Below are 144179 nucleotides of genomic sequence, written 5' to 3' on the forward strand. Positions count from 1 at the left end.
TTGGTTGAATATCTGGGTTTAACTCATCAGAGATTCACTTGCAGTTGCATCCTTAAATCATCAGGGCTGGTCTGTGCTCCTTACCCTGGGATGCCCCACTTCCATTGACACTGCACTGCCAGGGAGCATAGGGACTTGGAAGGGGAAGGCATTAAGTTTTGAACCACAGCATCTCTACATGGGCAGGGCTAGAATCCTACTCATCCCTAGGAGAGACAGAGGGTTCCAAAGGTGCATTGGGAATTAGAGGTGGGACCTGTAAGTGTCTGATAAAACAAGTGGATAGGGCATGGTTAGGAGACATTAACTGCAATATGTTCATGTATATCTAGGCTGTTTCCATGTGTTTGTGGAATTTTCAGTGAAACCGAAAACTAAAAAATACCTTTGGAATAAAAAGGATGTTGTGAGAACCACAATAATTTCCATCAGTTTTTATCTAATACTGGGTGTTCAGAACTGGCATGTTGTCTCTCATCTTAGGCAAGCTCCTTTCCCCCGAAAGGGAATCTAATGGATAAACCCAGGGTTAATTTATAAAAGCAGAGTGTATTCTCTGACCATGAAACCAATAGGAAAGTGTGCAGAGGTGATATTATTCCATAGTTTACAGTGGAGATATGTTGTGTGGAGAGCTGGAAACATTACATGGCAGCTGCTCACTCCAGAGTGCTGGACCCAGCCTTATTTGTGGTGAGTTTCCAGCTGAAACTGGTCAACCAAATCTCTTCTCAGTTGTTAAAGTCTCTGTTGTTTTTTGCCAGGTGCTGGAGAAATATTTTACTTGGGTAAAGAGCATAAATAATAGGACCCAAAAACGTTTCCAAGAAATCATCCTCCAGTCTGGAAGAAAAGTTTTATGTGTGTGTCTGTATATGTTAGGTGACTGAAATACAAAAACCAGAAAGTTGAAAATCCTAAGACAATTACCTGAACCAGGTAGTTTTTCTCACTCCTTACTGAAAGGACAAGTCAGTATAGCTTGATGGGTTCTTGATTGTGGAGTTCCAAAAGGCAGCCTACAGATCTAAGCTATATTCTAGATCAATTCCTAATTCAGCCTTCAGAACTTGGGAGGCACTATGCTCATTCATTGCTTGTTCCAGATATTTTAGTATATAAAGTTCTCCTACTTCACTCTTGCTAGAAAGGTTAATAAATTATGTTTGCCTAACCATGAATTCCTAATGCATTCATCTTGCTTCCAGTGGACATATTTTATATTTTACAGATTTCGGAAACCAACCACATTTTAAGATGTCCATTTCTCAAAAAGACACAGAACAGTAAAGGCTGTATATTCTTGGGACACATCCTCCCAGTGACTGCTTTGTGTTGTAATAGAGTCTGTCCAGAAAGCTGCCAGATCTATGTCTTGGATGACTAGTGTCAAAAGCATTTTTTAATGACACAGATGGAGCACTGAGTCTCCTCCCCACTTCCTTCACTGTTGCCACATAAAGGTTAAACTGGGCTGGCACACTGCAAAGCCCCATGGTTTTTAGTCTATAAAAAAAACTTTGGAAAGAGACTGTTCAGTGTCACATGGCTGTTTTAAGAAGAGGAAATGCACATGCTGATGTTTAGCGGTAATATGGGAAGATTTGCATCTGTTGCATTTGCAAGGCCAAGTGACTTCCACTAGATAACATCTGTTGCATTTGCAAGGCCAAGTGACTACTAGAAAATCTAGAAATACAAGAAAGAGACAAACCAGGGACAAAAGGAGGAAATTAGAGCCAGCAAGTAAATTCTAAGTGCAAGGAACTTCTAGTTATGAGATCTCCATTGAGAAGTTCTTCAGTGCAGCTGGCAGCCATTTCTTTTTGCAGCTGAAGTTTCTGAATGATAACTTTTTGTGGAGTATATCACAGGAATGTGGATTGCAAAGGGCAAAAATCTAGACTGCAGCCACAAAGTGTATATCTGAACAGAAGGCAAAATGCTTCTGGAATTTGGAAAGGGAAGAGAGAAGCAGCCTCAGCTTCTGGATGTTTCCTAGCTAGTCATCTTGATTTCCAGCCATCAGCTTGTCACCATTGTCATTCTTTCTTCATTGGTTTGACTCATTCCAGTGAAACACTGGAGAACCCAACAAGTCGTCTTCTATCAGAAACTGGACAAAACCATCAGCTGTTTTCAGACAAAAGTGAGTACAGCACATATTGCCCTGGTGTGGGTTTGTCTACATGACCTTTTCCAAAAGCCCCAAGCCACCTCTGCCAGTGTTCCCTGAGGGCCAGGTGTGGTGTAGCTGTGGCCAAAAGCTGTGCACCCAGGTCAGTGTAACGGGATGCCACTTCTTTCACTGATTGTTGTCACACTTTGCCTGAACAATGTGGTTATTTAAAAAGCTTTAAACAACCACAAAGGCTTTTTTCCTTGCTCCCTTGTCCACATGTACTGAATGGTTCCTTATCTCAGGGTGGTTTTTTCTGTTCCTCCATGCCCTTTTTGTTTCTGTCCCAAGTACTCCTAATACGATGCCATAGCTAACAGGAAGGCTCTACATTCAAATTCAAATTATGCAAGTTCAAACTTTCATTTTAAATCAGATGCTGTTCAGATGCCGTGCAACTACAGATTTTACAGCACAGTTTGAGCGAGCTTTGCAAACATCCCAAGCAAACAAACTTTGCAGGAAACATAATCCTATTATTTTACTAATCTTTGGGACACTGCCTCACAGGGATCATCATTTGCAACAAAGCATCTACTCAGTTCATTCACAGGGGGATCTTTGTACCATTACACAGTATTGCTATTTTCCTATGCTGACATCTGTTAGAGTAATAGTTCATACTAGTTACAAGAACTACCTAGTTTGATGATCTTATGACTTGCTATTACTCCCCACAAATGTATTTTTTACTGAGTTTCTGATCATGTTTGCTCTCAATAATAATCAATTATTCTTCAGTAATTGCCTGTTCCTCAACAGACTCTTTCTAATGTCGTTTTTGCTAATTTTCACCTTGCAGAACCTGTACCATCCTCCTTAACTTTAATTCCAGAACCCATTTCATCATTCACGGCATGCTCTCAGCCTGCAAGCTCCTGTCACAATGGATTGTTAGCACATCATTATCGGGTGTTGGATAACCAAACCCATGGGGGGGAGGAAAAAGGACTACAGGACTCTCCTACCACTTGGTGACTCCTAGTAAAGGGACAGAGGCAGTGGACTGGGAGGCAGGAGGTGTACTTCAGGAGAGTGCTTCTGGAGGCATTTTTCCCTTATGTGTTGGCAGGTCAGGAGTTGAGAATGTATGGCTTGTCCCTTCCATTGATATTCTTAGTCAGAGAATGGCATTTACCTCTTAACAATTCCTCATTGTAAAGCCAAATCCGTTCCTCCTCCCCAAAACAACCTGTGGTATTGTTCTCCTGTTACCATGATAAATTATGCATGTTAGACACGCTGAATCATGACAATGCTCCTGTGCACAGTCGTTCCTTGTGCTGAGAAATTAGTATTTTGCCATGTACGGCTTTATTATGGTCCTCTTTATTATGGGACTGATGGTAGGGTCTTGGAGAAATTGCTAGGAAGTGGGGAGTATACGAGCTGCTCTGGGAATTTAGGCACAGACATCCGGTTGGATCTGGTTTATGGTAGATCTATCAACGAACATGCTAGATCTAACTTTGTGTCTTCATACATACATCATAGAAGCTCACAGAATCACAGAAGAACAGTTTGGGTTGGAAAAGACTTTAACTGTTATCTGCTTCCACCCCACCCTACCATGGGCCTACACCAGGTTGCTCAACATCCTGTCCTCATAGATAACACAGAGAAGAGAAATTTTCAGTTCTCCTGAAGTCGCTGGATAGAGCTTAAAGACCAACTAACAAAAATGATAAAAGAATGTAAAAGTGTGCACACAGGATGATAAATGTAGCTGGAACCAGTAGATAAACAGATAATGAGGACTATAGTGGCTTTTTGGGCCAAGTTATGTAAAAAGAAGCAACAGCGCATGCCCTAAGAGAAGTTCAAGGAAATGTCATCTGTAATATGGGGGGCACTTGGTGAGTACAACCACCAAAGACCCCTTCAGACAACCCTCTAGGGACATTAAAAGACTTCCTGTAGGAGGCAGCTGCATGCAAATTAGTTCTACGAAAAGTGATGTTTATGTATCAGCCAGAAGTACGCTGTAATCAATATGTATGATTATGATGGAATAAATACCTTGTTCTACCTTCTGGACACGCATCAGATAAACAGAGGTATCCTTCTGATGTGTCCAGCACTGTAATAAAGAATGCCTGCTGTCTGATACTCAAAATTGTGTTAGAAAGTTTTGTTGTCTGATTTCAGTATTGGTCCAACATTGCCTTGAACACTTCCAGGGTTGAGGCATCCACAATTCTCTGGGTCGCCTGCTCCAATGTCTCACCAGCTCAATTCTTAAGGCCTTTGAATCAATAAAATGTTGTGTCTAAACAAGAATCGTACTTTTCCATTGTATCTTTTTAATCGTACCAATCACCAATTAGCTTCAGTCAGGTAACGTGGCTGCATGTGGTGGTATTGCTGTGATTCACCAAGCCAACAGAACTCACAAACTCTCACTGCACACAGGGCAGGGAGAAGGGTGACCTCTTTTAACACCCTGTCCAAGGGACAAAGACCTCTCACAGAATCACAGATCGGGTCAGGTTGGAAGGGACCACAGTGTGCCACCTTGCCCAAGCTCCCTTCTCCAGCATGGTCATTCCAGAGCGCATGGCACAGGACTGTGTCCAGACGGTTCTTGAGCATCTCCAGTGAGGGAGATTCCACACCCTCTCTGGGCAACCTGTGTCAGAGCATGGCCACCCACACAGTAAAGTTTTTCCTCATATTCAAGAGAAACTTCCCGTCCTTCCTCTCGCCCGGACCGAGCCGGGCACGCACCCAGCTGAGCGGGAGCGGTCACTGGTGCCGGGGACGGGGCGGGGCTCCCGGGACAGGGCGGGGCTCCCGGGACAGGGCGGGGCTCCCGGGACGGGGCGGGGTTCCCGGGGCGGGGCTCCCGGGACGGGGCGGGGCTCCGCGGCGGCCGGGCCGGTTCCCGCGGGGCGGGCGGGGCAGCGCTCCCCTCACGTCGCGGGGGCGGGGGCGCGGTCCCGGCGGGGCGGGGCGCTGGGCGGGGCGGGCTGCGGGCGGCCGTTGGCGGCGCGGCGCGGCGGGGCAGCCGCTGTCGGGGCGGGCGCACGAACACCCGCGGGGCGGGGGCCGGTAGGCGGCGGCGGCGCGGGCGGGAAGCGGCGGGGCTGCCCCGCCTCCCTTCGGCTCTCCGGCGGCGGCCGGCGTAGGACAATGGAAGAGGCGGCAGCGGCGTTAGCAGCTGCAGCAGCGGCGGCGGCGGCGGGGGGGCCGTGCCCGGCGGACCGACCGGGGGCAGCGGCGGCGGCGCTGAGCGGGGAGAACGAGGCCGAGAGCCGGCAGGGCCCGGCGGAGCGCGACGGGGACGCGGCGCCGCTCAACCTGTTGGACACTTGCGGCGTGTGCGGGCAGCCTATCCAGAGCCGGCGGCCCAAGCTGCTGCCCTGCCTGCACTCGGTGTGCCAGCGCTGCCTGCCGCCGCCGGACCGGTACCTCATGCTGCCCCCCGTCCTGACCTCCGCGGCCGCCGCCGCCCTCAAGGAGCCGCCGCCGGCTGCGCCTCCCTCCTCGCCCGTCTCTTCGCAAGCCTCACCGCTGCACTGCACGCCCAGTAAGTGCCCCTTCTTTCCCGTACTCCCTTTGCCCCTGCCTGGGGGTGCTGCCCCCTCCAGCCCGGAGGCCCGTGGGCCGCGTTGGGGGCACGGGGAGCTGTCGGGACCGGGTGCCGTGGGCGGGTGCGGGTGCCCGGCCGCGGAGCTGCCGGGGCACGGAGCTGTCGGGACGGGAGCTGCTCGCCAGCGCCAAGGCTGGCGGCGGGGTTGTGCTTCGGCTCGGTTTGTTTTAATGGTTATTTTTTAAATTTCCCACCTCGGAGGGAAGGCAGAACTAGCGTGCTTTGCCAGGACCTCTCTCTGTGTGCGGGTGGAGAGGGGCGGTGAGAGCCGGCCTCCCGCTCCGGGCCGCGGGAGCGGGGCCGGGCAGCCGTTATCGGGGAGCCGGGAGGCTTTGGCCCCTGACCGGCGGAAAACCTGAACGGGCTGATAGCAGGGCACAGAGACGTAGCGAGAGCACGGACTGTGTATCAGCAGTGCTTGCAGCGCGGCCGGAGGGGAGTCCTGCAGGTGTCATCCGCCGCGCCTGGGCGGGGACCGGGGCGGCCCAGCAATAATCGCACTCGTCCGGGCCATGGGCAGCCTGCGTGGCTCTGCTGAGGCATTCATGCACCACTTACTCGCTAATTACCGCGCCGGAGGAAGAATGCCGCGAGGAAGTTTTGTTCAGCTCATGCACTGACACAGTAGCCGCTGTCAGTGTGTTTGAAAAGTACATGTCGCTGTAGAAGGTGTGGAATAAACGCCTTCCGTTTGAAACTGCTTTCCTAATGTTTTTGGGTTTTTTTTTCCCCTAGCCCCCTTACGCTAGGTCTAATGGATCACTTGATTTTGTTAAAGGCAAAATAGATCACTTGGTTTTGTTTTCGTCTGAGGAAAAAGTGCAAACAAACATCCTGTAGTGGAAGCTGATTGAGGTCTTGGTAAAACTTGTATAGGAAAAAGGAAGTGTGATGGAAGTTGAGCTAATCCATAGGTATTAGTGGAGGTTGTACTTGCTGGAATGTGTAGCAAGGGCTCAAGTGATAAATAAGTAGCTCCAGGTTGACATTCTTAAGTCCTTTAAGTGGACTTAGGAAAACTTGACCATCCTGCCAGAGTTCTGATCAAAGATTACCACTTTATATAATAAAGTGTTTGCAGCAATTCGTAAAGGAGACACCCCTCTTCAGAGAGGGAAATATTTGGAACAGCTAGAGATTTGCCTCAGAATATCTGAGAAACTCGCAAGTATGGTAACAGGATATGCTGAACTCTTCATCTATGTGAATGCCTGTGTTAGTATATTCATTCAGTCATAATTTTTGCATGTAAAGTCTGTCGTAGTCAGACTGCCTAATCAAAGGTTACAGAGTGGGAAAATCTGTAGGACCCGAAGCTTATATACTTAAGCTTGATTGATTCAGGACGTGTTATTGCTCATACATCTATGAGTAGAAATGGGAAATTACGCATGGGAGGAACAGAAAACATGGACTCTGGAGGAGTATGATGAGATATTTCAAGATGAGATACTTGGAAATAGGAAAGAGGGCATAGATACAAGCTCAGGAGTTTGCAAGGTAGTGTAAGAGGCAATACCATCATTGTCTTCTGAGATTGGAAGTCATGAACTTCCAATTCATTCCCAGATGTTGTATATAAATATAGTAGAAACAGGGATCTGTAGCTGAATGAGAAATGAGGTGCATCATAAGAATGAAAAGATTAGTGCTGTTCAGACATCTGCTTGATAATGAATCACAGCAACAGTGAGCTTGTGGCTCTGTCCCTCGTTTTGATTGTGAGTTGGTTCTGTATGAATGATTTCACAGTACATACTCCTCCTCATTCTACAGATTTGCAGACATACTGTATTTTTGGTGACAATTATTTTTATCCTGTTGACTTTTCTCCCAAGCTACTTTTATGCTTCCATACTAGAGTTCATTGTCCAGTTGGAAGAAGAAACTCAAACTCACCTTGAGGCATTTTCTATACCTTTACTTGTCCTGTGCTTGTCCTTGTTAAAATGACAGGGACTGTATATTAGCTATCTATGGCCAAACTTGGTGAAGTGCATTGTCTACTTTGTTTTCCAACTGGTACAAAAAAACCTGTGAATTTGAAGTTAGGATTAGGAAAATATCCACCTGTTATCACCCAAAACTGATTATATAGAGGAAATTTGTTACAAGTAGAGGAGTTCTTAAATTCTCACAAGAAGGACCAAAGTGGTGCAAAACTGTCTCTTCTGGTAATATGTTGTACAAAATGCTTAGGAGGAATGACATAAAGAAATGAATGGAAGAGTATAATCTTAGAAAGCTGGATAACAAATGACTCTTCTAATGTAAATTATGAAATTACTGTGACTAAACTGAAGAAAGGAAGCTGTTTGTGCTGGAAGGAATGTCCTGAGTAAGGAACAAAATAGAATTGCAAATTTTGAAGATGTCCTGAGAGATAAGCAGACAGGCTGCTTATGCACCTATGCTGAGCACTTGAGTTGCACAAAAAGGAGCCTGAAGAAAGATTGGTACAATGGAGTCTGTCTTGAGCAAAAGACAGGATGTGATTTGAAAAGTGCTTCACCAAACCAGCCTTGTGTGTTGTATGGACACTGAAATTAGCTGAGATAGACGCAGCTGAAGAGGTTGAGCTTCAAGTATAATCTGGAGAGACTTTTTGTCTCCATCAAACTGTTTCCAAGAAGAAACATTTGTTCACTTTAGTGGAATAAAGTGTGCCTTCAACTTCCAGCATACAGACGAGTTTATTTGTTGGCTCTCGTTCGTGAAGATTCTAACAACTAATTAAGGAGCTGTGAAAGAAAGACTTCAAGCTTAAAGTGAATTAAGAGTTTAGGAGCTGCTCACTTGAATCCAAGATTCAGTATGGATGACAGCAGACAAGTGGCAAGACATACAGAGGAGTTTCATGTGATAAATGTTAACTATTATTCCTCTTGCAAAGGCAAACTGGTGGAGAGGCCAGTTGGTATGGATGAATTCTATACTGCCACAAGCACTCAGTTTTAAAGTAGAATAACTTCTATAGAAAAGAAAACCTGGAGTTTCTGATTTCTCTACCGTTCCTGAAGTTGGAGGTGTTAAAGAATCATCAGTGTGTCAGACACCAGTGCTTTTAGCACTGGAGAGTTCACTGCTTTCTGAATGTTCAGCAGTAGTTTATTTGCTGTAGGTGATAATTTTGGTGTTGCACTGCCAAAAAATGGTTTGTCAGACAGAACATTATGGACAGCAGGGAGTGCTGCAAGAGCAGTTCTGTAAATGTGACACTGGCTTGCAAGCAAGTGTCTACAGCCGCCTCTACTAACTATTTGGCTAAGTTCATATGGGTTTTCTTTTAGTTTCTCAAATGACCATTCTTTACTGTCTAGTTGTGGGTTACAACTGGAGCATACACAAAAATGCTGCTATTAGAAGTCTGCAATTTGCCCAGATTTTGTCTGGGCTGCACTTCAGTGAGTAACCTGTAAGAGTGGTGTTTGTAACATGCAGAGCCTCATAGAACTCTTCTGGAATTTTCAAATGTGATATAGGTACGTGAAAGCTGCAAAGTTAGAGATTGAAATTCAGTCCCTTCTCAAAACTTTTAAAGTTGCAAGTAGCCTTGTTTGTTCCTTGTCATAAATCTGTACATGAAATGGACTTGGAACTGGTGTGGGGGAAATACTTGTGAATGGAGTGTCATAGCAAAGTTTTATGCAGCTATCATAATGAAATCTTACTAGTGCCCATGCCAAAATAGTAAAGGGAAGTATTTTTTTTCTGTAACTCGTCTATAGCAAACCTGCTAGCAAACAAATTTAAATGAAGCTGTTAGAAGCATTTAATATTTGGACAATCCCACTATCTAAATTCTTGGGGAGTGTCTGCACTAACATTTTAAATATATTCAATACATGCTGTTAAATAAGGCAAAAATGCTTCAGAGTTACTAAACAAGGATTCAGAGGTGTTCCTGTTTCAGGTTATTATTTTCCAGAGATATTTACTTGGCAATACAGTTTGAAGTTCTCTAATGATGCAGTGAAGACCTTACCCTTGACATCCCCTCAGATATGTATGTGGCATCTGCTTTTCTATGATGTCCCACAGGCAGTCCTTTTACAGATAGGCTCAAATGCTTTCAGCTTCTCATCTGATCTTTACATCTGGACTTTATGGTGTCATTGCTTCATTTGACCTTGAAAATACAGCTTTTGACATCAACTTAAATTTTTTACTTGTTTCTTACCTCCTTACTTGTTACCTCCTTTAGTTGGATAATTATTGGGATCCTTATTAGTTAGTTTCAAGGATATAATAGCTTCATTTGAGGTTTCTTGTGGTGAAGTTCAATTTTTCTTCCATGTCTTGGTAGTGTAAGAAGACTTTAAATTCTTTTTCTAAATCTGCTGCTACAAATTATCATTTCCATTTAGTCCTTGATATTGCCACTTGCTCCAAGTGGCTTTTCTCCGTCTTTGCCATTACAAAGAGCCCATATTTTGTTTGTGTGGCTATACACTCACACTTTCACAGGCATGGTTGCATCATCTTGTTTCTGTTTTGGTGCATCAAGAAGTAAATTTTTTAATCTCCAACATAAGGAGATTTTGGAGTGCTAATATTTTGAAGTGTTATATTTTATATATATGTTGGTATTTTGTATGTTATAGGAATACATATAGGAAAGACATGTCTAGTGTTCATTCTGTTTTGGATTTGTGCTTATTTTGATTTGAAAATTCCCAGAGCCCCAGATATTGCATATGTGAAATGAATTTAGCACTGTTACAGGTGAAATACAATGTTATTGTTTTGGTAGCCCGTAACGTTTTTAACCTCTTGGTTAAAAAAACAACTAGTAGAAGCTTAAAATATTAATATAAATATTAATGGAGAAAGTTCTTATTTTTCTAGTTGTAGTACCCTTCTTTTGGAGACAAGTATGCTCTCGAGATATATATCATGGGATATGATGCTTACTGAACAAGTGTAATTTGAAGTAGGGATATATTTGCCAAAAGTTACTGCTTTCTCTTCTACCAGGAATTCCATAAAAATCTGGAAGCATGCCTGTACAGCCTTTATTAAGGCAGGCAACTGCATGTTGTGGAAATTAGCTTGAATCATGCTTGCCCTGATATATGATTAATGTAAGTATGTAATAGATGTTCATTGTTTTATGTATGCAGAGTAGTATTTCTAGGCTAGTTTGGGTGCATTTGTGTTCTTGCTTCTTTCACCCATAGAAAGTGGGAGATTGAAAAACTGAAGCCATCAGGAACATCAGATGAGTGGTAAAACAGCTGCAGTTGCCAAGCTCGTTCCAGTTGGAAGCCTGAGAGAAATTAGGCTGTACAAGTTATCAAAATAGGTGTATCATTGTGTGAAACTTCTTTTCAGACAAAGATTTCTATCCTCAGAGGCCAACCTAGCTCTGTTTCAATACAAAATCAGCTAATTATGTCTCTGGTAAGCAACTAGTTTTAGCACTGGAAAGGAATTGTAAATCATAAGGTGAAAGGATCATAAGGAAAGCAAATATACTAATGTATTAAAAATTCTCAGGTGTGTCTAACTGAAAATGAATTGGGTTGTTTTAATGCTTATAGTAGGGATATCTCTTAAGAAAATATCTTGTCTGAAGAGCAAGGGAAAATAATGGTGCATATGTTCATGAAGAGGCAAGTGGAAGAATGTTTTTGTGGGCTGGTTTATTCCTAGGAAAAATGTTCTGAAGAACTACTCAGTTATGCAGCAGATCTGCTGAATTCCATGAGTGCTACGAAGTGACCACATTCTCTCAACTTCACCCAGTTTGGTAAATCTGAGAAAGAAATTTTGTTGCAACTCTTGATTCTGAATGTAGTATTGTTAAAGAAACTTGTCTTTTGTACAGGTAAATCTTTATGCCAGTATTGCGTGTGTTTGCTGAGGTGCTGTAGGAGGAATTTCCATATTATTTAGTGGAATTTCCCAGTAACAGTGAACTTGCAAAGCTGGTATTTTGCCTGTTGCACCTGATCTAAAAACAAGCCAGGGGAATACCAAAAGGAACTTTAGGTGAATTCTAAATAGGACTGTATTTCAGGATGAGTAAGAGACTAGATTAAAAAATCCATTATTTCTGAAATTGGAAATTCAGGCTTTTAAAAGGTTTTTGCAGCAAAATTATATACTTTAATACAGTAGTACAGTGGTTTGACCTTGGATGGATGCCAGATGCCCACCAATTGGCAAATTTAAAAGGACACAGAAAAAATTGTTTCATAAAAAATTGATGCTTTTAAATTGATGCAATGGTGATGCTTTTAAAATTTACCTCAGCAATTAGGTAGCCATGGAGTTGTGTATGTTTAAAGTAGGTGCTTGCAGTTCAAATGTGCTTTGAAGGCATCAGTGCCATAGTTGAACTGACCAAATCTATTTTTTCACCTGCTGGCCAGAGGGTATGTGTAAAACTCTTTCTTTGCCTTCAAAGAAAGGATGAAACAGTTGCGTAAAGTAAGTAAGAAAATGACACATTTTTTACCAGGAAACAGTCTTGTAAAATCAGCTATGAAACTGAAGGTTGAACCCAGGAATGTCCCTAATTAGTTGATACTGTGTCTCCAGTGATTCAAGGAAATGCTTATCTGAAGCTTTTATGTGGGACAAAATTGCACATTACCTTACATACATTACTAACGTGATAGAGGACTGATGTGAAACAAGGTTTCTAGTTATTTTTGAAGTTTATCAGTGGGCTATGGGAAAAAGATGACAGTAAGCAAGGCTCAGCTCTTTGAACTGCACTCATGGGTTTTGAGGGCCCTTGTTTGTAACGTGGATTTGGGTCATGGAGACATCCTCATTTCAAAAAAGAAATCTGGTGCTAAATCCTGTGTAAATGGGAGTACATGGACAGGGGAGCTGAGCCATTTGCCTTCTGAATGCAGAAAGATTTCTGCTTCTGATTAATAACTAAGTTGCCACAGGCAACTTTCTATTAAAATGGAGAGTTTCCCTTTCAACTGTAGTCCCTCAAGTGAATATAGTTCGAATTTGAATAAAATAAGACTGTAGTGCAAATACCCTTTGAACTAAAATGATTGCCTAATTTGAAAAGTGACTGCATAATTTTCCCAGTGAGCTAACACATCTGTCTGGACTGTAGCTCATAAAAAAGAAACAGGGCTATTTTAACATAGATGCTGACTTGGAAACCCCCCCTGTATTTTCTAGGATGCCTACATGAGGTTAGAAAGCATTTAATAAAACTTACTTGATTGGCTTCATTTGTTTGAGTGTGGTCAGGGATGTGTGGAGCTGAAGTTTGCTGAACTAATGCTCTGATCCAGCCCTCACACAAGTTCATGTTGTGAACCTGCAGTGCCAGGGTGCTTGTAACACTGATGCTCTTAGGGAGGGAATGCTGGGAGCTGCACAGCGAATGAGTAGGTGGAAAGGAAGAGGGAGAGAGCTGCAGCACTGCTGGGACTGGAGAATGAGACATTTTAAAGTGGGAGCAAGGTTCTAATTTTAAATGCAAGGTGCAGTGCCTTGACAAAACAGCCCAGCACCAACAAGTCTGTTACTAGAAATAAGCAGTATGCAAAATTGTCCTGAACAGCAGAAGTGTGAATTGAAACACATTTTTTTTTCAATCATGGACTTTGCTTTAAAATGAGTAAAGTAGTTGCTGAAATAATGTAGGAGTGTCAATTACATGCCCTTGTCACCAGTTGGTTTAGGAAGGGGTAGCAGCTTTGAATCTTCTTTGCCTTTGGAAAAACTTTGGTGATTTGTAACTATTGTTTTCAACAGTTTTCAAGTAAAAGTTGGAATTCATAGCATTGCCCAGCTGACAGTAGAACAGAAAACCATTTTAGTCTGATGGTAGTGGAACAGAACAGCACAGCCTTGCAGGAATAGGTAAAGGATGTAACTTAGGCAAACAGAAGTCATACAAAAGGCAAGTGGGATGCCAGCTCAGCTCTGCAAGGCTGACAAAGCAGAAGTTACAGAAAACAATGATATTGTGCTTACTCAAAAGTGGAGGTCTGTGGCTGCATTTCTCTTCACAGAGAAAAGCAAGGCACAACTTCCCAAGGATATTTCTGGGATCCACCGTGCTCAGCCTTGGCTTTGGCTGCAAACTCCGCCGAGTCGCAGGGTCTTGGTTCTTCAGCCCAGGCTACAGCCAATGTTGGATTCACCACTTACAGTGAAAACAGGGCAGCCCTGATGAAGGGGAGAGAATGATGAGGAGGACTCCATGGCTATCAGAAGGCTAATTAATTACTTTATTGTACTATATTATCCTGTACTATGTTACACTACATCTAAACTGAAGCTGCAGAAGCACTCAACTCAACTGCATGGAATCTCATGAGTGTCAGCCAACAGTCCTGACACATACACATGTATTCAGTTGGTCAATGAATCAAAACACTCACAACAGAATCCCATCAAGCAAATTCCTTCAGGTAAATAGTCTTCCTCCATGCATTCCACTTGTTCCAAAGCACAGGGGCACAGTTAATGAGATAAGAATTGTTTTTCCTTTCTCTGAGGTTCAGAGAATGGGAATCCCAGAAATATCCTTGGGAAGTTGTGCCTTGCTTTTCTCTGTGAAGAGAAATGTGGCCACAGGGGTCGAGGAACAGCCACCTCAAAAGGACACTGAACATTGAGGGCCACTGAAAAAGAGCCCCAAAGAACCCTGTAAGGACTCCCAATAAGGGGTGTGACTGTGTCAAATAAAGTAATACATAAACATCAAGTAAGGGGGGATAGCTAATGAATATGCCACCAGTGTGTATGATGAGAACCTGTTGGCTCAGGGAACTTGCTTGGAGGAAGGATCCTCCAAGGGACCAGTGCACTGCAGTAAAGAGTGCCTGCTTTGTAATACTTAAAACTTGTTGAATAGTTTCTATCTGGCTGGTTTCAGTATCACAGCCCCAAAGCGATAAATTACGGTAGCAGGCAACTCATCAGTTGGACACAGACAAAGACAATCTGTTTAGCAGACAAGCTTTGTTGAATGAATGTAGAGCTGTAAAATGATGGGTAGTGTCCCATAGCAGGACCTCAGAAATGGCTGGGAACTTTGAAACTCTGAGGGTATTGTATGTCTGGATTATATTTATCTCTTCTGTGTGTTTACAGATTCCTACCTTTTCTTGCTTAAGCAGTTGGTTTTCAGCACTCAATAGTTCTGTTCCTTATTTGCTTTTGTCTTGTTTAGGGGCCTTTCACACATTAGCAGCTATTGTTCTCACTTGTTTTAGCTTATGGGCTGGTTGTTGAGCTTACTAACTACAGACTGCTTGACCTTCAATTGTTCAGTTTTATCTTCCCTTTGGGAGTAGGGACCGTGAGGGTATAACCCACTGGTTAGCATATATTGGAAATCACTAAACTTAGAGTACTTAGATTGTTTAGTTTAATCAACTGTTAAAGGAACTTCATCTCCTTTAGAAGTTCTAAAGTTTTCTTCAGTCCCTTCTCTGTGCAAGAAATTCAAAGAGCTCATGTGTTAAATGTTGTCTGAGTAAGTATTACCTCAAAACAGATACATAGAATTCTTTCCTTGGGTAAGCATAGCTGGTGTTCAGATAGAGCTGCTAGCATCTCTGGACTCCCATACAGATAAACTTTCTTCAAATATTGCACTCCAAGTTGTTAAATAGAATGTTTATTTTCTGCTTCATAGCAAAGGCAGAGTCCAGTCTTGTGAAAGAGTGTTCAGAAGTTTCTGGAATGGAACATGCGGGAAGACCTGTGGTCTTCCTTCATCTAACAGTGAATTTTAAACAAAAAACCAAAAGAAAATACTCTTATGTTTGTCGTAACTCCTATCTGTACCAAAACAATGACTTGCAAGTATTGCTTCTATCACTCAGTAAACAAGTATTTGATATATAGACTGTTGGCACAGGCACCTTCAATAAAATTGTATGCATCTTGATGGATTGTGCAGGGAGACAGCACTCTTGCCTTTTGCTTTTCAGAAATGGCCTTATAGCTGGACTAGATACAAGTTAGAAGCAAAGCCATGATTTGTGGTGGCTCATGTGTCTTCTAGATTATTATCACAGCCATTGACACTCAACAGGGCCAAGGAGCTCTCCTCAAAAGAATGATTTTAGAAGCTGTTTTGGCAAAATGAAGATGACTTTGTTTATGGGTATCCCAAATGGATATCCATAAACCAGCTCTTCCACCCTTTGTGCAAGAGCTGAATGTAGTCTGGATTCTTTAAGAAGCTAAATGCTAATCTTACATCTTTTAAAAGTCCATTTGGCAACAGCATTATTGTATTGTTTTCCAATCTGATTGTATTGTGTGGGCTTTTTTCCTTTTCCCTGCTCCCAGTTCCATTGAGATGAGGTCAGATTTAAAATGGTTTCTTTGGCTGCCTTTTTTAACTGATCTAAATTTTTGAGAATATAGTGTAGGTGTTGTAAGCTGCAGGATGTCTGGCTTCAAACTTTTGCCAGAATCACTGTTGTTCTGGCTTAAAGTTGTGGCTGCTTGGTTTTGCTTTTCATTTGTCATTATGCCGGACAAGTAGATAAGGAACCACAATGCCATGGTGGAACCCTTGTGATTATTCCTTAAAAATAAAGAAGGAATAGAAGTACAGCCCTAGTTCATTCCCAAGCTGCTGTTGGATGCCAAGTGTAGTATTTCCACAACTTCATTATCAATCCTTTGAGGCAGTGTGGTGCAAGAAGGTGGAAAGAGATTGAGTGAGTGAAGAACAGAAGATCTATAAATGGCACTTATGAGGACCAGTTTTGGTAGAAGATGAATTTTCTTGGGCTTTGTTCTTTGTGCCAAGAGTGTCATGCTGGGAGAGCTCCTTTGAATGAGTTCTTTAGTTCTGAGAAAGTGGAGGAAACCATAGGAATGCTAGTTTGCTTCAGTGGATGTGGATGTTCATTCACATCAGCCAACAGGCTCTGGCTCATGGCTCAGTTACCTACTGCAGGTTACAACAACAGAAGGAGATACACCATGGGAGCATAAGCACTATCACTGCTGGCTCTGTAACCTGCTGTTTTCTGGAAGCTGTAGGGCAGCTGATAGAAATCCCTGTTGTTCTTATTTGATCCTTTAGTTCATCTCTTCAACCCAGAAGGAATATGTTTTTTTAGTTACATTCAGTAATTTTCATATTAATACAGTGTCAGAGGAGATGATAACGCTGCTTCTTAATTAATGCTGGTTCTTGCCTGCTTCCATGTGTGAATCTCACAATGCATATATTGCTCCAGCTTGGTACTCTTAAAGCTGTGTGGGAGCTGGGAAAAGCTGGGCACCTTGCTTTTTGAACCCTTACAGTGGTGCTGTGGCATATTGGACACATGTAAGAGAAGAATATAAAGTGAGCTGGCTTTTTATTCCTGACCATCCACATCCAAAAGTGCAATCCCTGTAAGCTACAGTATACTTGGAGGATGTTCTTCTCTTTTAATGACTAGTTTTAGAATATCAGAGGAATTTTTGCAATTGAAGTGGATGCCCAGTAGTGGATAAGAGTACTATATAATTACTGGAAAGAAGTGGATGTTTTTAAGGTGTAGTTCATCTGACCAAGTGTAAACATCAGCTTTAACAAGGAGACCACTCATGACCTGTTACCTATATCTGCATTGAAGGGAACTTCATGTAATGTTTAGATGAATCCTGTTAAAGGTACTAAAACTTGGCCACACTGCAAAGAAACTTTATCAAATTTTCAGGTGTAAAATTCTATTCTGTGGAATCAGCATAATAAATCAGTATTAGTTTTGTGCTGCCATTAAGAGTTGCTTTTTCATAGATGCAAAAATACTGCCTGTAGACAAACTTTATTGTTGAACAGCTTTTAAATATAATGTAGTCAGAATAGGCTGGATCTGGGAGTCTTGGGTTTTATTACTTAAATGCATTAAATGACTTGGAGCTTTACTTTTTTATTCCATTAATAATGTCTTGCACAGCACTCAGACTTATCTGATATAAACTGCACGAAATAGGTATCTTTATTTTCTTCTCTTACTAGAGTGGGAATTTTCATCAAATATTTTTGGTACTTTTCATAGCCTCTGTCCCTGTCCAACAGCAAGCTTTAAAAAATAAAACTAGAAAATTTTAAAATACTGCCAGGTCAAAATATTTGTTATAGAACAGATTTAATTGCCACACTGATTCAAAATGTACCTTTAAAAATACTCTGAATTTATTGATAAATACATAAATTCCTCTTTTTTTGCTGTTGGGTATGTAAGTGTTGGCCAGTGTACTTGGATGGTAAATGTGCTATTACTGTAGTGTTGTTGAAGAATATATTGAAGAGACATTAATTAATAAAAAATCTCTTCTTAGTAACAATCAGCCCTTTTTTTCTCTCTACCCTCTCACCAAACAAAATAACCCAAATAAAGGCAGAGCCTATTATTTTAGACCAACGTATTATTTCTATGTTGTTTTAAACATCCATTCCCTGCACAAATACTTTACGGATAAAGTTGATGGAACGTTCCAATACATTTTGCATCACTGTAATCTGTATTTTGAGATAGTTTGAAGGAAGCATAACAAGAGGTCTTGATGACTTCTGAACTCTGTCCTTGAGGAGAACCTCAAAATAAATATCCATGTAGCAGAAAATGGGCAGATGCCATGAACACTGCAGTTAACAGGTTGATGGCTCTGAATATGGACACTTCAGCATTTTAAACCAAGTTTTCCTTTGGACCTACAGACTCCAGTTTGTTAGAGTGCAAAGATCTGTGTGCCTCAGTTGTGTTCTCCAGCAGGAATTTAAGATCACAGTATCAAAAATACATGGCATAGAATAGGCAGGTAAGTTGAAATTCATCTGTCTGGACTAAAATATCTTCTGCCATTGCTGAATTTTTGGGATGCCTGTAATATTTTAAAAGGGCAGGTAAATGTACTGCACAATCCACAGCAGCCTATTTCCTTCTGGAATATAGCTGGAAGCCAGGCAGGATATTACCTTCAAATTAGGTATGTCTGTTTAGGCACCTGAATTGCTCCCCTGAGGCTGGTGGCTGGGAAACTGAGGGCCAAGAGGGTAGTTTGCCAAGTCTCTTGGGTAGTTTCCAGTTTCTGAGTGGTGAACATATTGAGAATGGAAGCAGGCTGGTGAGGAACAGGTTGCAAGGGTGCATCTGAGCAGTTGAAAAAGAGAGGGAGTAGCATGAGCTAGTCAAAGGCCTTGAGTTGGATTATCACTCCTGTTTGGATGACATTTATAGTGAAATACTCTGAGTAAAGCCTGTTACCCACTGTTGTTCCCACTACTGCTTCTAATTCGGTTCCCTTAATATGATCCCGATTCTTAGAAGTTATTTTTTGAGGCTTTTTTAACCTTCACATCTGCTCAGTGTTGATGGGAATATTAAGGTGTAGCTGGGGCTAAACAGAAGAAGTGGGCAAAACACTCAAGAGTGTCCCATGTTGGAGTATAGTTTCCATCCTTTCAACAAAGAATTAAAAAGAACTAACTCTTCCAGTGCCTGAGAAGGGCTTGGTTCTTTGGGTTGGGACTGGCTCTTGCTGTCCAAATTACATTCTGCTAACCTGCTATTTTTATAGCTAGGATTTCTGGGAATAAATGCACTGTACTGCCCCTGCTGAACTAACAGCTGGTGGTAGATGAGAACTCAAAAAGATGAAGACCAGAGTATGAAATGTAGTGCTCCAAAGAAATTATTAGTAGTATTGTGCTGTAAGGCAGGGTCCATCTTCATACCTGAGGTTCTGACAGCAAATTTTTTTTTATCCCAGTCATCTTTTTTTTTTTTTTTTTTTTTTTAATTAATTATAACATGTTAACATGCTGCTATTTATGGAGAAAGGTACTAATTTCCTTGTTCCAGAAACACATGGATACAATGGACTTGAGCACTGTTGGCAAGATCCAAGATTATCTGCAAAATGATATTTCAGTAGAATGTATAAATCTAAACAGCATTAAGCCCACTTTTAAAATGAAATACTTGGCTAATCAGAGAAAATAATGCAAGAGTATGACAGAATCTTAAACATCCTTGCATATTATATGTCTGAATTCATTACATATCATTTGGAAATACTTGACAATTTCAGGACTGGAAAGAATGTATTTTAATTTTGATGAAAGAAATGCTCATCACAGTCAGCAGTGACAATTGGCTTGTTGGCAGATTCTGCATCATCGTTTAAGCACGTTCATTGCAAGACAGTGAGACTTTTTGTTCATCATCTTGTACTTAAATATTGTCCATCCCACAATAACAATGTTTCCTTTTGTTAGCACTGTGACACTCCTTATAATTGTGTTGTTAAAGAAAATTCATTGGACAGCTTTGGATGTGAATGTAAACTCTGCCACCAGAATTTCTTAAGGTATTCAGAAGTGGCTGGAGAGTCAATCCTTGCAAAATTTACAAATTTTGAAGTCTAATACACGCTATCTAAAATGTTTGAAGATTGGGCATGTATAGCAAAAACAATGAACCATTTCACGGAGCAGCTGAAATATTTTAATTCAGCTCTGCAGTGCTTTCCAAGAAAGTCAATGTACTGCAGCATAAAAACTGGCCTGTAACACTCTTCCAGAGGGGGGATTACAGCTAATAGTCTTTGTCTGGTTTTCATTTATTTGCATTTTAAAGGATTTAAATTAATTTAAATTAACAATTAATTAATTTTAATTTTAATAAACTTTTTGCTAGATTGGTGGTGGGTTGGAATGTTTATGTCTTGGCAGTAGGTGCCAATTTTCCCTTGAGATGTGCCTGCTTATTGGTTTAACCTATCTCCCCTCTACTAGCAGCAGCAGGCTGTCACAACTAGATGGAAGCAGCTTTTTCTGGAACAAACTGGTTTGAAGAAGTTGCCAATTTTGCAGCGCCAGTAGTGGCTTAATGAGAAGCAAGAGGAAAGCAGTAATTATTTATAAATTGATTCAGACATTATTTCACAAGATACTGCCTCTCAAATGAAGTTTTCTAAGTGTTTGTTCTTAACTGGGAAACATGACCTGTGTAAATATAACCTGCTTATCCTCAAACCCATGCATTTTAATGAAAAGGCTTGCAAGTATTAATGGTATCTATAGAAAGAGCAAGAGGAGAAAAGAATCTGTAGCTCACAGTAAAAACACTCTAATTTTCTGTGTAGTTATGTTAAAAATCTTATAGCTGGTGCTGCCTTCAATCTCTGACATACCTTTTATTAGTTTTAATTAGCATGTCCATGTTTGAAACATTTTAACTGGATGTGTAACTTGCTGTTAATATTTTTTTGTTCTGAAATCTGTATGGTTAGAATTTCAACCAAAACATCTGTAAAACTGGGAAAGATTGCTGTACAAAACCCTAATTATTTATTCTGTAATGACTGTGTCGTTGCAGGTAAAATTGCCAGTTGCTTCTGGGCACTCTATTTAATAAAGAGAGCTCCCTTTCAGAAAACTAGTGGGTTTTTTGACTGATTTAATCTGAAGAAAGGGAACTATTAAATCCTCCTTTTTTTAGTAAAGCACTTTGCATCTACTAACAAAAATACCCTCTTGGATCTACAAATGATCATCCAGTGACTTTATTAAATTGGCTCTGAAACGTGTTTGCAACAGTGAAGACGCAAATGAGTCAAAATTGGGGCAAAGCAGAGCAGTCTCCTCCTGTTGTCTCAGGATGCTTCAGTGGTCTTGAATGCACTCCCAGGAAATTGAGTTTGGAGTTGGAAATAATACTGTATAACCTATAAATCCATTCTACTGGATGGCATGAGATGCCCTTGTGGATGCAGCATGTAACTTGTGAAGAAGACTAAGAATGGGCCATGATTTTTCATACCTAAAATGCAGTTTGGCATTCCTTGAAAGAGGTGCATGTGTTATGAGCATGTAGAGAGTGGGGGAAAACACTCTCCTCTCCTGGCACAGCCCCATTGAATCAATATTGCAGTCCCTAATCCAGCTCAGTGCATGGCAGCACAAATCTTTGTTCTCACAGGATAGAAATGAGCGAGCAAGTGAGCCAGCATTGCTACTTTAGTTAGCATTGTGGTGTCCTGGCCTGGTTCAAGCAAAATCTCAATGTGACATTCCACAACTGCTTGGTTTTTGTAAGAATGCTGCTCACAAGGGTGGAGGTCTTCTCTTTTACTCCTACTTAAGAGCCACAAGGGCTTGATCCAGCTCCTTTTACAGCTGAAAAACAATGCTAAGATCCAGCTATTGAGGTGTGCCTCTGCCCAAATTAGGGGTCAAACAAGATCATACAATGAAGTCTATAATACAGATTTTATTGAACATGGAATGTCAGGGAGAAAGGTAGAAAGAAATGGAAAAGAGAGCAGAAAGAGAGATCAGATAATCACCACCTATAGATCCAGTGGTGTCTTTTTGATCCTTCTTCACCCTGGGCTTCTCTTGCTAGTGGTATTCTCCAGGTCTTCTCACTATTCATACATATTAGCAAAGAAACAAATTACTGCTCATTGGCTACACAGTGCTACTATTCTATTGGTTAATTCCCTTGTTTCTAATGCTAATTAGTCCTTGTACTCCTCCTCTTTGTTTGAGTTGGTGGTCGATCTCCCCCCCGCCCCCCGCTGGAATTACATTTTACCAAGCCCAAGCTGATTTCAGTACAGTTGCTGAGCTGGCTTTCCTTGTGGCCCATAAATTCTGCAGCTGTGTGACAAATTCTTCTCCCCCAGCTTTGTTAACCTCCCCCTAGATCTCAGATAACACTCAGACAACAGCACCCCTTTATCTTATCTCAGGTTCCTGCTGTGGTGGCTTATCTTACAGTCCAAGTTTCAGGCACTTTCAGGTGGCCTCAGTGGTTGGTAGTGGTCACAGATTTCAGCTTTTCCAGAGCTTTGGGTGATCTTTCTTTGGCCAGTGATCTGCATACCAGCAGTTGCTTCTTTACACATATTTCCCCAGTGGGAATTTTTGTTGGGATGCATTACCCAGAATGAGCTAACCATGTTTCACCTCTGCCAGGCCTGGAGATAGCACTGTCCTGTCACTCCATTCTGTGCTTATCTCATGCAAAGTCAACCTGGGGCTGTGACAATGTTTGAGACAGGAAACTGTGTTAACTCCTTACACCTGGAACAAAGGAGCAGCTAAAAATGTGGAATCTGCTCACTCACCATCCTCAAAATTATAGTGATGATGGTTATGAAACTCCTCCCAACTTAAGTCATATGTTTTCACCTTCTTGTGTTTGCTCCATTACAGAGAAATAAGAATCTTATAGAATTACTTTGACTAATAGAAACCCTGATACTTGAGGTTTTTTGGTTAAATTCACTGAAGCCCCAAAACAGATAGCCCTCAAGAAATAATGAGTTAAAACATAGAATGTGAGGCATTTGAAAAAGGCATAGTATTAGGAAAAACATAGAGCAATTAATCAGCTAAAACATAGAACACAATGACAGGAAAGAGATAGGGATAGGAGAAGTGATGGGCTAAGCATGATCAGAGCCAACAATGTCAAACTGACCCTAAGAACTTTGCCAAGCCATAGAGACCAAGCCAAGTACACCGGGAATTGACCAAATTAGGAAAGAAGTTCAAAAGTTTAAAGAGGAAGACTCATCAGGAGACCCCAGCCCATGATGAAGGCAACCGGAACGACCACCAAGAAGATCCTCAAAAGAAGTGTCCCCGCCCACACTCCGCCTATGCCACGCCCCATATGAATATTCATGCAAAGATATGATTATGTATATGATCTGATGCAATCTTATATCCAAAACTGTATAAAAGCTTGCTTTTGTTACGGGAAACTCGGAAATCCATTTTGTGATTTCCCCGACGCGTCGCAATAAAATATCTCTTGCTTATTGGACTTAAGCTGAGTCTCTTAGGCAGTTATTCTCGCCTTTTGGGGCAAAATTCGGCATCATCACCATCCTGACATTGACTAAATCTGGGTTAAAACTGATTTGTGTAGCAGTCATCAATTCAGGATTATACCAAAAGCAAGTTTACCCTCACACAGTGGCAGAAGAAACCCCTGACATAAGGCTAGGCAGCATAACAAATTCTAGAAAAGAAAATTCATGAAGATTTTGAGAGTTTTAGGCATTTTTTCCTTTTTTCCCCCTTCTCCCATGTCACACTAGAAATTCTAAATGATTTCTTGAATAGGTAGTAGGCAATATTCTGTTGGTGAAAAGGCATGTGAAATATTTGGTTTGTCTTGATATGCTTCCTAATTTCTTGCCTCCCCTTCCTTGTCTTCCATACTTTAAACTCAAGCTGACTTACAAACCCTGGTTAATGCTGCTGATCTTGTTCAGTGGCTCCAGGTTTAATCTTCAGTGGTGGTGTTGTCCTCTTCCCATCCTTGTGCTGCTTCTCATGTTGCTTCACTGCAGTCAGTAGTGCATTTGGGCAGTGAAGCAGTAAAAGTAAAGCTTGGGAGAGCAGGAAAAATACATCCATGCCTGAATTGGTTTGCCAGTCTCATTCTGTGTCTATACTCATCTCCCAAACACATGCAAAGACCAACTCAAGACACCTGTGTTGACCTTGATAAAAGGAGCAGAACATCATGATGCCTGACTTGTCCAAGTAAGGGAACAATGTGTTTTAAAGAAGTAGATTAAGTAATGAATAAGTAGGCACACAGGATGCTCCATGTGGCTGGAACCAATGGATAAACAGATAATAAGGAATACAGTGGGTTTTGTGGTAGCTACATAACAAGAGGCAACAGTGAATTGTTGAATTGTTAAATTGAATTCTTAAGAGAAATTCAAGGAAAGGTCACCTGTAACTCTGGGGGAATACAATCACCAGAGACCCCTTCACAGGTGTTTTGTAGGAACACAAAAAGACTACTCTTACTAAGATGTAGATACATGCAAATTAGTTCTAGAAAAAGTGATGTATTAGCCAGGAAGTACACAGTAATCAATATTTATGATCATAATGGAATAAATACATTTTTTGTAAAGTTTTGTGACACATCAGAGTAGATGAAATAACCTCTGTGCATCCAGTGTGCTGCACTAAAGAATGCCTGCTTTTTTTAGTACTTCAAATTGTGTTAGAAAGTTTCCTCCCTAGCTTATTTTGGTATCAACCCAGAGCACTCTGCTTTGTCAGGATCAAGAATGAACAGGGAGAGGGTGGTTTGTAATTGGTGCTGTTGAAAAATGTAAAAAATAGTCTTTTTTGGAAAATGTGTAGCTTGAGTATTAGGAGATGTGTTCACTCTTGACTGTAAATTGATTTGCTTAATTACAGGAGAAATTCAGTACTTGCAGTTCTGCTAGCTACTTGACTTACCAGAACTGAATTTCTCAATTATCCTTGCAGATGATGATATAAAAAATGTTACAAAAGTTGTAGCCAAAAAATGGAATTTGTATATCAAAGGAAACTGCACAGAAAATGGAAATGCAGACTGGTAAAATGGCACTTGGAGTAAAATCAGGCTTAACATCATAGCTGTTCAGATGAAAGTGAAATGCCTTCAGAAATCAAGTGAAAAACTGCTTGCTGATTTTCCAGAATAAGAATTGCTTTAGTAAAATGGGTGGACTTTTATTACAGCACTGCTTTATACTGAGTTGCCACTTAAATCTTGAGCATCTGTTGGAAGAATCTTATGAAAAAGTTACCTAAATCTTGTATGAAGCAATTAGAGTAAGGAATTAAGTTCTTCTGCAGAAAGTGAAATATTTTATAGTTTCTGTACTTTTACATTTTATTGTAAAAATTAAACAGAAACTGCTTTAAGCCCACACTGGTTTAGTTAAATATGCAAGTGGTGAGTTATATACTGATATTGAATTCACTGAGTTAAACAGGTTAAACAGATCTTTTTTAAGGCCCTAAATTTATGTTTCCTCACAAATGGGAGCTGAAGGTCTAGAATCTGTGTCAGTGTAGACTTGCATGACTGTTCTACTGTAGGCTTTTTGCATGTGACTTCCATGTCCTAAGTGATTATTTCAGCCTAACTTAGTTTCAATTGCTTCCTTTTTTGGTTGTAATGACTACGGTAATTTTCTTCAAGCAAGATATCAGTGCCTAGCATTTAGAGATTTTTCTTGGATGTTAAAAACAAGCCTCAGTTCTAATAGGACATTTTTATTTTCTGCAGCTAGAAAAGTTTCTGCTTAAAAATCTTTTCCATTTCTACCTAATCTACTCACAGCTCAACCCCAAGTTTTGAACTTTACTTTGTCCTTTCCATTTTGTTGAAAAGACTTAATTGTTTAACCCTTTGTGTTACTGGTTCTCAGCTTTCTTCAACCCGGAGCCTAACTATGTTTCTGTCTTAGAATTGTACCCCATTGTGTCTTGCAGAGGAGAGGAGGGAGAGAGCCCTGCTTATTTATTCCTAAGTTTTTATTACTTTCCCTTTCTTTATGTGAATGTAGTCATGATATTAATACAGGTCAATTCTTCCTCTCTATGAGTGACCTCATTAAATTTGAATGTACTGCATTTGTGTTCTCATGTGACATGGATCAAGGTCAGTCACGTCTCACTGCTGGCATGTTTGTGTGTGTGTGTGTGTAATACCACTCAGTGTCCCTTATTAATATTCCACACTAATAAGTGTTTACTTTAATCCATTCTACAGCAACAAATTGTCAACGGGAATATGTTCCCTTTATAGTAAAATAATTATTTCTTTATAAGATTAAGGCACATTCCTTATGGCATTGAAACAAGAAAGTGTTTGACCTTGGGTGATAGAATATGTCAACAAGTAAATGTTATTTAAGTGATAAATGAGAATTTTCCTTTTCTTGCTCACACCTTATTGACAGGAAAGTAGTATAACATCCTTTCAAAATTATTTATCCTTGCAAGTTGTCTTTAAAATTATTTAATATATCTTAGTTTGTGCAAGCATAATCAGATTTTCTTTTTTCCCCCCAGTCGGTGTTATCCGCTGTCCAATTTGTGGTCAGGAATGTGCAGAGAGACACATCATAGATAACTTTTTTGTGAAGGATACCACAGAGGTTCCCAGTAGCACAGTAGAGAAATCAAATCAGGTAAGTGCATTACCATGTAATCAAGTTAACACCTTTTGGACATGTGTGCATATCCTTGGCTTCTTGCTGTGTGGCCTTTTTGCTCTTCATATGCAGACAGAACTTCAACTACTTAGACATCACATGTGGTAGCTACTCTAGAAAATCAGTTAAAATGTACGAAAATGCATGTGAATAAGGTGGTTATGTTACCCTATACTATTTTTAATTGTTGATGTTAATTTGCATCTTAATAGATGCAAAAAAGATTGCATCTATTGCATCTATTAAAAGTAAGCAATAGGCATTAGAATGGGAATTTCTGTACTTTGGACAGGGTACTTGAAGCACTCTGAAGCAAAGATTTGAATAACCCTACACCAGGAGATCTAAATGGACTTTATCACATTACTGACAAAACATGGTGTTAAATAGCTGGAGTCCTATTGCCAAGGAAGAGGCTCAAAATGCTAATTGGGGAGAATGGTATATTGTAAGGGTTTCTTTTTTGTTTTCCTTATATAGGCTGCCTCTTCTTCCTTGTACAGTCAAGTAATAGCCATCTCATAAAAGTTGCTTATCTGAAAAAACAGTAATATTGGGGGTGTTTCAGGAGGCAAGCACTAGCTAGGGTGGAAGCAATACCAAACAAATAGATCTGTGTAGGATCACAGTTGAACAATCTCTGTTAGCAAAACAGAGATTGCTGCATGTCTTCATTTTTAGCTAGTAAGGGAGTATCTCATGCATCTCTTTACTCAAGGACATTTTATTAAACTCCAGGAAGTTACTGTAAATAATCCAGCCTCTTTGTAGGCTGCTGCATTCTTCATAAGAATAATACAGTAAGGTTGCTGTATCAGTGTAGCTTGCATTCCAGCTCATGCCCTAATATTTGGATGGTGGTCTCCTTTTATTTTCAAAATGCCTCTTTTTCACTTTCCCATTTTAGGGGGGACTGTATCATTGGCTCTTGAGCTGTTTGTTTCAGGGGCAGTGTCTTAGAGGTCCTTTGTTGTGCCTTCTGCTCCTTTCAAGGCTTAGCTGGAATTTGTGCTTGTGTGGGAACAGCCACATCTCTTGGGAGCAGATGGCAGGAGCCAGTCAGGTTTGTGGTTCCCACTCACTGGCTATTGAAGGAATAAGTGGTGTCATCATCTCTGAGGAACATAACTTGAGTCTTGCAGGCCATTAAACTCTTCACATTTTAAGGAATTTTGAAACTGGATTTCTGAGAAATATTAGACCTTACCAGAAACTGAGCTGTGAGTTGCTGGAAGTACAAGCTGTGTTCTTGCAATGTAGGACTGTTTGAACTTGGCTTTTTTTTGGATTTGGCAAGGGGAAATGTTTGGTTTTTGTTTGTCCCCTGGGAATTGCAGGATAATATCTGAGTTTTGCAGATGGGTGTGAGATTTACATAGTCTCTCAATACTGTACCAGTAAGATTGATAAAATGAGTAGTCCCTGTTGAAAATTTGACCATAACTTTTATAGTGACTTTGAAATTAGGAAAAGAAGCAAGATAGCAAATAATGTTACGCAGAAGCAGTCCTGAATGTTTGGGGGTTTTTTTGAGAGGGTGGGAGTGTCCCATAGCCTCTGCTTAGTTATATAACAAGTCTTTAAAGATACTGCTTTGGGGAGTGGTGATAGAAATGGATTTTTTTTTCCCTTGGGAGTAGTAACCAATTTTTTGAAGTCTCTGACGACCCCCTCTTTCCCCTCACAATATTTTTTTTGCTTCCTGTGAAAGTTAAGTGGAGAATTCCATTCACTGAGTGGTGTGAGCATTTGTCAGGGAGGTTCTTGAAAGCATTTGTGTTTCCTTCAGATCCTTTCTAGACTTTGCTCTTACTCTTCCATTCCATATTTATTTCTCCCTCTCCCTGAGGAAGAGAGGGGAGGAAACCCCTGCTCTCACAAAGCAGCAGGTTTGCACTTTGAAAGCAAGTCTGTTCTGCAGCTAAGGTCCTTGGCTGAACTCAGCACACTTTCTTTAGCAGTTGAAGGCAGACCAGCAGACTCTGCTGAACCAGCAGAATAGGACATTCATGTGCTTTTTTGCTGACTTTTTTCTAAAAAAATGGAGCTAGATGTTTTGTTAGATGCCTGCTAACTGAGTGTGGAACTTACCTCTTGGAAATGAATGATGTGCAGCTTTCCTCATTTGAATAGATTTATTTTGGTATGATAATGAAAGTTTTTTTACATTCATTTGTACCTTGACATAAGAAAAAACCTACACTGTTCTGTAAATGTCTCTGTTGTGGAACAGCAAAGTTAAATCAATAATAGTTAAACTGATTAGTGTACTGTCCAGGGGGGAATATTATGAGGTTTAAGGATGATACAGCCTTCTCATCAGCCTGTCTTGTTTTGTCTTTGAAGGAGCAAAGAGAAATGCAAGAAAATTTGCCATTAGCATAGGCAACAGATCAGAGAAATTAAAGTAGAAAAGATACACTTGCAGGAAATACTGCATCAGAGGTGATCCAAATTCTATCCAAAACTGTGGCTATTTTGTAGGATTTTTTCCACTGAGATAGTTGTTTTGTCTTAAGTAGTTTTAGAGCTTTATTTGAATGATTAAGAAATTAGAATGGGAAGCAAGGCAAGGGTTTTGTGCAAATATTGTTTTGGCTTAGAGCCACTGGTCTGTATCTATGATTACCCTTTTATGTGTGTTGGCAGGAAGGACTGTTTTATTTCAATCCAGAAGAGACTGCAAAAGACCTTTTGCAAATGAAATGTTTGATTGTTTCAGATTCAAAATAGTACTAATGCTACAGCAGTTTTTAGCATGCTGAATTAAAACTGCAGGAGTGAATGGCATATCATGGAGCCTGGCATTGTGGGAAGAGAGAAATAAGTGGAACCCATGAAAGTTCTGTCCATCAATCTATAATCATATTTATCTTACCTGAGCCTGATTTGGGCAGTTCAGCACAGAGCTGGCATAGCTGTGCTTTCTAGCAGTTTCTGCTGAAAACTTCAGGAGCACAAGAAGTGAGCATGAAGAAAGAATAGAACTTGAATTCCCTAGTACACGTTCCACAAGAGCTTTCCTGGGTAGCATTAAAGGTTTTGTGCTGGCTATTAGCATAGGAAACTTTGAAAAGTAAAAGAAACTCACAGGAAATGCAGTAATTGTGTACGTTGTGGGCAGCTAGTAAATACTTTGAAAGAGCAGATGCTTTATAATTTTTTTTCACATTGTGATTTATGGATAGACTTGGCAAAATTATCAGCTTCTGAAGAGAAGTTTGAAAAAAAAAATTATACTTCATTCATAAGAGTGAGCAGAAAGGGGCTTCAGACCTAAGAGATGTTGCTGAAGCAAGTGCTAGATTTGAATCAGACTAAAGGGTGGACAAGTGAGGGAGATTTAGGGACTTCAGCAGAGGAACATGGTGTATGCAAAGCCATGAAAATAAAAATGAGAAATGTGAGATTGATGCAAGAGAGAGGACCTTAGTGATAATATGGGAGTTGGTGCAGCATATTGAGCCTCTAGAGCATTTTAGTCTAGGTTCTAATTCTCATAGCTCCTGTGTCCAAAACATAATGTGTGTAAAAATATTTTTGATGGTAATAACATTTTGTATCTTTACCAGTTACTGACCTGACAGTTTAAAATATTGTACTAGGAAAGAACAGCTGGGTTTTATGTGAGATGTGTGAATTGTGATAAATGGATATGATTTGTGCTAACTAAATTGTAACAATATCAATATTTTAGAAAATAATTGTTATAAAATAATAAAGGAAAAGTACATGTGATTAATGTAACAAAGCAGATGGGCCCCTTTGGCTGATGTGAAAAACAGGATACAGGATGTAGTATTGAGATAAGCAAGATCCCAAAACAGAAACGGCCTTGGGATGAGCAAAGCTGGGACAATTCCAGGTATGGAATCTTAAATTGTGGTTTTATCTGTCAAATAATAAGGCTTATTTGGAATATAATGCTTACTTATATAACACAGAGCTTAGTGTGCATGTGCAACCTGCCAGGTTATTCAGAGGGCAGCGAGGAAGATGATGAGCCTTCCTCTGGAAAGACCACCAAAAAGCCAGGAGACCCCCTAGCAACAATGGAGCATGTGCTCTGCAGTGCAGTGATGCAGAGTTCAAGAATTGAAAATAGGAGGAGATTTATGGAAAATTATTGATGGATATGTATTAGCATACAGTATAGAAGTGTAGTTTGGATTCCTTTGTTTCCTACATGAGGCAGAGTGAGAAGCCCTCCCCATACCCCAATGGGTGTTTCTTATGCTTTATATGAACCTTAATCATACCACATTTTTGTATATGCTTGATTATATTTTATATACTTGATTGTATTCATTTATATAAAATTGCTGTTCAATTAAAACTGTTGCTGATTCAATTTTGTTGTTTATTTATTAGACATATAGAGCTTCATTCATAACAGGAATATAGTAACAAGGTATCAGCTTAGATCTGATACTAGATCAAGTTATTAGGAAAGCAAGTCTGACTGCCAGAGGTGATTAATAGGGAGAATTTAGAACAATAAGTTTCTTTAAGTTTGTATGATGCCAGAGGAACCACTGTGTGTGTTTATTATGGTTAAACAGTTAATAAAAGCTGGACCTGTGACCAAAACATCTCTGAAAGCCAGTGGTTTATGGAGGTGGGTGATAGGCTCAGGAAGAGTCACAATATGCTCATGTATGCTTTGAAGTGATGTGGATATTGATGGGATGGTGGGGTAAGAAGGGTTTCATGCATTTTGAGCTGTCAGTACATGGATCATATTGGGAATTACTTATAGTCTCTTTAGTCTCTTCAGTGATTTTTTTTATGCCAGGAGATAGTTGTGTCACTATTGGCATCAGTGAGTTTTGGATCCAGGGGAAAGCATTGCATCTTATTTACATTGGTGAAGTTTGGAGTTCACTGAATATTCATCTGGACTACTTTGCTCTCTTCCTTTGAAACCTTTGCTTGATTATTTAATCTCTTTAATACTCAGAGTGTGTTTAATTGGAAGAGTGGTTACTTATTACAGGAGCTGAGAAAACAGGTCTATTACCACAGCTCTTGCAAGTAAATGTGTTTTTTCTGCCATAAAAGCTTGTGTATTTTCTTAAAATAGTACTTACCTGCAACATGCTGAGTAATTTCTGCTTTCATTAAATTTGACTGAAGGCTGAATGAACACTTCCTGGGGTTATAAATACTAGAACTTGTAACTGAATTAAATGTAATTACAAGGAAAACTCAATTAAAAATAAATGTCTGTCCAACTAGAATAAAGGCTTCTAGGTTAACTAGGGAGAGTTTTCTTTGAAATCACTGAAACACTGCTTGTGTGAGTCACAAAAATAAGAATGAGTTTTAGGTTTTGTAAGTGCATAACAAATATTTGCAGTAATGATACTTCCATGTGTTTTAGCTGTATGGCTTAATGTAATAACTAGGAATTGTAGCACAATCCAACCTATATCTGAAAATGCATATTTCAAATCAGGAGTGGATAGGAGCAAATCTGATGTTATCCAGAAGGCATTGCTGTTTTGACAGCCTGAGTTATGATGTCTATGGAAAGCTTTAAAAATCTGTCTCCTGTCCACGTGGTGAATTTGAAGTGTATAAAGGTGGGATATATATTTTTGATACTACAAAGGAGGAGTTTGGATTTTTTTGGCAGCATCTGATGATTGGTTGTTGAATCACAATTTTCATCTCATTCCACATACAGCAGGTCAAAGGAGTTAAAAAAACTCAACTAAAAAAGAAAATAAATGAAGCTCTTGGAATCTAGGGAGAATTAATAACTTCAAAGATTCTTTGAACTTACCTAAATGTCCTGGCATGTTCATCTGCCTGATTTTGCTAAAGGTGATGTGGAAAAGGTGTTGCAGGGAGTTTGGTTGGTTGGTTTTGCTTTTAATTTGGTTCCTGCCTCTTTCTCTCTTTCTCTCTTTCTTAGAGAATGCCTGAAAGACCTTTTTGTTTTTTTCTTCTCTGCTTATTTTGTTTTTAGGGCTGTCTTTTTTTTTTTTTTTACACTAGAAAACCAAATATCCAGTATGTAACTCTTCAATCTGATTTTCAAAAACATGTCTGGGTATCTGTGGGCACAGCACAATCTCACCGCTCTGGCCACAAGACTGATGTGAAAACTTTCCTGTGCTGCCTGTTCAGTTCACTCTGCAGTCAGCAATGCTGATGTAACTGAGCCTTGGGCTACAGTGGTGTAATCAGTCCTGGTTTGCATCACAGTCTTGCAGAGAGTTGCACTGGCACAAAAAGGAGGAGACAAATGACTGAAAAAAAGGAGGGAGAAGATTTTCCCCCCAAGAATTAAGAACAATTTTAATTTTTTTTGTTTTGTTTTTCAGAATGTCATTGAATTTAAGGGTTAATAACAAGTGTTATGCATTAACCCCAGCTGGTAACCAGGCACCATGCAGCCTTTCTTACTTCTCCCTTTCAGTTTATCTCCTTCCTCCCTCCCCACCTCCAGTGGGATGGGGATGAGAATTGGGAAAAAAAGGTAAAACTGTAGGTTGAGCTAAGAACAGCTTAATAAATGAAACAAAGTAATATTAAATAATTATAATAATAGGAGTAATGAGAGAGAGAGAGGGAGGGAGGAGTAAAGCCCAAGACAAATGATGCCAAATGAATTTGCTCACCACCCACTGACGGGTGCCCAGCCTTTCCCTGGACAGGGATTGGTGCCTCCCACCCAACTCCCCATGGTTCATGTGCTGAGCATGATATTCTGTGCTATGGAATATGGTATGGAATATCCTGTGGGAAGCTCAGGCCACCTGTGCTGGCCTCGCTCCCTCCTTGTGCTTGTGCTGACTGGCAGAGAGCTTGGGAAGCTGAAAACTCCTTGAGTTTGTGTAAGCCCTGCCTAACAAACTGATGTGCTGGTTGTTGCTATCAATGTTATTTTTGCACTAAATCTGAAACCACAGCAATGTGCCAGCTACTGAGGAAAACCCCCACTCTGTCCCCACTGAAATTTAGACAGAAAGTAGAAATTTTCAATTTCCTGATTACAGTTCACTTCCTCTAATTGCTTTATTTCAATTTTCTAGACTTTTTAAACGATGTCCTGACTTTGGTATTTTTCCTTGATCTACTGGTATGGATAGGAATAAGAATATTTTTAAGAATATTTTGTTAAGAGAAGAAGGGGAAGAAAAATTAAAACCAAGGAGAAGTTAAATTTTTGAGATTATTTTGAAAAAGGAAACTTTTCAGGCCTCATTTTTGTAAAGAAACAGAAAAAGGGGCTCAAGCCCAATTCCTTCTCCTTTCCAGGTCACTTTTAATGAAAAGAAACTGCTTCAAACTCCAAGTGACAACAAGAGGGGTCAACAGCCTTTTTGTTGTAACTTCATTTCTCAGAAGCTACTTGTTTTGAGAGGTAACATGATCCAGAAACATAAGCACAGCATTGAGAATCTGGATTTCATGTTCAAATTCCAGTTCTGTCAGTAACTTGCCATGTGGCCTAAGGCAAATTTTGTGCTAATTTTTCTCTTTCCTGAAGGGGAAACTGGAACACAGTTCTATGTATATATTTTTTATCTGCATGAGTTATAAATACTTCCTTCCTCTTTAACTTAGTCTATATTTACTTTGTGTGGGTACAGAAGTCGTTTGGTTGAGTTTTTTTAATCAAACTGAAAGCAAAACTAAAACCTGAAATGTTCTCCTTGTTGCTCCTGCAAGCAGAAATGTGTCGCTGTGATCTGTAGGATGTAGCAATCTTCAGACCCCTGAGACTTTGGTTTGCAGCAGTGCTAAACTGTGCCAGAAATGGGGGTAGTTACCTAAACCAGCACCACATAAGCATGTTCACTGATTTTAATACCAAAACCCCATTGGAGGTAGGACTACAGAGGCATTGGAAAGGAGGGGTAAAAATGAAATGATATTATGAGTGTGTGAAATGGTGTTGTCCATCAAAGTTTTCAAGTGGTTGATCAGATTCTGGAACTGTAGCAATTTTTTCTTGGGTATGTGTTTACTCTGTGTGGAGACGTTTTGGTCTGCTGACATGTTTGTTTTCCTTACTTATTTCTTTTTCCTGTTGGGTGTAGTCCAAAGAGCCCAGGAGTTAACAGGCCACAGTTTGGGATTTCTTGTGCATTGGTTGCAAATCTGTTCTGGGGTGCTTTTTGGACAAACTTAACTGGAATGCTGTCTTTAAGATGTGATGTTAAGAATCTTGGGAGGAACCTTGCTGTTCAGTAGGGTGTGTTCTTCCTGAAACCAAGCAGGTGACTGGAAGCTAAAATTCAAGCTGGTGGGTGAACTGAGGGAGGCTTCTAAAATCAGAGTAGTGCTGCTTGTGTTCTGTCACCAGCAAATGTTTCACAACAGCTTCTTGTATACAATAAACGTTGTTTGGCTTTTAAGTGTGCAGGGAATGGCAGAAAGTAGTGGTCTGACTTTTTTCATGTCAGGCAAAGATTTTAGGGTAACACTGACAAAATGACCTGTTTCTTTGAAAAGTCACATTCAATTACTTCTGTGCTGTTTATTTATAATGTTCCTGTACCTCAGGCAGTTTCATGTTCTCATTTCACTGCTTTCAGAAGATTATTAAACTGCACTGATGATGTATGAAAAATAACCTGTGTGTATATTCCAAACTTATTTTAACAGCCACCTTTCTTCCTCTTGTCAGGTCTGCACAAGCTGTGAAGACAATGCAGAAGCTCATGGGTTTTGTGTGGAATGTGTGGAGTGGTTGTGCAAGACCTGCATCAGAGCTCACCAGAGGGTTAAATTCACAAAGGATCATACTGTGAGGCAGAAAGAGGAAGTATCTCCAGGTAGCATATTTATAATTTCACAAAGAATTTGTGTCTGCAATGGAAAGTTATGTTGGACCAACACACTTTTTTAAAAAAAGTGGTAACTTGAAAGCTGGTGTTCTGCCAGTTTTTTGTCTCAGATTAGTTGAATAATGGTGCAGGTTGTTTTTCCTTTTTTAATTTTTTTTAATTTTTATTTAACATGTTTTAAACCAATAAATACACATAGATTTTATTTTCCACATGGATTGATTGCAAATTATTATCTAGACTTCAGAGATAAGCTGCAGAAAATACGTCTTTCGGCATCTGGCTTCTCTAGTTTTACTAGAGGTCTAATAAATGGTTAATATGAGCTTTATTGTTGTATCCAGCAGGAAAATGAGCATTAATAGATTATACATTTTCAGCATTTGGATAAAAAGCCAGCCAAATTTCATGCTTTAGCTAAGTATCTTTTGAGCTTGAAATGTTTTGCCTTAAAAATGTAAGGGAAGTATATTATGAATTGGGGCATTTTTCCTCAGTTAGATCTACAATAATTTGGGCTAGAAGGGACCTCAGGAGATCATCTAGTCCAACCTCCTGCTTCAGGCTTTCAGTTCTGAGTTCAGTGCTCAGGGCTTTATCCATTTGGGCCCTGGGAACCAACAATGCTGAATGTGGTGTACAGTACAGCCTCTCTGAGAAATCCTGACTACTCTGTGGTAGAAGAGGTTGTATTTTTCTGTTCTTTGGGAACCTCTTTTGTTTCAGTTTTTTCTCCACTGTGTCTTGTCCCATAGTGTCATTGAAGGAGGATAATAAATGTTACAGGATGCTTACAAACATTCTACTGGTTCTAATATATCCATTGGACTTGCATGATTTTTCTTGTAAATACATAATTTTTAGAAATTGCTATATATTATTTTAAAGATATGTATTAGAATAGATACTTATTTTTGTTCCACCCTATGTAGTACTATGAGGTAATCTATTGCTCAAAGGGTCTCCTCCACCATGGTATTTTGGAGATATTCACTGTATTGTGTATCCCACTTTCACCCGTGGTTAATCAAAAGTGAGTACTGAGTGTACTTTCAAGAGAGGACAAAAGTGGGTAGAAGTGGCTGATGGACTGTTAGGCAGAACAGGACTTGGTGGTAGGAATGATGTCAGTGCACTCAGGTCTCTTTGGGAGGCAGTTTGTTGGTGAGTTGGAAAGAATTTTGGCTGAAGGATATAGATCTGAAAGTAACTTCTTCCATATTTTTGGAGAATAAGTAAATGAATGGGTGTTGATCTGCAGTGAGGGATGGGTAGCAGTGTGAAGCCAGTTTTCATTACAGGCTGTATAATCCTTATGAGCTCAGTGTCCAACCTAACTCCTAGGAAATCAGGCTTTGTCAGTTAAATTGTTTAAAGAAACAGATTCCATTTCTGTGATCTGGTGGTGTTTCCTGCTCCCTTTGATACTTGCTCACTAGAAACTGAATGAGACCTCTCACCCATTTAGAATAGGATCCTGAAGGGAAGTTGATATCTCCTGGTTATTACATTCTGTATGGTCTACACTTTGAATGTCCATGGCTTGATCCTCAAAACCCTTTCCACCAAGTGAGCTGAGAAAGAAGACAGAGTACAAATTAAGTCAACCATCTCCATTTAAGAAAGGAACTTACTGATTGTGCAATGTCTTTTGCAGCTGCAGCAGTACTGGCTGCTCCTTTTGTAAATAGTTTTGTGAGGCCAGAAGAGATTATGTTAAAATAGGTTTAGACATTTTCCATTAGGAAGGGGTGCTAGCTCCATGCTTGAGCAAGAAGAGTGAGACATTGCAGTTTGAACTTATGGCTGTTACAGTCTCAGTGAGGGACCTGGCACACACTGGTACATCTAAGGAAAAACAGGAGAGTGCAAATCTTGAACCAGTTAGTAGACTGACTGTACCAACATCTTCCTTTATTCAACAGAGGCAGTTGGAGTGACCAGTCAGCGACCAGTGTTCTGCCCTTACCACAAAAAGGAGCAGCTGAAGTTGTATTGTGAAACCTGTGACAAGCTGACCTGCAGAGACTGCCAGTTACTAGAGCACAAAGAGCACAGGTATCAAAGCAAAGTGTGCATTTTATCCATCTCACTTGCTGGAGGGTAGCCTGAAGTAGATTGTAGTTCTAGCTGTATGGAGCACAGTCAGGTGGAAAAAGTGAAAACTAAAATTTTCTGCTCAGAAATGAAACTCACAAAAAACCAGAGATTGTATCCCAAAGAATGTGACCCAGTTGTTAATCTGGTGACTTGAGCACAAGACCTTTTTTACAGTGAAGTTGTTTGGTCAGAATTTGTTGCAATGCAGCTCTTTAGAGAGTCCTTAGAAAACACAGGGGCTGTGTTATGCAACTGTACACTTACGTGTAATTTCTCCATTTGTCCTTCACCAAGATTATATAACAACATTACCAAACCATTTCAAATGGAGAAAATGGGAATTCATTTTTCTATGAAGAGCCCTTTCAGAGGAAGAGTTAACCTGCAGTTTGGCTAATACTGTACTTTGACAACACTATAACAGTCAAATCTTTGTGTTGCCGTTCTTTTGGTCATCTCTTACTGGTGACTGGAGCTGAAAAGCAGAATTATATACAACTTCTGGGTATAAGGCAAAAATCTTGCTGGTTAACACATACTGTTGTATTTTGGGGCAGATGCACCCTGGTTAAATATTAATATTCTTGTTATACCTGTTGCAACCACCCAAAGAGCTTGCTTGCCTGACCAGGTGAATGTCAGTAGGTGGAGAAGTGTTGGCCATTGTTGCTTCTTAGAACAGGCTAAATATTGCTCTTGCAGGGTTGCAGTCTTCCTCTTTTATTCTCCTTTCCTTAGGATTTATATCTCTTTTATAATGTGCCACCTCTTTTTTTCCTCAGATTGCTAAACTCAGATTTCAGTTCCTTGATTTAAAATGTTGCCAATTTTTACCAACTCAGCAATCTCTTCTGCTTCTGCATCCTTGTCTTGCATGAAGTAATAGCTTACCTGCATTTTCACATTCAAAGTGATGACTACCACAAAACATTTTTTTTGCTAAAATTAGGCTATGGTCACACAAAATCCTTTTGTATTTATGAAAATCATAAATTCTTACTCCAGTATGACAGAAAATAGACTGTAAATTAAATGTACTATAAATGAAATATATAAGCATTTGCTGACAAATGCTTAAGTTAAGTTTTGGATTTGAGTAGCCCCTTTCTTCAATTAAAGAAGTATTATTTTGTAAGTCACTCTGCTCTTTAGCAAGTCTATAACACCTTTTATATGTGTAAATCCTCACTGCTTTTTATTACAGGTACCAGTTTATAGAAGAAGCTTTTCAGAACCAGAAAGTTATCATTGAGACACTAATCACCAAATTGATGGAGAAGACAAAGTACATAAAATATACAGGGAAACAGATCCATAACAGGTTTGTATTAGATTATGAGGTTAAAACTGTGTGAAGGCAACTTTACATGTACTGTAGTTTTTTGAAATGTTTAAGTTAGTGTATTTTGTACCTCCCTCCTTTTATTCTTCCAGAAAGAGGGATTCTAAAGTTCACTCTAGTGGCTGTTGCCTGTTCAGCATGCTTGGCTGTGTTGGGTAATTCTTCTGCTCAGCCTGTGGACTTAATGGGCAGCAGCTCTTGGGTGCAACAAAACAACTTATGCAATAAGGACTGTAGAAGACAGTCTTAAATGCTTCCCCACCATCAGCAGATTAATTTTCTTAGTGTAGATCCCTCGTAGAAAGTGAAAGGTTATGACTCATGTTTTCATAATGTTTGTGACATGTATTTGAAGATTTATGTAGTACTTTTGTGCTTGGGGCTCTATTCACTGGGTACTACAAACCCAGGAGAAACATAAACCTGTAAGATGCAATCTGCAGCGAGCCTTTGTGGCTGCTCCTTCAGCAGAGTTCAGTGCTGCAGTACCCAGGGAGGGTCAGCACAGCTGGGGACGCCAAGTGTGGCTTGAACTCTTCCTTTCATCTTTGCAGTAGAGGTTTCCCCAGGATAACATTAAGCTTTGCTGTTTGAGCACTGTTGCTGAAACAGCTAAATTAGTGCCATTCTGCCTTAGATGGAAATTAGATTTAAGCAGTTTTGATTGGCATGGACCAGTCCAGAAAAGTGCCAGAACTCAGAAAATCAACAACTTCAATTACAATGAGCATTTAATAGTGACAGATCTCAGATTTATGGCATTAGAGTTTGCAACCAGTTAATGAATTTTGTCATAGGTCACTGTTACTTGCTCTGTTTCTCCCAGTAATTTTCCTGGCTCTAAGTATCTGATGATACATGTATTAATTGCTGCATTTGACAAGAAGTATTGTAGTCTAAGCCATAGATTTTTTTAAATACTTTTTAGATGGGTTTATGAGCTAAATAACATTATTTTCTATATTGTCTACTTGCAGAATTCTTGAAGTGAATCAGAATCAAAAGCAGGTGGAACAGGATATTAAAGTTGCCATATTTACACTGATGGTAGAAATAAATAAAAAAGGAAAAGCTCTGCTGCATCAGTTGGAGGTAATTTCATTTCTATCCTAAGAAAGAAAAACTTTAAATCTTAATATTTTTTTCTATGTATTCACATTACAGTAAATTTCTAGCCTTAGTCCTCTGTGCATGATTCCAAAGTGGAGAGATGTCCTATACAACTGCTTGAGCAAGTGGGGTTTTTGGTGGAGGAAAATTTGGTTTTTGAGGGGCGGCCAGTTTCTTTCTCCATGCTTTTGCAATTCATAATTCCACACATCATGCATGAAAAGTGTTCTGTCAGATCTTTTCATAAATTCAGTAATCCAGTAGTAAATCACAGGAGAGAATTATCTAGAACAGATACCTGGAAAAATAATATCTCCAATTTTGTTTTAAAAAGAGAGTGTGTGTGTGTGTGTGTAGAGAGGCACACACATACATATATATAAATATATGTTAAAATGTGTCATTAGACAGAAAGTTCTGATATCTTGAGTAAATGTGTACTGACTTTTCTGTTTGATAGCTGCTGCATCAGGGGGCAGGAGTCCTTTTTAGAGGAGCTAAGTGAAACCATTGATCATTGTGAATTACCAGTATGAAAGTTAATGCCTTTTAACTGTAAATTCAACCTTTTGACTGGAACTGCTTTTCTACTTGCAGACTCTGGCAAAAGAGCACAGGATGAAACTTCTGCAGCAACAACAGGAAGTGGCAGGTCTCTCTAAACAGCTGGAACATGTCATGAATTTTTCCAAATGGGCAGTTTCCAGTGGGAGCAGCACAGCTCTGTTGTACAGTAAACGTTTGGTAAGGTTAGGAAGACAGCTCTCTCCATTCACCCAGAGATAGGGTAAACTCAGATATGCATGCACATGCTTGTCTGGAGTACTGGGGTATTAGAATTTTTAATGATTTTTTACTAATTGGAATATTTATATATGGTTGTTATGGTTTTTTCTTAAACAGAAATACAGAATATTTCTGTTAATTTAGCTCTCTGGTCATCATTCACTCCTGTTACAATACCATAGAACTGTTGTAGATCTGCAGAAGCAGGAACAACTCCTTTTCTGTGGGTTGAAAACCATGAAGACATGAAACACAGACAAAAATATGTTGCGTGTCCTACATCATGATTGTGCTTCTTTACAGTACCTATACAGTACAGATGCCACAGCATCTGAGTTCATGAAAAACAGTATTTGTATATCATAGTGTCTGGTATCTAGCATTTAATGTAAATATTATTGTATGTCTTGGTTCTGTCAGGTTCATCTCCCACTGAAAGACTTTCAGAATGGATAAAAATTAAACTAAAGTTTTTGTTTGTCCATACAAACAATTACAAAGCTAAATATTTCATTGCTATAATGACCCTTAAGATCTGAGTGTATGTTGTCTCACTAAGCTGAATGTTCATGATGGACAGAAATCCTAAAAAATTTGGGAAAAGAAAAAAAAAAAAAAAAAAACCAACCCAAAAGCTTACCTTGATTTTTCCAAAGGTTACTAGGCTGTACTTGCCTGACAGCAGAAATCTGGGGCAATGCTGAAGAAAGATGCTAGATGCCTTTTTTCCCCAATTCCTATAAACTGGTTCCTGAAGTTTTTTTCTATATTTTCTCATTGGTTAGTTGAGTACCTACCAGGGTATTTGGTGGGGTTTGTTTCTTTGAATTTAAATTTGCTGTTGGTCTTTGGTGGTGTTCCTTCCTTCCTTTTTTTTTTTTTTTTTTTAATACCCATTATTGATACTGCAGGCTATAGTAGAATTATACTTGTTTTTATCAACTTTAAGTAGTTAAATTAATTTGATCTGCCTTACACTGCCTCAGCCAGTAATTTTTAAAAATTGAATAGAGAAAAAGGACATCAAACTGAGTCATATTGTTTATAATTGCTTAGTGTTGCCATCAAGACTCTGCTACATGAGTAAGAAAACAAGTTGTGTTTCACACATCTTAATCATATAAACATTAGGCAGCTGAAAGAAAGGATCATCTAGCCCAGAAAGCTTCAGCAAATGAAAAGTATTTTTCAAAAAAACAGATTGAGCTTTAGAAAGCTGGTGCTGCTTGGGAGTTGAGTAGATAACCCATCTGTGGGCATTTGGAAAAATCTATTTCCAAGGAGCTTTGCATGTCAGACTTGTGCTCCAGCATATCCAGGAGAGAGGAGGGAATGCCCATCAGACTTAAAGGCAGCATTAGAGCTTGGGGGCTGTACTCTCAGGCTGTACTGTTCACTACTACTAACACAAGGTAACCAGGAGGAGTTTATTTACAACACAAGTGTGTGCACAATAGTAGGAAAATAGTGGAGCAAACTGTGGCAGGAATTGTGCGTGATCAGTACTGGTAACAGAGCAAAAGCCTGGAATTTCTGTAGTGTCATCTACTTCATTCTGGTAGTGTACACAAAAATCCTAAGGAAATCTCTAACCAAAATAATAATAATGCACTTAAAGTTTTTTCATGGTCATTTAAAAATCTGGAGTCAACTTAAATGGTTTTTGAGTATGGTCTTAAACTGACCTGCCTAAAATGAAAAGAAAAAAATCTTGTGTCATTTAAACAGTTAAGATGATTTTGCCAAGTATCTCTCTTTTCCAGGAAATAGTCTATCACTCAAGAAAGACAAGAGTTGAACTCCTCAAGTTTTTTTTTTTCCAGGATCTGCTATGTGTGATTCTAAAATTAGTGCCTGTTAGATTTTGGCATATCAGTTCCTGACATTTCTAGTGAAACAACTGCAAGACAACATTTTCTTTCTAGGCACTAGATAAATTGTGAGCATTTGGTAGAATATTCTTTTGTGTAATCACAGTCCAGTTCTTTGGAACCAAGGCATTGGAAAAATCTGAAAATATCTGTGAATCTGAGTTTTCAAAGACAGTTTATAAAAATCTGTTGTTTGGCTGTCTGAAGAAAACTTAAATTTAGGACAAAAGAAAATTCCCTGTGATCATACTTGTTGCCAAATGAACAGCATACTTTGAAAGAGAAATGAATGGGCTAAAATAGATTCATGGGGGAAAAGCATCAATGGTTATGTAAATCTGAGTAGTTAAATTCATTGAATATAATGGCCAAGTTTTTAGAAGGATATGTATTCTACAGGGAAGAATTGTTATTTTTGTTTCGGCTGTAGTTAATTCTTTTTAAAACTACTTTAGGAATAAGGGAAAGATGTTAAAAATACCTCTTTATTTCTAGCTTGGACAAGTTTCTCTGTCTTTAACCTCAGTTCTCTAGGGGCTTGTTCAGGGGGTTTTTGATAGTGGGTTTTTTTGATTGGTTGCTTTGTTTGGTGTGTGTGGGGGTGTGAGGGGGTGTATTTTTAGGTTTCTTGTGCTGTTCAGATACATGGCTCTGGCCCCAGAGGGAAAAAAACCAAACCCTTGTTTTTGTTCTTGTTCTAGATTACGTATCGACTGCGGTATCTCCTCCGAGCAAGGTGTGATCCTTCCCCAGTGACTAACAATACCATCCAGTTCCACTGTGATCCCAGTTTCTGGGCTCAGAATATTTTCAATCTAGGTATGATACATTTTTATTAGCCTTTCAGTGTCTTGATCCTATTTTGAAAGCAGCTTTCTTTTTGTGACGACAGCCTCTGCGCTATTCATTTCTTCATTTACTCTCCTAAATATATTTCCTTAACTGTGAGAAACATTTACAGAGCATTGCATGGGGAAAAGTAATATTTATGAATACTATGAAAAAGTATTATTACCTTGTTTGGTATTATTACCTTGTTTGATTGGCATATGTGATGGTGAAAATAGCAGCTTTCAGTTTTCTGGTCAATACTTCTAACTTCTGGGTTCTAACACAAGGAACACAGTTGTTAACCTTATTTCACATCCAAAGAAAGGGTTCCTCTGTCAACCAGCACTCCCAGGTCCTTTCCCATGGGACAGCTTTCAGCCACAATGATAAGCACTCTAAGAACTCAACAGCTTAGCAAGGGACTTAAAGGTTTTAGAGGCCTTTCAGGATTTTTACTGTTGTTGTGCTTCCTTTCTCTCTCCACTGTTATCTTGGTGGGCATTTTTGTTTTTCTGTCATGTGCAGAAGTGAGATGTCTGTGGGACATTTTCTGCCTTTCATCAGAAAGTGCTCTCAGTGTACCGGGGTGCAAATGTGTGATTCTCTGTCAGAGGCAGAAAGTGTTATGGCAGTTCTTCAAGGCAAACAAGCTCCTCTTCCCAGACATGAGGACACTGGATGGTAGCAAGGAAGTTCTCCAAGTTCCTTCTTTATAAATAATTTTCTTAGAGACAGGAATTGAAAGTGAAACATGTTTTCAGAAACCAGCTGTCAGGTTGTGTGGTGATAACTCTGAACTGCTGCTCAGCTGAGACGTTTGTCATGAGCTGACTTTTTCCTGTGTTTGGTTGACTTTTTCTTGTGTATATTTATTTCATGAACCTCTGAAATATGGTCCCTTATTTTCTGAAAAGTGCTACAATAGAAATGGCACCTGTATAGACCAGCACTGGGGTTCTTGTAGGACTTCAGGTGACAGATAAAACCAAATCATGTTTATCTATCTAGTTTCAGAAATCACAGCCTTCAGGCCATTTTGTTTATGATCAGACATGTTCAATTTTGAAGATAAGCTAGATATAAGAACCAGTGAAGAAAAATAAAATAAAGTCTGAGTAAAGAAACAAATTACTTCAGAAATGGCTTTGAGTTCTAGTCAGGCTGCATGTCGCTGCCAGTGTGCTGCCATTTCTGCTGACTGCCATATCTCAGTATTGATTTTATTTCTTTTGGCTAAAATAGGTTCTTTAGTAATTGAAGATAAGGAAACTCCACCACATATGCCCAAGAGCCCTGTGATGGAAGCAAACTTGCAGGCACCAGGCAGCTTACCTCCCAACCAGCTCTCCAAGTTCCCGACGCAGATCAGCTTGGCGCAGCTGCGCCTGCAGCACATGCAGCAGCAGGTCATGGCTCAGAGGCAGCAAGCGCAGCGCAGAGCAGGACCTGCAGCTCTGCCCAACCCCAGAGTGCCAGGAGCCATGCAGCAGCCTCCTGCTTCTCATCAGGTAAGCCAGGACTCTGTTCAGATCTCTTTTTTTCCATGGCACTGAAGGAGAAAATAAAGATAACAAAAAAGGAAGCACTTAGACAGACATACATAAGTTCAGCTGTCTCCAGCATGTAGCTGTGTAGATGGTTTAGAGGACATTTTCTTTACCGAGAAATGAAGTGGACATTTTAAACTTGCCTTGCAAAATGCGTGGTAGCACCCAGCCTGTATTTATTATTTAAAAAAAATAAAATCTTGTTGTATCCAGCCATATACAGTGCTTAGCAACATTTTTCTGGTTTTGTCAAATGATCAAAAAGTTAATGACATTAATTTTTTTTGTTACATCTATTTTGCATAACACCCAATGATGTTCTCATGTATCTTTCGAAGTTGGAAACTCTCTCCTTGGCTCTTTTTATGTCTCTTCATATAATAAAATAATTCAAAACTGTCTACTAGGTTTTAACATTGAAATTCAATGCTTTTGGTAATTTAGATAAATGGTGCAGTACTATTTATTTGCATATAATTTATGAGGAGTTTCAGAAGTTTAAAAGGACTCTTTAGTAAAAAATGTGTGAAAATATAGAACAGATCTCAGCTAACTTGCAGAACTGTTTTTATTGTTTTTATGCAGGCACCTCCACGCTTGATTCATTTCCAGAATCATAGTCCCAAGCCCAATGGTTCAGCTCTTCCTGCACAACAGATGAGATTTCCCCCAAATCAGAACCTACCCAGGCCAGCAGTGAAGCCCAACCCATTGCAAATGGCATTCTTGGCACAGCAAGCTATAAAGCAGGTAGAGTGTCTTTCCCTTTTCACTCTCCATTTAGAAATTGAACATCAAATGTCCTTATATCATCTTTTATACTATACTTCTAGAGTGCTTTTCAATTAAAACAGAGATTGCATTATTTTTCTATGACAACATACCCATAGTTTTCTTCATGATGTAACTGTCAAGTTGTTTTCATTTTGACAGTTCTAAGCAGCTGAAGCATTAGGGAGGTGAGCCACTGTGTCTGCTGGGCAGGTGTTTCTTTCTCTTACTTGATATTGCTGTGGTTTCTGACCATTTATGCAAAACTTAGCTTGGCCATTGTCTGCACACTGCAGTCAGTGAGTAGACAAATCAGAAAATCCCAGTTTATCTTGGTAATAGTGGCTTCACCAGGAGCTTGTGAGCCAGTAAAACCTTGACTGAAAAGCTAGAGCTGCCATGGTTCCCCAGGGAATGGGAAATGTGAACCCTTACAGGTGAGGGAAGAAAAGAGAATCCACAATTGTGGGACCCCTGCTGAGTGAGACTGATCAATGCCCAGCTGATCAGCAGCTGAACTGGGGCAGAAGCAAACACATTGGTGTTTAGGAAGCCTCATCTTCATTAAAAAACATATTATTACTGGGTATAGGTAAGCAGGAAAGAATCAAACAAATCTGTCACCTGAAAAGGGGGGTAATACCAGTTATGTTTGCAGTGTTTATGATTATGAGAACTAATTCAACTAAATGGAAGAAAGCTGAACAATATCTAAGAGAACTTGTGAGAATAAAAAGTAAGTCACTTCTATTCTGTGCCTCTGAAAAGAAGGCTGGCCTGTCTACAAGCCTTTCTTTCAAGATACCTCATAATTCAGTAATGTCTTTCTGAAACTAGAGGCCAGTAGATAAAATGACTGACTAAAAGGAAATTGAGCAGAGTCAGATTTTGCCTGCAGTTGCCAGGAAATTCCATTAAAGTCATTGAAAACTGCATTCATCTAGATGAGAAAGAAATTTGGTCTGACTTGACTGTGCACTTCATATAATGGTGTCAAATATATATATGGATGGAGATCCAGTCAGCATTTCAAATTCTTAATGACTTTATGTTGTTAAGGGAACATCAAAGACTTCAAGGCATGCAGGTTTATTTGGTAAAGCACTGGAGCAGTTGTGCCTTCAGCCTATTACCTGTAATATTTTTATTTAACAAAAACTTACTTTTCTTCCTCAACACTGTCAATGCAGCATGAAATATTAATAGATACTTAGCACTGAGGCATAGCTTTGAATTTAAGAATTTGCATTCATTTCTTCTATTCATAGTTTTCAACTACTTGTCATCATCTTGTGAGATTGGTTTATGAAATGAGATAACTTCAGAGTAAATCAGGATTTTATGTTTGAAGTCAGCTTCCTGAGCTAAGCTGCTAGTTTTGTCAGTATATTCAGTTAGATGTGACCTGTTGCAAAGAAAAAAAAAGCTGAATTGTGGATTTTTGTCTCTTCTCTTTAGTGGCAGATCAGTAGTGGACAAGCTCCATCCACCCCTTCTACTGCAAGCAGCTCCACATCGACTCCATCCAGCCCCACAGTGACCAGTGCTGCTGGATGTGAGGGGAAGAATTATGGCCCCCCTGTGATAGATTTGAGTTCCCCAGTGGGCAGCTCCTATAATCTGCCATCGCTCCCTGATGTGAGTGTGACACAGAGGCAGTGTTTTACAGATTCTATTTTGAAGTCTTAACGTTTGTGAGAAATAGAAACCTTTAAGACTGAAATTCTGTTTGTCAAAATGAAACAGTTCTGGGAAATAAACATTGCAGAGTTGCCTGCACGTTGCTGGAAATACTCAGAACCATTCTGGGAGACATCTGTTAGGACAACTAAGAAAGAAAAGTAGGATTACAAGTTGTAATTGTAATTGGACATGTTTATTTATATGCTGCATATTTTTCTGCAGCCCTCATAATGATCCTTACAAAATTCTTACAAATATGTGTTAGCTTAGCTTTCATTTACCAGTGTCTATAGGTAGCAGTGGTTTGCTGATGGCATTTCTGGTATATTTTTAACATTTTAAAAATCTCTTTTTAACTTATTAAAGGAGCTATCTTAAGTAGGTATTATTGGTTAGTATACTGGATATATTCCTTATGTCTTTTCCTTTTGGCACTTCTTTTCTTCATATATTCTCTAATGTGCCTCTGAGCTGGTGACAGAAAGAGCATAGTAAGGTCATAATTTCTTAACCTTCTAAGCTTCTCTTTTATAGTATGTATAAAAGAGAAGCTTAGAATCATTTGTTTTCTGAATGGTACATGTTTTCCAGAGGTCCATGTTGGAGTTATTGAGTCTTAGGTGATTTTAATTTTCCACATAACTGCCTAACCTGTTTTTTGTGGTCTAAGGTTTGTAGATATCTGAAGTGTCATGGTTTTCTAGTCACAGCTTGCTGTTACTTCCTTTATCTCCTATCCATGCTTTGTTTTTACCTACATACTGTGTGTTCTCTTTATTAAAATGGAGCACATAGGCTACAGAGTCACAGTATTTGTCAGATTTCAAGGGGGAGCTACACAACATGGTCATTAAACTGCTGAGTCTGTGAGACATTTTAGCATATTTGTTTCTGTGACAGTATTATGAACTCTTCTGCTTGTATGTGAGAGTTCATGCTTTTAAGATACATGGCCCCAATCACTGTAAATGTGCTGAGCTTGCCAAGGCTGCTGCATCCACTTTGGATACGTCTTATCAAATGTTATCTTACCTATTGGGAGAAACCAAACATTTCAAAAAATCATTCCTCCTCATCAAACCAGAACATGTAGTTTTTATGGAAAGTTAGAATGCTGCATTGGGAGCCCCAACTGAATAAAATTCAGTTGTCTGGCCTGAGCCATGGTGGAAAGAGCAAGTGTTGGCTTGCTGTTTCCATTTTGAGTCAATGTGCATGGCTCCTTTCCAGAGGGTATGTGGGACAGATGGGATTGAGTGTCCTTTGAGTTTCTTCCAGTCCTGTTCAACACCCATGGATTAAGGAGTAGTTTGTGTATAGCATATTATCTTTTTAAGAGTATTAATGTGAGCAAGTCCAAGGAAGGTGTGGGGATAAACTTACTTCAGTGTGTGAAAGCTCCATATTTGCTTTAAGCCTTCTCTATAGCCTGTGGAGAAAAATCGACACATACAGAATTATCTGCTCTTAAAGCGAAGCACTGTCTGGATTTGGCTGTTTAATTTTCTTTTTAGGGAAAGCAAGATTAATGTTTTAAAGTAACCATCTCACTTTTGGATGGGTAAACTTTGGTGAAATGCACTTTGGTCTTTGCTTTCAAAATAGCAGCATGGCAGAGGCTTTTTGGTTTTGTTTTGTATTTGTTGTTTTGGAGGCGTTTTTTCCCCTTCCCAACACTAACTGCTTCCCTTTGCTTCCCCACCTTTTAGATTGATTGTTCAGGAAACATCACACTGGATAATGCTGTAAGGAAGGATGGCACTGTAGAGCAGAATCAGCCAAAACCCCCTTCAAACAGGACTGTGCAGTCACCAAATTCCTCAGTACCATCACCAGGCCTCTCAGGTAATTGAATGTGGTGCAGTTTTCTATTTAAGTGGTGCAATTGAAAAATCAAATGTGGCAATGTTAACACTGACATCAGAATTAATTCTGTTTTATATTAAACATGAGAAATAAGAAAATGAACACGAAGTTGTAGAAACCCTGATAGGAGGTAGAGTTGAGATAATATTTTAGCAGCACTAACAGCCCACTCAGCCTGCTCAGGGCTGCTGCTCAGCACTCTGCCTCACAAGGCTGTTGGCTCTGTGGGCCCCAGACCTTTGGTCTCTCTCATATCTGTCCCCCAGACTTCTTCCTGCTCGCAGCTTCGAGTTTCCTGGCAGTTCTCCTGAGAGATCTGCTTGGATTTAGTAAGACAAAAGAGCCTGCAGTGATCAGGTGGAGAGGTCAGCCAGGCAAGGTACTCACCCATCAGCCTGCTTGCATGTATGAGCCCTTTCTTAGTCCTCTTTCCCTCTGTGAGCTCATGCCTCTCATCCTTTGATGAAAATGTTTAAAATGAGATATTTCTCACTGCAGGAGAAATTTTCCCCAAAATGTGTGTACTTCTCTGAGTCACATCTCAGGCCTGTGTTCTGTTCTAATCTGATCCTTCTGTCCTAGGAGGAATCAGTGTGACAAACGTACACCCTCCAATTCGTTCACCCAGTGCCTCCAGTGTTGGGAGCAGAGAGAGGTAAGGAAAGTGTGAGAGAAGGAAATGCAACTTCCACCTCCACAGAGCACGCCTGAGTCTCTTCTCTCTTTAATGCATAAAGATGTGGATTTGTCTCACCTTCTCTCTTAACAGGTCAGGCCTGATGGTTGTTACAGCACTCTTTGCATTCTAAAAGCAGTAATTTCATTTGTAATGCATTAATAGAACATCTAAAGATGTATTGACTGTAAATGAGGGTTAGGTTGGTGTTATTGAAAGAATACCACTTATAAATTAGGTTTTAAGTTCAGAAAAATCAGCTAAAGGAAAAAGCTGCATATTAAAGGCCCTTGTGGAACTATAAATTACTCCAAAATTAAGGAACTGATGCTACAAAGAGGGTTATTAAGCATTTTCTGCTACAAACCAGTTAAGTGAGCACTAGATATCTACTGAGAGTCTACACAAATGTTTTTATCCCTGATGGAATATTAATGAACAAATATATTTACACAGCGTTGTTTAAAGAGTGCAGATCTGTTAATGCATTGCAATAAATTAGAGCATGCATCTGACATGAGATTAATTTTTCATGCAGAGAAAAATCAGATGACATTCATCCTACTTGAGTTGGAAATGCAGGTGCTTTTTAATCTGGAATACCTTTTGCTCTATTCCATTTACATGGTAAATTCTGTGAAGGACTCTTACGAACAGTTTAAATGAATAGTTTAAATGGTTGTTTGAAGAGTCTTTACTTGCATTTAAAAATGTGATTTGATATGCTGCTGCTTGAATTAATTTTGTTAGATTTAAATTCTTCACTTTTATTTTAAAAGATGAGCAGGTATTTTAAAGTTTGATTCTCCATTCTCATCTTGTTAGGACTAAATACATGAAAAAAGACAGATCTAGTTCCAAAAGTAGAGTCCAAGTTTTGGTGGAGCTGCAAGGCTCTAAGTTTCCCAAGATAATATAAATATGTATTTTATCTGCTTTTTTTGGTTGTGTAGTTTACAATGTCCAGTGAAGGTGCTTTTTTGTGCATGATTTGAAAGAAACTGAACTTTACAAATTTTGCACTAGTGGGTCAAACCATGAGTAATTCTCAAATTTTAATGGTGGAGCCATTAAAATTTTCCCATTTGGTAATGCTTTTTCAGTATACATCAAAGGAAATAAGCTTGGATGTTGCATTCCATAAAGAGAATAATACTCAGGATTCAAAGAAACAAAGTAGATTCACATCCTGAGGTCTTGGAAAGCATCAGTGTACAAAAGGTGTCCAGTTCTGACTGCCAATTTCCTTTTTTTCCTGCCTCTTCCTGTCATTTGCAGTTCTGGCTCCTCCAGCAGGCCACCAGGAGCTGATTCCACACACAAAGTCCCTGTTGTTATGTTGGAGCCCATCAGAATTAAGCAGGAGCCAAGTCCCTCAAACGAGACCTTTGATTTCCCCATCGTGGTGGTGAAGGAGGAGATGGAGGAGGAACCCCGGCCTCGGAATGTAATGTTTGCAGCTGGAAAGAGCTCCTTTCTCTTGGGAGGGCATTTTGTATTTATGGGGACTAAAATAATTTACTTGTATTCTCTTGGGAACTGTTTCAGGGGAAAACTAAAAAACAAAGTAAAAGGAAGAGGTGAAATTCAAAATCAAACTAGCCTACTGCCAATTAAATTAAATGGTGTGATCAGACTGCTTTTATCCATTGAAAACCTGGGAAATCCAGGAATAACTTTCAGAGATGACATTTTCAGGTGCTGCTAGGAAATGTTTCTAGTCATAGTGCAGGAATATCCATAAACAAGGTACTAGATTTTTGGGCCATCAGAGATTAGTTTTTTTATTGGTGGAGCAGTAAATAGCCTTTCACAGCTAATTTCTGGTGTTCATTTGCCTGTGTTATAGATGTTAGTAATTTCTGCATGCATGTAGCAAGTTGTATGGCTGCTGGTATATAAATCTGTTATTCAGGTCAGTTAGCACATTTTTAGGGTCATGTAAATTCACATAAATAATTGTAATCTGACTTCCTTTGTTTCTTCCTGCAGTCCATACTTACTTCCTTGCTGCTGGATACCAGTCACAATTCCACTCCTGAGGAAGCTCTGCTAAGAACAGATGCCCCAGACAGCACAGATGACCAGCCAGGGGCACTGCAGGAGAACACATTCCCTGGGAAAACAGGATGGATGGGATCCTCCCACGCTGGCGAGGGCAGAAAAGAGGATGATCCCAATGAAGATTGGTGTGCTGTATGCCAAAATGGAGGGAAGCTCCTTTGCTGTGAGAAGTGTCCCAAAGTATTCCATCTTTCCTGTCATGTCCCTACACTGATGAGCTTTCCAAGGTAATTGACTTTATAAATTCCATCTAAAATTGCACTAGAAGACATTTGATTTCTATTGTGAAACCCAGGGTAAAAAGTTTCAGTCTCAGAGGAAGAGCAGTGCCTTCTTTAAAGTCTTTTATCCAGGATGGAGAAAATCTGAATTTTCATGAAACTTCAGCTTAATTGTAATTTTTCTACAAAATCTAATAAAATTCTTCACTTATTTGACAATTAAGCAAGATCACATCTAGGGCATCTATTATTAAAACTGGGACACAGAATTAGCAATCTGTCATAAAATGTTTTAAGGGTGAATGAAAATAGTTAAATTCCTTAATAATAATGATTTTTTATAAAAAAAAAGAAAAAAGAAGATATGTCTACAGGAAAAATCTGAATTAAATATATTACTTCAGTGCTTAACATGGCTAGACTCCAAGCATGGGATGTGTAGTGACTGACATATTTTATAACAGCCAGTGTTGAAACAAGCATTAGGCTTTCTTGGTTGGCTGTTACAAAACCATTGCTCAGTTTCTTGACTTTCAAAATCAAGCCTTAAGTAGATTATTGTTATAAGCATTACTGGCATTTGCTTCTGGAATTAGTGTCTTTAAATGAAATAAAGGGCATTTGTCAATGCCCCGGCTTGGAAATGTCATGCAATAAGCTTGTTTGCATTAAAGGATAGAAACATTGGTCATAACATGCTCGTTGGGTAATGCTTTTCTAAATATTAGGTTTTCTGATTAAATATCAGCATAGTTAACCGGTGTAAAACATTTGGATAGCAACTTTGATTAGCAGGTTGATCATCTCTGTACTACTCTGAACAGGCATACTTCTGGAAGTGTCTTTCTTTTAAATGTCAGTTGAAATGGCATATCAAAATGGTTCTCTTACTTTTTGAAACTTCAATTTCCAGCTGTAATGCTACATTACAGCTTTATGCCATAAGGAAAACCCAGTAAGGTTACAGTAAGTACTTAAATTAATAAATATCTTTTCTGGCAAGGAAACAAAAAGTAATCCTGAGGCAGGCAGATAACTATGCATTACAAGACTTTGTTTCTGTTAAAATTAAATACTCAACAGCAAGTCTTTAAAATGCTTCATTTTTTCTGGATCATTCAGTGGAAACTGAGGTAATGATGTCTGAGGGCAAGAGAGCCAAAACCCACTTTGGTGGCAGGTGTTCAGATCTGTAAAGGTGCAATATTGCTCCAGGTACTCTGTGTTCCTGGGCTCCAGAGCAGTTAGGTGAAGTTTCCTCCTGACTCCTGATGTATCAGGTTTATGTTCTCATCTTTCTGGGGTTACGTGCTTTTTTCCCTCCCAACTCTAAATTTGCCAAACAAACTTTAATCTCTTAGCATTAGTTCCTTCAAACACACAAAACAATTCTGTTATTATTGTGTCAGGGGTGTCAGTCTGCTGCTTTCATGGTTGTTTTTTTTTCCTGTTTCAGGTGGATAGAGAAATTTCATAGGTTCACAGAGTCACAGGGTGTTTTGGGTTGGAGGGACCTTTAAAGATCCTCTAATTTTAACCCCCCTGCAACACTCAGAGACTTCTTCAACTAGGAAAGGTTGCTCAGAGCCCCATCCAACCTAGCCTTGAATGTTTGCAGGAATAAGGCATCCACCACCTCTCTGGGCAATCTGTGCCAGTGTTTCACAGTGTCCTCACTGTAAAAAAGGTTTTCCTTGTATCCAGTCTGAATCTACCCTCTTTCAGTTTAAAACCATGTTCTCATGTATATTAATAAGGCCACAGCATCTTTTTTCCTTCACTCCAACCTACCACATTCCTTCTGAGTCTTGGATATTTTAACACCTCTTTCCTCTAATTTTTTCTTTGTTTTCTTGTATCTCAAGGTCTCTAGGTCATAGCCTGTATTAATTTTTGTGTATCTGCCACATCATTTCTGTGAGGCTAATCCAGGCACAGAGATGACACTGTCATAAATCACTCTGTGAAGTTAAGACAGTAGAAAGTAAAACTTCTTGAAGCAAAATGCCCATCATTCAGCACTGCATGCTGAAACTGGCAGATGGTGAAAATCTTTGCATCACTCTGAATAGAAAACAGTAAGATTTTCTTTTTAAATCTGTGAATTCTTCTGCCTTACTGTTGAAATAAAGGGTGCTGCAGAAACTATTTCCCATTGATGAAGACTCTGTTTATCATAACATACTTCTGGGTAAATGCATACATTTGGTCTCACAACTGGTTATTGCTAGATTCTGTCTATTGTGTGACAATTCAGCCCTCTGGTGGTTATCTGCAAGCATGCAGTTTCTTTTTGCAGAGAACTATAGTAAAAAAATAGACTCTTCATAGGTTTTTTTCCAAAACTTTCAAGTTCAAAAATTGTGTTCAACAATCAGTAGACATAGCTTGCAGAACTAATTATCTTATAATCTCATACTGATTTTTAGATCTCCAGTACTGTCTTATGCAAACTTGTAAATTCATGAATATTAAATGTTTTCAGTTTTACAAAGAATCCTGTCTATGGTAATCTCTGTAGATTAGTAATGTGCTGTAGGATCAAGCTTGTAGAGGGCATGTAGTTCTCACCATATAACACTAAGACTTTGCCTTCTCTTCAGCCCATATGACTCCTTCAGTCTCTTTGTAGTTATGGTTGTACAGGGCTTTCATAGTGCTGTCCTTAAATCCTGTGAGCTCAAATGAAAAAACTCAGGATTGACAAAGGTAGAGACCATCCGTCTCTCTTTCTGCTAGAACACCATTAATGGCACCAGTGCCACTAAAAGGAAACAAAGCTGTAGTAAAGCATTTTTGCCAGCAGCCTTTTGTACCACCACCAAGAAAACAACAGAGATGCAGAGAAAACTCACCCCACAGCTGAGGGATTTACCCAGAAGTATGTGGAAAGCCTTCCACAAAGGAATGCTCCCTCATTGAGCTCAATGTGTCTGTCTGTCTTCCTTAGTGGAGAGTGGATCTGTACATTCTGTCGGGATTTGTCCAAGCCAGAAGTTGAATATGACTGTGATAAACCTGCTCACAGCTCTGAAAAAAGAAAATTAGAAGACACCATGGGTTTGGCACCCATAGACCGCAGGGTAAGGATAAAATTTTTATTTAAAACTTTGAAGCCGAAGCAATTTTGAGCTGTGTTAGAAACTTTTGTCAGTGTTTATCTGTTTTCAGTTGGCAACTTGTGTAAATATGCTGAAATGAGTATTTCATTTGGGTCTTAGTCTACATGTAGAATGATGGAGACTCCCAGGCTCACGATGTATGACCCTGATTATGCAGGAGATTGTGATGGGATTTATTGCTAACACAGTATCTAACTGTTGCCAGTGCAATGTGTAATATAAGCAGGTCGGAAGGGCTGTAACATTGGGTCAGCTGGAATCATGCAGGTTTGCAGAAAGCACAACTGCAAAGCAGCAAAGCACCCATGGAGCTACATCAGGATTTTATCCCCACCTGTTACTCCCCTGTCCAAACCTGAGTGTTCCCATCCTCGGGCTGGATGTGCCCTGCAGGGGTGGGATCCACCTGGAAGCTGCCCCGCAGCCTCAGAGGTCACTTTGCCATTTGGCCCAGGCTCCAGGAGCATTTTGTGCCCTTTGTAGGCCCATGTGTACCAAAATCAGTCACAGCCATCATCACTTCCCTACCTCTGGAATGCATTAATTATGCAAGCATCCAGACAGCTCCTCCTGCAATTCCCACCTGGTGTTCTTATCTTAGGACAGATCACATTGCCCATCAATTGTGTGTGTGTGTGGAGGACAGACTTTGTCACACCATTATTTACATGTGCTCTGTTTGTATTTTGCATTAAATGTAAGTTATAAGCCTTGTAAAGATGCTAATAACGGACCAGCAAGCATAAAATCACACAGAAGTATTTTTCAGAATCTCTTTCAAGGTTCAAGATCCAGTTAATTATATAGGTGTACACAAAGAAAAAGGGGGAATACTGAGTTCTGTATTTTCTGTAGTTTGTGATTTTAGAATAAGCTGTGTAGGATTCCTGAATTACTTCAGTATCCATTTTTCTTGGCACAGAAGTGTGAAAGACTGCTGCTATACCTCTACTGTCATGAAATGAGTCCTGCCTTTCAAGATCCAGTTCCTCCCACAGTATGTACCTTACTTCTTTCTATTTTATGTTAGCAGCATATTTGCCATGTTTCTAGTGGCATTCTAAAGTCCATTATCATAAGTCAAATTCCACAGACATTCAATGTATTAAACATACTTAGTTTTATTCAAACTGTCTGAAGGGGGAAGTTAAAAGTTGAAGCATTGGGTTGGCAGGGGATTTACAAGTAAAATTCCACAATAAGTGATTTTACTTAATACTTCAAAAATAGTTTAAAAAGTAATTTCTAACACTGCTGATTTCATACCCTGAGTTACATCACTGAGAAGGTAAATTGGGATATATTTGGGGGTTTTAAACATTACCTGATTTTGAGAATTGGGATACTCCATAGTACTAATATGAAATTGAATTTCTTATTGACTGGAAATTTGTTAGTTTGAAATGGTAAACAGTACCTGGGTGCAGTAGGAGTCCAAAGATACAAAGAGCTACCACTGTGATCAGATGAAAAGGTGTTCTTCATGACAAGTCAATGGAGAAAGAGTTCATCAAAAAGCAGTATGTTCCTAGGCAGCCTTTACTCCATTTGAATAAGAATTTTGAAGAACATTCCACAGAGTTTAAGAATAAAAAATGGTACAAGAGATTAATTGATTATTCATATTATGGTCATGTGTTAATAAATTCAGGTATTAAAAACATGCATCCAGTTAGGAGAAAGTAGGAAAAAAACATATTACTACTGGTTTTCATTGTTATTTACTTTCTTCTTCTTTCTAAAGAAAAAAACTCTTGATCCTACAGCCACAGTTTAGGTATGAAAACCACTGATATCTCTAAAATTTGCCATCATTTCAAAGGATTTATTTCATATGGTGGTCTTGAGACTGAAACTTAATAGAGAGCTTATTTGACTACATCTGAAAATAACATCCAAACCAACTCACTTGCTCTGTTATATGTACTTAGTGGAGGTTTTATGTGTTTCTCTTTGATTTTAAAATAGGCATTGGAAAGACTATACTTTAGCCAACAAATTGTTATACATCACTGTTAAACCAGAAACTGTCTGCATTATGTTAGACGTGCAGTTCTTGTATCTTTGAGTTGTACTTTTAAGATGAGACTAAATCTTGCCTACTCCCTCAGATCTAAGTGTTTAAAAAACAATAAATTATGAACATGATTGCATTTTGGACTTTTTTTCCACACTTAGGTCCCTGATTACTACAGAATAATCAAGAAGCCTATGGACTTGTCAACCATCAAGAGAAGACTTGAAGGGACCAATTCATTCTACACAAAGCCAGAAGATTTTGTGGCTGATTTCAGACTGATTTTCCAAAACTGTGCTGAATTTAACGAGGTTAGAAAAGTAGATACTTTATCAGCTTTGTTGGCTTAGTTGTTTTCAGTATAACTGTAATGGGGGTACAACTTACAACACAAGAATTTATTGTAGTAAACTTACTTTGATGATGAGACTGTAGTGAAAACACAGATCAGATTTGACACTGCTTTGGATTGAGGTAACTCTGCAGTGGAGATCTTTCCACAGAAGGGAGGAGAGTGGTAGCAAGCACAGCTGAATGGCCTGACAGCAGCTAAAGAAAAGGACAGTGTTTATCATACAGGTTAATGTTGGGCATTACGATCTAAAAATTGGTTTCATCCTGCTTGTGTCAGATCTTAAATTCAGTGGGGTTTTCATTCTGGGATCCCTTATGATTTCAAGTTGCATGTAATAGTTATTATCCCCTACTGCACATAAGGGAATATGTGGAGAAATAGGGTTGCACGTTCTGAGTGGGCCACAAAATTAGAGAGAATTACAGTGGGAATAAAGGCTTTTCCACATGGCTTCTGTGGGGTTCTCATCCAGTCACCCTGAGAGCTAGGACTTACTCCTACACTGGTGATATCTGCTTCAGGAAACTGGTAGCTATGGTGGCTGTGGATGACTTTAGGACTGCTCAGTCTTCCATGTTACACTCATTATCTACAAAGTAATATTTTAGGTAACTAAAAGATCTGTAAGCTAGAAAAGTTTCTAACACCCTAAGGGCATATCTGTGTTTCACAACACAACACAACTGTGTCCCCCTGCTCCCACCCAGTCAGGATTTAAGAGTTTTTAGAATCTTTACACAGCTTTGAGTACCCAGGCAATGTGGCTTTTGTGAGTGGCTTCTATGTTCACCTGTTAGAGAAAAAAAATCATTGGTGGTTGTTGGCTGGAAAATCTGCCCTCACTCTTCATTTTTGTGCTCTTTGGGGCCCTGTGCTCCATAGCCATTCCTGCTGATGAATAAGTTTTTATTTGTAGTTTGTACCTAAAAGAGCTAATGTGATCTAAGTCCAGAGCTATTTCACAGTGCACTGATGTTGTTCATTCACCCACAGCCCGATTCAGAAGTGGCTGATGCTGGCATGAAACTCGAGGCCTACTTTGAAGACCTCCTAAGGAACCTTTATCCTGAGAGAAAGTTCCCTGTACAGCCAAGCAGCCAGAGTGAAAAAGATAACCCAGAACCTAGCGATGACTCGGATGATGACTTTGTACAGCCCCGGAAAAAACGCCTCAAAGGAGAAGAGCGGCAGTTCTTTAAATGAGCCACATGTGTTACTACAGAAAGTTTTTTAAAAACTGAAAATATTTATCACTGGTATCACTGTTTTGACTTGTAGGTTTGTGAATATTTACTAGACTTTCTACCCCCTGACTGAAACACAAATCTAATGGAGATCAAGGCATGTGAAGAGCTTCTCTGAAGTTCGAACCTTTCATCTCTTTTCTGGAGCAGCTCAGAAATTGCCATTTGCGTGGGGTGACAGCTGTTTAACTTTGCTTTGAAGAAGTTTGTACAGAATTGAACTTCAAAACACAACATGAGTTCAACATGTGGCTTTCTGAGTTTAAAATGTGATCTCACCAGACTTTTAATTTTACCAAAGGCATGTGGCTGACCATAATTTGATCTCTCTGTACTGTATTTAACACAAGCCATGAAAAAAGATGGTGTAACACTGTTGTCCTGCAGTACTGGTTGGTATAATGAGAGTGTAGTTGCCCCCAAAGAAGTTACTGGAAATTTTTAAATGTAAGGGAGAGGGTATTAAAAATAACTTTAAAAAAAAAAAAAACAACAACAAACAAAAACAAAGAAGAGGAATTTGTGTGAGAGTTTCTAATGGAGGAAGTAAAGAACAGAATATTTTGGTTTGCGCCATGTTTCTCACCACCAGCAGGAGCCAGTGGTATTTCTGTACTATTTTAACAGGTGTCTCAAGTGTGATGTACCTCTGTTTAATGAAGTTGGTGGGAAAGTCTTAAGTGGAAAAATGTTTGTTTGCAAAAGCAGTCATTTTTGTGAATTTTTAAAGAGGGGAGAAAAAGCATCCTTTCTGTGCACAATTTCTTGTTCTTTTCCTACATTTCTAAATATGTCAGAATGCAAGCAGTATTCACTTGGGAGTACACAACTTTGAAGAGAAAGATATTGCTGCTCTTCAGCCCTCCATCTGTCCCTGATCACCAGAAAACGAAGATGAATTACCTTATTTTGTTCCGTCTACTTTCCAGAAGCTCTGACAACAAGCTTGGGATTGCTTCTGCCCTCGGAGCACACCTCCAGTGAAAGCTTTCCATCAGTTCTGTGGTTCCAGCTGGCTCCCTGAAAAACTCCAAACTTCATCTGACTCTGACCTTTTATTTTAAGGCATCTCCAAGGGCATTGCTTGGGGTTTCATTTCTGTGGGGGAAGATTCCCTTGATTTTAACACTGCTGATGGATGATGTCCCCAGGCTGGAAGGGAAGGGGTTTGGGGTCTGGGACATACCTGGGGGTGTGCAGGAGCTCTGGGAGGTCGGCACTGGGAATCGTTGTCTGAGCCCCTCTGCAAACGCCCCGTGCCGACATTCCCAGGGAATGGCAGCTGTTCCTTGGGGTAATTCTGGGGTGTCAGGGGGTCTGTCCAGGCTGAAGCATCTCCAGGTGCCTGTCAGAGCAGCCCCTGGCCGAGGAGCTGCTGGCAGCCCTTTATCCACATCCATCCCAGTGCCCGTCCCAGGGTGTGTGTGTGGCACGGGCAGGACACTGAGGCACAGCTCCTCCCCTGCACGTACTGAGGACAAGAGGGGCTGGTTCCCTTCCTGGGGCTCCCGCATTCCAGCCAGCTGGGACACACCGAGCAAACACCAGGGAACCAGGGAACGTTCCTGGCAGGGCGTGGGGGTCACCAAGGCCTCCATGCAGCTCTGGGGCAGGAAAGCGGCCCCAGCCTCAGCACCTGCAGTGATTTTGGGCTGTGAACTCACACCTGCAGGAAACGCCCCTCTGCAGCTGGGACCAGCCCCGACACTCTCCAGAAGAACTTTGGCCATGGACTTGTCCTGCTCATTTCTCTCTGGAAAGGGACATGGAATGAGCACCTTTACAGCTGTTGGGTAAATGATGGAAAGGGCAGGAAACCAGGGTTACTGGAAAAGTTTTATGCTGTTATGCCAGGTACCAGCCAGTTCTGCTCTAGAGCCAGTCTAGGGGCTGGTGTGTAAAGCAGCATTAGCAGGAAAGGAGCTACATTTGCATAGGAATTCCCTTGCTGGCAGCAGCCATCACCATCCCAGGCAGGACATTCCTCGTGAGCCTGAGACTGGCTCAGGGGATTGGAGGAGGGTGCTGAGGGCCAAGATTTTGAATTCAATCCCCACATGGATCAATCACTTATCACCGTTTGGCTTAATGATCCTCTTGGCTCTTTACAACTTGGAATCTCCTCTGCTCCAGAAATAATGAGCAAACAGTTTCCCCGAGCCACAGAGAAAGTGAGGGAGAGGAGGGAGAGCATCGAGTCTCACCCCCCAGGTGTCGGATGAGTGGCTGGAGCCGGACTGAGACCCGGCGGGGCCCCGGTCCCACACCGGGCGCAGTCCAGGCTCGGTCCCAGCGCCCGCCCGGAGCGGCTCCTCTCGCCCGCGGGGATCCAGCGCCGCTCGTTCCGAGGGAGCCCCCGGGGTTCGGGGGCGGAGGGCGCTGCTCTGCCTGGGGGTGCGGTGCCGCTCCGCGTCCGCCAGGCGGCGCCCCAGGGGCCGGGGCCGCGCTGAGGGAGCGGCGGCGGCGGGGGGACGGTCCCGGGCCCCGCCCGCTCCCAGCCGCGATCCAGCAGCGCCCGCTCCGGGAACCGCCGCCCTCCGCCCGGGCCCGGCAGCGGCACGGCCCCGGCTCCCCGCGGCCGCACCGGGACCGTGCCCGGAGCCGCGGCGGGACCCCAGCCCCGCGCCGGCCGAGCGGGAGCAAAGCGGCAGCGCCGGGCCCGGCCCCAGCGCCCGTCCCGGAGCGGCTCCTCCCGCCCGCGGCGATCCCGGTGCTCAGCCCAGCCCAAATCCCGCACCCCGCCCGCCGAGGAGAAGCGGCTCCGCCCGGGACCCCCAGCAGACACCGGCAGGAGCCGGACCCAGATCTCGGGGCCCGGATCCCGGTGCCGGCCCCGTCTCAGCGCTCCGAGCGCCGGTCCCGCCGCAGCCCGGGACGAGCATCCCCGCCGCGAGCGGAGCGGGCGCGGATCCGCCGCGATTCATGGGCGGGGCGGGGCCGGCTCAGGTGCGATGGGAACGGGCTGCGGGTACCGGCCCTCGGGCGGCGCGGAGAGCGCTTCTAACGCCTCTGCTCTGCCTCCCTTTTCTCTCTTTTCCTTTTGTCCTCCCCCCCTTTTTCTTTCCGTTTTCTCCTGTATGGAAAATCACTCTATTCAAAGCCGGTGTCCATAAAGGAGAGAAAAGCCCCGCCACTTTATTTATTAAAAACCCTTCAAGCCAGGCTGGTTTTCCATGGCTTTCTGTTCTAATCTAAAAGATTTACAAGCTTTACTAGAAAAGAGTTCAAAACCACAGCAAAATACCAAGAATCCAATAATATCAGCAAAATAACTTATTTTTCTCATGCACTCCATCACAGGTCCTGGTGGAACCATCAAGGGGTACAGATGCAGTGTGGAGCAGGGAAAAAATTACGATCATTTCTCCAGTTCATGTGTTCTCAGTGAGGTTGGGAAAAATAAGGAGAACTTAGTTTACACAAGAAGATAGGAGTCTTGTTTTTAGTGACTGGCAGACAACATTCGTAAGGGAAACATTTCCACCTCTCTCAGCACAGGCAAACCATAAGCAGCAGGATGGAATCTCAGAACAGTGCTTTTTCCCAAGGTAGCATCTCCCCAGAGAGCAGCCAGTGTAAGCACAGAGGAGAGGAGAGGAGAGGAGAGGAGAGGAGAGGAGAGGAGAGGAGAGGAGAGGAGAGGAGAGGAGAGGAGAGGAGAGGAGAGGAGAGGAGAGGAGAGGAGAGGAGAGGAGAGGAGAGGAGAGGAGAGGAGAGGAGAGGAGAGGAGAGGAGAGGAGAGGAGAGGAGAGGAGAGGAGAGGAGAGGAGAGGAGAGGAGAGGAGAGGAGAGGAGAGGAGAGGAGAGGAGAGGAGAGGATCTCTTGTGAAAAACGCCAATAGTTGGTTTCTAGAATTTTAAAAATTTAATAGTAATAAAATGGTTATAAAAATAGTAATATAATGACAGTAATACAAATTTGACAATATGAGACAATATGAGACAATAAGAACAAAGAGTTACGGAGGGTCTGGGTACCTCTTTCTGTGCAAAATAAGCCTGATAAAGGACCCACGTTAACAGAGGATTAACCCTTAAAAACAACAGCCTGTTGCATATTCATACAGCTCATACATGATGCATAAATTCCATTCAAACACAGGATTCTGTCTGGTCATCGTTAACTTCTTCCTCATAATCCTAATGGCACCTTCAGGACTGAGCAAGGCAGGAAGAAGTTTGTTTCTTCTGATAAAAGGGCAATAAATTCTTTTTCTCTGAAAGATTTAGGTGCCCTGTGGCTGCTATCTCGGTGTGAGTCCCTTCTTTAAAAAAATTATCCCACATAGCATAGTTTCTATTTTAACATTTTGTTATAACCTAAAGCTATATTTAACACATCACTTAAGAGAATTAATACAGCATTACTTTCTAACCTAACACATATAATATTCATTTTAATATTTGTGAAAAGCCAATCATAAAATACGCATTTTTCACACCTCTTCTCCTGGGATAGATGTTGTCCCTGTTTCCCTGCCTTTCACATCATCCACAGCAAATTTTCCTTACGGGTAACATGTAAGAAAAGAAAAATTCCAAGTGAAATTTGCCAGGATGACAGCCCTGGGACAAACATTGTCACTGCTGTGCTCCTGCTCTTTTCAGAGTAGCCAGAGACCCCAAATTAGCACAAAGAGCCACCCTCAGTACCACAGCTACTGACACCTCAGCTCTTGGCTGCAGAGAAGAGCCCTGGAAGCCCAGCAGGAGCACAACCCTCAGCACAGAGTCCAGGTGCACACAAAGCACACACTCAAACTCCTCTCTCCAAACTCAGGTACCTTCTGGATGCCACAGAAGAAGGAATTCCAACCCAGCAGGGATTTCCTCCCCCTGCCGGCCTGCAGGGCACTGCTGGACAAGGGCAGCGCTCCCTCCCTGCCCTGCTGGGTTCAGTCTGACTGCTCCAAGCTCTCCCCCACTGAGGAATTACAGCTGAAATATTACACATACAGCAAACCCTTCCTGAATTAAAAAGATAACACTTCACTCGGCTGGAGAAAAAAGCGAGCTCTGCTGTATTTCCCTAAGCCAGGCAACACAATTCAAGACAAACAAAAAAGCCTTTTCAGTTTGGGTCAAAAAGAACCTCTCATTCCACTTTTTCACCATCTTCAACAATCTACCATATTAATTTTGTCTCTCTTCAAACAAAAAGCCAATTCAGCTTTGAGAACCATATATTCTGGTGTCCCAAGCTACCACATAAATGCATTTCTCTTCCCCTGTGCCCCATATATATCTTAGAACAGAACCATCCAAACTCACTTTTCCTGGGAACCTGCAGAATTCTGTGTCAGCAGCTCAGCACTGCCTGATGAAAATCCCTCAGACTTCCAGTGGGTTCTGCCTGCCTGGATTTTCAATTCCCTGCCCTGGCATCTGGGGCAGTTGTTTCCACTGGGCAGGACAGGGAGGGTTCACACCTTGTCTCTCCCTGAGCTGCCATCGGAGCCTTTGGGAGCTGCTGTGTCAGCCCCAGACCCTAAAGCACCATTTCCTTCCCTCCACCCTTCCAGAGCTGCCCCACAGAGCCCAGGAACGCCCCTGACCAAACCCCACAGCTCTGGTTTGCTGGCTTGCTCCCAGCCCTAAGAGATTTCACTGAATCAAGGGCTGAAAGCCTTCCTCAGAAGGAGGAAGAACATGTGTGTCTGAGCAATCCCTCAGCTCCATCCCTTTCTCTCCCTTCCTTTTGTTCATCTCCTGCCTCACACAGAGTGCACGCCTGGCCGGTTCCTTCATGTGGTGCCACAGAATTCCCAGCAAAGAGGAGATTCACATCTCCCTCACCCTGCCCGTGCTCTGGGCATCACAGACCAGCAGAGAGCACACCTGGAATGCTCAAAAACTGCTCAGCTTTTCTGCTTCCAGGACTTTCACACCCAGAGAACTGAGCCGAGATATAAACACCTCATTTGATACAAACCTGGCAGAGATTAGATTTGGCTGCCAGTGCTGTGGCTGGTTCCACACAGACACACGAGGCTGCTGCGTCCCCACACGCCGCGGGCCCACAGCCCCCGTCCCCACAGCCCGTATCCCCGCAGCCTGCGTCCCCACAGAGGCCGTGTCCCCACAGCCCGCGTCCCCACAGCCCGTGTCCCCGCACGCCACTGGCGGCACAGCCCGTGTCCCCGAACCGGGAAACGCCGCGGAGAGCAACGCAAAGCGCTGCGCCGGCGTCGGGATCGCGTTCAGGCACCCGGAGTTTTTTCCGGGCCGCCATTTTTTACCTTATCAAGGCGCATGCGCACGATGCCGCCATATTTGGAAGTGCACTCAGCAGCGTGACGAACCGCCATCTTTGGTGTGTCACCGCGTGACTTCCGCCCATCGCCGCCATCTTGGGTGCTGGCGGAAGCCATCTCCGGCTAAACCGCCATGTTGGCTGTGGTACGATTAAAGGCCCGTTTCTCCTCACAAGGGCGTCTGTTTTATCGGCTGCCTGAAATCCCCACACCCGACTCCTACGCCGACACAACGCCCTCAGAGCGATTTTTCGCGCTGTTTCCCGGTGTAGGGACACGGGTGGTGGCATCAACGGCGCCAGCGGCCGGCGAGAGCTGCGCGAACGGCAGCAGGCAGAGACAGGGACACCTCTGTCCTGGTCCCGCCACATTCGCCATTTTGAGTGTGACTCAACTCCGACCGGCCATCTATCGCGTCCTGTCACGTGATTTTTGCCACTTCCGCCATCTTGGGAGTGGCGAACAGCGGCGTCCTTTCCGCGCCGCCATGTTGAGAGTGGCACACGGGCAGCTCTATCCGTACCGTGCCCGCCCGGTGTCCCCAGCCCGTGTCGCGGTGCGGCCGCGCCTCTGCCGCCCGGCACAACCGGCGCCACGGCTGTCATTCTTCTCAGCCACCGCCCTGCACTCCTTCTATCGCCTGGTCCCGCTCGTGGCCCTGACTGCACTCCTAACTCTCCTTCACCCCTCTACTATTTCCAGACATCGCCTCGCTCTTTCCCGGCTCTTGCGCTTCCCATGCTCGGCAGCCACGCCGGTGTTCCGTGTCACCCCGCCGGGGACAGCAGGGGTCAGCAGGGACGGTCAAGGCGCTGTGCCGGGGCGGCAGTGCCGCTCTCTGCCGCCAGGCGGCAGCACCACCGCACAGCTCAGCGAAGGGTGGCGAGACAGCGGGGAGAAAAGTTGGGATCGAGCCCTTTTTATTTCCTTCATCCCGAGCATCTTCTGTTTTCAGGCACTCGACTGTTTCATTCATATATAAAAACATTAAGTCATTACTTTCAAACTCTACACATCTCTACTTAGAGTTTCGAACATTCCTGTATATAATAGAGTAGGTAGGGTTTATTTTTAAATGAATTTATATATAAATATTTCTTGTCAATATATGAAAAATTTAAAACTTGACAGATTTTATTATTCTATACACACTCCCTCCTTATGAATTTTCTGGCAGTTTTGGGTCCCTCTGGGGGAGGGTACCCAGCATGATCCCCCTCATTCCCCACTCACCTGCTCCTCCACAGCATCCTGGCTCTCCCGGGGACATTGGGTGCCCCAAATGACATCGGAGCCCCTGAGTCCCCACCTCCTCCCCCACCCCCAAAAAGGGTGAGTCAAAACAAGTCAAACTACCCTGGAGAGCAGCACATTGCTCTAACAATTTACATCTGTACATCCCCCCCGAAAGGGCTCTCTCTGCTGGAATAATAAAGGGGTCAGTCCTCAGAAGGGTTGAAGTTCCTCCCCAGCTCCGGTGTCACAGGCTGGTGGCTGCCCCACCTGAGTGGGCAGGGAAAGCCTGGACTGCCTTGGTTTAAATCAAACCAAATTCAGTCCCTGTGCTCTGAAGGGGTAGAGAAGTTTCCCCACTATGGATGACAGGTTGATCTGCACTCAAGAATTAATGCATCATCTGCTCCTGGCTGTGTTCCTTGCCTGTCACACAGCCATTTTCATTGGTCATGAACAAGAGTTTTACTATTACTGACCAAGTTTTTGCTTTTTGCATTTTTTAAAAAACAACCAAGAAAATACCATGGACAGGAGACGATTCCATTTAAACAGTATCTGAATTCCCAGTATTTGATAGGAAAACTAATAGGATAAGTGCAGGAGTATATAGCCATTACTAATAGGGTAAGTGCTATAGCCATTACCAATAGAATCAGTAAGTTTCCCAATATTGCTTTTGGTATTTCATGGAAAAAAACCATTCAGCCCAAGATTTCTCACCCTTACCTTCTTTTCCTAACAAACACAATTTCACAACAAAATAGCTCGATGTGGGTCACTTTCCCTTAATTTTCACCCGTGTCCACAATCCTGGCGGGAGCTGGGGGAGCAGCAGAGTCCCTGTGTGACTTTGCTGAGTTCAGCTGTTTAAATCAGGCCGGTCCCCCTGCCAGCTCACAGGGGCAGCTCTGGCCTCCCCTGCCCCATGTGTGACTCCTCCCCTGGGCTGTGAAGCTGCACCTCCAGCAGAGACAGAAGGACCCTCCCAGTGCCCTGCTGGGAAGGTGAGACTGTGGAGAAGCATGACAGTGCCAGCCCTTGAGGTTAAAAGTAAGAAAAACAACATGAGGAAATTACAAAAAAGTCCAATTTGACTTAGGCTCCTTCAGGTGGCATTTCATGGGTCTGCAGTGTGTACTTCCTCAGAATTAAAAAATAATCCCCTCACAGGACTGTTAACTTCTCCATTAAGCCTCTTTTGTTATTAAGATTTAGGGATTTATTACATCCAGCTTTAGTTCTTGTAACCTTCCCAGTTACTCCTCTGTTTAAAAAAAAAGGGGGGGGTAATAAATATAGAGACCAACTCAACTATAACCATTTCCTTGCTTTTCCGTATTTCCTAACATCAAGCACCTTGCACTGGAAAAGAAAGAATAGGTTGTTTCTGCACATCCAAATTCCTTTGAGTTTTAATATCATCCCTTTCCTTGTAATTATGAGAAGTGTTTTGTACAGCACAATGAATAAAATGGTCACATTTTCAGAAGACACAATTGCACAAGGACAAACAGCAAAACTGCCTCCAAAGTCAATTTGGGCACACATTTCCCTTTTTGCACTCTGAGCTTTCTTTTGTGTCACACCTGAAATTCTGAGGATTTAGTACTCTGCCCCAGTCCTTCCCTCTCCTGTCAGTGCTGCTGTCACATGAAAAGAGAGGAATTTTCTTTAGCACTGGATGTCAGCCTTAACACCCCAAGAATTGGTTCAGCAGGCAAGAAACGTGCCTGCTGCATCCACGACTGCTGAGGGCAAGGATGCCAACTCAGTGAGAGAGCTGCCACGTCCTTGCTTTGCTCAGAGCAGTGGGACAAGCAGCACAAAACCCAGCAGATCAGAGCCACCTATGCACAAAGCTTTCCAGTGTGAACCATTCACCATAGCACACAACATCCCAAATTATAATTCAGAATTGATCTGTGCAACACTCAGCCTTTACAAAATGAGACACAGCCCTGTGCCGGGGCTCAGGTACATGGCAAACCGACACCATGGGCCCATCTCTGTAAGGACAGTGCACCTTTGCAGGCACCTGCCTCGTGTGACAGCACTCTCAGGAGACCCTCCTGTCCCCTCAGCCCTCCCTGCCCTGGCTGGGCTGCAGAGTGTCCCCCACACCCTCGTCTGGCTGGGACAAACCCACAGAACACCTGTGTTCAACACTGACTGATCTCATTCACCACCTCCTGCCAGGAGACTGACCCAGCACACTGAAGGGTTTCAATCCTAATTGAGGTTCTCTACATCCTTTCTCTGCCCCTTCTTCACAACCCTTTCCTCCAATTTTCTCTTCCCCTAGTTCTGTGTAAAACAATGCATCTAAACAATAATACAGGTAATATATCAAGTTCAGATAAAGTCACTGAAATCAGCAGTTCTGATGTTACAACCTTCTTATAGGTAACGGAAGTTTCCTAAGAACTCTCTGGGAACAGGGAAAGAGGAGAAACCACATAGACTTTCAATGCAATACTCTAAAACCAGCAAGAGATTTAGTCTTCTATATTAAATGTTTAAAAAACACATGCATTTCTATAGAATACTTTATTGTTAAAACAATATTTCAAAACACAACCCTGACAGTTTACCTTCAACTGCTATAAAATATCTACTTTATATCTATCTATCTATCTATCTATCTATCTATCTATCTATCTATCTATCTATCTATCTATCCATCTATCTCTCTATATCTCTCTCTCTATCTATCTATCCACACATGATGATTTTCTGTAATCTTCTTACAGCCATTTTAAGTCTGCTTTGCTTCACAGGTGCTTTTCTGCCAAAGATATTCCCATCTCTTTTGATACTGAATAAAGTTTTGGAAAGCTGAGTTTCATGAGACCTGATTCATATTTTGATTATTCTTAACTTGGAGTTTCCCTTGAAACAAAATCAGTGGGTAAACCCAACATGGCCTTGAAGTGCCATAAGAGCCCAGATATCCAATCCCCAATTCCTTCAGGATTTGTTCATTGAAACTTTTCAGGGTTAATTTAGCAAACTTAAGGTTTTGGTGATGTCATGATCAAAACAATAAGAAATCTGTGAAAAGGAAACTAAACTAAAGCTGGCTAAAAGTGGTCCCTGCTGATGACTAATTAAAACAACTAATTTAAAAGGAGGCAGGACTGGTTCAATACTCACTGACCATCTTGCCAAGATCAGAGTTCTCTGCCCACCAAGGACCCAGCAACCGGCAGGGCCATTTCTCCCACTCTCCAGCAGGGACCTCCTCCCTCCACATCCAGGGAGCTGCAGCCACTCAGGGAACACCAGCTGAGTCCTGGCCTGGGAACAGGAGAAGGACAAGGAATATTTTTAAGTCATTCCAACCTCAGCAGTGTCCAGACCTGGGAGAAAGCACTTCCCACACCACTCTTGGAATTTTCTTCCCTGTCCCTTCCAGCTTTGGAAGGTTTCTGTGGGAGCCTGACTTAATTGTGTAGTTCAGAAGCTGTACATCCCTAAAGCATTCCCTTGGGAACATGAAGCTTCCCTCGTGCGCTTCATTTCTTTATCCCAAATATTCTCCCCAATTATCCACAATCTAGAAAGAAAACAAGGAGGACCAATTAATTCTGATATAAGGAGTGTTGATTATCCCAACACACTACCAGGCAAAAAAACCATTTCTGCCACTCTAACAAATCCACTTTATATTGTCTCAATTAAATATTAATAATTTAAATATTGTATTAAGAATCTTAGGGGCACGACGCTTGGAATTCTCAAAAATGGCAAAGCTTTGCTACTTGAAGGACTTTCACACCCAAGGAACTGAGTGGTCCCAGATATAAACACCACACTTGATAGAAATCTGATATAAATTTGATATTGTTTGGCTACTAAGCTTTTCCAAAAGCTGGAAAATCCTTGCTGAGGATTTTCCATGTCACATCTGGACTAACCCTGGGGAAAACCCTGTTCCAAGGACTTGGCTTTAAGGAGGTTGCACTTGATGTTACAGACACAGAATTTCCTTGCAATTTGATTTTTCCTGCACCTCCAAACACATTAAAAGAATGAAGTGCAGAGTCCTGAGGCTCAATTATTCCCATTCTCCTCATGTCCTCTTCTCAGCTCCATGTGGATTTGGGCCTTCTCTGAAGGCCTGGAAAAGAATTTGGGAATCCCCTTCTGTTGGTTTGGTTTCTAGCTTTTCCTCTGAGGTGGCCCAAAAGGCAAAAAAAGAAAAAAAAGCCCAGAACAGCACAAAATCCCAGCCCCTCCCAAGATGCAGCTTCTGACACCAAACCTTGAGAGAACCCATGGTGGTTCTAACACTGCTCCAATCCCACCTTGAGCTGAGCTTTCAAGGTGCTCTGCCTAATCCACATCCAAGACTGGATAGCCCAAAGCCTGCAGGAAAAGAGGAGGCAAAGTGAAGGAGAGAGGGGAAAGTATGAAGTTTTGTGGTTTTCCTCTGTGCACGACAGGATTGAAGGGTGGGATGGAGAGGTTTTGTGGAGAAGAAGTACCAAAGGCTGCTCAATTCCCAGCCATTAGTGATGCTGACGTTCAATACAAGAGGACAAATCCACTGGGATCAAACGGGAGTGGCTGACACGATGGGTAATGACATGGACCTGCAAAGCTGGAGCCTTCTTTCTTCTCCAGGGCTCTCCCAGAAATTCTCCATGTCCAGATGTATTCCTTCCTGCTCTCCCCACTGGGGAGGATGGACTTGGATATCCCAGGTTAGGCTAAACCATTAAAGTTATGCAAAGTGATTTTCCCAAGGAAATGACATATTCTCTGAAACTGGGATAACCTATCCCATGGCTTTCCCCAGGAAGGGTCACAGCTGGATATGGTTTCCCATAAAGGATTCCATATGGGCTCACCTTTCTCTTGGAGCTTGCCTGAATTCCTCAGCAATGCCAGGGAATGTGGCCATTTGAGGGTTTTGGCAGATTTGGCTCACTTGCCTTTTTAGGCTTTGTTTCCTTCTCTCAGCTTTCCCACTGGATTGTGGTCTCCAAGGAATATGTCAGTCCAATTTGATTCCTGTTCTTTTGGATAATTTTTGCACAATTCCTATACAAAACAAGTCTCCCTAATAGGATGACTTTCCCTACCATTCCCTAGCAGTTTTATCTGCCAGTCAATTCCCTATATTACTTGGGGTCTTCCCAGATTTCTGAGCGTGAAAAGACAGGAGATTGACTTGCCTTGGGAACTAAACATTCCTGGGTAATTGTCTTATAACATCTCCACGTTTGACAGCTGATCTTTGTGCTGTCCTTCAGACAATTCCAAGGCTCACTGTTCTCATCTGGGAACAGTCCCCAGTCTGGATCTTCTCATGGAGTTTCCCTGCTGGGATCCTGCTCAGGAATCCATGTGGTACAAATTCAGCAATTAATTCTTCTCACACCTGCCTAGTTCTAATTCCAAAGGATTTGGTGTCTGCCTTACCCAGCTGGAGTCTGGTTCCAGCTCTGTTCTTCCTGCTTCTGCTGCTTTCCATTTCCCAGGAATTCCACCAATGACAGTGTTTTCCACCTCCTCCAGGATTCCCTCTGTTGGGTTTGCTTGCTGGAAGAATATCAAAACCCCAGGGCTTTACTATCAGGAATTACATCCCTGGATTTGTTCAGTTCCAAATATTATCTCTTCTCAACAAGGCACTAGGCATCTAAGGAATATAAAAATGGATGTTCTAACCACTGCTCACCCCTCTGGAATGTCAGAGCTTGGAAAGAAGGGCAGTTTGGGCTTTTCCTGGTGGCAGCCATGAAGTGTATTTTATCTAAGAGCTGCTTCCTCCCTCTTTTCCTTTACCCAGCAGAATTTTAACAGGTGAATATTCCCCTCTGGAATAGCACCTTTCATTCCAAACCTAATAACAAGTGAATTCCTTTGACCTTCATTATTAGGATTTCATCAAGAGCTGGTGGATGGAAAATGATCCTCTCCTGGCCCCTGCTGGATTCCTGGATTACTGCTCCTTGATGGAGCCTATCAAGTAGCAGTAACCATCACTTATGAAGTAACATCTGTCCTAGACAGGAAAAAAGAAGTGAGCTTTAGTGGCATGATGATGAACACCCGTAATCTTCATTCATTTTTGTATTCAAGTAATTTCTGCCACTGGTGGGGCTAATTGCTATCATTGACTGCATATCTCACTGATCCAAGACCAATCAGAATTTTACCTGGTACTCACACAGAGGTTCTTAACATGCAAAGAGCCTTTGTGCCAAGAGACAGAGATGTGGATAAGGAATAATTATGCATCTCCATTTTATTTTTTTCCTGAGACTGATTTAGGAATCTCATCCACTCTAATTCTCAAGCTGCTTTCAAAAACACCCTGGAAGGCATTCATTCAGTATATGGGTGATGGAAATTCAGGACAACCATCTGCTGAAGGCCAGAGTTTCCAACAATGCAGCAGATCACCAGGAAGATTCAGTGTCTGTGGTAAACACATTAAGTGTGGATGGCACCAGATTTTCACTGAACACAGAAACCACTGCAAATCCAAAGGAGCCAAAAGACACAGAGGATCAGGCCACTACTTGAAGGCAAGTGAGAGTTAGAAGAGGTTTCCTTTTATCCCAACAGAATCTGTAACCTTGTCATTGCAATGGTACATACAGAGACTAATGAAAAGTCAGATGGCCCTGACCCATGTTTTGCTGTTCTTGGAAAGCCTGGTCATAAATCTCTTGGAATGGGTACAAATAAAGATAAAAATAGTCCATCAGCAAATGTTACTTGTGTTAATATGAAAAAGACTAAATACTAAAATATGGAAGAGACTCCACCTTCCAAAAGGACGTTTTTATAAAGCAATAAACCGGTCTGTAAAAAGAAATGGGCTTTTCTACAAGAGAAGGGTAGGACAACAAGAGAAGGAAAAGTGCTATCACAAATATGTTTTAGCCAAGACTAATTTTGCAAATAATTTAAGCAAAGAATTTATGCATTCACAGTGGTCTCATGAAAGACCATGAGGTCAGGAAAGACTCAAATAAAGTTTGTATTGTGCTGAAAACTCATTACTAGAGCTGTAGCTTCAGACCCCTGTATGAATAACTTATGTGATATCGCAGAAAAGCTCTTGAATAATTCAGATTTTGTTTCTTCAGCAAAGCAAACTCCGCTCCCCCCAGGCAGTTCTAAGGCTGCAGAAACTACAAGCAATGATGCATCATTTCCATTCTACCTTGATAGAGAAATACCTGAAGGAGATAACACCTAACATTTCTCTGTGAAAACAGGTTCAAGAACTGATGCAAAGGCTGAGAACTGAGGTCTGCAACAATAAGGACTGAAATGTTGCCAAAAGAAAAAAAAATGAGCTGTGCAGATGCAGTGGTAACTACATTATTAATCAAGGATTTGAACACCAACAGCAATGCATATAGTGCTCAAAATCACAAGCAAGAAGGGAACTAAAAAAGATCACCCAAGAACATGCCCTGGAGTTCAGAAATTTGGGATGTAGCCATATTGTGACCAGGCTTAATTGTGACTGCATCATTGTTCATAGATTGTCAACTAATGTAGCAGAAGACCACCAGCAAAGAATTATCCGAAAGTCGCAATGCTGGCAAAACAGGTCCCACTGCCTTTGGGTTGTCTTATCAGGGTTCCCATGAAAGCACTTTCCAAATGTTTTCCAAAAGATGTCAATATCCACCAAAAAAAAAAAGCTGAAGAACCAGATTCATGCAAATCAGAGCCTGAAAGGCAGAAGCCCAGAAATGACATATCCAGTGCTGCATTAATGCTAATGAGAAAGTTAATAAAAATAGAAGAGGTTTTTTTCTTTGCAAAGCAGAAGGTCTGGAAATCCAATTGCTGATGAAACAAACCTAAATACTGGCAAAAACCCACTAGGGAACACACTGGGTTATCTGAGTAATCCTGTGAAGAATCACAGAATATTCTCAGTTGGAAGGGACCCATCAGGACCATCAAGTCCAACTCCTGGCCTTGCACAGACACCCCAACAACCCGACCCTGTGCCTGAGAGCGTTGTCCAACCATTCCTTGGGCTCTCATAGCCTTGCAGCTGTGACCATTTCACTGGGAAACCTGTTCCAGCGCCCTTTTCCTAATATCCACCCTAACTAACAGGAATAAAGAAAAATCCATCACTTTAGCTCAGCACAAAGGTAGTGCAAAATTATTTTATATGGTGTATCCCCAAAATTTCACTGGGTCTAATTTTAAAAGTAACAAATACATTTGCTATTAATATTTATTGCATTAATTGAGATGTTGACATTCAGAAATGTTTCTGAAACATTCTAAGAGCAGTGCCATGTAACAAAGAAATATTTACACTATAAATATTATGAGTTGTTCATAAACGTTTTTACCCATGTTGCTGATTTGCTATGTGTTCCAAGTACACAGCTCATAGACTCATAGAATCACAAAGATTGCTCCTTGAACAGTAAATCTAGAGCAAGAAACTACTTTACCAGAAATACTGAAACAATGAATTTAGAATGCATGATAGAGGTCTACAGGATGTGATTTTTTTGAATGAAGAAACATAACTACAGACGACAAGATTTCATATGAATAGACATAAAAAAATGCTGTCTGCTTGTGCAAGAGATCTTTAAATATTAAAGCAAGAGGGGCATTTATTTAGAAATGTACTAGAAAGCATAACTAAAATAGCAGAGGTAAAGTAAATACCAGTAGGTCATTGTTCTCCTTCATCAAGAGTTATATCTGTGTACTGATCTGTAGCTGATCCTGGCCAGTCATCTGTGTTGTTTTATGAACATTTGCATAGCCAGGAGACAAACATTAGGTTACAAAGAAGGCCAGTGAATTGAGAACTCACCTTTCTGTTCCTTACAGTCTGTTGAATGTGTATTTGCCCCAGTTTGAGCAGGTTTCCATTAGCACTCAATCTGGAATGACTCTCCACCCTCATAGGGAAGAATCTTTTCCTTGAATCCCATCTAAACCTGCTCTCTGTCAGGGTGAAGCCATTCCCCCTTGTCCTGTCACTCCAGGCCCTTGTCAAGAGTCTCTCTCCATCTTTCCTGTGGGCTCCCTTCAGGCACTGCAAGGCCACAGTGAGGTCACCCCAAAGCCTTCTCTCCCGGTGAACAATCCCAATTATCCCAGCCTTTCCTTGTAGCAGAGCTGCTCCATTCTTCTGATCATATTGGTGAGGCCCTGGCACAGGTTTCCCAGAGCAGCTGTGGCTGCCCCATCCCTGGAAGCGTCTGAGGCCAGGCTGGATGGGGCTCTGAGCAAGGTGGATAGTAGAAGTAGCATCCCTGCCCCTGGCACAAGATGATTTTTTAGGTCCCTTCCAACCCAGGCCATTCTGTGATCCTCTGACTCTGTTGAGTTCAGTAGACACTGACCCTCTGCACCTTAAAGGGCTCTGTGACAGACCTGGGACCATAGAGGGGGGACAGGAGACTTGAGAAGCTTGGGCTGTATCCTCCTAGATGACTCAGCTCCCTGCATGTGCAGATTTTGCCAATCCTGTATTTCTCAGCAGGAGCAGGAAGCTGGCATGGCTTGTGCCAGCAGTCATGCTGTATTTTCCACCATCGATGGTTCTCAGAGAGGATCATGCACAATGAATTCAGTGATTTTGTCCAACACAGCTTCTCTGTGCTTCATCTAATGAAGCCCAACATCAAACCCTTTCAATAAGGGTTTCTGAGATACAGGAGTAGCAATAAAAAAATATCAGACAACGAAATTCCTCTCAGGAATAAGAAAAGTTTCATGGAGAAAAACACACTGCGTTGGAGGACCACACAGATCACCCTCATTTGCCAGAGTATAGCAAGTGACTTCATTTCAGTTCATGATGTCATTAAAACAGGGAGATCTAATTAAAGCTCTGTTTGGATGGAGAAACAGTATCAAGAGCAAGGAGAAGGGGAAGGATTGCTTTACTCCATGGCTGTCACCTCAACAGACCCAGGAGACAGATTTCCCAGATTGTAAGTCAGTTCCTTTGGAAACATCACCTTCTATTTCCTGCAAGAAATGTGGACAGGTAAGAGCACTGAAGAGTCCACAGGAACATCCAGCTGGAGTGGTAAGGAAAGAACACAACAACCACAAAGTGAGTGCTGGAGGCAGAGGGAACCAAGCTTATTTTAATATCTGGTAATGGACATTGAACTCCTGCACATTCGCTGTGGGAGTCCAGAGATCTCCCACGCAGCAAACACAGACTTTCCCTTCGCTGCCATCAGCTCCTTGGACTTGTGCTTATGGCAGGAGCTGCTGAGTGTGCCACTGACAGAATGGAAAACTGTTTTAAAGAAAACATTGACACCAAAGTTATTGCTCCTGGACTCTGTGGAAATAAGTATCTGAAATTAGACTGTTGTTTTTCTCTGTAACTGGGTAAAAAAGTGCTGCCACCCATATAGCAGGTGAGGTGTAGGATTTCTGTCATCTCTGTCTAGCCAGATTTTAAGCTCCCTTCCAAGGGCCTAGGAATTGATTGCTCTTATCAGAAGGAATTTTCCTCAATGGATTTGGATTTCTTTATGAACAGAAAGGTAGGGAACAGAATATGAGTCAAGGCAGGTAAAAGAGACTGTGTCTAATAATTTGCAAGAGTTATTGTCAATATGTGTGTATGTGGTGGGATTTTTTGGCCAGTTCTTCATGCTGCTTTCTGTGATTTATCTCATTGCTTGAATTCTTTTCCACTTACTTGCCTAGTGCTTCCTTCCAACTACTCTCAAAAATTTTGAATATCCAGCACAGGTACAATTATGTGTCCCTAAAACCCAGCAAGAGGAATTTTAATCATTACTAATGTCAGAGAATCGAGACCTTCCTCAAACTGCCTTACTGCATGTAAACTGGGGAGGGGTGGAAGGGTGCCTGCACCCTCGCTCTGTTGGAAACAGTGTCCAGCCTGATTGTCATCAGGCCCTATCTCCAGGCACAGCTGATGCTCTCCAGCTGAAGCTTCAGAGACTCACATTTTCAATCAAAGGATAAATCACCTGGTAGACTCTTGCTCGGAGTGCTGGGGGATTTATTTGTGTGCATCAGGTTGCAGCAGCAGCAAACCTGAATTTGGAAGTCCCAGCTGAGCTCCAGCTGTTATGGTGGTGCTTAAAACTCATCTATCTGATTCACTGTCCTCAATCAGCCCGAAGATTCCTTTGTAAAATAAATGATTTCCAGGTTTTGCTTTCCCACTGAGGATATTATTTAGGATTATATTTCCCCAAGTATGTTAGCATGCATTTTCCAGGCTGAATCCTGTTTTATTTTCGGCCCACATTTCAAATGCCTGTGTGTTATTTCTCTGTCATCTTTTATTTGCAGTTCTTCATCTCATATGTATATTTTCTTAAACTTTAGTTTGTATATAAATGGATTTAAAACATTACTGCACACCTTCCCAAGTTTAGCATGTTCTTGGCAAACAGTCCTGTTTGTAGGCACAGAATCCAAGAAGATAAATTTACAGGAGACCTGAAGAGGTCTCCTGGTCTATTCCCCTGCTTCACCATAGCATCAGCACCACCTAAATTGTTCCTAGCAAGCATTAGCCTGGTTTTTGCTTAGAATTCTCCAAAATTAAAAATTCCATTATTTCTTTACACAATTTATTCTGAAAATCTGTTGTAGTGTTTAGTTTAGCTTTCTCCTGAAAGATTTAAAATCACTGAAGAATCACTTTGATCCTTCATCTTAAGCAGATTTTTTTACAGAGTCTTCCTTCAGGCTGAATCTAAGGTCTGTGTTTCTGACTAATTATCAAGTGAGGGTGGAAACCAGGAATACTTTCCATTCCTTTACAGCCTCATTATTGCTTTTTGTTGTTGTTGTTCTGTTTTCCCAGTTTAACTTAAGAGCTGTCCATAACAGAGTAGTTCTCACGGAAACACTGGGACTTGCCATTTAAAATCTTTCACAGCACATCAACTGCAATAACTAATAGCCACACAAAGACATCTTGGGAAATATTTTACACAAAACTCACAGTGAGAGCAGATTCTAAGAAGTCTCAGTTATGTTTGGCAGTGTAGTAGTTATAGGTCAACCCTTGGATTTTTATTTTAAAGCAGCATTTCAGCACTGTTAAAGGGAGTCAGCCTGATCAGCACAGTGACTCCAGCCTGCACCTCCCTGGATCTTTTGGGAAACAGAATGGGGTTTACATCTCACTGTTCCTCCAGACCCCTCAGTGGGAGCAGGTATGAACTGATAAATTCATTATTATTGCCTTCATGCCTTTTCCTCCCTGTTCTTCTGACCCCAGACAACTGTGAAGAATGAAAAATATTTTGTGTCTGCAGCCATTGGTCACTAAACATGTTACTGTAACCATCTATTTGCTTAATGTGACCCTCTGAGTAGTCATTGGTTGGTAGCAACTTCTGGTAACTATGGGCCTCAGCTGGATCTCATCCAGTCCCTCACAGACATATTCAACACTGAGAGAGAGAGAAATCTTTCCATTGACTTGAAAATGCATTAGCTTGGGCCTCTCCATGGACTTCACCTTCTATCACAGTATTCTTCTGAGCCTCTCAGCTGTTACTTGCAACCTTCTAGAGTCTATCACTTAGCCACAAGTAGAGCTAAATACTTCCTCTGAAAATACCTGAAAATTGCATTTTAATTTTGTTTTAATCCATAATTATTTCACACCAGTGTGTTGCTGAAGACAGCCAGACCCCAGACAGCCAGAAGGTTTTGCAGGATTACATTAGCACAGGTTGAAGATGACCCCTGGAGGACTAATAAATGCTGGCAGAGTGGTGTGCTGGGGATATGGTGCTGCTGGGTCCTTAATGAGAAATTCCACTGCCTTAAACCAATTGTTTTACAGGTTCAGATTACTGAAGGTTTTTTAGGAGTTCATGAACAGGAAACTGAGGTTAGCAGAGGGCTAGTGAAGGGCAGGATGGTTTCCCTGCTCATTTCTTCCTGTGTTTAAACCATTTCAAAACTCCCTCTAGACAGTTGGGAACAGCAGGCAGCAGCTGATTTTGGAATGACCAAGTTCTGTCTGTGCTCTTCTGCTATTTGTTAACTCCCTTTTCTCACTTTTTTTTTTTTTTTTCATTTCAGACAATTCTTTCCTCCTGTCTTTTCTGCTCCTTCACATTCTTTCACCCATATCTCTTTTCATGCACTCTTCCTCCAGCTTATTGGTTGTTTTCTGTAAGTTATTTACGTGTTACTATTTCAACTGCAGTAGCAGCAGCAGGCCTGAACTGAACTCCAATTTTGCAGTTCAAATGTACAGCAAGGGATAATCATCACTCTTTATATGGTGTTGTTTTCCCAGAATTTTGTCCCCAAAGTTGAGACACCCTCCAGGATTTGCATACAAAAATGTTATGCTGTGCATGCTCCAAAGTCCTACAAGCATTCAGCAGTCTATGGAGAGTTGGAATAGTTTCTGCTCCTTTAGGTGTGTCAGAGCTCCTCTGTGCAAGGCATGGGACATAGGGATAAGCAGGAATAACACAACCCAATTTACATACATTGGGTTCAAACTTCAGAGTAGACAGTCTAAGCTCTTGTTACAGTTAGTCTTGTGGATAGAAAGCCACTGAGCCTGGCCTGCTTAATGCTGCTTCTCACCTCACAATACAGGTTTAACACCAGCTTTTCCTCCACTTGGGAACTAACACATTTCTAGAAGGAATTGTTTCAGAGCTGTTTCCCTTTGAGGATGAGGGATGAAATTATCTTGTTAACCGCTTTCTCTTTTGCCAGATCAGCTTTTGGTAGAAACTCTGCAAATGTACTTCTAAGAGCTCACAGGTGCCATAAATAGGGAGGTCCATGCAAAAAAAGAGTACCCCAGAAGATTAATCCTGAGAGATTTACCCATTTCTCCCTTCCTTTTTCCTCCCCACTGTATCCAAACATTGATCCAATCACTCCAACAGTCACCAGCTTAAAAAAATGCCTGTATTTTCAGTCACTTGAACTTTGTATTTTTTTTTCCAGCCTTGTGGTAAGAAATCTGAGTTTCTAATCACTAACTTTGTCAAAGTCAGTTTGCGACATAGTAGGAGAGAAAGAAAGCAAAACAAAGACAAACCCCAAATCCAGGACACAAGCTTACCCAGAAGCAAACAGAAGGCATAAAATTAAGAAAGAATCTGCGTGGACAGCCTCCTCTCCACAGAAAATCCTGATCTTGGAGGCATTTTGACAAGCCAAGTGCTGGAGCTGCATGATTTATAGGTGCTGCTGTCAGTAGATTTATTTTGTGAGTCTCTTCCGAGATTATCTCCAGTTCCGTGGTTTTGTATCCCGACGCAGGGCGCGTTTTGCACTTTGATTGTCTATGTGCTGGAGATGTTCATTAGGCTTTCAGAGGGATATTCCATAGCTGTAAGCCTTTTAAATCACATACAATGTGTTTCTTATTTCCCTATGGCATTCTGCTTGCATCTGCTTGGTATGTGGGACGTCCAGGCCAGCCGCATTTCAGTGGCCCGTTTGTCTCCCAGGGATGGAGCACGTGGCCGATAATACAGGGACATGCAAGCATTCATGGTTCTTTTCTTTCAAAAGCACGTGCCACTGTCTAATACAGTCAATACTTTTAGGGACAAAAACAAGACAGGATTGTCCCCTGTGCCCAAGAAGGCAGAAAAAACCGGAGCGTTTGCCCTTGTGGAAACTTTGCATTTAAGATTCATAGAAAACAGGCTAGAAATTCATCCTCTAAGGAAAGGATGAGGATTCATAAAGAATGTTGATTATGTTTGTGAGTTTATTTGCTAGCAAAAACCCTGAATATGTCTCAGAGGCTTTGGAATTCCTGCATTGCTGCTTTACAATAAAATCCTTTAGTGAGGGCTGCAGCAGACACACAGGGTGAAGCCTGAGGAATGCTGAAAGAATATCTGAGGAAGAAATCCTCCTTCTCCTTCTTTTTTTTTTTTTTCTTTTTTTTTTTTTTTTTCTTTTCTGCACTCATTGCAAATGAGCAAGGAGAAAAGCCTAGGACATGGGCTGGGATTCCTTAAATTCCACAAACACCATGCAGCTGCCTAAGTGCCCTTGCCTCTCCCAAGTGTTTTCCCACAGGTCACTAAGCATCCGAACATCTGCTGCTGGATAGATGTACTTCCCTCCTCTCCCTGGCCAGGGTGAGTGCATTGAACCCTGGTTAAGCTCTGTTAGTCTCTGCAGGAGCTCTCCGTGTAGTTCAGCTGCAGAGTTGAGTCTAATCCATGTTTTCAGAGCACACTTCCTACTAGGTGAGACTCCCCACAGAGGAGGAGTTTCTTTCCTTGCCTCCTGCTGGGCACTTGGATAAAGTAGTTAACATCCAGAGTAGTTAAAATCTCTCTTCAGCCCAAGCACGTGTGTTCCAAAGCAGGTGGTGAATACTCAGGACAACTTCAGAAAAAAAGACTTTCTGGGTGCCTTCCTCAGTAAAGTACTCTGATTTCCATTGAATACATTGGGAATATTAAAAAGCTGAGAAGCCTGTCAGTGATCTAGAATGGAAAGCAAACCTACTGGAGTGGTAGTCCTGCTGGAAGAACTCCAGAGAGTTATTGGGACAGCTGTTCTCCCTGCCTTCCCTTTTCAGCAGTTCCCAGTTTTATGTAAAAGGGATGTTGGGTGTATATTCTGCTGTTTCCAAAATGAAGATATTTAGGGAGACAGAGACTCAGCTCCATTAGGCCACAGTACTTAATAAAAATTGGGAGTGTCAGTTCATATTCACTAAAGAACTGCCATGGGTTTTAGCCTTTTACTGCTTATTAGTGTTATTCAAAGATCAAAAAATCTCCATATCATGCTTTTTAACAGAGAAAACGGCAGTGTTTTAGTAACTCAGAACCTTAACAAGACATAACTGTGCCCATTTTGTTTCCCCACTTAAAATTTTGCACGGCCTGACGGAGCAGGAGGCGCCATCAAATGGGCTCAGTATCCCCTTTCACAAATAAAGCGTGTACAAAGTGTGTCAGCATTTCAACTGGGGCCCTTCTCCTGAAGGCCTTTAATTAGTGCAGAACGCAGACTTCAGTTCTTTTGCCAGGGTAGATGAAAATGATTTTGGAAGACAGCCCAGACAGAGGAATTTGTCATAGGTTAGAACTGTTCCAACTCTAAGAACCAAGTGTACAGCTTATGCAAATCACTTTGCTAAACACAGATTCTGTGTTAATTTTTTTAAGGCTTTTTCTTTGACTAGCAACAAGACCTCACTTGCCAGATCTTGTCTGAAATCAAAAAGAAGTGATTCCTTCTCTACACCCAGAAAAAAAAATGTTTCTAGTCTAAAACATGCCGAGAAAGAGCTGGCATGTAAGAATAAGGCAAATGTTCATAGGAAGTAGAAATGGAAAAGTCGGATGACATCACCGCTCCATCTGCCCAGAGCCCTCAGATTCCTCAGGACAATGTGCTCCACAGTCCATTGGAGATGAGGCTGGATGAAGCACTGAGCAGTGTCTCAGACTGAACTGAAGAAATGGCCTAAAAATGGAAGGTCAGACTGTTTTCCTAAGAACTGGCAGGTGCTGCCACCGTTGCCCCCAACAGCCCTATTCAGAGTGTATTGTGCAGGTAGGTCTGGCACCTGCTTCAAATTATTAATGCCAAATTACATCAACTGTTATCAAGCTTTTTTGGTGCTTTAAAATCTTCCAAACCAACATTTGAAAAACTAAGAAAATCAACAAGATAGCAAAGCTTGACTGGGAATTGCCCAGTTTCAAGTTTTCCAAATGTGGGTGCATGCTTATACCATAGATGAAATTCAGCTTCAAAACAAGACCTCATTTACCATGTTCAACCACACCACCCTTATATTATTATATCTCCCTTTAGGAGCTCCTGAAAATGCCCCAAAATGGCAATTCTCTGCAGGAATTTGCTATCACCAGTGTTCAGCTCAGTACAGGTTATCAGAGAAACTTGCAACATTGTAACTTCCAGTAGAAAGTTTCAGCTCATCTGGTTTAGATGATGTGTGCAATCAGAGCTGAGTGACTTTGTCACCCTAGAGTGATGCTCATTCTATTAGTTTTGGTCTGATGTGTCCACTGTTCCACCTTAAAAACTGCTTTTGAACCCTGAAGTTGGGTAATTTCATTTTGGATCCACAGGAAAAAAGAAATCACCCTCTCCTTGGTGAAGCTGGAGATTCGAATGGGAAGCTGTCCTCAAAATATAACAGGTTTATATATATTTAAGGTTTACTGTGTGAATCACCTATCATAAGGATTTAAATATCTCTTAATTTATGACAAGATATAAAATACTGAGTAAAGATAGCTAGTTAAATAATAAAATTACTAAGAAATGTCTATGTTATGATGTTTGGGAGTTAAAGCTTTGACAATTGCATGTGATTATTTTATACATATATAGTAGTATATGTAAATATACAAAATATATGTAATGCACAAATGTATTATCCATACAATATATTTTAAAAATGCATATTCTTGTATGCATTTTTAATAACTATTTTAAAATTATGAGGGATATGACACAAACATACATGGTACTTTAGACATTCTCCTAGCTTTACATTCCCAACAATCTTGTGAATCTAATTTCTGTAGTAATTCAAGATTTATTGACTACAATAATTTTCAGCTACAAGGTTATATTTAAGACTGAAAATGCTATAAAAATGTCTTTGCCAATTTGAGTCCCTGTTCTTGTGGTTCTCAGCTTATTAAAATCTTGCTCTGAGATCTACAGAAAAAGAGTTTGGTTATATTGTAGCAGACTGATCCCTGTTTCCTGAATCCTACACAAATTAAGAAAGTGTTTAAGTCTTTTTTTGAGGCTTCTTCACTCTTCTCCATTTAAACTCAGTGGCCTCCTTCACAAGTAAATCTCATTTCTACAGGACGTGGACAATAGGACTCAAGTCAATAGAATCATAGAAGCATAGGATTATAAGGGTTGAAAGGATCTTCCAGAGGTCATCTAGTCCAATCCCCCTGCAGTGAACAGGGACATCTTCAACAGACCAGGTTGCTCAGAGTCTCCTCCAGCCTGGCCTTAAATATTTCCAGGGATGGGCATCCATCACCTCTCTGAACAACCTGTTCTAGTGTTTCCCCAGCCTCACCATAAAAAACTGTCTTCCTTATATCTAGTCTTAGTTTACCTTCTTTCAGTTTAAAACCTTGTCCTATCACCTTCATTAATCTGCTTAGTCTCAGCACCAAACTGCACAGAAGACTCTTTAGTTGCCTCCCCAAGCCCAGGCAGGACCCAGGACTGCAGGGAATTGCTGAGGTGTGGTGAATGCAATGTAAATCTAGGAAAGGTGTGGAAAAAATAAAAATAATAACAAAAAAGTACCCATATGAGCCAAACTGGGAATATTTGGTACATTTATAGATGCAAGGACTGAGATACTAACACAGGAGGAAAGGCTGAGGGAATTGGGATTGTTCAGCCTGGAGAAGAGAAGGCTTTGGGGTGACCTCACTGTGGCCTTGCAGTGCCTGAAGGGAGCCCACAGGAAAGATGGAGAGAGACTCTGGACAAGGGCCTGGAGTGACAGGACAAGGGGCAATGGCTTCACACTGACAGAGAGGAGGTTTAGATGGATATGAAGAAGAAATTGCTCTCTGTGAGGGTGGTGAGGCCCTGGCACAGGTTGCCCAGAGAAGCTGTGCCTGCTCCATCTCTGGCAGTGTCCAAGGCCAGGCTGGATGGGGCTCTGAGCAACCTGGGATAGTGGGAGGCATCTCTGCCCATGGCAGGGGAGTTGGAATGAGATGATCTTTAAGGTCCCTTCCAACCCAGCCCATTCTCTGATTCTCTGATTCTGTCTTTAGTGGTTGCAGTGACAAAAGTCCCAGCAGATGGTGCCAGCACTTCCCTGAATGAAAGAAATTAAACAAAATTCCAAAACAAGGCACTGAGTGTTCATCAAAGACAAAGTGGATAAAGGCTTTAGGCTTTGTGGTCTGTCTGGTTCAGCAGAAGCCATGCAGTGATGACATTGGTGGATATAATGGCAGGGTAAAACAAGAAAGATACATTCTTTTAAAAATTTTGAATAATTTCAGGAAGATGTTTGGGTTTGGGCTGTCTTTAAAACAGTTTCTTATTTTATTTTTTTTTTTTAATCCACAGAATTTTGCTCAGGAAACTGCTGAGTTCAGTGAAAGGAGATGACAGACCTGGCTTTGCAGCAGAGATATTGCTACTGAAAGTATGATTGTCACCACAAGCAGTGTGCCATAAACACATCAAGGCTTAGGCAGAAGAAAAAATATCATTGGTTGAGGTTAGACTTAACCGTGGCAAAGAAAAAAAAAAAAGAAGTGGGTTTAAAGTTGATACTTTCACACTAGAAGCTGGTAAGTATTTAAAGCTCTATTAAGTAACAGTGTTTAACTATTGCAGGGGTTTATTTGTTTGTTTTTTGTCAAGTCCAACTCCAGCAAAACTTCAGAGGTACCACTTTTATACTCTTGTAAAGGCAGTGGGAGGATAAGAACTTTAATCACATTTAACCACAACTCTGCAATGGGGCTTTAGAGGAATGTTACATTATTTTCTCTGCTTCCCATGGTGTTTTCTAACAGAAGGGTTAAGTATGTAATTTTTTTCTGCTCCATCCTTCTCAGATCAGCAGAGATCTGAAACAGAACCTCCAGTTACATCACTGAGACTGCAGCTTGTCTCAAGGTCCTCTTAGAGTGCCATGTGAACTTGCCCCATCCCTTACTTCACATAAGCCATTTCAGCTGATTGAACTTACAGGCATGTCAGTGGAAGAAAACATAGGTACTGACTGCTGCTGGAGACTAAAAAAACCCCAAAGTACACCAGTTGTGCTTTTTGCAAAGGAAATGTGTTGGCCAGAGAATAAGCTGCATTCCCAGTAGGATCTTTGAAACTGACACAAAGCATTTCTAGAAATTATGCATGTTTCTTTCGATGGCAATTCAATGCATTTCTCTCTCTCTCTCCCCACCTGCCCGAATCTTTAGCTTCAGTTTGCCAGAGTGGCTGAGAACAGCGGCTGACACCCTTCCCCAGACATATAAATGTAAGGAAAACCCCAAGGCCTGATTGTATCTGTCATTTGTACCACCAGTTGTGGGCTGCAAAGGCTGAAAACAATCGTCCCCCCTCCTGTGCCAGGCCGGCGCAGTTATTGTTGTTCCCACCGTTTTGTCCTGCGGCGGTGACCCCGGGATCCCAGCACGGAGCGTGGAGACACAGGGAGCAAAGCCCAGGGCACAGCCTGAGCCGCTTCCAAAGGGCTTCAGTACATAAACAGGAGGGGGATGATTTTGTTGTTTCCACTTTCCAGTCAGAGAAGCAAGAGCTGGGTCAGTGACACCAAAGGAGGCCAGAAAACCTCTGCCTTGTAGGTCCCAGCCGGCTCCTGTGGTCAAAGGTATTGCTGGTTTCTCCCAAAACTTCTCCTGCCTCTCCAATGGATGGCTTCTGCTCCCAGTTAGCACTTCCCAAGGCCTCAGGTCTGGTGGGTAAAGAGTGTAAAGTCACAAAATCATGGAATCATAGAATAGCAGAATCACAGAATGCTTTGTGTTGAAAGGGACCTTAAAGATCATCTCATTCCTATTCCCCTGCCATGGTCAGGGACACCTGCCACTATCCCAGGTTGAATCAGAGCCCTATCCAGCCTGGCCTTGGACATTCCCAGGGATGGGGCAGTCACAGCTTCTCTGGAAAACCTGTGCCAGGTCCTCACCACCCTTACAGGGAACAATTTCTTTTTGATATCCAATCTGAACCTTCTCTCTGTCAGTGTGAAGCCATTGCCCCTTGTCCTGTCACTCCAGGCCCTTGTCAAGAGCCTCTCTCCATTTTTCCTGTAGGCTCCCTTCAGGTACTAGAAAGCCACAATGAGGTCACTCCAAAGCCTTCTCCTACCCAGGCTGAACAATCTCAATTTCCTCAGCTCTCCTTACAGCAGAGCTGCTCCATCCCTCTGACAAGCTTGGTCTCCCTCCCTAGGACTTGCTCCAAAATCCATGCCTTGCATTCCTTGCCTTGTTCATGACTGCACTCTCCATGGCTGGGGTGGGAGCATTTCTGCCCTGCCCCATGAACACTCACATCTGTGCCTCCATCTCTACTCTGGTTTCATTTTTCCTCATTTAAACTGTACCTTTCCCCTTAATCTCATTTTCTTTGCTCTTTTCAACTTTCTGCCTTGTGTATATCTGATACTTTTATTAGTATCTTGTATTTTCTATTTCTGATCTATATACTGTTTAATTCCTATTATGACTATTTGGTTCCTATAAAAAGTTAAGTTTATTGTTGGGACTGATCCAAATCTGGAAGGAAAATGTCATCTCTTTTTTTCCTCTCCACTAAAATTTGAGGTTTCACATTCAGCTCTCTGAATGGGTGAGGGTTTTGCTATTTTCAGAAACATTTCAGTCAAAATCTCCTGTCCTGTTGTCAAACAAAATCTGAAATTGTGCTGAAAGTTTTCATTGAAGCTCTGAGTTCCAACCAACTCTGTTCTATTGCTGCAGCTCTACAATAATGTCACTTTGTGGCTATGTCCTAATAAACACCTTCCAGTATGGGAGGAAAACAGCCTATTCTCATTAAAAGGATTGCTTACCCTGAGGAGTACATCTCACACAATAATAAGACACCTAAAAGAAATCAGGAAGATGCCCCAGCTTCAGGAGACCCAAATTTTGAAGGGCATTTCAAGTTTGTCAACAGAGAGAAAAGGCTCTTTGCAAGCTCTGCACGGTTCTTTGCAAGGCTCTTTCCTGTCACATCCGGCTTTGCACATTTAGCACAGGAAAACACTGATATGTCAACTTGAAAGATGAAGCAGAACTTCTAAAAGGTACCAAGAGCAAAAGCAACATGAGTTCAGAGTGGTTTCATAGCTCATACCATGGGTTAAACCTGTATTTTCTGCTGTATTCCTATCCTTGCTTCATGAGAGGGTGGCTGATATGCCCAGAAAATGGTTGGGAAGACATCTCCCAGGACATGGCAAGATCACTTGGGGATGTACCACAGTTGGTTCAGGAGGGTTTTGTTTCTTCCTGGCTGCACCTCCTTGAACTGTGTTGCAGCTCTCACTTCCATGGCTCAGAAATGCACATCCCATGTGGCAGCATACTGATGCTGTTCCTGGTAGATACCCACACATAGGCATTGCACAGTTGATCATTTGAGGACCCTGTTTCCAAGCAGTCCAGAAGAAGTGAGGACCTTGCTTATATCTGGTGTAATACCACATTAACACCAGCTATTAAAGTAAGGAGTAACAGGTATGTGAAGTATGATGGTCTCACTGCTTTTCCTTGTGTAAAAAAATATGTGTGATAGTGATTACTCCATAATGCTGATGAGATCTGACCATAGCAGCAATGAAAGACCCAGCCCAGCACTTAAGCACACACTGAATTTCATAAAGGTCCCTAATTGTTTTCTGCTGGCTGGATTATTTTTTCAGACCTCTGGATCGCTCTGCCAAATGGAGGGACTCAAACCACACCACTGAGGTGTCCAGAACAGAGACAACAAGAGCACAGTTCCATTATTCCTGTGCACAGAGAAATGGCTGGAAGGGACACAAACCCAGTGGCTGTCATTGTCATGCAGGCTCTCTCTGGGCGCAACAACATCCCAGCTCTGCATTCTGCACGCAGCTCTCAGGGCAGCTGCTCACAACAATGGGGCCTCTATTCCTTCTGGCCCAGGCAGGGAAACAGAAGCATGGTGAAAACATAAGCTGCTCAGACAAGATTAAATGCAGCCCATGTAGTGATGAATCCCATGAGAAGCATTTAGGTTTCCATCCTCAGGTCTGTGCCCTACTGCCTCGAGTAGATGCCTCTCTGGGACTCTGGAGCTCACCTCCACCTCTATCTCCATTTGTGTTTTCATTGTCCCCAGGACAGATCTGGAAATGCTGGAGTCCTATTTGAGCTCAGCTAGCAGAAATTCCTTAGTAAATCCGTGAGCAGATTTGCAGCTGAATGCAAAGACAACATTTCCATCATTACTATTGTGAAAGAAGTCTCCAGGACAAACTCCAGTACAGATGCCAGAGCTCTGCCAGTTCATACCATCTAACTATGCTTCCTTCTACATGAGGAGACAAAGATATTTTCACAAATAATCAGAGGGGCAGGAGGAAAAATTTCCACCATGGTAGAAATTTTCAGAGTATTTAATATTCCATCTTTGGTGCAGAAACAATTAACAAGCAAATACATGTTGTATGCCTGATCCTGGAAAATTCTGTCCCAAATTAGCACAGCACTGTGATTAACTGAATGGGTTGCACTGCATAGTCTGTCCTGTAACAGTTGGAAGAACAGTCTTTTCCCTTGATAATGCCTGAGTGTCAGGTTCAGGGAGCCGGTGTAGATTTGGTGGCCCTGACTGAGATTAGCCACCATCTGGTAGTGCTTCAGAGAAGAACCTTTCCCCATTGTCACTTCCTTTGTCTGATGGTCTGTAACATCTGACCTCTGCTTCACAGGTCGTGGCCTTCACCTCCTTTCCTTCCAACAGGAGTCCCGACAGCAGGGTTAAGTTTATATGATACCTCTGGTAAGTGCTACTTCTGAGCACTGGGCTTTTGCAGCGCTCCTCCTTTCTTTGATGCTAAAGTTTCTGTTTTGACCTCCGTGCAACATTAAATCAGTCTGCCCTATCTGCCACCAATCTGGCTCCTTAGTTGCAGGGCTCTGCACTCCTGTTTCTCTCTTCTGGCTTATGGTCTGTGCAGAGCTTGTAAGGTGTGTGTCAGTTGTCCTTGCAAAGGTAAACTTTTTTTTCTTTTCCCATAATCAGAGCCTTAAATTCTCTCTCTCTCACTCAATTATATAGCTCTTATTTTTGTTCCATGATGGAGTAAAGGTCCACCAATAATCAAAACAAGAGACAATCTTGCCCCAAAGTGCTTCCTCTCTGATGTCAAACAGGAGACAATCTACATCTTTCTTTATTAAAGGACGGAATTCTGTAGCAAGATTCCCATAAGCTGCTGTGAGAACAAGACTCCATGTTAAGTGATTTCCTTAAATTCACAGCAGAATGTTCTGGCAAGACAAGTATGGAGCCCTAAATTCATGAATGTTGAATCCTGTGCCACACAACTAACAAGAAGAGCACTGAGGCTTCAGTGATAAAAGGAAACCATGGTCTTCCTTTGTCACTCTTCCTACTGCTGTGGAGTGTTTTCCCATTCTCATTCCCTAGACTGAGAGATTCAGGCTGACAAGGAAGTAAATTTAGATTCCATATAAATGACAAACATGACAACCTTGGAAGTAAACATTTAGCCACACACAAGAGGCTTAGACATGGAAACAGAAATACAAATGTTCTTTGCATGAACTTGCTGATTCCCGGGTTTGGGATGGAAGCTCTCTCTACAATATCAGTTTTACTTTTCCTAAACATTCAGCACATTTTTGAAGAATTTGGACAAGCGCTGGTGCTCTGCTCTCCTGGAAATCAGTTCAGGTCAGACACTTGATTACTTTTAGATCCCCTAACTGCCATGAGAGTGTCAAGAAGAGCTGCTGAATGCATGGGCAGGTTGGTGATGTACCTGGTAGTATCCTGTGTGAGTCCCACAGCCAGTCCCTGCCCCTGCCTGGGACCACAAACCAAAAGCAGCCTTTGGTTCACAAGCTCTGCAAGCCCGTGGCTTCACAGCATGACCAACACCAAGGATGTGATTGCACGGGGGCAGCTGAACAATCTGAAGCCCTTGCTCCAGGAAGAGGCAAGGAAGGATAGGTGAGAGCAAGCATCCCCAGGTCAGCCCGGGAACAAGTCACAGGCCCAGCCAGACTTGCCTTGGTCTATGATGCAACAGGGACCATCGGGCATCCCTCTGGTACCTCTGTGTCTGATTGTGCCCCAGGGCACCTCTCCCCTGGCTCTCCAAGGTGTGGTTTGCTGTGATGTTTTCTGGCACACCATGTGCAGTTCCTGGCTGGGAAAGGTTGGAAACTCCTGAGGTACAATTCACCTCAACAATGCATTTCAGACATAGGGCCAGACAGTGCCATCACTGAGATCATGGGCTGCTTTGGGTGCAATTTCATTTATAGGTGCTTTTCAGCCTGGTTCCTCTGACGCAGCCATGGAAGTGCCATACAGGCAATTTAGAAAAGGGTTGTCATCACTACTGTTTATCCAGAAAGGCCTGGAGTAACAGGACAAGAGGAAATGTCTTCAAATTGACAGAGAGTAGGTTTAGGTTGGGTATTAGGAAGAAATTCTTCCTGTGAGGGTGGTGAACCCCTGGAGCAGGTTGCCCAGAGAAGCTGTGGCTGCCCTATCCCTGGAAGTGTCCAAGGCCAGGCTGGATGGCACTCTGGGATAGTGGAAGGTGTCCCTGCCCATGGCAGGGAATAAGGGGATCTTTAAGGTCCCTTCCAGATCAAACCATTCTATAATTCTCTTGGAGGATCTTTTGCACCTCATTCTCCCCTCTCTGGGGGAGCTGGGCTGAAATGCTGCTGCTCCCCCTTTGGCCAGAAGGGTTGAATCTCTTTCAGGCATCCTTTTATATTTTGGAAAATGTCTGCAAATAATTACTGAAGCTGCTTTAAAAATTTTAAAGTCTTAACATAAAACTCTTTCCAGTATTTCAATAGCCATGCAATTCAGTTTTGGGGGAAAAGAGAAAATAACAAGCATGATTCTGTCCTGGATATTTTGAAAGAAGACCACTAGGCCTCATCCCTGGCAGTGTTGAAGACCAGGCTGGATGGGGCTCTGAGCAACCATTTCTAGTGGAGGGTGTCCCTGCCCACGGCAAGGAGGTTGAAACTGAGTGTCTGAGGTCTCTTCCCACCCAGGCCATGCCTTGATTCCGCGATGTTCCAAGCTTCCACAGGCGCAGCTGCTGGCGGTGCCGGCAGGGGCCGCGCGCGGGCCGCGGTGCCGGAGCGGATCCCGTTCCCGCATCCCAACGCGCTGCAGTCGGCGCTGGCACCGGGCTGCTGCTCTAGCGACAGAAAATAGCAACAGCCCGTGGCTGAGGCTTCTAAAAAGGCAAGTTTTCTATGTTCTCTTTTCCACTGGGTTTGGCTCCTTCTCTTCCTTCACTTGCCTGTTGAAGCTCGAGCTGCTGGGATGGATTCTCCTCCACAACCACCCTCCCTTCGGCGGAAGATGCCGGCATAAAACACCTTGCCTTTCCTGGAGAGCTCTCTCTGGACTAGGAGAACCTCAACTGAGAGTGAAGCCCATGTTTTACGGCTTCTTTAGCCTGGTGTCTCAGAGTAATGGCCAACACAGACATGCAGAACTGCTGGAGTTGTGTATAGGTAACATAAAGATTTGTTGGTCGTCCTTCCTCGGAGAAGCCCACTTAAGAATAATGATGTATATGGTATTCGAGATGCTTCCCCACACGACTGGAAAATGAAACATTTTCTCTGCACATCCAGGGACGGCACATGATGTGATTTGTGATTCTTGGACTCAATGGTCCTGACGAGTCCCTTTTGACTCAGCATATTCTGTGATACTAAGAACCTGGAAAACCTAGGGAAAGATATTCCAGGGCATCTCACTTTGGATTTGTCATTGACCGTAGCACTCAGAAGTTAACCACACAGCTAATAAAAGAATGCGCAGTAATTCATTTTTAATGATCGTTTCCTGGGTGTGGCAAGTGGTTTTGTCGCTTTAAATTCTTATGCAAATAAAATCAGGCTAATCTTCTTAAATAGGTAGCTGTAGCTGTGTCAGCCTATTCCAAGCTGGCAGGAGTGCTGCATAATACTTGGAATTCTCTAAATTGTTCATGTCAGTGGGATATCAACTATCAGCACAATAATAACGATAATAGGCATGTGTTTGCTTGCATAGAAGTTATTGCATAATTAAGGGCCTCATTAAGGGTTTTCAGTACCACAGAAGAATGCCCCTAACTTTCTGGTTGTTTTCATCCTATTAATACCAACATCACACAAGCCACTCCCCAGGCAACTTGTTTTAATCACTGGTTACTTGGGAAATTCAGATGCATCAACATATCTAAAATGAATTAACAGTGAAATTATGGCCAAAGTGCTTTCGTTAAAAGGGAGGAGTGCCTGCTTATGAGACTGCCATCTCTCCAAAGTGATGCTCTCTCATTCTGGCTTTCTTGGATGGTGCAACCATGCCCCTAATCTGATTACAGTCATCCCACATAAGTGGTATGGGAGCAGTAATTGTTAAGTGTAAACCTTCTAGTATTTTCAATTCCACTAAAAAAAGTAAACAATGCCAACACTGCCCCACCCCAGCAACACAGGAAACCAAATGACAGTGCTGTGCCACCCAGGAAAGGTCACCCACATCCACAGCTCCAGGGCATCACAATCATAAGCATCCTCCAGGTTGACAAGTTCCAGGGAGCATCCATATCCCAGTACTCATCACAAGGTGCTCCATCACCCAGAACAATCTGAAAGCCTGCTGCACCACAGGGAAACAACCTGAGAGAGCTCTAGCATGCCCAGATTTCCAAATTGCACACTTACAGGGATCCTGTTAGGTGGAGATGCCCACACCACAGGGCAATCTGAGGGATGCTGAGAGCCCTGAGGGGCTCAAAGTGACTGCAGTCCCTCTCTGAGGCAGGCCTGAGACCTGCAGGGTTGGATATACAATTCCACCTGTGGACCTAAAGCCTGGGTCATTAGCATTTCTTATGATGGCAGTAGATAATCCAGGAAGTCAACCACAACCCACACTGTGAAGCAAGGGAAACAAAAACAACACAATCGTCCCTGCCAATGTGACCTAGGGCAAAATTCCTTCCTGACCCTAGATCTGGCGATTGGTTTAACCCAGGTATGTGAGCCACACCTGCCCACAGGTACTTGAGAAATTTTCCAATACCACTACAAGCATAAGCATGCTTGTCCAGCCTCTTTTTTTTTTCAGTCAGGGCAGTGCCGGCACTTCAAAAGTGAAATTAAATTTTACCATGTGGGTGATAAATCATAGGAGCTGTGAAGACTGTTTCTTCCCAGTCCTCAGGCAGCCAGCAGAGCATGAAGTCTGTGACTGACAATAGATAGAGTACAGAAAATGGCATCTTGGTCACCTTTAAACTCCTTTTGCTCATCCTCATTACATGCTTGAGAATAACAACACATCAAGCCCAGCATCAACTTTGTAGGTGAAAACAACTCCAATGGCACAAAATCCTCAAAAGAGTCGTTAGCACAAATATTTCTGGTAAAAAATGTCAGCCTACCTGTGCTTTTACCCCTCCTGCTGCGGAATGGTAGGCAGCTCCCTTGTTTCCTCTGAAATTAGAATGGTCTATGGATTTTAGCACAAACCAGTACAAAGCAGACAAGGCAATCACAGCACTTTGTGAAAATTTCAAGGTCTGTGTTCTGCATTTTAGCCCTGTCAAACTGTATTAAAAAGAAAAGAAAACTGGCTACACCTTTGTTTTTAAACTCCTACTCTGACAGCCTAAGATAAGGTCAGGGCTGGAAGTAAGAGCAAGGCTGGGGAAAGAATTATGATTAAGGATAAACACACCCAGGACTTCAGAAGTGAGGCAAAATGAACATGTGCAGTTCTTCTTAGGTTATCATGAGTCCTGGTAACCCTGAATACACAAAAGAGTGGCCAGCAAATAGAAATTGTATCATATTATTTATGAAGCCATAATTTTAACATCTTGCAAACCTGATTGTGTGTTACAGCAATAGGCAGGAAAATCATAACCTGATCAGTGCAAGGTGGGCTGGGGAGCAGCTTCACCCTGATTGTTACAAGCAAGGTGTGAGGTGTTTGGACTTACTTCCACCCTGGATGTGGACTTGCTGCAGGAACTCCATCAAATCCCTTGTCCAGGCTTCTGCTTCCCCCTCACCTTTGGTCTGCTGTTATTTAGTCTGAAAGCCTGGGAACAGGCACTTTTTTCAACAAAGTGTTTTCTTCAGTGCTGGGCATGACAGAGGCTGATTTCACAAGACTTTCCATCCTACAGAAAAGAGACAAAAGCTGCACTAAAAGAATGTTGTTTACACTGTGATTATCTGTAACACTGTGGTCCAACAGTAAAACAAAAAAGTGGTCAAACTCATGTGCCAGGCTGAATCATCTGGGAAATGTTAAATCCCCTGCCCTCTTTTTATCCCCATTTCCATGGCTTGGACAATCAGGAAGTGTCATTTCCTCACTTTTAGACACATGGCTGTGCCAGTTCAGTAGCCTGGTTTTGCACCTGTTTCCCTCGGATTTATTTAGAGGTAAAATCCTACAAGAACTGTTGTGTCAGAATCCTCCTACTCATTAACCTTGCCAGGGAAGAGTTTTTCACCCAGAATACCTAGGACTGCAATACGCATCCCTAAGGTTTTGTCTTCAGGCCTATGCTCAGTCTCAGCAGAAATCCTGGGAGCTCAGGACTGGTTTCCTCATAAACTGTCAGTGGGCCTGGGATGAAAAATAAAGGCCAGGTGCCTCTGTAAGAAGCACCTGATATACCACCAGATATTCCCAAAGGAACACTGGTCTGAAGTGACATTTCATGGAGGGTCTCAAGTGCCCATGTCCAGTGCTATTGTGGAGATTTTCCTGACCATGACAGGGAAAGAGCAAAAGGATTTTTAAAGCGACTTCAGCAGCTAAATCTATCTGTAGTTTCTTAGGAGAGACCAGGTTTTCTCATGTCAAAACTTGCCATAGGTACATTTCAAAGGTCCACCATAAAAAGGAAAGCACAGATAGGGGTCATCATTGCTCCATCCTCAGCAACAACACCAGCAGAAGACAGACCCAGCAAGGTCAACACTTGGAGCTGACAGGGCTACTCTGTTGAAAGCAGCGGAGTTATTTCCATGTAAGTGAGAGCAGAAACCAGGCAGTGTTTTGTCTTGTGGAGCTGAGGCGGCACCACCACCACAACTGCTGTCTCCTGCTTTTTCTGCAGGACCACAGGTGACATTGCGGTGGCAACAACTGAAACTGAACCCAAATACTTAGATTTGACAGCAGAATGAAACATGTCTGAAAGAAGACTCAGTCATTCAGGCACTCTAGGAGTAGCAAGCCATCAAGGCAGTGCCTTAACATACTGAGATGTTTCTGAGATAATGCCTTCTGAGAAAGAGATCAAATGAGAATCTGTTTTGCACGGCTGTGTTTTGCCCCACTGCCTCCAGAATTGTGCAGCTCTTTCTTCTTTGTTTTTGCTCCAGATTGTACCAAGAGTGTCTTACATCAGGTGCTTCTTAGAAGCCCTTTCAATAGGAGCAGGATAATTGAGGCATCAAATTGCATCCTGTGGGAGTTCCAGGATTAGGCCATAGAGCAGGTCATGTTATATGTTCGAAAGGACAAAGAGCATTTTATGTTTTATCTGTTCACTTAGCTATGAAATGATGAATTTTGAAATACCTATAATTTGCCTTAATCTTGTTCTCCTAGACTGCCACACCCAAAGTGGTTTTTTGCTAGGATGGTATATTATACTCATCATCTCCTGATGCAACAAATTAAATCACAGAGTGGTTTGGGTAGGAGGGGACCTCAAAAATCATCTCTTTCTAACCTCCTGCCATGGGCCAGGACACCTTCCACTAGACCAGGTGGCCCAGAGCCCCATCCAACCACTGCCTTGGACATTTGTGTGGGAGCAAGAACCTGTCATGAGGGACTAAACATCAAGGATTCAATATCTGGCCTTTTCAAATTCTAGGCCCAAATACTCAGTGGGTTGGCCCTGGACTTCACTCTTTCCTTTGCACACAATTCAAAGCAGGAAAACCACGATCCCTTTGGACCACTAAAGGACTGCCCTGGGGAATTTCTTTTTCCTCTTGTGCAGCAAGTTAGACTTCTGCCTTTTACCCTGCCAGACCAGAGACTGGGGGATAGTTATGGTAATTTTGTGGCTGTTGAAATATCCTGTGGAAGAATTCTTGTACCGTTGCTATTATTTATTATTTGCTGAGTGTTGGCAACATGCTTCCATGCCAAAAAGGAGACTTTAGGCAGGGAAACTTTTTTATCTGCATGTGCACATGTACATGAATATGCCCTCACTTCTGCCCCTTGATCCTTCTGGACTTGGGAGCCACAGCCTGAAAGCTTTGGGGCAGCTCCCTTTAAACTCAAGCTGGAATCCAATATGAGAATGAAAAATACAAGCTGCACACTAGCCTCTATTGTTTATTTTGATACTGAGGAACATTTATCTTAGCCTTTCCCTAAACATCCTCAGCAGTCTTCCGCTGAAGTGGGAAGAGCAGCACAAGGAATACCGCAAATACCAAGGTAATGTTATCTGTTTTTTCTACAGCAAACTTGGCAGATTTTAAAAGGATACCCACTGTGGCAAATTCAAGGCTTCAATAAAACCTTTTGATAATGAAAATAAGGAATGTCAGATATCAATAAAAAGGCCAGATTCTGTGCGTTTTGGTGGCCTTTTCAGACTGAGGCAGAAAAAGGATCCATTCAGCTTTGCAGCAGTGTGGAGAGAAGCTCAGGGATGTGCCCTCCCCTAAAGCCTCTGGAACAAGGGACTCACCAGGGAGATAGGGAGATGTGCTGGGAACACATAGCTCCAGCTGGTAAAACAGCACAGAAGGCTGGGTCAGACTGGCTAGGGAGGCATCAATAAGTGTTCAAGGACAGGTTGGATGGGGCTCTGAGCAATCTGGAATAGTGGAAGGTGTTCCTTTGGTAGGGACTTGGAATGAGATGATCTTTAAGCATCCTTCCAACCCAAACCATTCTATAATTTATGAGTAATATTTTCTTTTTGCACCTCAACCAACCTAATGATTTCCAGCTGAACCATACCTGGACAATGGGTTGTATGGAAAATCTGGCCACTGAACTGGTAATTAAACATTTCAGAGAACTTGTAACTTTGATCATTCTGCCATTTACTGTCATGATAGGGCTGCTTGTGAACACTTGGTCCCTCCTATTTGGGCAAACTGATGCATATGCAGCACATTATGAAAACACAGAGAATTTAGGCCAGAAGACTGAGGAAAATATGATGATGATGATGATGATGATGATGATGATGATGAGGCATATTTGCCTGCTGAGTAGTATCAGTGTTTAAAGATGCTGTATTTGAAGCACTGAGGACTTTAACATTTAAAACTGTAGATCCCTCATGTGGATGGTCATGCCATATGCTCTAGCAAATTTTTCTCTCCCTGAATGTGCAATGTAGACAGCTCTGAGGAAGAAATCTCTATCTCTGTTCTCTTTTGTAGGACTTTGTATCCACGCTGGAAATAGGATCTGTTTGTATTGGCCGGAGATAAAGCATTCCCTCTGCATCCATCGGTGTGTTTGTTTTCACCTCTGCCTACGCACGGGTACCACAGCGAATGTTTCCAAACAGCAGATTAATCAGAAAGCACGAGGTGCAGCTGCAGCCAGACTGTGGTTTCTTCTCTCTCTCTTTGAGGCAGAGAGCATTTGTAACCACTTTCCTGTCTTCACAGAGCTGCTGATGATCGCATCTTCTTGGAATTTGCTGCTTGTGCTGCGCAGCGACAGCAGAACCACGGCGGCCGCCGGGGGCTCGCTGATTGTCTCTCTCCTCCTGGGGCTTGCCGCGGTCACTCCAGCTCCTGCTCCCAGCGAAGGGGAGCCCGGAGGGGGGAGTGTGTGATCTGGCTCCAGCTAAACTCACGGAGGAGAGCAAAGTCGGGCTGGACGGAAATGGAAGCGAAGAGGGATTAACTCCACCGGAGGAGGTGAAACCCCACAAGGTGGGGTGCGCCTGTTCCCAGGCTTTCAGACTAACTAACACCAGACCACAAGGTGCTGAAACCCGCAGCGGCAGCTGATGGGCGACAGGGAGGGTGTGGGACATTTGGTCGTTACCTCTCCACATCAAAGCTCCTGAGAAAAAAAACAACAGCATTCTGGAAAAAGGGAGGGCAATTCACCAGTGTGACACTGCCTCTCCTAGGGAGAGCCGTCACTTCTAACAAAAGGCAGCTGATCAGAGCAGGGGGGACTGAATGCAGCTTAGGGAAGATGTCCCGGCGTTGAACTTCTGATGAAATCTTTGTGTGGCCTCAGAGGTCCGAGGCCCCCTGACCTCTCCCTGCACAGGGGTTGATCGTGGGCTCAGACAGAAGCAGCAGCAGTAGAACACTCATGTAAAGTTTGCCTCTTGCCATCAGCACACCGGGTCGAGTCTCAGCTGGGATGAGTCCTCCCCTCCTGGTGGGAGACCTTTCCCATTACTCCAGGTGAAGCTTTAGCTCACCTCCTGTGGCATCCATTCAGTAAAGCCACCTAGCCAGTATTTGGAAAAGAATACTCCGAGGAGTTTCCCCTTTTTTGATGAAATCTCTCTGCCAGTAATCTATCTGTTTTGCTAATCTTGCCTGCCAGGATATATCTCTCTATCACTCTGTTTAAAGCTGGAAGCTGGTCATCCTGGTCATCCTTTTTTTTTTTTTTTTTTTTTTTTTTTTTTAATTCCTTTTTTGCTTTTTTTTCCCCTGTTCAATTTAGTCATATCCAGTCAGGAACATGTGTGCTTGCCCTAGTGCTGCTCTCTGTTGGGAAGCTGCTGGTGGGTGCAGACTGCTGATACTCAGAGCAGAAGTGAGGAGGTTGGACCCTGCAGACCACCTTTTGCAGCTCCTCCTGCCCAGGCTGCCTGTGTGACCTCCTTGTGGGCTCTGCCATGACTTGTGCAACCCACAGTCTCTGAAGAGCAGCAGCTTGAGGGAGGGAAGTGACTGCTCAGTTTTGCCCAGGCCTGCTCAGGCTTTAAAGTATGTTTTGCTTGTTTGCAGCCTATTTAAGCACACACAATAGGGTGGGTGCCAGCCTCCTGTGCTGATCCATCAGCTGGTTTGGCCTGATGCTTCCAGGGAGGGAGTGCTGGAAATGATGTGGACCTCCCCATCTTTCTGGCTGATGACATCTCCTCCCCTGTGCCAGCATCCTTGCTTGAAAAGCTGTGTGGGTGTCACATCTGGGACCCAATCCATTGACAGATAAACCCAGGATAGTAAATTATTTGTTTTCAGCCAAGTTAGCTCCCCCATTCCCCTGACTCTATCACAGCCTGAGATTCCACAGAACTACAGCACAGTGGGCACAAGCAGCCAGAGCAAAGGAAAGAAGGAGTGTCATCACTTTTAACGGCTTCCTTGCTAAAAGTCATTTTATCTCAGCTGAAAAAACCACATCCTTGCTATTGACTTCATTCTGAATGTCCCGAGTCCTGAATCCTGCTCCCACGTTCCATGCAGTCCCATCTGTCTTCTCCTATCCAGCTGTGCTAGACACATCACTCTCCCCCAGGTCTGGATTTTCTGCCTCCCCACCTCAGACCTTCTGATGTGCAGTTCTCAGCCTTTCCCCAGTGAGTTGCTCCCTGATGGTTGATTATCACCATGGCTGACACAATTAATTGAAGCTGCACTGCCCAAATCTTCTACCAAAACCATCCCCATGCTTTCAGAACAAGAGAACACTCGGTCCTACTGCACCAAGCAGGAGGACAGTATGAGCAAGTAATGCCAAGAAACAAAACAGGAGGGTAAGATTGAAAAAACAGACCCAAAACCCAGGATATTGGGCTGAACACAGATCTGTTGCAAAAACAGAGTCTGTGTTTCCATCGAAATCCAGGGATGACATATGTTGCTGACAAGGACAATGGAGAAATCAAGATGTAGCCCTAAACAACACTTGGGAACTCCCTCCTGGAGGAAAAGGGGAGGCAGAACTATGGGAAAAATGATTCTCATGCTTCAAGAATTTTTTTCTGGATTCTTTGGGGTGTGTCAGGCTCACAGCATGCCAGCAGCTGGAAAGTGCACACTCTGAGTGCTCTCCTTTGCCATAACCTCCCATTGCTAATTGGATAAACACAGGACCTTCACTTCATCTGACTAACTCTGTAGTGCTATTGGACTATCCATCTTGAACTGTAAAGTCACTGCCCAAAGGCCTCTCAGCCTGGGGAAAAAAGGTGTTGTCTCTAGATCAAAACACTGGGATTTCTTATAGAGGAATACCTTTAGGGCTTGAGAACAGGAATGACTGAAGGAGGAATTCACTGCTCTTCCTCTTTTTATTCCATTTCAACCTTAATTCAGAATGATGGCAATGTGTCTGCCTGACATAGGTGCAGAGCCAAGGCTGGATACCCACAGAAAATCCTCAAATTGGCTGCCTGCTGGCACTGGAAAACTTGAGATTTTTGTTAGTACACATGATCTCTAGCACAAAGGCAGCAAAAACAAATTGAAAAAAAACCCCACAACAAAAACCACATTCAGTTCAAGAGCTAAACAGATAAATAAAGAGCAGATTAAAAGTAAAAAATGTGCCAGGTTGAAATATCAGACAGATCTATGTCCTTTGCACATCAAAGACTGCAATACCCTGAAAGGCAACAGCCACTCCAATTCTATTTAACCTCAGTAGTGAGGAGAGGAATTCAGGTGTGACTCATGCAGGTGAGTTAAACCACAAACCAAGAGCTGTTCCACATTTGGAATAAAGTGATTAGTAAAGACACAAGTGCTGGAGGAGGGGCACAGACTCCACAGGCGTTTCAGAGCTGGGTGCTGGTTCTTTCTGAAGTCCACGATCACTTGGAGCAGTGACAAGAGGCTGGGAGCACTGAACAGCTTCCTGATTACATTCTTGAATTCTCCTAAAAAGATTCTCCTCCTCAGGATTGCTCTAATCTACAGCCAGAGCACAGGAGGTAGAGCTAAAGGATGCTAAAGGATGCTCAGGGCAGATAAAGGGAGGAATTTCAGTTCAGGAATTTATAAACAGAGAGCTGAGAAACAGTTAATCATCAAGCAGAATCAGACTGAGCTCCTCCGCAACTGCCTGCGTGTGAGCAGGAGGCTCTCAGGGTCACCACTCTCATTAGGGGGTGCTGGCACCCTCTGTGTTTGTTCCTGTGTCCATCCTTCCATGCACACCTTCCAGTTTAAGGAAGAGAGAGACCTCATGCTGACACAGGCTCAATCCCACTGGACTACAGCACTCCTGCCAACCCTAGCACCAACACTGTGAGAGGGACCAGAGAAATGACCAGGCAGCAGAACCTTGGCTGTGGTGTGCCAAAGCGACACTGCTGGGTGTGTAATGGGCTGCACATGTGTTGTCTGCTTTGTGTGTTTGTGTGAGTGGGCATGAGATATGCCTCAGCCCTCATGGTCTTGAATGACTTTTTTCTGCTTTGGCCAGCATGGGAAGGCTGCCTCCCACTGCTCACCACAGCCTCTCCCTCCTCCCGGGCTGCTGCAAACCTTTCAGCTGCATCCATCGAACCCATGCGAATATTAAAGCTGTTAAATTGATGGGCTGAGTAAATAGGATTAGCTCTGTGTGCCCAAGGGGGGAGGCTGCTGCTTGCACAGGCTGATAGGGAGACAGGGGGGAAGGCTGAGGAGGAGAGGGTTGCTTTCAAGCCGACAAGAATATGCTATCTGGGAGGTACACGGATAGCTTCCAATCTGCCCCTGATTGGATTAGACATGCTCCTAAATGTGAAGTGCCTATACAAGTCTGGGGCTTAGCTGGTGCCGGGCTGCTGAGAACCTGCCGAGGTGCTCCCCAAGGATTGCTGCCTCCCCGGCGGGCCCTGGAGACGTCTGACTGTCAGGGGGCAGAAAGCCCCTGCTGCTGGGCCCTGTCTCGCCCTCCGTCCCAGGCGTCGGATCTTTAACCCGCTCCCGTGAAAGCTGAGATCCTTTGCCTCCATCTGTTCACATGCGATGGCTTTACAATTCCCCTCTAACCTACCAAAGGGAAGCGTGAAGTGATCTCTCGCTGCCTGGTGGAAGGAAATCTCTCCCTCTCGCCATCTCCCCCTCCTCTTTTTTTCTCTTCCAGATGAAGAATTTGAATGTCTTCATGGTCTGTTTAAAATATAAAGTGAGTTCTTGACACATTTTTTGAAGCTGTGCTTGTCTGAGCATTGATTATTGTCACTAACAGCGATGTGAGCCAAATGCTTTCCTTTTTCCCCAAGCTTTGATAATATTTCCAAGAACTTTGGCTCCTTTTTTGCAAAGTTAGTTCCAGAACCAAAATACTAATAAAGAAGTTTACACCTAGTCTGTTATGGAGGATAGCAGGGAATGGCAGGGGCTTAGTTAGACCTTTCTTAGGTTTGTAGAAAAACAGCTCCAAATATTTTTAATTGGAACACAAAAAAATTTGAGCAAAAATATTGTAGATGCTGAACAGAGGAAAACTGTACCACTGTGATAACTGTGGTTTATTCCATGGATATTATCCTTTACTTATTTTCTAGTCACAGGGAAAATACTGGGGAGGGAAATCTTTGTTTAACATCTATTTTGATAGTAGTTATGCAGCACTCTGATGTCCATATGCTCACTCTAAATTAAACACTGTCCTTGTTTTGGAAACAGATGCTTGCCCAGATATTCTATAGAGGTAAAAGTTATATATCCTTATTTTCTTTTTTTCCTATTTTTGTTTATTCTGGCTGGAGATAACAGTAACTCACCTGCGAGGTCTAAGCTGCAACAATAATTTAGATTAATGGAAATAGCTGAGAAAAATACAGGAAGGACCATGAGCACTGTAGCCTGATTCAAACATTATTCCTGTTTTGGCCAGGGAGATAAAAAGGGAAAAGGAAGTGATTTCACTTCAAGAAGTGAGTTGTGGAGCCAGAATTCAGGTCCTGGTGCTGGTACTGACGTCTGACCTGCTGCTCTTGTTACTTATCCTGGTAAAGGCCAGTAAAAGTGTGAGGCAGGAATAGAGCAATGGGAACACCCAGAATGGAACTGCAGCACTTATCTGTGCAGGAAAGGTCTAAGCTTCCTTATCATCACCCAAAAGTTGACTGAGAAATACATCTAGGCTTCAGGGAGATATTTGTGTCAGAATAATACCTGGCTATGAATACAGCTGTGATGCACCACATAGATACTCTTAGTAAATGATGTCATAAATAGAACACAAGAATCCATTGGTGTTAGACACTCTGTTTTCCCCCAGCCCACATGAACACCTGAGAACATGAATTATTCGCCATTAATTTAGGAGCTGTGGTGACAACGTTTGGTTGTGCTGTTTTCCCATTAGGCTTGGGGGTATCTTGAGTGGGCCTGATTGCATTACCTTGTGTTGGAAATTGAATTGCAGTGTCCAGTGCCCTTGAACTACTGTGTAAATCAAAATTTCTGTCTAGCAAGCAATGGCATCCTTCACCTTCCTCTGGAATAACTGGATATTAACATACACTCTTCACAGAAGATGAAATTCCCCTTCTTTCCCATCTTTGTATCAGGTTTAATTTTAAATGGTAAGTTAATACAAGTGAATGCAGCAAATTGATGCTTTCTGTGTAAATGTGTCTTCCTCAGCAGCCTCCCCTCCCAATCCCAGCCAGCATCAGTCTTGGCCAGATCTCTGTGTGGATGTGGCTGTTCCTCCCTGGCCATCCATCCTTCCTTATCTGTGTCACTCCCCTCAGTCCCTCCCCCTGCAACAGACACATCACTGACAGCAGGCAGAGGTGCATGTCTGCTCCATGGGATGTTTGCTTACCTCTGTGTGCTCCTGACACCATCTAACTTTAAGGCTCCGTGCTGAATGCTCTGCTAGTTCCAAATCAGCCTTCTGACTCCACCCAGCTTCTTCTGTTTTAGCAGTATTCCCATTTCTTTGCTTGAATAGCACCAAAAGGACCTTGAAGTTCCCCTGAGTTGACTCCATTTTTCTTCCTTTTCTGGCCTCATTAAAGCTGTTCTTGATTTTATCACTTCTTCCTGCACTCCTGCACTTGAATGTTGTGTAATTATATCAGATAACCTATTCAAACAAAGGAAGGGGAAATTAGAGATGGAAAGGCTTCTTTAGATTGAGGAGACAAGCCCCACTCCCTTGGGAAGAGGGCAGGAAAGGACCATGCACTCCTCACTCACCCAAGTGACATGGGGTTCATTCTCCCTTGAGACCCAGCTACACTTTCAGACCTCACTGCTAGGAAGAATTTCCTGATCCTTTACTTGACAGTTGCACTGCTTAATTTCTTGGCCCACACCTAGTTTTGCCCTTCAGCACTCAAAATAGTTTCTGAAAGGTTCGTTTTTCACATTTTGTAGTTAAGAAAAGTGACACTGAGTGGGGTTAAATGATGGCTGTAGACCCACAATACTTAAGACATATAGGGATCTCTTGGACACTCAAATTTGCTCATTGAAATCCCACAAAACATGTCCTAAAATTTGTTCCCAAAACTCACCAAGCACCACTTTAATTAAACATCTTAATTATCCTTTCTGTCCCCATGCAGAAAGTGTGGCTGAGCCCCAAACTGTAGTTCATATGCAGCTGATATAGGGCTTGCCCTATGCACAAAAGTCACTGGTTTGCTGAGCTGGGTTTCAGGTTTCCTGCCATGAATTTGGGGGGGTTAGGATTTAAGCAGCCATGTCTGCTCTTTACTCAGCCACACTGAGGTGACATTAGAACATGGCACTGCTCTCCACCAGTTGGCTGCAAGGTCCAGCACAGCCTGGCTGAGTCCCCACTGATTGTTGAGTCACCCTTGGCTTGCTGTGTGGATCCCTGCCAGGGCCACCTGAACTGTTCCTGCTCTCCTGGCCAGGCACTGCTGCCTCCTGCTCCTCAGCCTTCGCATTCCACACTGCTGCAAGCACGTGAACAATGCATGGCATGTCTGTGTTGTTCCCACCCAGCCTCCCTGCTTTTACTGGAAATGAAAGTCTTTCCAGGAGGAAGGAATCCCTTGAGATCCAAGCAGAGGTTCCCTCAGCTGGCTGCTAAGAATAAAAGATCTGAGAGCTATTTCCATTCCTGGTTGCGCAATACAAAGCAAGTCACTTAACCTTTCCATGTCTTATTTTCTCTCTGGATTGGGAAGAGGCCCTAAGAGTGTGGGGGAATGTGGGATGAGCTTCAGCTGCATATCCCACTTGATCTGTCACCAGAGGATCCACACTGGGGGAAGGCCATACAAGTGTGGGGAATGTGGGATGAGCTTCAGCCAGAGGTCCAATCTGAGCATCCACCAAATGATCCACACTGGGGAGAGGCCCTATGAGGTTCCCACACGTGGGAAGAGGTTTCGGAGCTGCTCCAGTCTCCTCAAGCACCAGTGGATTCACAGAGAGGAGAGGCCCTTCTGCTGTCCCAACTGCAGGAAGGGCTTCAACCACAACTCCACCCTCGTCATGCATCCACACCAGGGAGAGGCCCTATGAGTGTCCCACGTGTGGGAAGAACTTCACCCAGAGCTCTCACTGGACCCAACACCATAGTATCCCACATTTTTGGGGGAAATGCTGTGGTGTAATACCAGGACAGGCCTCTGAAGGCTGCAACTGACCCATACATAAGCTGGCTGCCGTCCTCTGGGCTATGAAAGACCCAGATGAGGGATGGAGCAGCTCTGCTGTGGGGAAAGGCTGAGAGGATTTGGATTGTTCAGCCTGGAAGACAGAAGGCTTTGGGATGACTTTATAGTGGCCTTCAGTACCAGAAGGGAGCCTACAGGAAAGATGGACAGAGACTATTGACAAGGGTCTGGAGTGACAGGACAAGGGGCAATGGCTTAATTCAAAGTAGGTTTACTTTAGATATAAAGAAGAAATTGTTCCCTGTGAGAGTGGTGAGGCCCTGGCACAGGTTGCCCAGAGAAGCTGTGGCTACACCATCCCTGGAAATGTCCAAGGCCAGGTTGGATGGGGCTCTGAGAAACCTGGGATAGTGGCAGGTGTCCCTGCCCATGGCAGGGGTATGGAACTGGGCAATCTTTAAGGTTACTTCCAATTCAAACCATTCTATGACTCTGTGTGTATTTTGCCCTTATCACCCTGGAGTCTCTCAGCATTGAATGCTTTCCAAATTCCACCCTCCTGCTGAGTACTTCAATTTCTGAGTATTTTCTCCCAGATGTTTGAGAATCTTTTTTTGCCGAACAGTATTTCCAGTTCCCTCTGTACTGTCTGTCCATCCCCACTGTGCTGTTGTATAATATGCCAACATTTTGATCTTCTTACTCATGTAAGCTAGCAATTCCTTGCAGGAGTTTCAGCAGCTCAATCTGTCCCTCTATTTCCATTCTGTTCCATAAGAACATTGCAGTACTCTTTAATCCCCCCTACACCTCTTTACAGATACAGATAAAACCAATTTTAACAGCAGTCCAACTCTGACATTTATCAGACTACTGTACACTCTCAGAACTACCCCTTGCACAGCAACTTTCAGTTCCTGCTACATATCTGACTCCCCAGCTAGGCTGAATTTAGTTTTCACATTTCATTTCAAGGTTCTGCATCTCCTGCATCTTTGTTCATTAATTAGGTGAACAGGCTTGGACAGGTTAATCTAAAAGGCTGAGGCTTTGAAAATTGTCCTTCGATTATGAGTTTTACATGATTTTAAAGCTCACGGGTGAGGCTTTCTTTGGGATTTGTCAAAGGAGAGAGAGGCCCACACAGAGTTTCCTACAGCTAGCCCAAATGCAGAGGGGCTAGTTTTATGGGTACACATTCTCACTGCAAGAGGCAGCGAGACAGAGAGAGTGTTCACAGAATCACAGAATCATTTAGGCTGGAAAAGATCTCCAAGATCACTGAGTACAACATGTGACCAATCACCACTGTGCCAACCAGATCAGAGCTCTGAGTCTTAAACACCTCCAGGCATGGTGACTCCACCACCTCCCTGAGCAGCCTGTTCCATGCTTGACAACCCTTTCAGTGAAGAATTTTTTCCTAATATTAAGCTTGAACCTCCCTTGACACAGCTTGAAACCATTTCCTCTTCTCCTGTCCCTTGTTCTCTGGGAGCAGAGCCCAATCCCCCCCAGCTGCCCCCTCCTGTCAGGGAGTTGTGGAGAGCCAGGAAGTCCCCCCTGAGCCTCCTTTCATCCAGGCTGAGGTCCCCTAGCTCCCTCAGCCTTTCCTCATATGACTGACTCTCCAGACCCTTCCCCAGCTCCATTCCCTTCTCTGGACACCCTCCAGCCAGTCCCTCAATATCCTTGTCATGAGGGGCCCAGAATAGGAGACAGGATTTGAAATGTGGCCTCCCCAGTGCTCACAACAGGGGGACAGTCACTGTCCTGGCTCTGCTGGCCACATCATTGCTGATCCAGGCCAGGTGCCATTGGCCTCTTGGCCAGCTGTGCACAGTTAGCTCACATTCAGCTGCTGTTGTTGAGAACCCCCAGGTCACTTTCATCTGAGACAGAGTTCTAAGATGGATAGCTATGGGATGTACAAGCTTGCAGTGCAACTGCACCTCCTCAGCAAACACACACATCCACGCCTTCTTCACTCCATGAGGAAGAAGCAAAAGTGTGTTGCCATCCCAGAGGGTGCTCTGGGATAACAGCAGGACACAGCTGATGGCAGCTGGGTGTGATGGAAGATCACGCTGAACCCTCTCGATAAGCCCTCCCACCTCTGCAGGAGGTGTCCCTCCGCTGCTCTGCCCCTGGACCGGAGGCACACAAAGCAGTGTCCAGCTGGCAGAGGCAGAGCCCAGGGAGCAGGGACGGTGCCGGTTCGTGCCGCGGGAGGCAGTGCCCGCCGGACGGTACCCAGCAGAGGGCAGCGGTGCCCGCGCTACCGCAGCCGCCCGACCGCGGCTTTCCCACACACCGATCGCCTCCAAAAACCACCCTGCATTGCCTCTAGGCTGGCAAACAGCCCACACGTGTAAACCTGCTCTCCTTCCCTTTGCAGCTGTAGTCTCGCCCACCCAAGCATCGACATCTGCCAGCGCTTGCTGACCAACCAGCTGGGGTCATGGCTCCTGGTTGTTCAATCATATCTTGGAATGGCCTGGTTTGGAAGGGACCTTAAAGATCATTTCATTCCAACCCCCTGCCATGGGCATGGACACCTTCCACTAGACTAAGTTGCTCAGAGCACCATCTAACCTAGCTTTAGTCCTCCTGTCACTTGAACAGCCCTGTGTAAGAAGAAAGCTCTGGCATGAAGGAAGATGCAGTGGGAGTAGTTCTAAATGCCATCCTCCCCTTCTGGGAAAACTGGTTTTCTCAGGGAAAAAAATAAAACTGTGACCTAGTGGTTAATTTACATGCAGAGGAGTCAGGAGTCAATTTTAATGTGGTTTGAACTGGTTCATTCATATCTAATTAAAACAGTAAGGGGAGGAAGGCTCATTTTATGCTCAGTTAATCAAAAGACTGCAGCAGCTACTTCTTTTCCTCTGGGGATATTGATAACTGCTGAATTCAACCCTCTGGAATTTGGCTGGTTAAACTATTCCTCTCCAAAATCTGTGAAGCTTAAATCCACTTGATTCCAACCCTGAAATACATCTGATCCCAGCCCTCAAACCCATTTCTGTTTTGATACATTATAGATGGCTGGTCCTGTGCCTACAGGCTGTTGCAGAATCCCACAATAGCTTGGGTTGGAAGGGACCTTAAAGCTCATCCAGTTCCCACCCCACTGCAGGGACATCTTCAACTATCCCAAGTTGCTCAGAGCCCCATCCAGCCTGGCCTTGGACACTTCCAGAGATGGGGCAGCCACAGCTTCTCTGGGCACCCTGTGCCAGGGCCTCACCACCCTCACAGAGAAAAATTTCTTCCTAATATCCAATCTAAACCTACTCTCTATCACTTTGAAATAGACAGATTAATACACATCAATAGTGGGATATTCAGAACTTAGCTAGAGAATATCCTGGAATTCTATTTTTAAAGACAGAAATTAGCTTGTCTCTAAGTGGAGCTTAGGACTTCACAAATGTCTGTGGATCTCAATTATTCTGTCACCTTCTGAATTTATGGCTCAGATGCTGCTATTCATGTATATGCTGAATATTCCATATGGGAAAGAGGTGGTGAGAAAGACCTTCAGCCCTTCTCACCCTTTCTGCCCAGTCTCCTTGGACTCATTGAAATCTACTTCCCTGTTGAACAGCTCTGCATTTTGTGATCCTGTTGCAGGACAGGGAGCTCAAGGGGCTCCTTCACAAAACACTGGCATGTTGCTGTTCTTATTCTCCTGGAGCTGGACTCCTGGAGATGATCCTTGTGAGTCCCTTCCAATTCAGGATATTCTATATTTCTATGATTCTAGTTGGATGGGAACCATATGTCATGTTGTAAATGAGGATCTTGCAATGTTTCTACAAACCTTCAAGGACCTGCCAGACAGGTCAGTATTAATTTCCTATTGACAGAAGCAAAAGAAATCAAGATCTTAGGGTCTTACAACAACAACAACCTGTAATTTCTGAAAAACTATAACATAGAACAAAAAGTGCTTAATTACTGTTAAAATGTGTCTTCAGAAAGATGAAAATACAAAAACTTTAGAGAAACTTGTCTGTTTCTTCTAATGATACCATCTGGATTTATAAAGGGTGTTTTCTCTCCCTATAAAACTGACCTCACTTACAAGGACAATCACATGCAAAGCAGCAGAAGTGATCAGTAGACCAAAGTAAACTGATTAACTGAACTGATGAAAAATGGGCTCTAAATTCCACTATATTTTCTTAAAAGCTGCTTCTCTCAGGCATATGCAAACAGCTTAGTAGAAATAGTTATAGAATCACAGGACCTCGTTCTGCTTTCCCATCAGAACAATTCTGAAGTAATTCCACTAAAGTGAGCAGAGTTACACTGATGTGAGATCACAGTCAGTCAGAAATGGAAAATTCCTAATAGCTTATCCAGTTCATAACCCTAGGGCTAGCATAGAGTTATTCCTTGCACTAAAACCACATTTAATTCTTCCAAATAGGAATAGTGGAAAATGGTGCTTGGGAGGTGTTTTGGTCACTTAGTGGAGTTTCTTTAATTCCTCATCCAAATTCTCTTTTTGGGAAAATCCTTGGTTTTGACTGAAAGCCAAAACCTCAGTCACATTACCCAATAAATGAAATATGGAACAAAATGGATATGCCACATTATAAGAGTGTAATTCTGGGTGCCACATGCGCCTGTCCTCTACCTGGTGCTGGTTGTGGATTCTCATTAGGCTGGTGACACATGGAGGCTTAAGAGAACTTATTGTAAAGACAAAGCAACAGGGCAATGCCAGACACATTGAGGTGTCACCTCAGGGCTCTCCAGCAGAATTCTTTGTATGTAGCATTGGGTTTACATAGCATCTATCCTTTTGTCAGAGGCATTTCTGCTTTGCAGTGAAATGCAGGAAAATCTTCCTCAGTGAACCACTCTTCTGTGAGATCTGCTCTGTCTGAAACATCTTTTTCTGATGAAGAACAATTTCAATAGAAACATTTTAATCAGACCTTGTGGTAAAGAGATTTCAAACAAAAAATAAACCCTCTTTTTTATTTTTTTTTAATTCTGGTAATACCTAATTTGGTTGCTTTCAGGCACAAGAGCATTGCTAATGTGTCTGACACAGGAACACTGAAGTTGGGCAATGTCCCTTTACTCTCTCCATGCTTCCTTGGCACCAGGGGTGTTTTCCAAGACCCATTTCTATAGAGGCACCTGGGGCATCACATGGTTGGTGTGCACTGCTTCCTGAATGTAAAGGGGCTCATACAAGCAGCTCTGGAAAAAGCTTAGATGCTAAACAAGATTCCAAAAATAAGTTTCTATGAACTAACCATTTGTCTTCCACCTTTAAAAGCAAAGGTCTAAAATCAATTCGCTTGTGCAAGTCCTTGCTGAAGCATGTGAGATAAATGTGACAGTAAATCACACAAGCCACTAAGCAGAGTCTGATACCACTTCCCTGTGAATGAAAAGCAGTAAGAAATCTCACAGCTGCTGTTCCTGCCCTTCAGCAACTTTTAATTTTTATTGATTGACATGACACCTACGCGCCACATCATCCACAAGAGGCATCAGGTCTGTTTCAGGAAAAGCAAATTATTTGGTATTGTCAACAGCTGGCAGAGGCCACCAGGAACTGCTTCTCCATTCATTTGTTTTTCTCAGACACCTATAAAGAGCTGTCATCACATATCAAACGAAGCAAGTATCGGACAGCATGTGTGTCTCAATGCTGGCACACAGCCTCCAGCGCTGGGAGGCATGAACTGAGGCATGCCAGCCATGGCAAGTGAGCAAAGTGGGGACAAAGTGAGTCCTGGGGCAGTTTGGGGCTCCTCAATATAACAAAAATATAAAGTTGTTAGGCAGTGTCCAAGAGAGGGTTATGAAGATGCTGAGGGCACTTGGTCTGTTCAGCTGGAGAGGAACAGACTGAGGTCAGAGCTCACAGCAGCTCTGCAGCTTCCTCACAAGAGGAAGAGGAAGGGCAGACCCTGATCTCTGCTCTGTGTGACCAGGGACAGGACACAGGAACAGCTGGAGCTGTGTCAGGGAGGGTCAGGGTGGATATCAGGGAAAGGTTCTTCCCCCAGAGGGTGCTGGGGCACTGAACAGGCTCCCCAGCGATGGTCACGGCCCCAAGGCTGCCAGAGCTCCAGGAGGGTTTGGATGCCACTCACAGGGATGCACAGGGTGGGATTGTTGGGGTGTCCTGTGCAGGGCCAGGGGCTGGACTGAATGATCCTTGGGAGTCTCTTCCAGTTATGGGTGTTTTTTGGTTCCAAAGTGAGCTCAAGCACAAACTTTGCAGAGATGGTTGCCTTCAAAAGTCACTGTTGCTGTGGATGGAATAGCAAGAGGACATAGTGAAGAGTGTGGACCTTCTGAGACCAAGAGAAGCCAGCTGTGCTGAAGGCTGCTGCCTCAGTGACACTAATACTTGCATTTCACTGTCAACTGATGGTGTAAAAGGATTTTGCATTATTAAATCAATAGCTACCCCCTTGTATTATTTGCCCTGAGATAAACTGGGCTGTGAGATGTGATGGTCTCTTTACCTGTGCATATCCCTAATTAACAGTTGTGGAAGTACTGTGCATTTGTGAGCAGGATGACCAGGATATCCCCTGATATGCATAAAAGAGACATATGGAAAAAAGTTTTGCAATGTGTGTGCAAGCCATTTTGTTAAAGCCAAAAGGCCACAAATCCTTTCTGATGCATTGTGCTGCAGCAGTGAAGAAAGAAGTGTTTCACTGGGATAACAGAGGGAGCTGGGGGTGAATGAAATACATTTTGCAGACTGGAATGTGGTCAAGATAGTGAGTAAGGGCCACTGCTACTGAGGAAGGACCACAGATGCTCCTGAAGAGATCAGTGGTTGGGAGTTTGGTTTCTCAGTTGTGTCCCAAACCCAGCAGCTGGAGCAGCACAGTCCCCCTTAGCACCCCTTGACTCAGCCCTGACTCAGAGGGAAGAATTGTGCCCACTGAGTCACAAGCCCAGCCTCCTCCAGCTCTGCCTCCTTCTCCTGGTGATCCACTCAAGCCCAAACCTGCGCAGCAGATGGGAGCTGACAGGGCTGAGCCCGAGCAGGATGAGTGGCACAGAACAAAGCCTTGGCAGTGCCAACATGTCCAGATGACCCACAGGACAACTGTGTTTAGGGGGTGTGCTGTGGGATTTATGGGATGGGCACCATGTTCACGTCAAGGAGAGCTCATTCTGGATGTTCAGTCTGCTCTCTGGGGCTCCACAAACATGGCCTGGGTGCTTTGCACAGATTGCTGACCCCAAGCTCGTGCCCTGCAAGGTCAGGACTGAGCCAGAGGAATGTCACTGTCTCTCAGCCACCTCCTCTGGAAATGTCTGAGCTTCCCAAAGAAGATGAGAAAAGGCACAAAACCCACACTATGCTTGATCTGGACTGTGCTTAGCCTATCTCCTTCCCTTGAAACTATACTGAACTCATTTTGGGGTGGTGAGAAGGGAGCTTGCACTAGAAATAGAAGATCTATAATTAACACGTGGTCCAAACACAAAATAGAACCACAGAGGCCTCTCAAAGTTAGTAAACTTTGCTTGGAAGTGCATTCCAAGTTTTATCAGATTTCTTTCTTCTGCAGAAACGGAACTTCCTAGATCTGTTATACTTGCAAGCCCAACAGACTGGACCCAAATACACACTTTAGTTTTATGGTTAAAAAAATCCTCCACTGACACACATCGTGCACATGTAAGTAATTTCAAGTCTTCAAGTACTAACCCTTCCCACCCTGAAGCAGGGGCAAATTCCTCCTCTCCTCTCACAGGCCTGCTACCATTACAGCAACTTTCATTCTGAAACCCAAACTCATGTGAAAAACACCCAGGTTAGTGAATCTGAAACTCAGCCTCCAACCATTCAGTAACCCAAATGAAAATGTTGTGTGTCTGTTAACCCATTCTTATTTTCTCTTCTCAGGGGCAGGCTGCTTATTCTCCCAACAGCCCAGCTCATCTTGCCATTTATGAAGTTGAATCTGTATGTTTCCATGTCTCCCAGGAGGCATGTATCCAAAGTCCAACAAGAGCAACTGCAGGATTCTGCACCTGAGGAGAAACAGCTCCATGCACCAGCACAGGCTGGGGGTGACCTGCTGGCCAGCAGCTCTGCTGAGAAGGACCTGGGGGTCCTGGTGGACAACAGGCTGTCCACGAGCCAGGGGGACAAGAAGGCCAATGGAATCCTGGGGTGCACTGGGAAGAGCAGTGCCAGCAGCTCAGGGAGTGATCCTGCCCCTCTGCCCAGCCCTGGGAGGCACATCTGCAGTGCTGTGTCCAGTCCTGGGCTCCTCAGCACAGCAGGGACAGGGAGCTCCTGGACTGGGGCCAGTGGAGCTGCAGAGATGATTCAGGGCCTGGAGCATCTGTGGCAGGGAAAGGCTGAGGGAGCTGGGGCTGTCCGGCCTGGAGAGGAGCCCCAGCTGAGAGGGGCCCTCAGCCCTGGGTGTCCCTGTGTGCAGGGAGGGCTCCGAGCAGGGCCCAGGCTCTGCCCCAGGGCCCAGCAATGGCACCAGAGGAACGGGCAGGGACTGAGCCCAGGAGGTTCCACCTGGGCACGAGGCAGAACTTCTGTCCTGGGCAGTGACCAAGCACTGAACAGATTGTCCAGAGAGAGTGTGGAGTCTCCTCACTGGGGATATTCCAGAACCATCTGGACACAACCCTGTGCTCTGGGATGGCCCTGCTGGAGCAGGGAGGTGAGACCAGATGACTCTCTGTGGTCCCTTCCAACCTGACCCATCCTGTAAATCTGTGGTTCTGTGGAAAGAAGTTTCCCTGATTTTCACAACTATTTTTTCTGTATTTCTCACTGTATGGCCAAGAGCAGTGACCTCAGATGCTGCAAATGGTGCTTTCTTACCCAACTCCCCTCAGGTCCAATGCTTCTGCTGCTGCTGCCTGAGGATCTCCACATGAAAAAGTTTGTAGAACAAGTTTCAAGTGATGGAAGAGGAAGAAAAAAGTAGGGTTGAAGCCTCCAGAAGTCCTGACCACAGGATAGGATGAAAGAAACATCAGATCTATTGAAGAATTAATCAATATTTCTGCCTTTAGTTCTTCCCACATATAAAATTAATAGAATGATGTTTACTTTTTAAGCTCTTGTAGTATTGTGATTAAAAATTCTTTATTCTTTTTAAAGCCCTATGGAGTATGTGCTATTCAGAGATATAGGTGGGAAAGATTGTCAATATACATTAATATCCAGAGAGAAGACAAAGAAATGAAAGCACAAGTGTTAAAGGTGCCAGAAAGAATTAAAGATGGAAGCAGGAAGGAACAAAGATTATTAGAGATATCTAACTGCTGGACAAAAAAGGGAGGGGATGAATATGATATGGAAAAGATAAAGGAAAGATAACTTCTCATAAAGATAAATGGACAGAAAAGCCAGTAACAAACCAGGACAAAGAAAAAACCAAGTGAGGGAAGAACTGATGAAGATGAAAGCACTGGTTTCCCTAAGTAGGACTGGTTACCATGTAAGTACCACCCAGTGGGCTGCACATGACAAAGAGAGGGCAGAAAACAGAAAAATGAAAAAAGCAGGAAAGCAGATTAACAGGGAAAAAACTATAAGCTCAGACTAACATCTTAACAATTTTTAAAAATTATTTTGTCATTAGCTGTGGTTTTCTTTGGGGAACCAATATATTTTGTTAAAAAGAAATCTCAACAAAAATGTTCAGTGTTGGTCAAACAGAAGTAGATAAAACCTAAGTTGTTAACCCAAAACCTTTCTGCATTATACTTAAAACTTCCATGTTTTTAGAGTTTTTTATGAAAACCTGATGTTTCTGTGGGAAAATCATCACTTCCCAGACACATCTATTTTTAGGCCTGTGTTCTCAATTAGCCTGGTACTGATTTGCAGCAGCACAGCAACAGGGTGTGTCAAAGGGTACAAAGGAGCCTGCCTGGCATTAAAAACCCACCCCAGTGACTTTATGGTAGCTGCCAGCCAGCCTTTCTTCTTGTCTCTGCATCTCAGAAGAGAAGTATGAGGTGTCAGATATTCTGGTGAGAACTTCTCATGGCACAGGATCATGATGTGAAAGAAAGTGAACTTGAAAAGCACAATGTAAAAGAACTATAGCATCATGGAATGGGCTGGATTGGAAGGGTCCTTAAAAGATCAATCAGTTCCAGTCCCCTGCCAGGGGCAGGGACACCTTCCACTATCCCAGGCTTCTCCAAGCCCCATCCAACCCAGCCTTGAACACTTCCAGGAATGGGGCAGCCACAGCTTTTCTGGGCAATCTGTGCCAGGGCCTCCCCACCTTGAGAGGGAACAATTTCTCCCTCCAATCCAATCTGAACCTCCTCTTTGTCAATATGAAGCCATTCCCCCCTGTCCTGTCACTCCATGCCCTTCTAAAGAGTCTCCCTCCATCCTTCCAGTAGGTTCACTTCAGGTATTGAAAAGCCACAGCTGGGTCAGAGTGAGGCTGAACAATCTCAATTCCCTCAGCCTTTCATCCCTGCAGAGCTGTTCCATCCCTCTGATCCCCTTGGTGTCCCTGCTCTGGACTCATTCCTTAACAAAGCTGAATTCTGAATTGCACTTTGGATATGTGATTGATCCCAGCATCATCTGTAAGTAATCCTTTTGCTTCTGCCTTTACATGTCTGAATCATCAGCTAAACTTGCTCTGGGAGAGAACCTGTAGTGGCTCTGTCAGAACAGACAACTGCAGTGCTAAATGTGAATAAGTCACCCGAGCAGAAATTTGTCCGAGTGGCACTGTTCCCACTTACAAGCTTTGTGCTTGAGGGGATGAGAAAAGCTGTCCAGATGATCCTGGGAAAGTTTGTACACACAGCAGCTCAGCCAGCAAAGTGCTGGGCGTAGCACACTGCCCAGGAGTGGGTGTTCAGCCTCGGAGCAGGTTGGATCCTGGATCCATGGATCTGCTCCAGCACCTGCTTCACCTTGGTGACCAGAACAAAGCAGAGAGCCAGGAGGGCACCATGCAAGAAATGAGCCACCAAAGGGCTCTGGAATGTTTTGGTGGACACATGTATCTCCTTCTGCCATGTTGATGAGTGTTCAGAGTCATGATGGGTCCAACATCTCTCTCACCCCACTGACTACCCTGAACCTCTCCACTGGGCAGCCCCCAAGTTCTCTGGCACTGCCAGAAGATCATAACCCAGCACCTTGCTGTGAAGGAAACCCAGAAACTGCTTCTCTGAGCTCCACCGACCTGGCACAAGGGAGCTCTTGTATTTGTCATCACTGCTGTTGCTATGGCCACGGCACACAGGTATAAACCTTGCCCAGAGGACATTGTTACAGGAGAGCAGGGTGCAGCCCAGGAACCAATAGTGCATTACTGACATGATTTATCTCTGTGACCCGTCCAGGGCTCTGGAGTTTATCCATTCAGTTGCTTTTGCAGGAAGTCTCCTTACGATAGAGCCCTCAGCACATTTAGTAATAATATTTCACATCTATATTGGGCTCTGTGCATTCCAAGTGCAATACAAACTCATTCATCTTATCTTTTTATCTCATGACAGTTGCCTGCAGTGCTGAGTTGGTTTGATCCCAGCCTCACAGGCTTTTCAACAGTGGAATTGTTACCTGACTAATTATCCGTCTAAGTCACAATGAAGGACTGGTGGCTGGGCTCCGCTCTCAGTTTTAACCAGCAGCTCCTGCCACTCCAGTGAGAGGGCTCTCAGTCTTTCTGCTGATGAAGAGAGAGAAAAGACAATCTTTTGGAGGAGATTTTCATTTAGTTTGTTTTAGGGTGTTCACTAGGGGCAAAACTGGTTTCAGAAATAGAAATACACTTACCATTGATCCATGGGAAACACAGTCAAGCAGCTCTGTTTTAATTTTACCCACAGGAGATGATGCTTACATAGATCCAGCTTGTATTGCTCCTATCCTTTCTTCATTTGCTGCACTAAATGATGCACTAATTTGGTGTGGAGTCTGTGGCCATGCCTTTAGAGATTATTTATATTAAACTGGTAGATCACTGGCTGTAAATAAGGGATAATACTTTCCACAGCAGGCACTCTTGCATGCTGCATGCAGCTCAAGTCACTCAAGTCCAATAGTCCACCCAGACTAAAGGAGCTGCAAAAAGGATTTCAATGAAGGTGTACAAGGATTGGCTGCAAAGGATGGGAGAAAAATTAGCAAAATGTTCAAAATTGTTAAAAAGAAGTAGGTCCTAAAATTTATAACTATCACATGATGATAATTTTCAAAAGCTGAAATGAGTTAGCTCTATCAAAGGAAATTAAGACAAATGGAACAAGCCATCTCACACTAAAAACACAACAGAAAGTGGCTTATTTAGCTGTTTTTTTAACCTAGGGAAAAAAAAATCTCAGCAGGTATATGACTTTTTCAGGTTAAACATGTGATTTGAAACTTTGGTCTTTAATATTAATGCTGACCACTGCATGACAGATATGAGTAAAAAGAATGCTCCAAGCTTGAGTTTTCCAAACTTAGTTTACCCTAAGGAATGGAAAAACACACAGGAAGAATCTCAGCGGGCATCATCTCTCCCATCATAGTGGCTGCCTTCAGGACTCTGCTTCATTGCAGCAAAATGAAACAGATCAGCACCATAGTTACTGTTTTTAAAGTGACTTCCAAGAATTTTCTTATCAGGATTAAAATGAAGCAAATTACATAATGCTGTGGAGCCTGGATCCAGCAACTCTTAAGGCTGCCAGAAATATCAGCTGTGTAATACAGATGGGCAGTATTAGGTGAGACTGAAACACATTTGGAAAATGCATTAAAAGTTTGGGGTTTTTTTCTGAGGCCTCTTGCAGCCTGCTACCCCCAGTTTTTGCTACCTCAAGTTTCACTCAAAGACTTGGAAAATTGTTCACCAAGAAGTTTATGTTTAATTACTGTATTAAAAGTTCCTTAAAACTTGTCAAGCTACTTTTTTGCATAGAATTTTAGAATGGTCTGGGTTAGAAGGGACTTTAAAGATCACCTTCTTGCAACTCCCTGCCATGGGCAGGGACACCTCCCACTATCCCAGCTTGCTCAGAGCCCCATCCAACATAGCTTTGGACACTGCCAGGGATGGGGCAGCCACAGCTTCTCTGGGCAACCTGTGCCAGGGCCTCAGCACCCTCACAGGGAACAATTTCTTCCTGATATCCAATCCTGATATCCAAACCTCCCTTCAGTCCATTTAAATCCATTCCCCCTTGTCCTGTCTCTACAGTTCCTGATAAAAAGTCCCTCTCCAAATTCCCTATAGACCCTTTCCTATAGACCCTAGAGGAGGTGCTCTGAGGTCTCCATACAACCTTCTCCTCTCCAAGCTGAACAGCCCCAAGTCTCCAAGCCTATCTCCACAGGGAGGGTGCTCCAGTCCCTTTATCAATTTTGTGGCCTCCTCTGGACTTGCTCCAGCATTCCATGTCCTTCCTATGTACATTTATCCAGCACATCATCATTACTTTGTAGTGGAAAGGTAAGTTTGCCACAGAACTTGCTATTTAAGACCATGTGGGATCTTGTATCGACTCCTGATGAAGTCCTACTGACCCAGGGCAAATGTATTTTTATGCTACTATTGCCAATTCAATATCTTCTGTTGTGTATGTTGTGTCTTCAGCATCTTCTTTGTGGATCTCTTCCTTCCTCTAACTGAAAACCTGATCTGTGGAGAGGAATTCCACCACTAAAACCAGCTCCAAGGATTTGGTTGACTTACCTACCCAAAATAATATTGTCTTTCTGGCCTTCACTGAGTAAGTCCATGACAGAGCACGATCTGAAGCCACGTTTGCTCTATTGTGTAAGACAATTTGTCAGGTATGTGTAGCCATAGTGCTTTGGAGACATGTATGGACAAATTTGGTGAGCTGGGAAAAACCCATTTCATGCAGCCAACAAAAGCTGCAGTGATTCAATACCTCTATTTCTTCTCAAGAGAGGCCCTATTTCTTTGTCCAAGTTATTGATTCAAGTCAATTCTGTGTGGGTGTATCTGGAAACCCTATGGCTTCAACATTGTGCTTGAGGAAGCCTGAAGTTTGAAAAGGTCATCTCTGCTAAAACAGATGTTTTAGCACAAATGTGACTGTTCCCAAGTCCCACCTTTCTGTCACCACTAGAGACAACTGTTTTAACACCCATAAAGAGGACTGTCCTTGCTGCTGTTCGGTTTTGGCCTGAGTGGGAGTTGATCTGTGAGACTCTTGGTCTCAAAACGATCTTCCCAGTTTGGCAGAACTAGGTTGGTGACAGCTGAGCTACTTTTGGTGGCCTGAGGCACACGTTCTGCCTAGGAGACTTCACCAGGAGGCTCCTGGGCAGGTCCCCTGGCTGGAGAGGCACTGCCTTGCCCAGCCTGTCCTGGGGGCACCGTGGTTGGGCACCATCTGCTGCAGCCTCTGCTCACCTGCCAGTGCTGTTTGGGTGCCCGTGGGGATGTGAAACTGCTGTTTGCCCACGAGGTGTAACTGTTTATCAGCCCAGCCTACCACGTCCTTGCTGCTCCCTGAGCACGGTTATTGCTGTTCCAGCCTTTGATAAGGCGAGGGCTGATAACTACTGTACTTTCAGGCGAGGCTCCAAGTCAGCGGCTACCTTTCATCTTCATTTTATTGCCAAGGACGGGGACACACGGGCCAGACCACTAGCTAGCTAATAAGTAATAGGGACCTTTGCTGAATCCCACGAGCCTCCTCATCAGGTGGTACATTTTTCATCCATATAGATATATATATATTTTTTGGGTGTCTACAGCTCTCACAGTGTGAGGAGCAGGCGAGGGCCAGCTCGTGGTGTGTGTGTGTAGGCTAGTGGAAATGAATGTCTGCAAAGGGACTCAGCTGTAATTGGGTAACTTGACAGGTAGAACAAACTCTTGCAGCCCTTTGCTCTTTCCAATTCCCAAATATGACAGCTTAATCATTTCCTAGACACAAAATGTCACAGAGATAAAGCAAAGTTTATAAAGGACGGCTGGTCGCATCACAGAAAAATCTGGTGATATATAAAAGCAAAGAAACTCAAAGTTCAGGAAGCATTTGTTTTCCTCTGAACTTCCCTCCTTCCTCTCTCTCAGCACTCACAAAGCTGGAAATTCGGCCTGAAGGTTCCTTAAACAAATATAACTCTGTCCTTTACATCACCATACAGTTCACCATCAAGGCCACATTAGGTAAACTGTGAAAGTTGAAACCCAGTTGCTTTGTTCCAGGCCTTCATATATACAGAAGTGCTGGAATTTTGCTGAAATAACTGAAATAGGAGTTTCCTGTAATAAGTACCTTGTAGCTTTATGTATCTTTTAGTATCATCAAACACATTCAAATTTAGATATTATTTGCTTCCCACCAAAGTGGAAGCATCTTGGTGCCCTCAAAGCCATATTTAAGCTGACAGGAGAAGCACTTCCTCACTATGAGGGATGGGGTCACAGCCTTTCACTTCCCTTCCAGGGACATCACTTACAACTCCATGGAGGCTCATCAGCCTCCTCTGCTCAGATTCCCAACCCACTAATCTGGGTTGTATCACTAAATTTTAGCTTAAAAGACAGGATCTGCCTTTGCCTTTGTGTATGTAACACGGATGAAGCCTCCCACATGAAACACCATCACACAAAAATCATCGTGGGCAGGTGGCAATTTGGGCCTTTCACTTTTTGGTTTGTGCTGTTTGGGGGTTTTTTGTTGCTTGTGTAACTATTTTGCCAGGTGTTGGGCAAAGAATACATGAGTAGGAGAAAGAGCCCTAGGAGGAGAATGTTATTCCAAGCAATTCATACCATTAGCTCAATAAACCTATAGCACAGCAGATATTATTTACCTTGAGAGGACAAGGCTTGGTTTTTGTGACATGTATAATTACATCTGTTGATTGCACAGGACTGTCCCTGAGCTTTAGTATGATTAGTCAGGTGGTTTCTTCTAAGTGCTTTTTGGGTGCCTGGATGAATCACTCCAGTTTGTGGTTTGTCATTTCTTGGTATTCTTTTAACACATCTTAGCCAGCAGAACGATTATCCATATTTGTTTGCTTTTGACTTTTCATTCCTTTACCAGAAGGGCTTTGGGGAGGTTGGTGGCTTTCTGCAGCTCACAGTCAGAATGGTAAGATGGGGCTCAGTGTGTTTATTTGTAATGTCTTAGTAATTGCAAAAACACCCTGGGGCCTTCACAGACATGCTGGAGGACGAAGTCCTAGCCATGGGCAACTTTCATTCTCCATCAAGAGCCACATGGTGTGGAAAGGCCATAAGAAAAGCTCTGAGAACACGAATAAAGATTACTCCATAAGCTTTGGCTTTCCAGAAGGTTGTAGATACCACAGAATCACAGAATGGTGTGGACTGGAAGGGACCTTAGAGATCATCTCGTTCCAACCTCCTGCCATGGGTGGGAACATCTTCCACTATCCCAGGCTGCTCCAAACACTGTCCAGCCTGGCCTTGAACACTGCCAGGAATGGGGCAGCCACAGCTTCTCTGGGCAACCTGTTCCAGGGCCTCACCAGCCTCACAGGGAATTTCTTCCTCATATCCAATCTTAACCTTCTCTCTGTCAGTGTGAAGCCATTGCCCCTTGTCCTGTCACTCCAGGCCCTTGCCAAGAGTCTCTCTCCATCTTTCCTGTGGGCTCCCTTCAGGCACTGCAAGGCCACAGTGAGGTCACCCCAAAGCCTTCTCCTCTCCAGGCTGAACAATCCCAATTCCCTCAGCCTTTCCTCCCAGCAGAGCTGCTCCATCCCTCTGCTCCCCTTGGTGTCCCTGCTCTGGCCTGGCTCCAGCAGCTCCCTGTCCTTGCTGTGCTGGGCCCAGGGCTGGATGCAGCCCTGCAGGGGGGCTCAGCAGAGCTGTGGTCATTGTCCTTTATTTAAGTGGACCAAGTCAGGACAAGTAGTGAGACATCACTGGAGGATGAAACCTTGTATTTAGGGTTTGAAATTTCTATAAAAAGAAAATATGCTTGGTTCAGAGAAGTCCAGTTCACACAGCATCTATTGCAACCACAGAGGCAGTCCTTTCCTTAAAAATCCTAATTTGAAGCTACCAAATTTTCTCTCCACTTGGATCATTCTGAACACAGCTGTGACAGTATTCAGGACTTGGCCAGCCAGCCACTGACTTTCACCTCTGGATGCTTTCCTGATCTCCTATAACTCACTGCTGACAATATTATTTTGCCTTTTTTTTTCTTTTCAGGAGTGTGGGTGCCTATTAGCTGTTAAAAAGCAATTTATATACCTTAGCTGCACTCAGCCAAGAAGCAGCTACAGAACCCAACCCAATAAATCACAAAAAGGGGAAAACAAAGAGAACATGCAGAGTGAGGGCAGCAGGACACTCACAGTTTTAGTCCAAAGGAAGGGGAGATGGGTGTTTCCAGAAGTTTCCAAGAAACAGTGCTCCCTTATTCAAATTCTGTCACAGTTCTCTGGCATAGTTTCTGTTATCTGGCCACTCTTATCAGTAGTTTCTCCTGGAACCATAAGAAACCACATAGAACATCTTGCTAAGATGACAAAACATTCTTTGATTGCTTTTTACAAGGGTTTGCTGCTAGTTTAGCAGAATGGATTTACCCTGTGGATTACAGGAAGGGAGCAAGAAGGGGTAAGGCAGCCCTGGTTCAGATCAGCTGCAGTCACTGTGGAAGCTCAGCTACAACCTGAGCCCACAGTACACTCAATAATGACACTCAGGATTCCCTCCCTTCATGCTGAGGGGAATGTTGGCTCTGGAACTGTGTGGTAGTAGCACAGATAAGCTATCTGGCTGCTGGGAGTTTTATTAGAAGCATCCATCTACTAGGATAATCCCAAACTCCAGCAGCCCTCCTGAGGGTCAGAAGCCACAACTATGCTCAGCCCATACAGAAGAACCACAGGTTTTCTCCACAACAGCTTCCTGTGAAAGTCACACATTTGTCAATACAAAAATCTGCTGGATGTTGGAAACAGACAATGTGGAGAGAGTATGAAATGGAACATCATTTAAAACAAATAACACAGGGACTACCACCAAGTATACTACTGGCTTTTATATATAGCTGAGTGAAACCCACTGGAGTTTTCATGTTTAAAAGAAGCTGCCACATAATTTTGAGATTGTAATCCCAGTGCCACATGTTTTAGAAATGTGAGAAGAGACTTTGGCATAGATCACATGTGAGCTTACTGAAAACTCAAATTTAAACACAGAAATGGACCAGATAAAATACAAAGGGAAAATGACAAATAATTTAAGCCCCAATATTGAGGGCAAGTAGTGATAAGAAAATGGAAAGTGAGGGACAGATACCCAATTAATAAAATGTCTTACAACAGAACTCTTTCAGAGGAGTGTTATAAATAGAGTAGAAGTCAGTTGGAAACAGCAAGTTATGTTGTCTTGCCTGCTTTACTTTCACTGAGCAAAAGAGCAGAGAGTAAACAAAAAGTTCAGGGAGAAAATGCAAAGGTTAGTTCAAAATCCTTTTAGCTTTAAAATTTCAGCAATACATTGGCCTGAAGCTTTAACTCTCTCTGTGTCTCTCTGAGTGGTGCAAAATTCTGTCTCTATTTCCATCAGTGCTTTGTGGGTTGCTCTGGAACTTTGCTCAGCACGTGCTTGCCTTTCTAACAAGCCAGGGCAGCCAGAGGATGCACTCCTTGGTAACGTTAAAAGAGCAGAAAACCACTCCAGAAACACGTGGCAGGGATGAGTAAGCAAAGCCTTCCTGGTTGTTGATCTGTGATAGACTCAGCAACTTCAGCAGAAGAAATATTTATCTTAGAAGGGTGCACAGCTTCCGTTAGGTTTTCACTCCAGCACTAAAACCTGGTGCTGAAAGCTTTCATGATCAGATGATTTTATTTCTTTCTTCCTTTGAGTCACAGCAGTGCCTTTTGCTGTGTGCTCTACCTGCTTAAGCAAACAGCCAGTGCTATTTGGTGAACTTTGTGGGCCATGCAGGAAATTTCTCACAAGGGTGCAGTGACAGAGCAAAACATTCACTGCACTGCAAGTTAGCAACACAGATAAATGGCAGAGTAGATTGGCTGGGTCACAGGTAGGAGACCTCCCCTCCTCCAATAAAAGCTGCCTTCCTTCCGAGGCTGGGTCCCTGGAATCCTAACAGTGCTGTTAGGCCAAGAGCAGAGATCCTCATGCCTGTGGTATTTGCTCAGAGGGCATGACCACTTTGGGCAAGTCTTTCATGTGAGTCAGCTTTAGCTGATCCATGGGAAAATTCCTTTGTGTTGTCAGGCAGGGTTTGCTCACAGTTTCAAAGGATAATCCGACTGAAAGGAAAATACATCTAAATTTTAGCATATTTTGGTCTTTGACTAAACACAGTGCAAAGCAAAGGATGCTCAGGATTTTTGCAGGCCACTTTTAATGAGGAAAGCCCTCTATAAGGAACATGCAGAAATACTCCACTCTATCTCTGGATTCTACATCACCTTTGACCACGCCAAATGTCCTATGTGCAAATACCAATGAAATAGATTCAGGTAAAAAGCGTAAGTTCCAAGTGTGATGCTTGGAGAAAGTAAAGAGCTAATCCTGCAAACATTTCTTCATTTGGTTACCCTGTGTCTTGTCAGGTTATTCAGTTACTCAAGAAGAGGCAGCAGGGTCAGGGCAAAAGCAGGACAGAGCATCTTCCAGGCTCCTTCTGCATCTCTGCATGAAGAGCATCCAGAAACTTCCACTGCCTCACTGCTGTGGAATAGCTGTTCATTTAGAACTGAACAGGGGCACTGCAAATCTTTGTGTCACTTCATTGCCACATGGCTGTGACCGTCAGGCCTCTGTCAGTTGAACCCACTGCCAATAATGTGCAGCACTAATGAGATGGCAGAATGCAGGTCTGCCTCCTTCCAAAGCCTTCATGTACCTGAAGGGATTCTGCAAGAAAGGTGTGAAGACACTTTGCATGGGCATGGAGTGACACAACAAGGGGGAATTGATTTAAACTGACAGAGAGTAGGTTTAGATGGGATATTAAGAAGAAATTGTTCCCTGTGAGGGTGCTGAGGCCCTGGCACAGGTTGCCCAGAGAAGCTGTGGCTACACCATCCCTGGAAGTGTCTTAGGCCAGGCTGGATGGGGCTTTGAGCAACCTGGGATAGTGGCAGGTGTCCCTGCCCATGGCAGGGGGCTGGAACCGGGTGATCTTTAGGATCACTTCCAACCCAATCCATGACTCTGCAATTCCATAAGACACACACACACACCTAGCCCATCCTCGGTGTCCCACTGCCATGTAAACAAATGATGGTCCCTGTGGTGATGGTGAACATGTCCCGGGCTTTCAGAGCCATGCTGCACTGCACCTGAACCTGGCTGAATTCTCCTCTGGTTCAGGTGTTGCTTTCTTTAAAAAGCCAATTTCCATGATGCCTCAAAGAGAAGTTCAGTGACTTGATGGGGTTCATATGTTGGCCAGTGAGAAATCCTGCTCTTCTGCCACAAAGAACTTGAGAACAGTTGCAGGGAATTAAAAGCTTGCAAACTGGATGCATGGCCACAGTAGTTTAGTCACAGAGCCCTGGCTAATGTAAATTCTTGCAGCCTTTTGCCTTCAGTGGATGAAACTGTTGTTCTACACCAGACGAAAAGGGCAATACAGTGCATTGTAATCACTCAGCCATCAGTAGTGCCAAGAAAGAAGTTTCTAATCACACTTTTGGTTTTTTCCAGTGTAAGTTGCCAGTCTTTTTTGTGAAGATAACCTTCAAAATGCCTTCAACCTCACTGCTGCTGAAAGTCTGTCAAGGTGAGCTCTCTGACAGAAATCAGATTAGTCACTGCTCTTGCCTTTACTCACAACAGGCTCTGAATCTTCAAGAAGTATAAACATGAGATCCATAGCCTGAATCACAGTCCAGCCCCAGCATCCTCATGAAGTGAAGGATCTGGGTGCTGCTCTGAAGATGTGTCACAGGTGAGGTGAACCCTGTGAGGAGATTTCTGGTGGCCTGCAAATGCAGAGAGAGTAGAGATCCCACTAGATGTCCCTCTGCCCCTTTATGCTCTTGCAGAGTGTTGGCATTGTGAACTGTCCCAGCTGTGCTCAGGTGCTGCACCTGGAAAATGGGATGGATAGATTCCTGTTACATGGAGCTTAAGGAAGAAGCAATGCATAAACAGCTGGGAGATTCTTGGACACTGCAGCAATGGAATTCAATGCCAAATGTCTGATGGCTGCCCATGCAAATAACTACATATTACTCAATTCTGCCACACTTTTTGCTCACAAGAGTCTTACAAAGAAGGAGAAGGAGCCTCTGGTCCTGTAGATGATGTCCTGGTGGGCACTGAAACTCTCTATAATGCAGCCCTTCTGGGGACACATGTTGATTAAATGGCTTCAGTGACTGCTGATATTCTCACCATTTAACAAAGGTTTTATGAAAACCTGTTTCAGCTCCTTGGCTGTTTATGAAGAATTTGTTCTGGCTACAATTTGCATATTTGGTGTCCCCACTGATGTTTGCAAAGACCTTGTGAGAGTATGTGTGTGTTACTTGCTACAACATGAAGGACTTCAAAAGTAAATATCAGTACATAACATTCCTCAACACAAGTCACTGGAAAATTGTTTGGAGGTTGTGTGTCATGTACACAGAGGTTTCCACAGGTGTTCCCTATAAACTCCACTGAAAGTCCTTGTTTTACAGAGGCTCCTGTACAACCACTCTCAAGTTCCATGTGCTTAGACCCTCACAGTTGCATGAGGCCAATCAGGATATTTATTTCAGTACCAAATTTTAGAAGATGACTGAATCTGTCCTAAAGTGCACAGACATCTAAACCCCATCAAAACTACTGACAATTACACATATAAACACTCTAAAGAGTTGAGGGTTTAGATATTGTATCAGGTGGAAGGGGGCACAATATTCACATTCACAAACAGTAAATTACAAATTACAGCTGACATGGTTTTACCCTAGAATTGGGAATAAATTAATTTCCAAACCAGCAGAGGCAAAACCCCCACATTAATAAATTATATTTGAATCAGATACAGTTATAGAACAAGGGTGAGGGAAGGGATTCTGCCCCTGTGCCCCTCTCTGCTGAGCCCCCCTGCAGGGCTGCATCCAGCCCTGGGCCCAGCACAGCAAGGACAGGGAGCTGCTGGAGCCAGGCCACAGCAGGGACACCAAGGGGAGCAGAGGGATGGAGCAGCTCTGCTGGGAGGAAAGGCTGAGGGAATTGGGATTGTTCAGCCTGGAGAGGAGAAGGCTTTGGGGTGACCTCACTGTGCCCTTGCAGTGCCTGAAGGGAGCCCACAGGAAAGATGGAGAGAGACTCTGGACAAGGGCCTGCAGTGACAGGAGAAGGGAATGGCTTCACATTGACAGAGAGAAGGTTTAGATTGGATATGAGGAAGAAATTGTTCCCTGTGAGGATAGTGAGGCCCTGGAACAGGTTGCTCAGAGAAGCAACCATCTTTTAAATGTGATGCAGGCTTTAGACAAGGTATTTTCTGTGATAATCATTACTTAATTAATTACTGAAGGGACCCATCTCTTCCTGGCAATTTTAAATCACCTGTTGTGCTTTCAATATCTGATGAAAAATACTTGGAAGTGACCATAGTGTCATTATGAAAACACAGTAACTTGGCTACTAATACTGCCAACAAGGCTGTGTTACATGTACTGTTCATCAAGAGAAGAGCAGACTGAGGTCAGAGCTCACAGCAGCTCTGCAGCTTCCTTACAAGAGGAAGAGGAGGGGCAGGCCCTGCTCTGTGACCAGGAACAGGACCTGAGGGCACGGCTGGAGCTGTGTCAGGGGAGGATCAGGGTGGATATCAGGGGAAGGTTCTTCCCCCAGAGGGTGCTGGGGCACTGAACAGGCTCCCCAGGGATGGTCACGGCCCCAAGGCTGCCAGAGCTCCAGGAGAGTTTGGACAGCACTCAGGGATGCACAGGGTGGGATTGTTGGGGGGTCTGTGCAGGGCCAGGGGTTGGACTGGATGATCCTTGTGGCTCCCTGCCAACTCAGAATATTCTATGATTCTATGATGCCACATTTCATCTCTGATACATGTAATAATTTCTGTGTGACATTGTCAGCCTTAGAAACTTTGAGTAGTGCACTAAGCCAGGTAACCCAAGCCCCCTCAGAGGCGTTCTCAGTGTAATTAAAGCTAATGAGTGTTTATAGGTACATGCTTACTTGTACTTTTGATACCAGGGCTAAGAATAATTTGCATATGAGATAGAATCCAGTACTCAAGTTTAGGCCTGCAGAGCACATGACTTTTGCCTTTAGTTTTGAAAGCAGAGATTGCTTTCTGGGGTACCTGGATTATTTGCATAGAGGGAAAACTAAAAAAGCCACCTATCTGCCAAGGCCCAGCTTCTTTTTGAGACAGTTTGCACACAGAACTGCCCAAGGGCTTTGCTATGAGGCAGAGCCTTGGGTTCCTGGACCCAGTAGTGAAAATGAGGCCTGGGAGGCAGGCAAGTAGCTGGCAGGACAGGGAATCACAGGGTAGGGGAAATGGCACCATCCCTGCACCTCTGAAGGAGGCAGAGCAGAAAGCAGAAATGGAATCAGGAGTCTCAGTTGCTGAAGAGCTGTAGACAGCCCTGAGCTTGCCATGCAGCTTTTGACATAGTTTTCTATTCCTCAGAATCTCCACAGAACAGCTGTACCCAGCCATCAAAGTACCTGAATACAGGGCACTGTGCCTTCTGCCAGGTCCCTGATCTCACAAAAGTGTGTCCTTGCAAACAGAGGCCATTCCACCTGAGCAGAGGAACACAGAGGAGAAGACAAGCTTCTGGCACTAATAAAGAGATTTCTGGAAATCTGGAGCATTTTTCTTTCCCCCCTGCTCTTCACTTAGGTCACAGCTTGGGCTTTTCTAGCGATGGCTGGGAGCCAAATTCCCCAAAACTGCTAGAAAGGCAGTTCTCATACTATTTACAGCAGAACTCAAAGCCAGAATTAGCAGATATCTCATGAGTAAGCTCATTCTCATGAGATTTCTGGTCCAACTTTGCACAATGGGGGAGACAGAAGTGTTATGGCAGGACCATCTTAAGCTCCATACAAATATTACACGCCCAGACTGGTGCACTGTGCTTTAGACTGAAGTATTTTAATCAAGGGTGTGCCAGCACCCCAGAAACAGAAGAAGGGAGTTCCCTAATGGCACGTTTATCTCATATTCTGGCAGGGAGAGCTTTTCAAAGCCTCTGGTCTGTGTGCTGCACACAGATAGGGCCAGGAAACAAAATTTTTACTGGCTGGTTTTGGTGGGGCTGTCCTTTTTCAGGAGCTAGGAGATGTGTGATGGATTTCTCCCACTTTTCCCCAAACAGACCTTCTCCTTTCTCAAGATGAATCATTAATTAATGAGCTATGAGGAAAAAGAAGAGACATCCCAGAAAGGTCAGGCTCTTGGCCTTCTGAGGATCCTTCTGGTTTGACTCAGAGGTGATATGAGTTTGGTGAGAAGCTTCAGGATGTGGGTGTTTGCTGCATGTCTCCTGCTGTAAAAACTCCAGTGCCAAGGGAACTTCAACCAAGCAATGCACCTGGAGTGCTCAGGTGCATCAGGAATGAGAATTTCAGAGCCTCATGGTGCCTCGTGTTGCACGTGAGGACCAAATAAATACATTTTATGGGTTTGGACAAATGTGCTCATCCCTCTTCTAGTTTCTGGATTTGCAGATTGGTGTCTGCATTTACTTCCAATTTATTGCCAGGTAGCAAGAGTGAAAACTACACAATTATTCTAGGTGAGCTCCCCATCTAAATTATCACTTCCTTTACTCTGAAAACACAAGGTAAACCTCAATTCATAGGAGCATCTTCTTGCTAAGCAGCTATTTATTTGATAATTCAACAACACTTAAGGTTCTCATGTCAAACTTTAAAGCAATTAAAAATTATTTATGAACTAAAGTGGTATGGAAACCATATGTCAAGAGATACAGGGAGCTTCATGGGCCTTCCTCAACAGCAGCAGCAGGACTTAAATTTATTTCAGTGTGTTTAGACTTTAGATTTAGCTTTTAAACTGGGCTTAGTGAAGAGTAATTTTCTGTTACTGTTTCTGTTAGAAAGGAAGATCTGTTCCTATGCATACTAGAGACAAGGCCAAAATTCTTTTTTTAATATATATTTAAGAGCAGGATCAAACCACTATTTATTTATACACCAATTAAGAAATTCCATCCTTCCAGCTGGGAAAATGCTGTCAGACCAAATTTGTTACGTACTGTACATTTTATTTTTGGAGCAGAGAGCTAAGAGTAAGTTGAGAGATTTTTTTTTTCCCAGCAGAAAAGATATAGTGAATGTTTTCAGGCATTCCTGGAATTAGATCAAGTTTTGAACTGGAGACAAAATCAGTGGCTCACTCATGAAAAACAATGAATTAAAAAAAAAAAAAGAACAGAATAGAAAAAAATTAAAAAGAATATCAAAACCTGTGTAATTATATAAGTTAGATTAATATTAACAGCAATTAATGTCACTGTTATTTCTTGATCAATGCCTATTGCAATTGCCATTTGGGAATCAATTCCCAAGAAGCTGTGGCTGCTCTATCCCTGGAATTGTGCAAGGCCAGGCTGGATGGGGCTCTGAGCAGCCTGGGAGAGTGGCAGGGGTCCCTGCCCATGGCAGGGGTTGGAACTGAATGATCCTTAAGGTCCCTTCCAACCAAAACCATTCCATGACTCCATGATAGCTGTGGTTTCAAGAAAATTGTGGTAATTTTTCAGCAAATTCTCATTCACTATTTCCAGCACATCAGTCCCACTTCTCCATCTTGCACATGCTTGGTCTTCACACCAAACAGCTCAGAGAACTTTTTATGGAAAAGCTTTTCTGCTTCAGGGTAAATTCTACTCAAATGCTGCAGAACAGCTGGAATGAACATTTGTGATTTGCTTTAGAAACCTAACTGCAGGATTTACATTCCTCAGGGAACAGGGACATTAGCTCTGATGACATTTTTTCCAGTAAACTGGCTGGAAGTTCAAATATTTGCAGCAAAATATTTCTGTTGACCACTGAGATACGTGTATGGATCACAACAGTGACACAAATAAATTTTAAATAGGTCAATGATATAACTTCCAGGGCTAGCCAGGAAACAAGGATTCCATTCCACACCTAAGAAAAAACTGATACCACTGGGAAAAGTATTACTCAACAAAAGCTGAAATTTTATGAAGTTCAATGATCACCATCTGCAAGTCAATTGAACAAAGGTTCATAAATTAAATTATTTCTTTTATCTCAGTTAATTTTACTGGATATAACACTCAAATTATGTTTTTTAATCACATTCTGGAAGAAGTTTTCTCCATCTGAAACACCTGCCTCTTTCAGCAGGTCTCTCTTGAACTCAGAACATGAAGAGAAGAGGGGTAGCTCAAGAAATTATTCCTACAGACTATTTTCTGTAATAATGCAGAATAATACAGAAAACATTCTTTTTCTTTGAAAAGAAAATAAAAAAGCAAGCAGTTATTCATTTTTCTAGTTTGCTCCTACAGAAAAACCCCAAATAACCAAAACCCCAAAGAAATGGTCAAAACAGCTGGATCTAGAAACTCCAAACCTTTTGTACCCTGAGATCAAAGCAGGATCCAAAAGGATTTGGCATCAAGGGCATCCCATGGTTTGGGAGTACCTGATGTATGAGCAAGTGCTCAGAGGGAGGGATGCCTAAAACATCTACAATAAACCCATGTAAACTCACTCTCTGGCTCTGATTTCACTGATACATTGGGCCATCATATAAAGAACTTGACGCAGTAAAATTCTGAGGAACTCCCAAATTACTGTCTGGGACCTGTTGGAACTGGTGGAACTTGACAAAAATATGAACACCTTTCATTTTCCTCAGGCAGTGATGCTGAGAAGGCAAAACTTTTTACCAAGGACAGACAGCAGGACTTTTCAGATCACCCTGTGCTCCATCAGAAACAGGTCCTGCAGGAAGATCTGTGTGTATTACACTGTGCTAGTCAGTAAAAAGAAGGCAGTACACCTGAAAATGTCTGTATTATGAAATACTATGCATCTTGGCTAGTTTTTGTTATTCCCACAGCAAAAACAGCTCATCCTCTCTTTTTGATTAAAAAAGGAATTTTTTTTATGCAAAAGCTTCTTACAAAATTACATGTTTGGCATTAGAAACTTCTAGAAATTCACTTTTTCCCAGACTAAGATGGGAAAATATCCTCCTCAGTAAACAAAAAAAAAGGTGCTTTGAAAAGCTGTAAGCATATAAAATCAACAAGTTTTGACAGATTGTAATTTTTAATGTCAGCAGACCCAAAAGATGCTTGCAACAATCAGGATGAAACAACAGTTCAACGAAGGTTTATTACAGTAGACTTTTTTCCTTTTCTAAATTTCCACAAGTTGCTTGCTTTGGCATCTGAGAAAGACCTTATGGCACACACATATCCTAGCTCCTGCTACTTTTTTTCAATATGTTACATTTCTTTTGTAGGAAACATGACCTGCTGGTGTGAAGAGAAGGAGGAGGAAGGTGAGCAGGTCTGATTGGATTCTGTCCATGTCACTTGGTCTCTTAAGTTCTGGACAGGTTTGGATGTTATCTTGTTTTGTCAGTGCCAGACATCTCTGTTCATCAGCTTGATTGAAATTACCATGTGTGGTCCTTAACCTACCAAATAGCCCTGTGCAGGAGTCCAGGGACAGTGAGAAATCCAAAATGCTCAAAACCTTGCTCATTAACTTCTCTCAAAGCTGAGCACTGCTCTGAGCAGGAGTTTGGCTCTGCTGCTCTGCTGGGAGAGACAAGAATATGTAGTTTGTGATCTGAGATCTCATATGGAACAGCAGACAAGTTGCTTAAATATCCCAGGCTCTAATGTGTTGAATGGGCACTGAGGCTGCTCATTCCCTGCCATCTGTTGAGTGAGGATTCAGAGCACTATGGAGTTCTTTCAGCCTGACAGATCCAAAGACACTTTCATGTGGGAGAAAAGTGCCCTCAAGGGGAAAATGGCAGGAGATAAACCTTCTGCTAAGGCTGTGCTTGCTGGCATCGTGGCCATCATTCAGGAGCACTGGAGAGAAGTGGGATTAAAGCAAAATCTGCTGACATGTGTTTGAATGAGACCTTGCAAGACCGTTGGTCAAGCAGTTCCCTAAATCTGCATCTATTGCAGGCGCATGCCATGATCGGTCTCCACAGGGGGCAGGGATGAGCCAAAGGGAAGCAGATCACAGAGCCTGCTCTTGGCATCCTCGCATTTTGGTTGCACAGCCACACACGAGCATGACCTTAGGCTGCCATATGGATGGGGCATCCTTGTGAGGTAGATTTTTCACAGCCTGGGTGGCCAAATGGAGCACCAGGAAAGAATGCCAGAGCAGGAAGCCGAGGGCTTGCTCAGCCCAGAGTGTCTTCAAGGGTGGCTGCTTCCATCCTTGGCCCAAGAGGAAAAACCCTGGGCAAGCAAAGCATGGCTGAAGCTGCCTGGGAGACAGAATGGGTTCCTTGTGTCCTTTCCACCATTTCCAGTGAAGGGTTGTGGGAGCAGCAGAACAATGTCACCTCTGCACCCCCCCAGCTGCTTGCCAGAGGCAAATGCACACCCCTGGGCTTCAGCTGCCTGTGCCCCAGCCCAGCTGTGGTGCAGCTGTGTGACCTTGGATCTGGCTGCTGGGAAAGAGCTGGGAAAAGCCTCACTGGGACACTCTCCTCTTCCCCTGGGAGCCACTCTTAGGACCCTCAGCTTTGGTGTTTGCATGATCTACAAAGCAGCTGTGCCTGTGCCTGGCCATGCACCTCACTGATGCACACCAGGGTCCTGCCTCATTCCTCCAAATTCTCCTGGCCATCCCTGACCAGATGGCTGCTCCTGCTCACTGGCACTCAGGTCCTGTGACACTTTAGCATTCAGGTGCTGCAGGGCTGCACCCTGGTTGGTGAGACACCACCCTGCCCACCCACTGGCTCCCAGATTACCTCCCCATGGGGAGCATCATTCAACGCCCAGCTGTAGCTTCCTGCTCCATCACACCAGTCAATGGTGGGCACCCAGGAGAGGGAATAGCTAAGCCATGGTTATTATCACTGCTTTAAATCAACTGAATTTAGGGACCTGTTTCTGATGCTTGGTAACCAGAAGAGAACCACCATGCATTCATTAAGGGTGGGAAAGGCTTGTGCATTTGTTTTTGCTGTCAGGAAAATATTGCCCCCTGTAATCTCCAGAGATGTGTCCTGCTTATCTTCACATGACTTAGAAACCAGAAAATTAATCATTTCCTAGAAATACTATCATACAACCTAAAAATTCCTGGCATTAGGAAATATTAAGAAAAAAAAATATTTCCTGGGAGGAAAAGCTTTTAATCAGAAGCCTGTGAATTGAGTTGCTGACCAAGTAACAGATTCTATGCTTAGCTGGGAAATATTTTTTGCCTTTGAAAGCCATGGACCACTGGAAATGGGACCCACAAAAATCCCAGAGAAATCAACCAACCAACCAACCAACCAACCAACCAACATGTTCCAGGGATCAGCTTTCCCAGTGCCAAGAGCACAAGGACCACCAAAAGCCAGAGCAAACAGGACATCTGAGTTGACATATCTGTACATTCCCACTCAATGGAAAACTCCCCATGGCTCATGAGCAGCCTGAGGATCCCCATGGATCTACCTGTTGCCTCATGGTTTGTTGCAATTACAGTAAAGCTGCTAGGAAAGATTCCATGAATGTCCACAAAGAAAGTTTGCTGTTTATAGAGAACTATCTTCATGTAATTCATGGAGACCTGATGTCCAATGATCTTTTTCCATGGTTTGATGTGCATAAAAGATCACTATAATATAAAAAAATAAAGTTCCATGCACACGGAAAATCACACTATGAAAAGCCAGTGTCCATAAAGAAGACAGAAGAATCCTGCAACTTTATTGGAATAAAGGGAGAGAGTCCACCAGGGCACACCTGCAGGGTTTTCTCTCTCTGGGTTTTGGAGGGTGCAGCCTCCTTTTACCCTGAGCTCCCGGCCCCATGTTGCCCTCTTCCTTTCCCCACTGGCCAAGGCACAAGGAAGGTACAGCCTTCCCAAACCACCTGCAACATACCCCCCCTTGAACCTGTCATTTTACTCCAAAGTTCCGGAACTCAGGCTTATGTGGCCCCATTTGTCTGCTTCAGGATTCTTGAAGTTGGTAGAGACATTTAGACTCACTTCAAAGATGTTAACACTCATACCTTCACCCATGGAAAAAAGAATTGTTTGTAAAGACAATAGCACAACTCTCTTTTCACATGCAACCACTTATTTTCTTTTTTCAGTGACCACCCCAACATGACATGGTTGTCCTGTAATATCCTTCCCCTTTTAAGGCTATAGATTTATTACCTCCTGCTGGCACAGTACTTTTTAGGCAGTATTACTGGAAGAAGCAGATAGAAAGAAGATTTATTTTAAAGGCAGTGCAGAGCCTGCCTGGAAGCCCCTTTCCCAATCCTGATCCAAGTGTGGGAGGGTATGTTTCTTTAAGGCTGGTTATGTGTTCATGTAACAAGGCAAGTGCATACGTGAAACGAGCTTCTCCTGAAGCTTTAAGTCTGCAGGGAATTTTCTAATGATCGTTTTTAGTTAATAGGCACAAGTTGTTAGCCTGAGCTGGGAAAGCCTTTTTTTGTGTGAGCCAATTCCACCCCCTCTTTTTTTTTTTTTTTTTTTTTTTTTTTTTTTTTTTTTTTTTTTTTTTTTTTTTTGTCATGGATTTAGTTCCCACAGCTAATGCACCTAATAATGAGACCGGGCAAGCGAATGCCAGCGTAATGATATGGAGCTTGTTTGGCCCTGACAAAGAACACAGAGCGGCTGGATGGCCTAAGCGACAGGCCAAGGGCTCTATTCATCCCCCGGGATCTCTCGCCCTGCGTGCCACCGAGCCCCGCCGGGGGAAGGCCGCACCTCGGGGCGGGCGAGGTGTCCGGCAGGCCCCACACTGCCCCCCACGCTGCCCCCTGAGCAGGGCCTGCCACTGAATGAAGGGCGAAACACTGAAACAGTCGAGGGTTAAGCCCTTGGCTGAATATTTTAATTGCTGTTTCGTAACACACATACGCACCAGCCAGTCAGAGAGAGGGAAAACATCCTTTAAAACTTACCAGACAGGTTACAAGGACCTCGCTCAGCCGCGGCTCCCTCAGCGCCGGTGGACAGCAGGGGGTGGTGGGCTGTCTTTTTAACCGGCATTTTCCCCTCAGCGGTTTTCCTCTGCCCTTCCCCTCCTCTTGCAAGCTGAGTTAATAAACACCTAGCAGCTTACTCCGTGGCGTCTGTGTGCAAACAGCTCCCACTGAGCCAGGGAAAACTGTCCCTGCAGGAATTCCATTAGAGCCTTTTCCACCTTGGCCTCCCAGAGCACTGCACAAAGGGAGGTGGTGGTCCTGCATTCAGTCCATGGGACGAGCAGGTCAGCCCAGATCCCTTCCCATCGTTCGTTTCCCGCCAGTTCAGTCACTGACGCTCCATTTCTGTGGCTTGGCTCTCGTTTTCCACTTGTCACAGCCCACCAAATCCTCCTCAACTCAGGGAGCTCCGGGCATGAGAGAAGAGCAGGTTAAAATTGCTGTGGACAAGAGAGACATGGGGGTGGGATAGGGCTGGCAGCAGATGGAAGCTCAGTGTTGTCCTAGAAGACCCCACTAGGACTCCCCTTTAACAGGGATCAAACCAGAGGAAATTATGGGCTAAGCCTTGAGGGTTGTCTTAGGTTACAAAGATTTCTTTTTAAGTAGCTCTGTGGATAAGTAATTTGAGAGAAACCATTTACTTTAATGTATTTTACCTCTTCCAGAATTTCTGCCAGGAAATGATCAGTTTCTCACTAGTCTACAAAAATATCCAGCTCTGAGGAGATTTTTTCATAATTTACATAATATTGCAGTGTTTTAAACAGATCTCTCTCTTTTCTAGAGGAAATAATTTGCTTTGGCGTAGCTGAGTCTATGACGTGTTCCTTGTCCTGAGTTGGATGACCATGAACTCCAGTGTCCGTATGTGGAAATACTGACCCATCCAAGGCTGAAATGTGTATAGACCAGTTGTTGGTGATAAATAAACTGTGAATGCTCACAGAAAGCTGACCTGAGGGTCATACATTAGTATGGCTGGAGCAAATTCCTGTATGGATTTTAATGAACTCTCATGGAGAAATGATTGCAGAACAAGTTTGATCTGAAAGTGTCTGATGAGATGCTTCCATGTAAAATGAGTACTTGACATATTGGCAGGACATCCATAAAACTGCCTTGCACACTCTTTATGATCTTGTTATCAGGCACAGGGGAGATGCCATTGCACAGATACATCTTCTTTGCTTCAAAAGAAAATTACTAACCCAGCTTTGCCTGTGGTTATGACAGGCAGGGAGATGGCACATGAGGTTATGGATTCTGCTTTGCTACTACAGTCTCTAGAAGGAAACTCTCAAGAAGCAGTAGTCTGGGCTAGAGGTAGCATTGAGGTGTAGCATTATTATTTTTTTTTTAATCAGAGCCTTTTACTGTACTCTATAAAAACCCCCATTAGCATTTTCTTTTCAGATGCTCTGCTGCACCACAGCTGCTGTGACTCTGCAGTCAGGAAAGCAGAACTGGTGTGACTGCAATTCAGGAAAGAAGTTGAAAAGAGAGAAGAAAAAAAAATAAGGTTTTCTAAGACAGCTTGAAGAAAGCATGCCAATTAAATTTTTAAAGAGAGACAGAGGGTAGGAAGAAAAAAAAAAAAAGGAGCTAAAAATCTGGAGGAACCTGAGGAAAATTGGGGAGGGGAGAGGGGAAGGAGCACAAGAGAACCATAGAAATGAGAAATGGGATGAAGTGAGGAAAGTTAAGGCATTGTGCAGCAGCAGCACACAGATTGAAGCTAATTACTGAGGGACAAGAAGGAAAGGAGGACCAGAAGAGGACATAGGATGATACAGGGAAAGAGGTCCTTACAAGAAAAAAATGGAATCCACACAGAAACAAGAGAGAAAGCAAAGAGGAATGTGACCAGGACAAGAAACCTTTCTTAGAGCAGTGCTGTGTGACTGAGCAGGAAGGCAGGGAACAAGTGAGACAGGATGTATGTACAAGTGAGACAGGATGTGGAACACATTTTCCCATTGTTCCCTCTAGCAAGCATTTGAATTTCACTGCAAGCAATGGCTTTGCACTTAGTGGGGAGCCTTGAGTGTCACATCCCACTGGTGGGGGTGGAAACAGCCTTTCACCAGCTCGGGTGCAGTGAGGAGCCCTCTGGCACCATCATGGAACCTCCAAGGAAAAGTGTCTCCAGGTGGGGCAGGGTCAGCCTGCAAGCCTTGGATGGTCACTGCACCTCTTATTGCAGTTCTGTGTGTTCCACGAGGATGTGATGCCATCCAGCCCCTCAGAGAGCAATTCCTAGCACTGTGGCTGTGCTGTGACATCGTTTAAAGCTCAGGATGCAGGTTGTATTTCCTACAAATGACATTTCTGAGGCTCCCTTACATTTCCCACCCAACTCAGTTTAATGACATCCTGGGATAAGAGAAAAGGGAGCAGCTTCTGTGCTCTCTGTGCCTCTCTCAGGGATCCTTTGTGCTCTGGAAACCTCTCTTCTGGCCAAGGAGAGAAAAAAGTCTTAGGAACAGATTAAAGGTATGTGGGCACCTAGAGGCACAGCCAAACACCCACAGAATTTCTCAGGAACACCTTAGCTGCCTCGGTGCTTTCCTGGTGCCTATCATCATCCTAAGGTGCCTACATGCCTTTCAAAAGTTGGCCTTTAGCCCCTTATCCTTATAAAAGTATTTCCCCTGGAATAAATGACAGGCAATTAGTTTAAGAATGAGGCACTCCCTTTTAAATCCAGTACAAACAGTGAGAGTAGATCAATCACCACAAAACCAGTGACTCCAGATAGATATTTCGCCAAAGTAAATCATAAGAATATAATTTTTAAGCTGCCTATGTTAATGAATGGATAAAATGTTTAAATCCTGTTACAGAAGTTTTTTAAACATAGTTCTCACTTAGCAACTATTTTCCAAAATAAAGGTACTAATGTCAGAATTAAGGTGTGTTGAAAAAGAGGTTTTCTGAAAGCTGATGACGTGTCCTGAGATACAGATATGAATGAACAATTAGAGGTTAAAAATACTAAAAATCTTATAATATTTTAAAAACCAAACATAAAATATATCAACTAGCTGGGGCAAGGAAGTAAGTTCCCTCACAAGTACAATGTTGCAAAGTTCTTCATTATAAAGTGCTTGACCAACCACTTTCAAAGATATCAAATCAGAGAGATAAAATGTGATGATCTCCACAGAGATGATTTTCATGTCTTTCTCAATACATTCCTGTCTATTAATGCTCATTGACAAAGATTCTCAATGACCACCAGTTATAGAAAAAACCTTTCCAGCTAATTCAAGCATTCAGGGATGAATAACTGCTGGGGAGGAATGAAATCCATTAATAAATGAGGACAAGGAAGAGGAAGTTCAAAAGAGCAACAGTGAACTCCTTTTCAAAATGTATCATCAAGACAATGAGCTGGAGTTCTCTGAGAGGACCGAGTATCCTGTGAATATAAACTGTTGGTAAATGGCAGGAAAGAGACCTCCTGGCACTTGTGAACATGCAAGAAACATCTGGTGCTGGCCACAGTCATCCCAAACCTCAGCTGACACACGGAGCATAGTGACACCCTGCACTTCAGATGGCAAGTAGCCAGGGGACATTTCAAAATCAGAGGATGAGAAATTGCAGGAGATGTCTCTGGATTTTAGTCTGTCATGTGCTTATCCAGTGAAATATAAAAAAATCCATTGATCAATCAATCAATCAAATCTTCAATTTTGCTGAAAATTGAATAGTTTTGACTAGACAGAAAGCCCGCTGAAATCTGTTGTGATTTATTTACCTTGTTGTAATTTTAATCTTTTTGGCTGCAAAAAAACCCCAAACCCTGATGCTGATTTACATCTTCTGAGGTACCAGCTCCATTTCTAAAAGGTGTTCCAAAAAATAGCAAAATGCTCAGAGTGGGAGGAGTGTAATGGGTTGATTTGGGTTTGGTTGCATTTCAGGAGTGCCAAAAGGGACAGAGGAGGAAAACTGGTGCTGTAGTATGAGTTGTGACTCTCTCCACACTAGGAGAAGGATGGATGAATAACTGAGGAGAGAGGGATATAGTCAAAAGAGGCAGTGCTGTTGAAAACAGATAGGAAATAAAATAACTTTGTTTAGGAAAATGTTTTCTTCAATCAAGCCCTTTCCACAGTTTATTTTGACTGATTATATTACAGCACACCACAGAGATGATCACAATAGTATCTTCTGGCCTTGTATCATGACCACAAGACTTTTAGCCCTGTTGCTGGGAATGGCATCCTCAGGTGACAATCCCTGACAACCACATCTCCCAGACCCACACACTGGAAGCTCTTGTGAAGGAACAGAAAACTAGAGGTCTCCCAGAGGAGGCCTCCACTTAGGAGAATACCTACACCATAAACTTCATGGTGGGTGCAGAACACACAGAGGCAAGGGCTGAAAGACCCCGTGCTTGGTCGCCCAGCTTTCAGCTCCCTGTAGTGACACCTGTTGAAATTACTGCAGTTTGAGCAGTTAGGACTCTTAAAAGAGCATTCCTTCCCATTCCTTGAGCTGTTGCCAAGATTTTCTTCCTGCTGTTAGAAAGACAAGGAGCATCACCAGTGTAAAGCATGTGCCAAGCAGGAGAGAAACCAGACTTCTTAGGTTCAGTCTTTGCACTCAGAAAATAGGACAGCTGCAGAGGCTCAGCAGTAAGATGTGGTGTGAGCAGCGGTGGCCCCAAGCCACAGGGGCTGATGACAGAGTCACACATCAACATAGAACAAAGCATGGGTGAAGAATTTTCACACTGAAAATGTGCTTCAACCTCATAATAAAGCAACAACCTTCTGTGAAACCCAAATATAGGTTTGAACTTGCTGTTCCTCCAGAACATGGGTATGTTCAGTGAGCTTTCTACTCCATTTTGGTATTATTGTCTAAGTAACTAGCACTGGAAAGGGATATATGTTTATGTAAATACCTTGGCTGCTTCTCTGTTCCTGTTTTAAGAAGAATCCCAGTTTATTAATTTATTTTAGTGTGTGAGAAAGTGTGTCCCCAAGCATCCTCATATTCTTTAGGAACACTGGTTCAGTCCTCTCTCACCTGCCAGCAAGGAAATTTGGCTTCCACATTTCAGCTGCAACATTTATTCTTATCCTGTCGTTGTCTTTTTACCAATTCAGCCCAAAGTATGACATTCCCTTGGCATTTGTAGCATGTTTCTAGTACAAACACCATGGCCACCAGCAGAGTTGTGATCCAGAGCTCTGGACACACAGGTCCTCATCAGTCAGGCTGGGGAATAATCATAGAATCATGGAATTGTTTGGGTTGGATGGAGCCTTAAAAACCATCTCATTCCATCCCCCTACCATGGGCAGGGACAACTTCCACTATCCCAGGGTGCTCAGAGCTCCATCCAACCCGGCCTTGGACACTTCCAGGGATGGGGCAGCCACAGCTTCTCTGGAGAACCTGTTCCAGTGTCTTCCCACCCTCACAGGGAAAAAAAAATTCTTTTTAATATCTTATCTTAACTTACTGTCTTTCTGCTTGAAACCCTTCTCCCTTGTCCTGTCATTACCGTTCCGGAAGATCTCTCTCCAGGAATAATAATAATAATGATGGAAGGACTTGCATCCATGTATGCTTCTTGCACATAGCAGTGCCTTGTAACAGATTTTCAGACCAGGAAGTTCCATTATGATCATCTAAGACTTCAGAATCCAGGCAATAGTGTCAGTATTAAGGCCAGAGTTCTGATTTAGTTAGATCAGAACATTTACAGTACTGCAAAGAGGCGATGGAGACCCCCTTCAATGCTCCCCTGAGAGGCCATGCCAACAGTTCCTGCCCCTCCTTGTTAAAAGTGTGCTCTCATTTCAGACATGAGTTGTCTGGGGAGCTTTATGACTGGATTTTGTTATGCTTTTGTCCGCACAAATAAGTGGATCCTGTCCAGCTGTAATTATCCCCTTACATGGAGGTGCCTCTCTAAGAGATCACAACTCCACCGGCAGCAGGTGGCTTGTGGGTTTGACCAGCCCAGATCACACACTGGCACCAGCACCTGTGACTGTTGATTGTCACACCTGAAGCACCTTTTTCCTGGGCTTTCCCTGCCAAAACTCCAGCT

General features: G+C 42.9%; 1 protein-coding gene across 1 annotated transcript; it reads left to right on the forward strand.

Moving 5' to 3' along the window:
• Positions 1–5311: 5311 nt before the first annotated feature.
• TRIM24 (tripartite motif containing 24) lies at positions 5312–59685 on the forward strand. The gene is made up of 19 exons (XM_058804970.1): positions 5312–5708; positions 26620–26738; positions 35407–35554; positions 37492–37624; positions 38871–38987; positions 39986–40100; positions 40716–40862; positions 43477–43594; positions 44849–45114; positions 45739–45903; positions 47383–47562; positions 49317–49452; positions 50056–50128; positions 51428–51596; positions 52142–52440; positions 55385–55517; positions 56479–56553; positions 57735–57884; positions 58922–59685. Exons 1-19 carry the CDS (start codon positions 5312–5314, stop codon positions 59129–59131), a joined length of 3150 nt encoding a protein of 1049 aa, XP_058660953.1. The 3' UTR covers positions 59132–59685.
• Positions 59686–144179: the final 84494 nt, after the last annotated feature.

Source organism: Ammospiza caudacuta, chromosome 5 (genome assembly GCF_027887145.1).
Source record: "Ammospiza caudacuta isolate bAmmCau1 chromosome 5, bAmmCau1.pri, whole genome shotgun sequence".
NCBI classification, from domain to species: Eukaryota; Metazoa; Chordata; class Aves; order Passeriformes; family Passerellidae; genus Ammospiza; species Ammospiza caudacuta.

Excerpts from the sequence above, each read along its gene's own strand:
- TRIM24 (XM_058804970.1), top strand. The coding sequence starts at position 5,312 with ATGGAAGAGGCGGCAGCGGCGTTAGCAGCTGCAGCAGCGGCGGCGGCG. Across the intron at positions 40,863-43,476 it reads TGTTGTACAGTAAACGTTTG|ATTACGTATCGACTGCGGTA; the intron begins GTAAGGTTAGGA and ends TTCTTGTTCTAG. Across the intron at positions 50,129-51,427 it reads AGTGTTGGGAGCAGAGAGAG|TTCTGGCTCCTCCAGCAGGC; the intron begins GTAAGGAAAGTG and ends TGTCATTTGCAG.